This window comes from Lemur catta, chromosome 8, assembly GCF_020740605.2.
Source record: "Lemur catta isolate mLemCat1 chromosome 8, mLemCat1.pri, whole genome shotgun sequence".
Classification (NCBI taxonomy): Eukaryota; Metazoa; Chordata; class Mammalia; order Primates; family Lemuridae; genus Lemur; species Lemur catta.
In genome coordinates this window covers 20,207,422-20,351,600 of record NC_059135.1, presented here as the reverse complement: position 1 = coordinate 20,351,600, position 144,179 = coordinate 20,207,422, and the positions used below count along the sequence as shown (strand labels likewise).

Here is a 144,179-nt window from a genome sequence, read left to right as displayed (position 1 = left end):
GGCAGTGTTCAAATAATGAAACATTTCAATCTCCTAGCAAGGTAAAGAGCACTATACAGAATCACGTAACAAAATTGTCAATTTAAGGACTTTTTTTGCTTCCAAAACTTGCTATTTCTTGGAAGACCACTCATAAGATTTACCTGAAGTACTATGCATTAATAAATTCCTTCCAATCCTTCTAACCAATTAAAACTTGATCATTAAGCTTTAATTCCTGCAAGAGAATTACAATACTTTTTTCCATTTTCCCAATTTCTCACCTGATTTTTCTCAAGATTTCAGTTTGAAAACACTGAATTTCCCAAGAAATTCTGGAAAGGAATTCCCACATGGAAAGCTTAATATACACAATGAAACGAACTAAAAAGATATTCACTATATTCCTGACTGTGATTACCACTAAGAAGGGGTAGAGGGATGAGCAAACAGAAAGAAATAAAAGGAGCTAAGTTGTATTTTCAGTCTTTCATCTCTTTAATGAAAAATTCAAAACAAAAATGATAAATTATGTCTGTTAGTTCTGGTGAAGGTGATATGTATGTTTGATCAATTATTTTACTTTTCTGGGTTTTTACAAATCTTTTGAAAGGAATCACCTGGGCAGTTGATAATGCTGATTCCTGGGCCCTACTGGCAAAGGTGCTGGTTCAGTGGGTCTGGGGTGGAGATCAGGAATCCTCATTTTCACTGAGTGCCCCAGAGGATTGTGGGCAGATGGCACAAGACCAAACTTGAGTAAATGCTAACAAAGTCCAGGGAAATCCAGATGCAAACCAGAGGTGCCTGCAAGCAATCCTAAGTCATGGCCCGGCATGACTTGCAAATAATGCTCTGAGGCCAAAGGAACAAGCACGGTGGAGAAGCTGGATGCTCTTGCCCTGGGTGAATTTGGTGGGTAAGTCCTCTCAATCCCCATGACACTTCACTGGGTAAATGCCCCTCACATCTCAGGAGGACCAGGGCTGCTGTGATTGTGCCAACTGACACCCACAGCTGTTTGTTAGTTTCAATAAAGTCAAGGCTGGATGAGAGTCATCAAAAGGCAGAAGATGAAGATCTACACTTAAGGGACAATATGATAAGAATTTCCAAAGTCCTTCCTCATTAAAAGGAAAATTCCAACTCACATTCATACATTTTCTTTCTTTATGATGTACTTAAAAGGCACTGTCTGACCTCATTGTATTTCTTCTAAAGCCATTTCATTGTGCTTTATATTTTCCAATTGTTTTGTAATCATGAACCAGTTAATGATTAAATTACTAGTTTCAAGCCCTCATTATAAAGCAATAAAGTCAACTTCCTTGTTTCTCTTGATTACTTGATTTAACAATTTTTAACTCAGTACCATTAGTTAGTCCATATGCTAATATTTAAGAAATATTTATGCCATGAGAAATTTATGCGTATTTTATGATGCTACTAAGCACAGCAAGAAGCAAGCTTCAGGGCTTGTAATGATTAAGAGAAAATAAATCCAGACTCCTATCTTCTAAAACCAATGCACATTCTCTCTTCATTCTCTCTGTGCAGAAGAACATATTCCTAATAAAAATAAACACAACTAACTACCTGAAGTTCTGTGTTCATGTTCTCAAAAAAAAAAAAAAAAAAAATTCTGGTTTCTGAATCAATCCCTTGTCTTCTGACAACAGAGCCACTGAAAGCTTGCTGAACTTGACCTAAGCTCTGCCTTCTGGGCCTGAACCTTTCTCTTTCCCATTATCTCCTTCTGGCTTTTGATGTCTGATGCCAAACTGAAGGGGAACTCCCCCTTCCCAAGTGCAACTGACAAGCTTGTTGTCATTCTGATCAAAGCTACACCATGTGGAAATTATTTGGATATTTATCCAAATGCCATGAAGTAAGTGGGATGCCATCTGTACAGGGGGTTTCACAGCCTGTTACTCTGACTTTAGCATTTAAACAGTGCCACAAGCTGCTATTGTAGCATATTGGGCTACACCAGCTACGTACACAAACTTTCAATTATAAAAAATTTTGAGATATAAAACTTTTTGAAAATTATCTCTCATGGCTACCAGTTGACAAAGACATCTGCCTGGCAGCACCTGACACGTGATTTTCCTACTTCTTAGTTAAATTCACTGTTTACAATTAGTACTTACAATTAAGACTATCAGATGGCCCAGTGCCAAAATCTGGGTGGTTTCAGCCCTAACTCTGAGGCAGGTAGACTGAAGTGCTGACCATGGTGCTGAACTGAGGCTTGGCTTTAGGAAATACAGGCAGCATGAATTAAGGTAAAAAGACATGTCAATTTGCCGTGCTGTATGCTCCCTGACCCAAGCATTCTAAAGTTGGTGCCAACCAAAACCCTGGGCAACCATCCTTCAACTTCAAGATATGACTGTTCTTTGAAACAGATGAAGCACCAAGTTCATGGCCCTGACCTTACCCTCATCTTCTTGCTATGCATTGAATTCTAGCATATTCTAGAATGCAGTCAGGTAGCAGCAATTGTGACAGTGAAAGAGCAAAATGAAAAGCCACAGAAATAGCCACAGTAAATTGCATCTATTAATAAAAAAAGTCCTGTAAGTGCAGGTGGAGAAGGGGAAAAGGCTGCTAGCAATCCTGGAAAGTACTGTTTTTTAATCCATTGGCAAAGAGTATTTGAGGGGAAAAAAAAACAGTGGGTGCAGGAAAATATGGCATCTCATAAAGCAGAATTAAATTAGATGAAAGCATATTGCATATATTATTGCATTCATTTATATAACAACCATATACTGAGTTAAATACTGTAGGCTGGGAAAGTTAATTTCTCTTGTAAATTATAGCAGGATCTAGATACCAAACTCTTTAAAATCCATTCATTAATTTAGCCTATATTTTTTGCATTCCTACAAAGGCCTGTTCCTGTAGCAAATATCAAACCAGATCAGAGACTGATGGTATGTACACATCATGACATTCTGAGCTCCCCCAAAATCACAAATAACCAAAATGCAACTTCAAACAATGTAAGTGACCAGAAAGAAGTAAAGACAATACTACAAGCATTCAGAGGAAGGACAAAGGCACATCAAGAGAAGGGAATTAAGAACAGCTATGAGTTTGAGCTGAGTCCTTAATAGTAAGGATAGGGATAAGTTGAGAGGAAGAAGAAGAGCTGAGCACTCACAAGAGCCAACATGAATAGCAGGAAAGGAACAAAGTGTAAGGTGGTACAGGGAGTGCCACGTGCATCAATGTAGAAGGCCTTGAGTACTCCGCTGAGGAGTCCAGAGATATTTGTTCCACATAGAAAGGCATTGATGATTCCTGAACAATAGACTAAAATATCAGAGTTGTGCTTCAAGAGTCAACAGAAAGCAGACCACAGATTATATTGGAAGGGAATATTGCAAGAAAGTAGGAAAAAATTTACTGAAGTAGGCCAAGGGAAATTTATGGAAAACCTGATTTGGGATTATGTTACATTTAACAGATAAGGGATTAAAACACACAGAAGTTAAGTAACACCCCAAAGTTCATTGCAACACTATTCTCAACAGCCGAGATGTGGAAACAACCTAAATGCCCATTGATGGATAAATAAAGAAAACATGGTATATACATAAAATGAAATATTATTCAGTCTTAAATTAAAAAAGAAGGAAATCCTGCCATAGGTGACAACATGGATGAACCCGGAGGACATTATGCTAAGCAAAATACGCCAGTCACAGAAGGACAAATACCACAAGATTCCACTTTTATGAGCTATCTATTAATAAAATAGTCAAACTCAGAGAATCAGAGAGTAGAATGGTGCTTACCAGGGACTGGGAGTAGGGGGAAATGGGAAATTGCTACTCAGCTGGCAAAAAGTTTCAATTATGTAAGATGAATAAATTCTAGAGATCTTCTGTACAACATTGTGCCTATAGTTGACAATATATACTATATTGTACCTTGCAACATTGTCGAGAGGGTAGATTTCATGTTAAGCCTTCTCAACACAATAAAAGAAAAGAAAGGAAAAGAAAGGGGAAAAAAATAAAATAAAAGAAGAGAAAAACAGTTAGGTAACATTTCCAAAGTCACATAGCAGGTTAGTGACATAGCCATGACTCAAGTCTGGACAATCTAGCTCCAGAGTCCATGCTCTTAACCACTCTGCTATATGGTTTCTCAGTATTTCAATTTCTCAGTAATATACAGTCCTTTCCAGACATTTGAAAAGCTAAGGGTATAGTGATGACATGACTTTTAATAAACAAATATTCAAGACATAAATAAAGGTAAAAATTAGGCCAGGCACAGTGGCTCACGCCTGTAATCTTAGCACTCTGGAAGGCCAGGGCAGGAGGATTGCTTTAACTCAGGAGTTGGAGACCAGCCTGAGGAAGAGGGAGACCCCGTCTCTACCAACAATAGAAAAATTAGTGGGAGTGGTGGTGCACACCTGTAGTCCCAGCTACTCAGAAGGCTGAGGCAGGAGGATCACTTGAGCCCAGGAGTTTGAGGTTGCAGTGAACTATGATGATGCCATGGCACTCTAGCCAAAGTGACAGAGTGAGATGCTGTCTCAAGAAAAAAAAAAAAAAGTAAAATAGGGGCAATCTAAAAATTCTATAATAGGCAAGAATTCATGCATCAATTTTGAAACATCCACACCATGGACATTAAAAATGATGTTTGACAGAATATTTAATAGCATAGGAATAGTTTCATAATATTTTAAGTAAAAAAATTAGATTACCAAGCTACATCTACATTTATATAGAATAAACATAGAAATGAGTTATACAAAAATATTTACAGTTCTTGTTCCTCTTGAAGTGATAATTTGAAGAGATTTTTATTATCTATATTTTTCTGCATTTTTATGATCTTTCTGTTTGACTTCTGTAATAAAATGGCACAATTTGCTGATGCTAAATAACCAATTTTCTCAGGTTTTTCACCTCTCATACATATGTCTTATGTACTCAGAGGCTCACAGCTTCATGCTTAGTTTCTTTAGTATATTTGAGCACTAAGCAGTTTCCAGACCCTGTGCCAAGCATTGGAATTACAACTGTGACTAAGACAAATAGAATCATGAACTTTACGACTTAGTGGAGAGCAAATAAATTAAAATGTGATAGTTGTTTCCAAAGGAAAATTACAGGATGCTATGAAGGATCCTATGAGAGTACCTAGGAGTACAAAGAAGGGCTGGCTGAGGAGGGAGGTTTAAGATGAAAAATGGACACACGGGAAAGTGGAGGGGTAAGAGTGTTCCAGAAAGGGCAAAGAGCATGAGCAATGTCCTTAGGAGAGGGAGTGTGGCGGTGTAGGGAAAAGGCACAAGGATTCTGGGAAGACACCAAAGATGGAGGCAGGTGTGGAAGCTGGAAGGCCTTGGAAGGATGTTAATTACCATGGGCTTCATCCTGGAGGTAATGGAGAGCCACTGTCATACTAGGGAGACTGGTCTGGAGTACGGGAAGAGACATTGCAAGTAAATAAGTTAGGAGGTTTTCCTAGAAAGGATGGTGACTTGGACCAGGAGAGTGACAGTAATTAAAGAGAGAAGAAGATGGATCAGGATATTTAAGAAGTAGAATCAACAGGACTTGGTTCGATGTGGGTGGTAGGGGTGAGGAAACTGCCAGAGATGACGCCGTGATATCTGACTTGAACAACGAGAATGGATGCAATTTACGGAACTAGAAAGCAGTGGAGGTGGATGAGGCTAGCAAAGAACGAAACAGAACCTCCAGCCCTAAAGTCTAAACTAGTTTCACAAATTCTGAAGTAACAGCTACACTTCCTAATGAAAAGCTAAGCTGGCGGAATAGGCAGAATAGGACATGGGAGGAAATGATTGGCTTTCCGAAGTCATATGATAAATATGATAGTCAAAGATAAATGATCTGCCTGACAGCTGGGATTTGAAGAGAAATACATAATTCCAAGCACTTAAATAAGCAAGGACTTCAGCAGAGTTTACCATCATCTTATCAACCAGATTGTCATCCAGACAAACAGCATGGGCCTCTTTCTGCGTTGGTTCTAACTAGAATTCAGAGGTGCACATCTTGGCTCCATTATGGTATCAGGGTAAGCAACCTGCTTCCCAGAACTTGGCAACAATATTATTACTTCAAACTAGGGTTTTTCTTTTATTAGTAAGGAGCTTTGAAGATGCTTTTTGTTTTCAAGTCTTTTTCTAATACTTCTTGCTAAACTTCTTGCTAATACTATTTTGTGATATCATTGCCTTAAAGATTTTCCAATGATTGATTGGATACCTGGATTAGTACCTTGTAACTATGAAACAAGCAGATCAGGAAGACCATGTGGATGAGGGCAGGGGTTGGAAACGCTAACAAGGGTAAGGCCAACTACATGATGACTGAAGTGGGTTAAATACGGAGGAGGGAAGCAACTATTTAATAACACATTACCCCATAGTTGGTAATCATTAGGGAGCAGTGGAGACTACAGTTATGGAGCATGCATGCCCTGTTTAAAAGCAAAAGTGCTACTCAGCTGATTTTTGCCAAGAAGGAATATGGGCTTTAAGTTGCCAACAGCTCTTATTATTTTATCTTAAATTTTTATGTGAGTCTACTTATTTGTACATATTGTCAATTAATTCAACTTTTTAAAAAAACATATAAATCAAATAAAGGAAGTCTGTCATAGGCTGTCAATTTGCAACTGTGATAGAGAAAAAAAGGCAACTTTGTCAATATTTCTCAGTTATATCTTAGTTGAAAGGGGTAGTCCTTTCCTCTATGAATATCTCTAATGTCTGGCATTCTCATTTCCAAAGAAGTCACCTTTGCCTCATGCTCCTGCCAGGAGAAGATCCTGGAAAAACTAAAACTTTGAATCATATTTTTGGAAGACATAGGCTGAAAACTACCTGTGGCATTGTCAATCTTTGTAGATGAATCCTACATGAATCAAATTCATTTTAGATTATACTTCAGTGTTTGTTAGACAACAGCTCAAGACAAGACAAAATGGAAAATCCAGTCCCTGCCCAAGGGGCATGAAGTCTACACAAGGAAGACAAAACATTCCAGAAATAAAAACACCAGCTGGAAAGGAGGCATAATTAATGAAATAGTGCCAAGATTATTGTCTCACTGCAATTACCAGGTGTTTCTGATACTTCAACAGAGACTGATGACTTGTGGTGAAGGGGACAGAACAGGGATTCACACCCTCTGAGCTCTGCGTAGGACGGAAATGGAGTGGAAAGCTCTCGTATGCTGCAGTGCCTCACTTCTGTCAACAAAATGCAGCAAGTAAAACTAACTGATTTGCAAAGCACAGTAACAGTCTTTAATGATAGTCCTTCGACAATTATACAATTGCCTTGATCTTTACAGAAAATTAAATTGCTTTATATCTTCCAGGTTCACCCAAAATTTTTTTTAACAGATTCTGCTATTGTTGTCTGATTTTTGCAAGTCTTTAGTAAAGGGCTAGGGAAAATAGAGGGGAAACATACACTATAACTAACATAATATGATCTCAATTCTGTTTTTACAAAGCACATGTAGCAAAGAAAAAATACTGGAAAGAAATGAACCAAAGTGCACTGTTTATCTCTGGGTGGTTGTAATCTCAGGTGATTGTTATTATAACAGCAAGCAGAAAGTAACCATATTTTCTCAGTAATGCTCCCACAAATGCACTCTTAATTTACTGTGCCCTGCCCCTTAGTTGAAATTTCAGAGAGTTTCCATTATGTCTTCTGATGACTCAGAAAATATTTTTAAAGAATAGTCTTCTCCAGATAACAAAAAGTCTAATCTAATCCAAGGATCACACACCACAGTCAGATGTAATATTAGAACTCCAAATTCTCATACAATTTAAGTGTCTCTTTTCCTGTAATGAGCAGTAATGCTTGAGCCCATTTTAGACTAGAAATTGCACAGTGGAAAGGGGCTGACAGCTTAGCTTCTCTCTTTCTCACTTTGCATCCTCCACAACTTGCTAGCTGAAAGGTGTGGCCTCTCCAGATTGGTCGAGGGTGAAGGGTAAGCAAAGGTAAAGATGCAAGGAAGGTTTTCCTTGAAAGACATACCCGTGATCCGGTGTCTGTGTCCTCTGGAAAGGCCAGTCCAGAGCCGGCTATTTCTTTACAGGGATCTTTTGCAAATTCCTCTGAGATTCATTTCTGGGCACGCTGATAATTCCCTCTCACACCTTCAATGCCACTCCTTTAACACATGTCTGACACCCTCTCAGCGCCTGGACTGTCAGAAGTCCACGTCTAGGTGGGAATCACATTCCTTCTTCACATAGTATTATGACAGGGTCTATTTTAATATAGTCCCAGGCTGCTCCTTTCAGTGGCACCTACTTCTGATCCTTTGTCCCACTTTCTAAGAAAGCACAGCTCATTCTCAGCGGCTCTGGTCAATTTCTTACCTTAGGATTTCTCCTGGAAAGAATCAGACCTCAGTTCCGAGTTCACCAAATGCTGGGGGACAAATGTCAAGCCCTCCAGGTAGATCTTCTCAAACCCCTTATAATTCTTCAATGCTCTCAAGATGGGAGATCACCCAAAGTTAAAGCTCTTGACTACTTTCTCCATCTCTTAGCACATCCTGCATACATGGCCCACATGTCACTTTAGAATGTGGGGTTCGTGAAACCTCTTGTGTTATCCTCAGCCTTTGGTGTTTCTGCTGAAACTCAGTGATAAAAAGAGCACTGTTTTAACACACTGCTGTATTATTTTCTTTTGTATGTTTCTTTTTTCTCTTTTTTTCTATGTTCACATGAATTATTTAATTATCAGAGGAGAAAAATGAGTGTTTTTTTCTCTAAGAGTATCTAGCACTAATTTTATGAAAACAAGTTAATATATTTGTTCAACAAAAATCTTAAACATTATTTCTTAAATAAATCAATCACAGAAAATTCCCTTGAAGCTTGTTGTTATAAAAATATGTACAAGCTTCTCTTAGAATTTCACCACATGAATAACAAGAACAAACCACCTCTATCATATGTCTTCACGCCCACATCAATCCACTTCTCTCCTCTCCCCATTAATATTTCCTGTTGTCATTTAAAAAGTCATAATGACGGGCTTACTAAGGGAAGGTTACCAGGCTACCCAGGGGAGGTTTTCAAGAATGGCATCTCTGGTGAAATCACCATTATTCAAAACCTTAACCACAGCTCTTCAGTCTAGAAATTCGACTTAATTAGGGCAGCCAGAATTTATCAAACTCAGAGTAACCAAACAAAATTACCTAAGGATGACATATATGATATATATAGTTGATACAAATCTCAGATCACAAACCTAGTTGTTCAAGAAGTTTTACTTTTTATGTTCCCTATTTGAATTTAACTTCTATTTTATGACTTTGTGCTTCTGAGTGGAGAAAAGTTAACGTTGGTTATTTCGTGGTAATCTGTTGATTTCAAGTCTCCTTCATCTAGTCAGGGTATTCACAGAGGTGGGGGCAGGATGGCTTATGTAACTCTAGGGAAGGGCAATCTGGTCTCCTGCTATCCTTGATAAAACACCCACTTCCCCAGGAAAAAAAAAAAAAAGCCTTTCCTATCTCTATCTCCCCAAACTCCCACTCACCTCCCCAAACACTCACACATCATAGAGGCTGGCAGTTACCATAACTGAATCATTCTAAAAAACAGCCCAGATCCAACCTATGCAAGAAAGAAAAACATAAACAAATCAGAAGGGCAAGAAGGTAGAGCAGAAAAAGTGGGTAAAATGTGATAAAAAATTGAAAATTTATTCCATTGCCTGTGACTTCAAATGACATTGATAAAATACTTGGCCATTTTATAGCCATCATGGAGGCTTCAGAAACATCCATGTGGATTTAGGGACTAGTACCAAGAAAGAGCTCACAGTCCCCCAAAATTCAGTGTAATGTTAACTGTAGACAATCCATCTTAAAGAAAATAACTGGGTCTGGTAAAGGATCAGTTAATAAATTGTAGCCTTTGTGCACTGCATGGTGCTTTCGTGGCCTGGGGAAGTTAATTTTTTTTTTTTTTTTCAAAAGCTTAATAGGCATTTGCTGTATAGTGACTCTGGTGGGACCTAACTCAGAAACAGTGTTGGATCCAATTCTTAAACAGCACACATTTATTACAAGCCTACAGTGGAAAATACCAAGTCAGATCAAAGACAGGGCTTGTTTGTGGCTGGGCTCTCAGAAAGCACAAATAACCAAAATATGTGGTGGAAGGTAGTATGTGCCCACGAGTTGGAGTGTGGTGGGAGCTGCAAGGAAGGTATAGAATGTTTGAGGGAAGAGAGTTGGGATGGCATCCTCGTTGAGCTGAATCCTAAATGACAAGGACATGGAGGCATGAAAGTAAAGGAGGGCTGTCCAAGGAACTGGCGTAAGCAAAGGTAAAGAGAGGAAAGGAAGGGATTTTAGCAGGAAGAAAGGACATTGGGGAAAGGTGGGTTAGGCACAGACAAGGAGGACCTTGAAAATCCAGCTAAACAGTTTGGAGGTCTTCAGTTTTGTTTTTCTTTCTTTTTCCATACCAGGGAAGTACTTGTGATTATTGGGCAAGGGAATGCAAACATCAGAACTGTGCTTCAGAAAACAATGGGAAGGAGGTTGTAAACAGACTAGGAGGAGAAATGAAGACAGTGAGAAACAAGAGTTCACTGAAATATCCCAGTGATACCTGCAGAGACTGGCCTAGGACCATGTCACCCTCTTTCCCTGGCAGTCCTAGCACCCACCATGGCAAGTGCTCAATAGGATGGGGTTAAATGATTGTTGAGAAAGATGACATTGATTCCTAGAGGCAAATCAAAAACTTGAGGCAAAAATTAGGTCATCTGACAGCTGAGAAGTTAGAGTCACGAATGACTAAAAGGGAACTCTCCACTCACTCTCTCTCTCTCTCTCTCTTTCTCTCTCTCTCAGACAGGAAGAATATTTAATAGGTATACTCTCTTCCTTTCCTTATTATCCCACTTACCTGCTCAAACCCCAGAATGCATGCAACAGAGTACAACTTCCATTTAAAAATAAATTTTTTTAAAAAAAGCACTTGATTGTATTTTTCTAGATATAAAAAGTATTATTGGCTCACTAAAAGTAAATAATTTAATTCAATTAATAACTTGGAAAACGCTGAATATCATTGGCCATTCTATCCCCAGAGATAAGCACATTTAGTTTGTATAAGCCCTTCCAGATCTATGAGGATATATGGACTATAAATCACTAGATTCATAGATTTATAGATCGAGAAATATATATTGCTAGGTAAACTTTTTATTTGGAGTGATCATATAATCCATTCATTACCTGAAACAAACCCCTATGCTCTTTTGTTATCTTAAAATTGTGTCACTGTTGCTTTTACACCTCTCAAAGTCATCTCAAGATTAAAATCTACACTGAAATTAAAGAACTCTGTTTAGCTATCTCCTGGATCACATTATTGTCCTTACTTTAATTAGTTATAATATGTCTATAGGACATTCCCTGCGAGGGAGCTGGCAGTGCTCATCAAACTCCAGGAAGTAAATAGGAGCTACTTTTAATCTTAGTGCTCAGATTCATAAATGGCAGCACCCAGCAGTTCATAATGAGCTCAAGGTCACCTGGTACATGAACAGCAGGCCTGAAAATCAAAGCCTGGATTTTGCAGCCTGAAACTTTTCCCTAAGAAAGGAAATCTCTTCATAGAACATTCAATCTCGTAGATCTGGACCTGAGAGGTAACCTAGTTCAACATCCTGACTTTGCAAATGTGGAAACAAAATACGGAAGGGTTTTACCACTTATGTGTGTCAGGTGGATGGTTAGTCACTGATCTTTCCACTGTTTTAAAACTGAACAGCACACAGAATTTCCTGAATACTGGGAGGAAAAGTATTAAGGGAGATTTTTTTCAAAATTAAAAAAAAAAAGTTAATTAAAAACAAACCCTTATTGAATCGAACATTAGAGTTCATTAAAAATGAAGAAAAGATAGCCTATTTTTGACTAGAAGAACGCGATTTAAAAGTGAATTTCATTTTTTAAACTCAGGGTCTATTACTTCAATGAGTTTTCAAATTAAGTTATTAAGTCAAGACATGTTTTATGATTTTTAATTAACTTTACTTTTTAAACATGGCATCCAGCTTTGCTGCACATTTAAAACAGATTTCTGTCAATGTGTAATATGATTCTATTTTTCTTTAAGTGTGTGGGGCAGGGATTGTATGTGTGAGTGTTTGAAAGGTCAAAACATTAACAATATTAGTAATCAAAATATTATTGACATTGGATGGTGGAGTTTCAGATTATTTTTATTTACTTTTTTCTTATCTGTGTTTGCTCATTTTGACATTTTTCTACAATAAATACATATTTCTTACATATGCAAAAAAAAAAGATGTTGACAGTGAATCAATGATTTTCCCAGCCTTTGTGTGAAAATAACTACTTATTGTATTTGGAAAGGAAAAGCAATATGCTATTTGCTTGTTATGGTGGATATCATGCTTGGCTTGCCTACTTAATGTCTATTCAAACCTCCTTCTAGTACATCTTCCTATACTAGAATGTTTGGAAAGCTCAGAATTAACTCCTTTGCAGCTGGGGTTTGAGATGAGACTTAAGTTCTGCACATTAGAACCTTCAAGCAAGGCTGTGATTTGGAAGTGAGCTGAATGGGGAGGAAGGAAGGCTGCGGGGTGCAGATGGTGGCCGATCACAGCAGAAGCAGGTGGTTCCACAGTCACCAGCTTCCTGACTCTGCAGCTGCTTGCAGGAGTGGTAGCAACTGCCCTGATCACAGCAGAGGCAGCACGATTCTGGGGTTGGAAGTTGTTCCTGGAAACTCCATCTACTGCCTACTTTTCTGGCCTTTCCAATGATACTATAAACCATCTAATCCCTAGTGATAAACTGAATTCTGCTTAAAATTATTTATGACAGTTCTGTTGCTCGCAATTGAACACTAACCCATGGAATCATGTTCAAAATGCTTTTGTATGCTCTCCTTCTAATCCTCAGCCTTACCATTAATTTTTCTCTTTTTGAAATTACAACACTAATACCTACTTGCTGTATAAAAAAAAAAAAAAAAACTAAAAAATCCAGCAACACAAAACTTACATATACATCAAAAGAAGTAAAAATCTGTCTTCATGCTCCTTACCCCCATCCTATACCCTAGAGGAATCCACTGTCAATTGTTTGTTGTTTCATACCCTTCCAGATATTTTTTATGCCTTCAGAAAGTACAAACACATACAGAGGTTTCTTTTTCTTGTTCATTTTTACAAAAATGATGTGGTACTATATAAAGTCTGCAATTTGATTTTTTAATATCTTTCCATATTCATATATACTGAGCTGCCTGGTTCTTTTTAACTACAATATATTATTCCATACTATGGAGGAACTAAAACATATTTCAACATTCCCTGCATGGACAAACATGTTAGTGTTTATAAACAATGTTGTAGTAATCATTCTTTATCAGATATCTTTGTGCATAGGTTTGACTATTTCTTGAGATAGAGTCTAAAATCTAAACATGAAAAAAAATTAAATGTTAGCAGATTGCATTTAACAGTGTTTTTAAAGAATAATGTCTGTTTTGCTTATTACTATATCACCAGTGCTCAGAACAGCATCTGGCATGTACAAGGCACTAAATAAGTATGTGTGAAATGAATGCTAAATGAATGATTGAAAACAGACTAGGAAATGTATTAATGCAATTCACCACATGAATGGATTAAAGGAGAAAAAATATATACATATACAACTGTTATGATGGCTGTTCCCACAAATTGGGTAAAACTCCACATCCACTCCTTATTTTTAAGAAAAAATTATTCATCAAGAAATAGAAGAAATATCATTAGCCCGATAAAAAAACTTACCCCAAACCAATAGCAAAATATGTTTCTATATATTCATAAAAGAAAGAATAGTTACTACTTGCAAGGTCTCAGTTATGAATAAAAATAAACTCCCAAGCCTGAGATAGGAAAAAAGGCAAAAAAAATGTTAAAATAAGGTATAAAATATTACATGACCTGTAGACTTTCACAAAGAAATGCCAAGCAGTCCTAATAAAAAAGCAAAATCGTCTGCCACAGAGGTGCATTGGGTTAACTCTGAAGAAGTTCATCGTACTGGAGGCAGGCCTAGTGGTCCAATTTTAATAGTAGGAAAATGACAGGGTCGGACAAGGGAAGCGTTCAGAGCCAATGGCTGGGCTGCAGCTGTCCTGCGTCCTCTCCAGCAGTCCAAGCCTCATCAACAAAAACAAAGCCTACTCATCTCTTTTCCCTAATGATCTGCTGTATCCATTCTAAGTGCTTCTCATCCCATAACTGTGGTCCCGTGTAGGGTATGGACAGGCCAAGAACAAGGCTCTTTCAACGTTAGGAGATTCTGTGATAGAAAGTCAAATCATAGAAAGCAATCAAATGTCCCATAATTTGGAATATTGCACAACCTTGTAAAAACATACAAGGTTTATATGTGCTGCTATGGGGGAATAGTGTATTAAGTGGAAACAGTAAAGTGGCAGTGTGTATAGCATGATTAAATATGCATACATTTTTATTTCTTTCTAACAACTCTATTGAGATATAATTTACATGCCACAAGTTTACCCATTTAAAGTGTATGATTCCATAATTTTAAGTATATTTACAGAGTTATGCACCAATCACATAATCTTGTTATGGAATATTTTCCTCATTTGCAAAAGAAACCTTGTATCCATTGGCAGTCACTCATTGCCTCTTCTCCCTCCTGCCAGCCCCAGGTAACCACTAAACTGCTTTCTGTTTCCATAGATTTGCCTACTCTGAATGTCTGATATTACAGAAATCATGCAATACGTGGTCTTTTGTGACTGGCTTCATTCACTTAGCAAGTTTTCAAGGTTCGTTCACATTGTAGCATTCCTCTTTATGGTCCGGTGATGTTCTATTACATGGATATATTACATTTTATTTATCCAGTTGTCTGGTGAAGGACATTTGGATTGCTTCCACTTTTGACTATTATGGATGCTTCAGTGAACATCCATGTGCAAGTTTTTGTGTAGACATATATTTTTTATTTCTCGAGCATACGGATATCTGGATACAATGGCTGGACACTTTCCGGACAGTCCTCATTTATCTAGTAATGAAATTGCTGGGTCATATGGTAACTCTGTTTAACATTTAGAGAAATTGCCAGACTGTTTGCCACTTTACATTACCACCACCAATGCATGAAAATTCCAATTTTTCCACATCCTTGACAATACTCGTTATGGTTCATCTTTTTTTATTATAACAATCCTAGTGGTGTGAAGCAGAATCATATTTTGGTTCTCATTTGAATTTTCCTAATGACTAATGATATTGATAATCTTTACATGTGCTTATTAGCATTTATATTTCTTCTATGGAAAATTATTCAGATCCTTTGCCCATCTTTCAATTGGTTTATTTGTTTTTATTATTGAGATATGAATTAGCCACGTACTTTGGATACAAGTTCCTATTCAGATATATGATTTGCAAATATTTTTCCCATTCTGTGGGTTGTCTTTTCATAATCTTGATGATGTCCTTTGAAGCACAGAAGTTTTTAATTTTAAAGTACAACTTATCAATGTTCTCTTTTATAACTTGTATTTTTGGTGTCATATCTAAGAAATTGTTGCCTAATCCAAAGTTTTACTGCTATAGTGAAGACTAAGGTAAGGTTGGAACTTTAGAAACCTCAGAGTTCGGTGAGGGAGACAGACATGTAAGCAAAAAACTATAGTTACCAAAATTCAATGCAATAAGTGCTAAAATAGAAATAAGCACAGAGGAGAGCCTCATCTAAGGCACAATAATAATACTTTATCATTGTTGAGTAATTACATGCAAAGTCCTGTGGCAAGCAGTTTATAAACATTATTTCTTTTGTTCATAAGAACCCTTGTAGTAGGTTCTACTACAATTCCCTTTTCCAGGTCAGATCAAGAGACAGAAAGGTTAGATAACTTGGTTTCATAGCTAGTAAGCAGAGGAAGCAGGATTTGAACCCTGCTGCCTGTGCCTGGAGCCCATGCCCATAAACACTGGCCACAGACAAGTTCAACAACCCAGTCATGGTCAAGAAAAAGGTATTTAAATATAGCACTGAATGATGTTTCTCAAATACCTTCTCACCTAACTCTTGGGACATTTGTTTTAAGTTCATCCATGTTTGGAAACATCAGGTTGAATGAATAACGCTCCAAATTTGGTAGCAGCGGAGCACAGACTCACATTTTATGAGAACAAGGAAGATACTATATTCTTTCCATCTTTGGGTCCTTAGAACAGTATCTAGTGTAGATGATTAATTCAACAATATTCATTGGATAAATCATTGAATGAACAAATAAAACACATGAAAGGCACATAAGTTAAAACAGCTGCCAGAAACAAAAATGGTAGTAGTCACAGAAGAGGAATAAGAACATCTCATAATCCAGAACAAAAGTTAGTTGTGCCTTAATTATCTAAAGTGATAGAAAACAAAAGTTATATAAAGACAGTAGTTCACAATATTGACATTAAGCATATTACACTGCTTGAATGCTAGAATATTACAACTTGAAGAGACATAGAAGATACCTTCCTTGACTGAATTTTGAAAGCATCCCTTGTGATCTAACAGGGTGGCATTAGGCCTCTATTTGAACACATTCAATGGAGAAAAGCTGCTTGTGACCAGCTTCAATTGTTTACTGGACAAAGTCTTCCCTATCTTGACACATGACTTCTTTCTTGTCCTAATTCTACTACTGGAAATGGTGTAAAACAATCTAAACTTTCTGGCCCATGGAATTTATCATGCTTTCTTATTCCCATTTTGGAAGAACCATTTTCCTAGAGTGCCACTTATTCCTACTGATTTCATATGACCTGTGCATGTGTGTTTCAACAGGACGGTGATGTGATTAATGGAAAGTAACTATGGCCATGATTAGAGGCTTCAGAAGTCTTTTAACAGCACAGATCGGGAAAGTCATAGAGAAAACTATGTGCACCTTGACAGGTGTTTTCCAAGTCTTCAAAGTTCACCACGGAAATAACAGATGTGAATACCACCTACCCTTCTACCCAGACTGAGGATTCTACTAGGCACATAAGTTTGCTTTTGGATTGTCTTAGAGTAATTTTTACATCTTCATGGCCTCCTCTCCCACCTGCCTATTCTAAAGTCTCTGGCTATATACTCATTGGGTACAAAGAAACGATGCAACAGGGCCCTAAGTATTTACTGTAAAACTGACTGAAGAAAAAGTGGAGTTTTAAGGAATATCCCTCAGTAAGGCTATAATTCAGGCTGGGCTAAGTTTCATGACTACATACTCAGATTTTTTTCCCAATTTTTCTGTCATCCTAATTTCCTTTTTCTGGTTTTGTTTCAGTTTTGCAATACTCAATTTTCCATTCCAGGAGAATGAAGATCCCAGCATGTCATAGGCTAAATCAGCACTGTTGAGGAAAATTCAATTCAGACTGAAAATATGAAAACAAGACTTTGTTATTTATAAGACCAGTCCTGCAGGAAGGAAGGAGCACTGAAGGAAGGGGACACAGCACTGCAGCTCCATAACGTCAACAGGACAAGCTCAGGTTGATATGAGTATAATCCAAGACCCTCCAAGGGTTTCCCTGTGGTCAGTGGGGGTGGGAGGCTGGTGGGGAGTGTGACGTGACATTCGTGCAGGAAAGATGAGATCTCACGACTGTCAATAGAGAAGGAAAGGATAGGAAGTATACTTGCAAGTTAGCAAACGACACAAAGGCTACAGGAAAGGGTACTGATAACCTACATTTAAAAGGGGTTTCTGGAGGTCCGTGAAGACATTTAGGATCTATAAAGGTCACAGTGTTTGTCTAGAATAAGAGAATATTGCAGATCTGTAAAGGGGTCTCAATGTCCATCCAGGAAGATAAAATATTAAAGATCTCTATTAGTTGAAACTGTTATCTTTTCAAAAATATGGCAAGATGTTTTGTGAAGCAAGCCTGCTTCAGTCTTCAGTACAGAATAGGCCGTGAGTCTCATTTCTAAAGGGCAGCTTGTCCTTTCACCTCTCTTGCGAAGGAGTCGGCTTCCTGTGCTTTTTCGTTCATCATAGCTCACGCTCCCACCCCATTCTCCAGCCACAAGGGACTTTTAATGTTTTAATGTGGGCAGAAAGTAGTTTCAAACTGTCATTACTGAACTAAAGGCACATTAAAAGGAAAAAAAAAAAAACTTCTACATATTTATCTAGCTATTTAAATTGAAATTATGTTAAGGAATTACTTCTCTATTTTAAGAGTTATTTTTTGTCATTTAGTAATGAAACATAATTGCACAAATCAATGTTAATTTATGACAATGAAACAATAAAATATTGATGAAATAAAAATCCCTAGACTACCGTAATGAGAACAGGCATTTTAAATCAATTCTCTACTCCGGCACCAAAGCGATCTTTCCAAAACACTAACCAGTTTGTATTTCTTGCTTAAAACACTTCACTAGCTTCCCACCATTTGTAAAATAAAGTCCAAACTCATTAGCAAGAATAAATCTATCCTTCTTGGTTGGCTCTTGTTTATTGCTCATCTCCCACCACTCAGATTCCTCATTTCATGCTATTGCAACACTAAGCTACTTGCAGCTTCCCAATATCCCATGCTATTTTATGCCTCCTTGCTCCCATGTTCATCACTATAGTGGAATTTCCCTCTCTGATGTCCACCCACTAAGATCCCACTCATCCTTAAAAATCCTGCCCAGATCTGATTTCAGAAAATCTTTGTACTAATGCTTCCCTGAATGCATTCATCAGTCTTTCCTCCCTCTGCTACCTCTGCATCTCATTCATAGTTCTATATTTCTTTTGTTTCATATAACCACTATGTCTTGTGGGTTCTTCAGGAACAAAATAATTTTTTTATCACAGTACATAGAATACTCTATGAATGCAGCACTCAATAAAAATTTAAATTAGATGACAGTTTAGATTATTTGATAAACAAATACTCTATATTTTCACAGACTCCACAAAATTAATGCAAATACTAGGACCTTAAGTTTTATAGCTCAGATTTTATCCTCACAGTAATCTTTCAATGTGAGCAAGACAGATATTTTTATATCCTTAATATATAACAACTAGTAAGTACATGCTAGGATAAGAACTCAAGACTTTTAAGTCCTACATTGTCCAACGTCCTACATACTACCTACTTTGGCAACCAAATATTCACTCTCAGAGACTCTCCTGTTCAGATAACATGATGAAAAAAAATCCCTATGTGATAAATCTCAAAATAATTATATGAGAATGACGCCAGACAATTAAGCATATATATCCTATGATTACATCCATATAAAACTCTAGAACAGTGCTCCACAACCAGGGTTATTCCCCCTACCCCCAGGGACATTTGGTAATGTCTGGTGACATCTTTGGTTGTTACAGCTAGGTCAGGGCTGCTCCCACATCTCATGGGTAGAGATCAGAGATGCTGATAAACCTCCTGCAATGCACAGAAATGACCTCTACAACAAAGAAATGTCTGGTCCAAAATGCCAATAGTGCCAATATTGAGAAACTCTGTTCTAAAACAATATGAACTAATTTATAGTGACAGAAGGGAGGTCAGTGGTTGTTTAGGGATGGGAGGCTAAGGAGGAACAGAAGGGAGGGATTCCAAAAGAGCACTATAAAACTTTCAGGAGTGATGGATACAGTGATTATCTTGATTTTAGTGATCATTTCATGGGTGTATATGTAATTAAAAACTGATCAATTTGTACATTTAAATATATGCCATTCATTATTTGCCCATTATGCCTCAATAAAGCTGTTTTTCAAAAAGTTAAAAAACCAAAATAAGAACAACAAAAAAGGGCACCTATGGTATGAGTCAAAGGTCTCAACAATCCTCTCTTACTCAAAAACATCACACTGAGGACCTACAATCTATTAATAGCTTCAGGATGTCATCATAATCCCTTGGGTAATCAACACGTTTCCTTTCTCAGCATAACCCTTGGCCAGGCATGATCTATTGCCACTTCAAATGTTGGATTAGAGTTGAAAGTAATGTAGTAGAATTATAAGGAAGATTCAGAATCCAAGATGTGTGTGAGGGTTAGACACAAGGCACAAAGTATTTGTATTTCAAATAAACCAGAGCAGAACAGAGATGACGAACATTTAACATTATTCGTCTATCACTGGGGGAAAGGTCTGCTTTTCAAACTAAGCATGTTGTAGTTCTCCATCAAAGTCTGCTTTTCAAACTAAGCATGTTGTAGTTCTCCATCAAAGTGGATGAGTTCTACGGATTTTAGAGAGGAGAGCCACCTCCAAGAAATGCTCAGTTATGAGAATACCGACTTTCACTTGTCCCCTTTAGTTGCCCAGGGCCAGTACAACCAGACACTGAGTAGAGTGTTTAGTGGAAGTAGGTGATAAATCTCACCATAATTCATACAATACTTACCATGCTTGGTCCAGCCCAACTGTGGTGGCTAACCTTCAAGACGGCCCTCAGTGACCCCTCTCCTGGTATTGACACTCTTGTGTAGTGTCACAGGGGTTACATCTCCTCCCACATTGTACTACGGTTGGTCTATGTGACCAACAAATACAGCAGAAGTGAAGTATGTCACTTCCAAGATTAGTTATAAAAGGCACTGCAGCTTATATCTTCCTCTTTCTCTCTCTCTGACACTTGTTCTGGGGTAAGACAGTGCCATGTCATGATCAGCTCTATGGAGAACCCCGTGTGGTAAGGAACTGAGGTTGCTGACCAACAACCAGTGAGAAACTGAGGCCTCCCCACAGCCATGTGAGTGAGGTTGGGAGTAGACCCTCCAGCCCCAGCTGAGCCTTTAGAGGACAGCTTGACCACAACCTCATGAGAGAACTGAGGCAGAGCCACCCAGCAAAGCCACTCCTAGATTCCTGAGCCTCAGAAACTGAGTGAGATAATAATAAATGTTTATTGTTTTAAGCCACTAAGTTGTGGGGTAATTTGTTATACAGGAATAGATAACCAATACACCAACCTACTCCTGAAATTTGGGAGTTAGACATAGCCTACATTTGGTACGTGTACGGTCTTAGGGTACCCACAACACACCTAGTAGCTACTTCTAGGGTAGCATCCCAGGGCTTATAAAATATCCAATTTGCTCTCTAGATGATGGTAGAAAAGAAAGAAGGATGCAGGGTGGTTACAGAAGCAGATATTACTCAATCTAGGTTATTTGAGTCTGCATAAAGGAACCAGCTAAAGGAAGGATGTCCCTGTGATCCAGAATAAGTACCTGGATGGATGGTTGGAAAGCATGATACTAAAACCCTAACAAAGATCTTTCTTACATACCTATCCCAACCAAACAGACTTAAGGGCTGGAATATGATTCACTAGAGACGTGTTGCCAATTTGCTTAATTAAAATCTGTATGGATTCACAGCTACAGATAAGGGATAAGACATTGTCTCCAGAAGACCTTAGTTGAAATGCACATGCCACCTGGAGAGGAGAAAGAAATCTATGGGAATTATACAGGGAGCTTTTCAAAATCCTAATGCCCAGAACACAGCCTTGCTCTATTATATCAGTGTCTTTAGGGTGAGAAGCAGACAGCAGTGTTTTTTAAAGCTCTCTAGATGGGCTCTCTAGATGGTTGCAATGTGTAGCCAAGTTTGAGAACCACTGAGCTCCAGGATGTGAGTCATCCTAGGAAAACAATCGAAGAAGGATGAGGGGAAGAGACAAAACACTGAATTCAGCAAATTTGTGCTGTCCCTTCCACGAGGACAGCCTAATGTTCTAGCTGCCACTGTTTCCTTGACAACATAAACTCATCAAGCTATTTCAGTATTGTAGTTCTCATTTTTCACAGCACCAAGCATGCTGTTGACATCCTATAAATGTTAGATAATAACAATGGTTTGCTGTCAGTTACGTCTTTATAGCTGTCATTACTATAAGAGCTGGCTATCAGGGGAGAGGTTTTTGTTCTGCAAGTTCCAATTATTTGGACATTACAGTTGCAGGTCAAATCAGAGTCTGAATCTACACAGACTCTAGGGCAGTGATGGTACAAGGGAGGTGTCAACAGAAGCAGTTGCTGGAGTGGCACCTTCTAATTCTTCCCACAGCTGTGTGAACGGTTAGCTTTCCACACACCTGGGGCTCTATCTGTCCCCCTTCATCTTGTAGCTATCCTATAGCCTTCCCCCATTGCTAAGATGTGCTATGGCTGAACCCCAAATTCAGCAGACTGTCTCCCAGAGTCCTGGTCATCTAGGTTTTCTCCCTCTTAATGAGACATTTCTAAGATCACCTGTTCTGAATGCTTTGGGCAGTTGTTACAAAAAGAACACTGGGAAGTATGCAAGGTATTGGAAACCCTCAGGTGTTGATAAGGGAAAAACAATTAAGAATCAAGTCTTAAGAAAATTACACTTTCAATGTCATACAATATGACCTTTAATTGTGAGGAATTAAAAAGTATTCCACGTCCAGGCTCTTGTGTGCCTATCAAGAATCTTTACGTTACACAATCCAGGCTTCTACTTTAATAACATCTTTAGGCTTCCACTGGGACTTTCTTCAACACACAAAGATGTTAATTGGAGAACAAGAAAAGTATTTGAAGGACTTCATGACTCACAATTATTCTTTGAGAAAGTTGGATTGTTTTTAACATATGAAAGAATATTTGTACCTCGTCTTTTCCAAAATAACTTGTTTTAGCCATAATTCTATCAGCACAGGGCTATCGTACATTTTAGAATTCTAAACAGGAGTTCCCTCTGTTAGAGGCAGAGTCCCAAGACAACTTAATGAGAAAATAAAAGCAAGAAAAATGTAATTCTCTTGTGAATGCAAACAGCTAATTTAATAAATTGCACAGTAGATTTTAAAAGGTAAAGAATATGAAAACAAGATTCTGGCTATTTATTTATTTTTGCACACACAAAAAGCCTCAAAGTTTCCAGTTTCCTTTTTCTAATCCAAAGATCAAAGAAGTGCAAGGATGTAATTTCTTTCCTTAATAAAAAGGACTTTTACCACAGCAATACTACATATTATTATACAGAGCCATTTAAGAAGAGGCAGTGTTAATGTCTTGGGGTAATTTTGTGTGCCTGAAGTTTCTTATTATAATAATTCTAACTGGGGAGATGCAATTATTGTGCAGCAATAAGGACTGTTGTATTGAAGGATCACTTGTTCCTTACTTGATTTGGGGTATATTTTTATTGCTACTTTGTACAATTGTATGATGGAACTTGTCATACATGAAAAGCACAATGATATATACAAAGCTGTTAATTGCAGCACTGTTCATAACTGCAAATAACTGTGGAAAAAATGAGACATCCATCAACAAGAAATGTTTTAAGTAAATTATGACACATCTATTCGATGAAATACTAGACAACTGTTTAAACAATGAGGTAGTTTATGAAATTCTCCTTAACAGATGTAGTTATATGAAAGGACAAAGATGTAGTTTAGTATATACAATATGCAATCATTTGTGGGACAAAACGGGAATTAGACATGTATATGTAACTTGTATATGTGCAAAGGCCAATCTTAAACAACAACGGCAATTGTGAAGAAGGGGCTTGAGAGAGTTAGAATCAGGGGCAGGAAGGAGAATTTTTACTTATTGCCTTTTTGTACCGTGTTGCACGCTTTCTGTACTTTTATTTAAAATACTTCAACATAAATAGTGTGGTATATACGTGCACATTCAATATTTTAGCTTCTTTCTGCACCCTGGGGGGATCAGTTAATATTGGAAGTGTCCTAATCATGACTAGGTACCTAAATAATTATTAATAATAATTAGCATTTAAAAATGCTGATCAAAAATACACATTCTGGGTGTGGTGGTGTGTACCTATAGTCCCAGCTACTTGGGAGACTGAGGTGGGAGGATAACTTGAGCCCAGGAGTTTGAGGCTGCAGTGAGCTGTGATCACACCACTATACACCAGCCTGGGTGACAGAGCAAGACCTTGTCTCAAAAAAAAAAAAAGTCCACATTCCAGCAACAAGCTAATATTATCTTGTTTTCTGGTCAATAACAGAGGTCAAGTTAGTTTTAAAAATAGATTCTATTCATTTATTCATGTACTTAACAAATATTTATTGAGAAACTACATTATTATAGTCATTTTAGCACTATGCCTATACCAGTGAACAAAACAAATATTCTCACCCTTGAAGTAATCTAATATATTTTTTAAAGATTTTTTAATAGATAAAGTTAGAAGGTATGACTTTTGCTTCTTGCCATGATGAATAAAATAGTACGTGACTTCCACCCAAACATAAACAATTAGAAAACTAAACATAATATGAAATAAGAGTTTACAGACACTGAAAAACAGGGAGCCCAGGACAGTGAGCCCTGCAAGAAGGTAAACTAACAATGTAGTCCCTACCATTGCCCTGGCTTTCTTCATACAGAGAATTTCCAGACAGTAGCACAGAAATGGAGAAAACCCAAGCAGACCATAGTGGTCTTGCTGGCTGGAGAAGACAACGCTCAGAGTTCATGGAGGCTGCTGAAATTTGTAGGGTAGAAGATTGAAGAGGAGGGTGATATACAGATGAAAAGTTCAAGAAATCTGCATAGGCATCCTCTTGAGTCAGAAAGACTACAGGCAACTGTAAACTGAGTAATTTCAGGGCTCACACAGGACTCAGAGATATCCAAGTCCCAACCAGCTATTGTGGAGATGTCATTAAAATGCTAGCACATTCAACAGAGACTCCAGAAGGGTCTGGTCTTAGCAATATGGCTAAACTAGGTCCACAGTAAGGGCTACTCAAGACTCAGACCAGAAAAGACTAAGAACAAGCCTCAAAAGTATCACAATATCTCAACTGCTTGACAAAATAACATGCAGCATTCTTTTTTAAAAACAACAAAATCTTGATTCTTGATAATATCTGGCATTCGATAAAAATTACAAAGACGTGGAAAGGAGCAGAAAAATGGCACCAATAACCAAGAAAAGAAATTAACCAAAGGAAAATGTCACAGTAGGATACAAAGAAAAACATGAACACAATAAAGAAAGAAATAGAACCTATAAAAAAGAACTAAATAAAACTTCTAGAAATGAAAAGCACAGTGTCAGAAAAGAGAAATTTGCTGTATGTGCTTAACATCAGATTAGGCACTACACTGATTTGAAGATATAACAAAAGGAACCATCCAAACTAAATCACAGAAAGAAAAAAATGAGCAGGCACTTAGTGACTAATGGAACAATATCAAGTATACTAACATATATAAAATTCAAAGTTTGAAATTCAAGAATCAGAAAGGAGTGAAGAAAGAGGAATTTAATAAATAACCCCAAAGTTTTAAATTTAATGACAATTATAAACTCACTGAAATCCAATATGTTCAACCAATCTTAAGCAGACATATCATACTCAAATTGCTGAAAACCAGTGATAAAAAAACAATCTTAAAAGCAACCAGAGGAAAAAGACACATCATTTAGAGCTGCTGTCCCCAACCCCTGGGCCCCGGAACAGTACTGTTCCATGACCTGTTATGAACCAAGCTGCACAGCAGGAGGTGAGTGGGCAGCAGCCAGCGAGCAAAGCTTCATCTATATTTACAGGTGCTCCCCATCTCTTGAATCACCACATAAGCTCCACCTCCTGGCAGATCAGCGGCAGCGTTAGATTCTCATAACAATCTACTGTCAACTGTGCGGGCAAGGGATCTAGCTAGGTTGCTCACTCCTTATGAGAATCTAATGCCTGATGATCTGAGGTGGAGCTGAGGTGGTGATGCCAGCACTGGGCAGTGGCTGCAAATACAGATTATCATTAGCAGAGAGGTTTGATTGCACAATAAATGTAATGCACCTGAATCTTGCTGAAACCATCCCCACCCCTCACCCTGGTCCATGAAAATGGCCGCTGGTGCCAAAAAGGTTGGGGATCACTGATGTAGAAGAAAATAAAAGGAGAACTACATTGTTTTCTAATCAGAAATAATTTAAACCAAAAGACAATAGAATGAAATCTTTAAAGGGATGAAGAAAAAAACTATCAACCTTGAATTCTACATCTAGTGAAATAAACTTTAAAGATGAAGGGAAAATAAAGGCTTTTTCAGGCAAACAAAAACAGAGACAGAATTTTCACTAGCACTATTCACAATAGCCAAAATATGGAATCAACCTAAGTGTCCACCAATGGATGGGTGGATAAAGACAATGTGGTACATATACACAATGGATATTAAGTATGAAATGTTAAATTTCCTTAAGTACTAAGTTTGACAGTTGATATCTCTGACATTTCACTTTGACACTTCTTGCTTTATTTTTATTGTGAAGGTACATCCTCAGTTTTCCAAAGACATGTTTCAGTTTGTGATCCTCTTTCAAATTCTTCTACAGCAATTTTTGTGAAATCATGGATAAGTCAAAAATTTGTGTTATTTTCGAATATGAGTTCTGTCGTGGAATCAATGCAGCACAGACAGCTTAAAATATCAATGAAGTGTTAGGGAAGGATGTGGCTAATGAATGCACAGTATGTCAATGGTTTGAGAAGTTTCATTCTGGTGATTTTAATCTTAAAAATGAGCCACATGGGCACTCTGAGATCAAGATGGATAATGATGAGCTGAAAGCTGTAGTGGAAGCAAATCCATTTGAACCTACATGTGGATTAGCACCAAGTTTTGACATTACTATTACAACAATATTGGACCATTTGAAACAAATTGGCAAGGTAAAGAAGCTGGATAGATGGGTTCCACATGAATTAAACGAGCATCAGAAGAGAAATTGTCTCGAAGCTTGCCTTTCTCTGCTGTCACAACATAAAGGCGAAGTATTTCTATATCATATTGTTACATGTGATGAAAAATACATTCTCTTTGACAATCACAAGTGTTTGGCACAATGGTTGGATAAAGATGAAGTGCCGAAACACCGTCCAAAACTGAATATTCATCAAAAAAAACTAATAGTGTCTGTTTGGTGGTCCAGTGCTGGTATTATTCACTACAGCTTCATGAAACCTGGTCAATCTATTACAGTGGATGTCTGCTGCAACCAAGTGGATGAAATGATGAGGATGCTTGCAATTAAGCAGCCAAGATTGGTCAATAGAGACAGGACAAATGCAACACAGCATCATTGGTTTCATAACTTGCTGAAGTTGAAAGATGAGGTATACAGTGTGGATTTGCTATATCATTCTAAAGTGTGTTGGCTATCACAAGGAAGGTATTAGCCAAAATTTTATCTCTTCAAGAACAGATAGTTAAATTTTATAAAGAACAGAATCAGCAATGTGAATTATTGAAAGATTTCTATAGGAATGCAGCATTTCTGTGTGATATCATGTCAAATCAAAACGACTTGAATATTTCTTTGCAAGGTAAAACTAAGTCTATATTTAATATGTGGCAAAAAAAATTCCAAGCATTTTGAAAAAAGATATCTTTTTTTCAAAATACTTCTTCTTCAAAAAGAAATTTTGGATGAACATTTTCCCCAGTTAGCAAAGGTCATTGATGAGCAGGATGATATGTGCAAATCATTTGAAGAATACGTAACTTTTATAGACCTATCAATTGGAGAATACAATGAAAGTTTCACTGACATTGAGAATCATGACCTCACACCCAAATTAGCATTTCAGCCTCACCTGGTTGACACCAGCAAGGCACCTAAAGAACTACAGATGGAATTGATTCAGCTCTCAGTAGATGACATTTTAAAGTCAATGTTTGATGCTAAGAAAGATCCAATTGAAATGTGGAAAAATGCAGTAGAATACCCATGCCTTCGGCAACATGTCCAAAAAATGCTTTCTTGCTTTTCAACCATTTATTGCTGCAAATCTACATTCTCCTACTTAACCCAAATCAAGAATCCCTTAAGGTCACAAGTGACTGATACCCATCTAGAGGATCAACTGGAACTGCGGACCTCCATGCTGCAACCAAATATTCAAATGCTTTCCAACAAAAAACAAACACAACAAAGCCATTAAAAGGTTAGTTAACTTTAAAATCAACAAATAGTATTAATTTTCTGAAATTATTAGTTACATAGTAGCTATATTTTTACAAAATAATGTACATTTTTAAGTATATCTAATGGAACTTTCTTAAATGTGGCCTTATTTGATTACAGCTAAATTAATGCAGCTTTCCAACACGAAAAAGTTCCCCACCCCTGTAGTATGCTATCCAGTAAGGAGCATGTAAGGGAGGAAACCAAAGTAAGGTAACCATATAATTTATCAGCCAAACCAGGATGCTTTGAAGAGTGCTAAACTGCTACATGGAAGGGGACACCAGCATAGCAGGCTCAAAGTTTGGTCCAGGCAAACTGAACTAATAGCTCCTCACCGATCTCTAACTACTGGACACTACAGGTAGTTTCCAGGAAAGAAGTTTTGACATACCAATTGGCTTAGGTCAGTTTGCAATAGCTGGAATTTACATATGTATATATACACATACATATGTATACATACATAAGTATGCATACATATGCATGTATATGTGTATAAATGTGTGTGCATGTGTACATAGACATGTATACATACATACACATATATATATATACACACACACAAATTCCAACAGTTACCAGTCTTTTATGTAGTCTGTACACATGTACATTTTTATATATATATACCATAAGGGTGGAAAAATTCCACTTCTCTCCTCTTAGGGTCCCAACTGGGTCCCAATAACTAAATTGATATAAAATATATTAATAGGAAAAGAGCATATACATTTATTTAATATATGCTTGATGTGGCACGGGAGCCCTCATAAAGAAATGAAAACAAAAGGAAGCAGAGTCAGTTACTTATATACTGAATTGGGTAAAGAATAGTAAACTGTGAAAATGTGACTAAATTATACTGGGAGGCTTAAAAGATAAGAGTTATTCTAACAAGATCTGTACAGTATTCTCTCAATCTCAACTTCTCATCCTTGAAGACAAGGATGTTGCCTTTCCTTCAAGTACAGGGAGAGTGTCTCTCACACAGGAGTTTCATCTTTTGCTCTTATAAAACAGCATGAAGGTCAAAGTGATCTTTTTGCACCTGCTGTTTTTCAAGTGTCTCTAACTTAATAGTTGATATGCTAGGATAGCATATTTTAACTCCTTCAATACATATATCAATACAAACTATTACAAACTCTTTTATGTATGTATATATACATATGTTTATATATACATTAATTTTTCAAAAATCAAAATAAAATCTGCTACTGAGCGATTATCAAGTTTTAAATAACTTGATAATCATTTCAGATATGTAGTCTTCATTGGAACAACTGAAGATGCGTTTTTAGTATCACTTCCTTCTCAAAAGACACAAACCCCCAAGAACAAAACAAGAGACTTTTTTTAAGGTAGGATAATTCTGCCACCTGTGTTATTTATCTTCAATATGAATTCCAGTTCTCTGTTATTTGGCACAACAGGAAAACACAGACCTCAATGCTTTCCCAAAACTCTGTCAAGGCAGATAAGCGAGCCCTGAAAACAGGAGCTACTTTCTGGGTGTCTGTTCTCTACATATCCAATCCCCGAATCTCCCTCTTTGTATGTAACAATCCCCAAAAGAAATATGTTTCAGGAACCATATGAAATTCCCTTCATTATAATTCCACAAAATGAGTAAATCTGACTAGAATCCTCACTATCTTCTATTTTGGTATGATTTCCTCAGAATCTAAAATCTGAAGCCAAACAATTATAAAATCATCAGAATTTTGGCATGTAGTTTGTGTTTGAAAATCTCAAATATTACTGACTGTTTCTCTGAGTCTATTTCCTATTTGGAAAGAAATCTATTATCTCACATTTCCCAAAACAGTCACCAATGGCCTTTCATCAGAGGAGGTTCTGGGCACGTGTGTCAGTCAGAGTCCGAGTTTCCAAATGCCAGGTGACAACAGAGAGGCAGTGAAGAGTGAAGATGTGCAACACGGAGAAGACAAAACTGCTCAATCCCTTAGTGTCCATGATGAAATTAACATTTATATTCAGAACAATTTTTTAAAAATAGATTCTATGACTATAATGAAAAAGAATAATTCAAAAGCAGTTTGCTTTTAATAGAAGTTGGAATGCAGTCAACAGAATTATGTGATCTTTTTGGAGGCTTTAGTGAAAAGGGTATTGGGTTTATTTCCTGTTTTATTAATATTTTTAATGCTATTTCTACCAAGCATAGTCATGTTCACATCCCTATCATCATCATCAACAACAACTCTGAAGGGAAATTGTCTGTGGGTTGAATGAATGAATGAATGAATGGAAGGACTATCGAAGTTTAGGGAATTCTAAACTGAGGATTTGCTCTGTGGGTCAGCGCCTCAAGCCTCCCCCCCAGAGAGTCCCTTCAGCTGCTTCACTCTCTCTTTAGCTCCTCTTTTTTTTTTCTTGGTCTTTCTTTATTTGCTTTATCCTAGGTGCACAGAAATAAGTTAATGGTACTCTGCTCATGGCATAACAGCATCACTAGTTTATACACTTTATTCTCTTTTATTTCATTATTCTGTTTTGTCTCTCTGTCTCCACTCTCATTTTCTTCCCCATGTCTAGTCATTTACTTTATTATATTTAAAATATTCACTCTCATACACAATTCTTACGTGTATTTAGATAAATATGTATCTTCGAAATATGTTTTGAGTTTTATAAAACTTCATAAATGATATTGGATTTCAATCTTTTTTTTCTTACTTTTTTTTTTTACTATACACTGCTTTTGGGTTCTAACCAGCCATTGAGTTCTTACTCCAACAGCCCAGGCATTCACTGAAGACCACTGAGTGACCCTAATTGATACCACGTGGTGTAAAACAATCACCCAGGTGAAGTCTTCCAGAGTCCCTAATCCACAAAGCTGTTTGACATAATACACTTTTTTCTTAATGATGCCACAAAGTTTGACATAGTTTGTTACATAGCAATTGATAACCAGATCATTATAAGATAGTAGTAATAAAGTTCCTACATTCAGAAGCAGGTGAAACAAATGCCAATCTAGATTTTGTTTTGTTTTGTTTTTTTTTTTGAGACAGAGTCTCACTTTGTTGCCCGGGCTAGAGTGAGTGCCGTGGCATCAGCCTAGCTCACAGCAACCTCAGACTCCTGGGCTTAAGCGATCCTACTGCCTCAGCCTCCCGAGTAGCTGGGACTACAGGCATGAGCCACCATGCCCGGCTAATTTTTTTGTATATATATTTTTTAGTTGGCCAGATAATTTCTTTCTATTTTTAGTAGAGACGGGGTCTCACTCTTGCTCAGGCTGGTCTCGAACTCCTGACCTCGAGCGATCCACCCGCCTCGGCCTCCCAGAGCTAGGATTACAGGCGTGAGCCACCGCGCCCGGCCTGCCAATCTAGATTTTGAAAAGAAAATAAAAATAGCCTAAAACTGGTTTAATCCAGACTTTGAAAAAATAAAAAATAAAAACTACACTCTTACCTGTCAACGGCATGACAGGAGTCACAACATCGGAGAAATGCCAAGCTTCCAGGGGCCTTTGACACCTCCGGACTCATCTGTGTGGATCATTTGGGGGCACTTCCGGTCACAGTGCTATGTCCTGTTTATTAGCTGAAGTAGCCAGCCTCATTATGAATACATCAAAATGTGCTTGGGTTTGCTCTTTGGATTCTCAGAGTGATTTTTAAAACACCTTTTTGATATGCTAAGAGCCTCTAATGAGGACAGAAACCATCAATTCAAAATAGCATTAAGCTGCAAAAAGAACAGCTATCTCTTTTGCTGTTAGTTGACAGTCTACACACAGGGGTTGAAGAATGGATCATCATTCACCAGCAGGACTCACTGAAGAAGATAACCTACAGTGACATTTTTAAAAAAAAAAACATGTATTTGCCTTTAATTTACCCCAATTTTGTAAACTTCAAGTTGCCCAGGAGAGAGTAGTGAGTAGTGATGTGACGGGAGAAGGAGTGTGGAGATTTTAGAATTGCTAGCCCCAGCATAGCATGTGGAAAAAATGCAGAGGTCCTTGGGAAATGTATTTTTCTTCCCTGCTTAGCCTCAGTTTCTTCAAACCTAAAAGGAAAATCATAATGCCCAATTCTCATGGCCAATGTGAGAATTTATTTCTAAATTGCCTGGCACACAGAAGCACTCAGTAAATGGTAGCTGTCACTTTTACTATCATCATTATCATTAAAAAGGTAGGAATAAATCTCAGTAATGCAGAACAGGGTTAAAACCTAGAGAGATCATAGAAAAAAAGCTTTTTCTCCACATGTCACTTCAAAATCAGTAAGGTTATAGATTAACTAGAAAAATCCCAGAAATACCATAACTAAGTCACCTGGGGCACAAGACCAGAATCCAAGAAGTCAGTTAAGCCAAAATACTCACAGGAAGTCAAGAAGATGATGAGCTCAGGTAGACAGCAAATTTTGAACTGTATAGCCCATCTCATTTTCTACACCATTTTTAAAGGGCAATTTGCCTTGATTATACCCATTAGAATAATCAGGGCCAGGGAAATCTTTTGGTAAAGGGCAATAAAAAATAAAATGGAAGAGAGAGATACTGTCATCAAAAATTCCTCTTGAAGATGGGATTCACTAATTGGAAAGCATACTTTGATTACTGTAGCAGACATTGTCAGTGTTTAGCAGCGGTCCTCTTAGATCCTTCTGCCAGTTGCTTTGTGTCCCTTCTCCCCAGCTTCAATGTGCACTTGCCTTTCAGGGTGCACTGCAGTACCTCTTCTTTGAGGGACTTCCCTCAGGCAACTGGACCCTCTGCCTGTACCTAGGGAAAGCCTCAACTACATGAGACTTTATAACCCATTAAGTTGGTCCATGGCCAAGGATTGATGGTTCCAGAGCAAGGAAGGCCAGATTTCTTGCCTCGAGTCACAAACTATGAGGTATGATTTATACTACACCAGATCAGGGCAAGTCTAGGACTTCACCTGAGGCTGCACATTTGCTTGTCTTCTCCCCCTTGTGTGTTTTGCTTCCCTCACTTCCTTTCCAGTTTCTCCTGGGAGCACCTTACATAAATCGCTTGCACTTGAATCCTCATCTCAGCATTCGCTTTTGGGGAACCCAACCTAAGACAATGAGCTATGTAGGTGTTGGCTGCAACCTCAAAGGGATGCATAAGTAACAAAAGATAATGACTATCTGTCTTCTAAAATTGGCAAGTCCTACTGATTGGAGGACCTTTTCCCCCCAGTGGGTTTGAGAATATAAATTTCATAGTAGTTTCTGAGGTAGAGCTGGTGATTTTTGTGATATAACCACTCCCCCACACATACAAATCATATCTTCTATGAAATAATAAATAATGTCTGTCACATTCTAAGCTGTTGACACGCCAAGAAGATTCCTTTGAAGAACTGGACCAAGTGCTAAGTTCTTCATCAGGAGGGGCAAGAAGCATTAAACAGCTTGCTCTTGTGGACCTACACAGGGACAGAGGGTAACATCACATTTCCCTGTGGTCACACACATGAAAGACAAGACTTTATGTGGTAATCCACATGGCAGAATGGAAAAATAACACTAATAATATTAGCCTAATCTAAATCTATTTGTTCTCCTCTTTCATTAATCTGTTAGGTAAATAAAATGCTTAATACATTTGTGTTAAGCATTTAAACAGAAGTTTCAAATTCTGTTTATCAAAGTCTAACATAACTAAAACATTTGCTCCCTTCTTCCTTCAGTGATCACATTCTGCCCTCTATCATCCCAACACCTCAGCAGCTCTTTTCCCACCTTTCTCCCTTCTTCCTTTGGGTGTCCTCACACCTTCCCATAATTGAAGGCTGATGTCATCTTGAAAGAACATGCACTGTGTGTTTTCAGAGGTCCTGTCACCAACACCACTGCCTGACATCCTGTCATTGCCCATCTCTGTCAGTTAATACAGGAATACAAACCTTCAGTGACATAATGCAAATATGAAACCTTTCTTGGAGACTTTCTGCCTGAATGCCAAGGTCTAAGTTGCTTGAAATAGTACATTGCCCACTTAGACAGCTGTAACCTACTCTAATGTGTGTCACAAAAACAAATGAAAATAATCTTGGCCTCGTTTGCTAAGAGAATCTGCAATTTCTATAGTGGAGTGGCATTCTCAATCAAAGGTCCCACAAGAAAAAATGCCTTTGGAATTCTATAATCCATACCATCTAGGAGGAGCCCTCAACAGAAGTAAAATTTAAAATAAAGTGAGAAAAATTCTCTCTCCTACTGTTCCAACAGACAATATAGGTTTTCCATGATCCATACCACTCCCCAACTGAAGGCAGGCAGAGGAAGTCTACTCTTCCCATTTTAATCTGAAGTCAGGTAATGTGATGCCTCAGATTTTTTCTCTTTGCTTAAGATTGCTTTGGCTATTTCAGCTCCTTTTTGGTTCCAAATTAAGCATAGAATTACTTTTTCTAGATATGTGAAGTCTGTTGCTGCTATTTTGTTGGAAATTGCACTGAATCTGTAAATCACTTTGGTCAGTATGGACATTTTAACGATGTTGATTCTACCAATCCGTGAGCATGGGATGTTTTTCTATTTGTTTGTGTCATCTATGATTTCTTTCATCAGTGTTTTGTAGTTCCCCTTGCAGAGATCCTTCACTTCCTTGGTGAAGTATATTCTTAGTCATTTCATTTTCTTTGTAGCTATTTTAAATGGTATTGAATCCTTGATTTGAGTCTATGCTTGACTGTTATTAGTATATAGAAAGGCTACTGATTTGTGTACATTGATTTTGTAACCTGGCACTTTGCTAAGCTTATTGATCAATTCTAGGAGTCTTTTGGTGGAGTCTTTAGGGTTTTCTAGATACAATATCATACTGCCAGCAAACAGGGATAGAAAAGACAAAGATGATCATTGTATTATGGTAAAGAGAGCAATTCAACAAGAAGACATAATAACCCTAAATATATGTGCACCTAACATAGGAGCTCCCAGATTCATAAAACAAACTATACTAGATTTAAGCAAAAAAATAAAAATAAACAGTAACATCATAATTGCCAGAGACTTTAACACCCTACTGACAGAGCTGGACAGATCATAAAAGCAGAAAATCTACTTTAAAAAAAACACTGGATTTAAATGGAACTCTACAACAAATGGACCTAATAGACATTTATAGAACATTCTACCCAAAAACTACTGAATATACATTCTTCTTATCAGCACATGGGACATTCTCCAAAACTGATCATATCTTTGGCCACAAAAGAAGTCTTAAAAATGCAAACAAAAAAAATCAAAATCATACTATGTATCTTCTCAGACCACAATAGAATAAAACTAGAAATCAATTTGAAGGGAAACACTCAAATCTGTACAAAGTCATGGAATTAATTAAACAACCTGCTGCTGAATGATCCTTGGGTCAATGATGAAATTAAGATGGAAATCAAAAGGTTCCTTGAACTGAATGATAAGGGGGACACAAGCTATCAAAATCTATGGGATGCAGCAAAAGTAGTCCTAAGGGGAAAGTTTATAGCCTTAAATGCCTACCTCAAAAAGACAAAAAAATCATAAATTAACAACCTAATGGCACATCTCAAGGAACTAGAAAAAGAAGAGCAAACTAAACCCAAAGCCAGCAGAAGAAAATAAATAACAAAGCTCGTAAAATTAAACAAAATGTAAATAAACAACAACAAAAAATACAAAGGATTAAGGAAACAAAAAATTGGTTCTTTGAAAAGATAAACAAAATTGATAGACCATTAGCCAGATTAACCAGAAATAGAAAAGAAAGGACTCAAATAAGCTCAATGAGAAATTAAAAAGGAGACATTACAACTGATACCACAGAAACATGAAATACCACCTGTGAATGCTATGAAAATCTCTATGCACACAAACTAGAAAATGTAGAGGAAATGGATAAATTCCTGGAAACACACAACCTCCCAAGCCTCAATCAAGAAGAAATAGAAATCCTGAACAGACTAATAACAAGCAGCGAGGTTGAAGCAATAATAAAAAATCTCCCAACAAAAAAAGTCCCAGACCAGACAGATTCACAGCTGAATATTACCAGACCTGCAAAGAAGAAGTGGTACATATTTTACAGAAATTATTCCATAACATCCAGAGGGAGGGAATCCTCCCTAATTCATTCTATGAAGCTGGTATCATCTCGATACCAAAGCCAGGAAAGGACACAATAAAAATAGAAAACTGCAGACCAATATCCGTTATAAACATAGATGCAAAATACCTCAACAAAATACTGGCAAACTAAATTCAATAGCACATCAAAATAAGAAAAAAAGGTAATTCCCCATGATCAAGTGGGTTTCATCCCAGGGAATGCAAAGATAGTTTAAGAGTTTAACATATGCAGATCAATAAATGTGATTCATCATGTAAACAGAAGCAAAAATGAAGACCATATGATCATCTCAATAGATGCAGAAAAAGCATTGGATAAAATCCAGCACCCTTTCATAATAAAAACCCTCAACAAACTAGGCATAGAAGGAACTTACCTCAATATTATAACGGCCATATATGAAAAACCCACAGCCAGCATCATAGTGAATGGTGAGAAGTTGAAAGCTTTTCCCCTGAGAACTGAAACAAAACAAGGGTGCCCACTGTTACCACTTCTACTCAACATAGTACTAGAAGTCCTACCCAGAGCAATCAAGCAAGAGAAAGAAATAAAGGGTATCTAAATTGGGAAAGAATAGGTCAATCTTCCTATTTTAATCAAGTTCTTCTCTCCTCTCTTCTCATCTCTGCTCTCTTATCCCTTCCTGCAGGTTCATTAGGCCAGTGCAAGTAATTCAAATGCACTAAAGTTCCAAAATACCAACACATATAAACTATTGTTATTTAAGCATACTATTACACTTACCTACAATTGCTCCTCATGGCCACTTTGGACACCAATATCCCTAGTCTTCTCCTCTTCCTTTCACTCAATAAATATTTCTTAACTATTTATTGTGACCAAGCACTCAATAACTCCTGAGAGAAACACCACATTGAATCACAAAGAGCCGGTTCTCAATGAATTTGCAACAGAGTAGAGGAACTAAGACATGTATACACACAAAATCAGTAAGAAACTACATTGTTTTGATGATACGGAAGGATTTCAAGAAGGTAACAATTATAAGAAAAGATAGAGCAAGAAGGCTGTAGTAATTTTCTTGTTGCAGATGTAACAAATTGCCACAAATTTAGTGGCTTAAAACAACACAAATTTTCTCTTGTATAGTTCTGGAGGGCAAAAGTCTAAAATCTATTTTAGGGAGCTAAAATCAAAATGAGGGCAGGTCTGGTTTCTGCTTGAGGCCAACTCTTGCTTCTTACAGCTTCTAAAGGCTGCCTTGGCAATCCTTAACTTATAACCACCTCACTCTGAAATCTCTGCTTCTGTCATCACACCTTCTCCTAATCTGGTCTCTTGTTAAAAGGAGACTTGTGATTACATCAGGCCCACCTGGGGAATCCAAAATAATCTCCCCATCCAAAGATCCTTAACTAAATCACACCTGCAAAATCTTCATTTGCCACATACAGTAACGTACACACAGATTCCAGGGATTAGGACATGGATATCTTTGGGGGCTGGGGGCGGGTGTATTATTCAGCTTACCGCAGAGGTGTTCCAGACCCAGGAAGATTTCTGATCAAAGTCATGGAAACAGGTGAAGATCCCACCCTTGAGGAATAGCAAGGTGAAGGGCGTGTACAATGGAGAGGGGGAATCTTCAAGCCTGTGATAGGACAAAATGCTGCTAAGGGAGCTAAAAACTGTATTTAAAGACAACTGGAAGCAATTAAAAGTGTGGAGTGGAAGACTGATTTTAAAAATTAACATGGCGGCAATATATAGAATGATTTGCAATAGGCATCTCAAAAGTAAATGTTACTGAGGCCCAACGGGTACCCTAAATGAGTGAAATGCTTAGTGCGAGGAGAACACAGTCCTGGCAGCAGCGTGGAGGATGGGAGAGCACAGGCTCCATTCTAAAAAGGCCGGCACAGGCAACCCAAGCCACTTGCTGCCCAAAGGATGTGGACTCAGTGGTGTCAAAGCACTTGATTTTTCAAAAGAAATGAGAAATCAGGATTTTATATAACATCTTTGAGATTTTAAATATTAATATTAATAACTGTTTAGTTTTTCTTGCAAAAAAAAAAAACATTTTAACGTTGAAAACATAATGTCTGTGAACCCAACACAGCTCGCAACTGGCAGCGTACAGCTTCCGGATTAGGGGAAGGCAAGACCAGTCAGCAGACGTCACCCAATACTCAGGGCCAGTCTTTGCTCTGTATGTGGAGGTGCTACTGAAATACAGTTAAAGAACTAATCCCTAAACTGCCCCTTCACAGATTTCTACCTGCCAAAATACTCATTCTATCGTCCAGTTGGGGAAACAGAACATTGACATGAGAGGATAATTGACCCCAAAAGGTCAGATATGCTAATGTCAATGAGTGTTTTGTTAACGATTGCTACAAGAATCAAAAGTATACTTTGATAGTTTGGCCTGGCAGAAAGCTTTTTGGATAGCATACTTCCCCAAGGCTGATATCAGGTTTTGCGGCCCAGTTCTTACATGTTCAATCAAAGCTCTTCATGATTGCACCACACGTGGTTGTAGGCTACTCTATAGCCAATCCCATCCCTGGCTTTTTCTTACTAAGGGAATCTCTTCTGTCCAAGAATTTATACCCACATGTTTCAGAAGCCGGGCCTTCCTACCTCTGGGGGTAAATCTTGGGTGGTGTAAAACAATCATGGCAATTCCATTCCCCTCTTCAGTGACTGGTTTCAGGCCCAATAATGCTTTTCTGTCCATTGAAATGGGAAGGCACATCTGTGGGGTGACTTACAGAGGAGCGTTCTAGCCTCTTATCAAGGGACAGACACTCTTTCAGACAACTGGATGTTGCTGTGTGATGTTCGGTGTTGCTGCAGCCATCCTGTGTCCATGCTGGGACGAGCACGAGAAGGAGAACCAACATGCTGAAAACTGCTTGGCCAAAAGATGGCATGCCCCTGTGTCAGTGGTGATGTTAGCTGCCAAAAGTCAACACAGGAACACTACAAACATGACATGTGGTTGATTGTTTTAATAATCATAATGAAGGAAATACACTGACTTTTATAGCAATGACTATAAAAGTCAGGACTCTCAGCACCAAAGCCAGATTGATGGTAAGAACAGCAAGAAAAGTAAGAAAGAAGAGAACAGATGAGTGTGGTGAAGTGTCAAGGGAGCAATTAAAACAGGAACTGACTGCAGAGGCTTGAGGCAGTAATAATGGCAGCAGGTCCAGCAACAGCAGGAGGATACCAACCACAGCAGCACAGGAAAGGGGCTGGCTGCACCTACTTCAGGCCGTGAGGACATCGCTAAGAGCACACTAGTCCAGCCAGCCCAGCAATCTGGAGGGTGTTGAGTGAAAAGGAAAAGATTTTTTAAAAAAAACAAACTTCATTAACTACCTAGAGAACCTCAAATAGTGTCACCCTGAAACTCGTGCTACCTAGTAGCAAAATCTGGGGACATTTAGTGAATGGGAAAGTTAATTTCTAGTCATTTAGTAGCAAGCTAAATTCTATCAACTCAAACTTTGAAATAACTAAGATTATAGCTGCTAACGAGGTCACGTGCAGTGATAAGTTAAATGATAATACAGTGGGGTAAAACAATTGGGTCCACAAGTGGATGCACAAAGCAAAAGCACAAAGACGAGAAGAAGTAGTAAAAGCTATATTCACCTTAAAAGAGAAAGTTGAGCTTTTTATGCAATGTAAATGGAATACAGTCATGCGTCACTTAATGATGGAGCTACGTTCTGAGAAATGCATCCTTAGGAGATTCTCTTGTTGTCAAACATCATAGGGTGTACTTAACACAAACCTAGACAGTATAGCTTACTACACACCTAGGTTATGAGGGTATAGTGGCAGGGCTATAAACCTGTACAGCATATTACTGTATGCAATACTATAGGCAACTGTAACATAATGGTATGTACTTGTGTATCTAAACATATCCAAACAGAGAGGGTACAATAAAAATACCATATAAAAGATTAAAAATGGGCCAGGCGTGGTGGCTCACGCCTGTAATCCTAGCACTTGGGAGGCCGAGGAGGGCAGATCATTTGAGCTCAGGAGTTCGAGACCAGCCTGAGCAAGAGCGAGACCCCATCTCTACTAAGAAAATGGAAATAAATTAGCTGGACAACTAAAAATATATAGAAAAAATTAGCCAGGCATGGTGGCGCATGCCTGTAGTCCCAGCTACTCAGGAGGCTGAGGCAGAAGGATTACTTGAGCCCAGGAGTTTGAGGTTGCTGTGAGCTAGGCTGACGCCACAGCACTCTGCCTCAAAAAATAAATAAATAAATAAAATAAAAAATGATACACCTGTATAGGGCACTTACCATAAATGGAGCTTATTGGCCTGAAAGTTGCTCTGGGTGAGTCAGTGAATGAGTAGTGAGTATATGTGAAGACCTAGGACATTACTGTGCAGTAGTGTAGACTTTATAAACACTGCACACTTAGGGTACACTAAATTTATAAAAAACTGTTATTCTTCTTCAATAATAAGTTAACCTTAGCTTACTGGATGACCCTATGGTATACGCTATTGTTGACTGAAACGTCACTATGTGGCACATGATTGTAATTTAATTAGGAAAAGCGTTGATTAAAAAAAATATGCCTTCATTGAAGTATGACATAAATATCAGGGGGAAAAAAGCCAATCAAACTGAAAATTATGGCCAAGTAAAGCTAATAAGAAATGTTCTATTAGAAACAAAATTTGAGCACCTGACTACCTTTCTTATACGTGATTCTCAGCAAAAAGTATAGAATAATTCTCAGAACCTATTTATTGATAAATGAATATGTAAATTATTCGTATCAGAAAATGTATTTTTCCTGAATAGCAGATATTTTCTGACGATGCTGATTTTGTCTGAAAGTCGTTTTAAGAAGCTATCAGTATTTAGGGGGAAAACTATTAGCAAACTATGACACTACTAAACAATTTTCCAACTTTAAAGATAAACTTAATATTATATAGTCTATTCATTTCACAGGCCAAAATGTAAAAAATTTTAATGACTGTTTTACCAAAATGATACCCAACAGGGACCAGGGAATTACATTCTTAAGAGATTTGACTAGCATAAGGTTGGTCACTTGCCTAAATGTTTCAGGTGTCTCATAAAATACAATTTTATACATGTATAAAGTTTTTTTTTCAGGATATTATGAGGGTACAAACATTTCGGTTACATTTTATGCCTTTGCCTCACCCAAGCGAGGATTAGAGGTTTGCCCTTCCCTCTACAATGCTCACCACATCCATTAGTTGTGAGTTTACCCGCCCCCAACCCCCTAATCCCTAGAGAATATTACTATCATGTGCGCACCATAGTGTTGATCAGTCAGTGCCAATTTGATGGCAAGAACATGTGGCGCCTATTCTTCCGATCTTGTGACACCTCACTTCGGATAATGGGCTCAAGCTCTATCCAGGAAAATATAAGAGGTGCTAGATCACTGTCGTTTCTTATAATTGAGTAATATCCATTGTATACATATACCAAATTTTAATAATCCACTCATGAATGGACGGGCACTTGGGTTGTTTCCACATCCTTGCAATAGTGAATTGTGCTGCCGTAAACATCCGGGTGCAGATGTCTTTACATGTATAAAGTTTTTTACAATGTAAAAAATTACATTATATTTGTATTTTCAGATATGTACTTATATATTATCCTAATTGTCTTCATTAGTGGTTCTCAATATATGCATGTGTGTATATATATATATATATATGTATGTGTTTATACATTAATTATATATATTTGGCTTTAATATATGGGATGAATGATGTTCACAAGTTCACATTCCCATGGTTACACAGATCTTGCTGAAACAAAGAAATAGCTGGGACCTAAAGCATTTTTAAATAGTCCCATGGATGTAATGTAGAAGTTAAGATTCACATTCCTATTCACGCTTTCCTTGTACTTAATTTCTTCCTTATAATAAATTTATCCACTTGGTAAAATTAAAAAGAAAAAATAATTAAAATTGCAACTTACAAGAATTTAAATGATTCATAATCCCTCAACTATTATCAGTACATTAATAACAGCTGCATTCCAAGGAGAAGGCTGTAAATTACCCACAATTTCCACCTAGCTAACTAATTATAACTCAATTCTTTTCCTCCTATACTGGAAAACAAGTGAGAAGGATATCCTTAAGTCTACCTTAAATTTTAGCAAAAGATACTTCATTTATTAATATAAAACTTTAGTATCCTTGTATTAAATGACTTGCACCTGGGTTCACAACATATTTTATCACATACACATAAGTGTGCCCTGATATAATTTTGGAAAACTGCTAGCCTATTAAATACAAACTAGTGTGTGTTTGCATAAGAAAAAATATTCAATTTCGTATGTTTGTGACTTCTGTGAAAAAAAGGGCTCAGCACAGTAATTCTGGGTCATTATAGAACATGCATTTGGAGAGTAGGGTCAGTGAATATTAACAATTTTTATTATTTTCTATCTCCCAAAGTCATTGCATTGATTCTACCTATGGACCAAGATTTAATGGAAATATGAAATGTTACTATAGCAGAAACTGCATTTTCATTCATTTTTTATGCAGATCCTTTTTTCAATATCATTATGACCTTAATGGGCAATTTCTAATGTTCCTTTTGCCTGTTGCTACACAATGGGGATGGGCAGAGCAGTGGGGAAGAAGTATTTTAAGGACTTAGGCGTTTGAGTTGAAAGTAAAGTTCACTCTGAGCCAGCCATGGCAGGAGACAATGAAAAAACCTCACATGTATTAATAACATCTAAATGAGTTTTCTTCTCCACCTCTCAGACTATGCTTGGATTAATATGTGCAGTTCTGGACCCCAGGTTCTTGAGTGGGATACAAGCAAATAAAATTCAGAAGAATAGCTGGGGTGGAAGGGAGCTGGAAATCCTGCTATAAAAGAAACTGCTTGAGGACATTATGCAAAGTGAAATAAGCAAGTCACAAAGAAATTCTGCATGATTCCATTTATATGAGGTACTTAGAGAAATCAAAATCACAGAGACAGAAAGTAGAACAGTGGTTGCCAAGGGCTGGGGGGAAGAGGAAATGGGGAGTTGTTGTTTAATAGATAGAGAGTTTCAGCTTTACAACATAAGATTGCTGAAGATGGATGTTGGTGATGGTTGTACAACAATGTGATCGTACTTAATATGACTGAATCGTACACTTAATGATTAAGATGGTAACCATTTATGTTAAGTGCATTTTATCATAATTTAAAATTTAAAATTTTGTTTAAAAAAGAAGCTGCTGGAGGAACCAAGAGTATTTAATCATGAAAGGAGAAAGAATCATGGCAGAGAAGAAGAAGAAAGCGGACAAGTATGTTAATAAAGAGTCACTACATGAAAGATAAATATCTTTATTGTTGTGACTTTAAGAAAAATCCAGCATCAAGCAGTGTTAGCAGCTGAGCTGTGAATTTCAGCTCTACATAAACAAGAACAATTCAACAGGCAGAATGTAAGAAAAATACATGGAATGAATAATTGATACAGGACTTGTAGTCCACGGTACTAGTGACCCTGGAATAATGCACGCTTTAGGCACCAGTTAGTAGCAAGACAGGAAAAGAGTCAGAAATCCTAAGTATAATTCTACCTTTCCCATTCATTAGCCATGTTACTAGCTGTACCTTAATGTCCTTTTCTAATTAAGACAAAAGTTTGTCTAAATTAAGAGCTTGTTTATTAGTTTGCCAGGACTGCCATAACAAAGTACCAACAGACTGTGTGGCTTAAACAACAGAAATTTATTGTCTCACAGCTCTGGAGGCTAAAAGTCTGAGCTCGAGGTGTCAACAGGGTTGGTTTCTTCTGAGGCCTCTCTCCCTGGCTTATAGGTGGCCACCTATGTCTTCACACGGTCTGCACTCTACCTGCCTGTTTGTGTCCTAATCTCTTTTTATGAGGACGATAGTCATATTGGATTAGGACACACCCTAATGACCTCATTTTAACTTAAAGACCTCTTTACAACAGTAATGCAGCCACATTCTGAGGTATTGGAGATTGGGATTTCAATATATGAATTAGGAGTTAGAGGAAGACACAATTCAGCCCCTAACAGCTTGGAAAGGATTTCCAAGTTTGGTGGCAACTAAGATGGGCATTTAACTCCACTTGGCAAAGATTCCAATTCAAAAATGATCTAAAGTGGAAAAAATGTGTAGGTATGTTGGAAATTTGGGGCAGATACAGTACATGTGGGTCAGAGCAGAGGAAGATGCTTCCTTTGATAAGAAGATGCTTCTTACCAGTGAGAGAACATCTCAACAAGTAGAAAGGATCTCCGGCAATCACATTATCAAACTAATTTCGAGGAGGCAGAGCTGAGTTCAAGGTTGAGCCTTGGGAGAAATGGAAAGCATCCATGTGGAATAACTTTGTCACTACAGAGCAACCCTAGATCTGACGCCTCCAATGGTGGCTCTGTTGTGCGTATGCTTTGTCTCCCATCTGTGCTGATCCCCATCCCAATGACAGCAAAGGATAAGCGGCCCATACCACTGGATGGAGGCTTCAGCAAATGAGTTATTTCAACATATTTCTAGAAGAGAAAAAGCAGATGAAATAGTGCTGATGAATGAGACAAAATTGAGGAAGCTGTGGCCTAGAGTTTAGACAAAACTGGATTCAGTGTAGTAGAAAGTCAATCAAGGCCCCAGACCTAAGATGAAGAACAGGTAAGATAAAGGACAAGAGTGAGAAGGGAGGCAGAAAATAGGGAAATTGATTAGAGATTTGTATACACTACAGAAAAGTTGATTCCATTTCAGCTCACCCCATTTCTCCACTCTTGCATACAGAATATAGGTAGCTGGTATTTCCCTCCAAGGGAAAAATGAAAAAACAAAGATATCATTGCTAGACATTTCTTTTAAAATCTGGGGATAACTAGGATAGCTACTGAGCATCTTAGTGTCCTTGAGTGTAGCCCTCCTGTTTCTGACACCTGATAATAATAGACACACAGCTCCCTCAACACTCACTCTGGAAAAATAATCTCTCCTGGATATTGAGTTTGAGTCAATATTCAAGGTCAGTAGTAGCTGAGAAAAATAGATAACAATAGAGGTGAAAACCAAGATAAACAGGAAAACTGATCCCAGATGAAACTGAAGCTATTTTGTGTCTTTAAAGATATTAAAGAGGATATTGCATGCCTAACACAATAACAGAAATTTGTAACGTTCAGAAAACAAAAAGAGTACCTAGAAATTAGTATGTTTTTGAAATATACTTTTCAACAGATAAGTTAGAAATAAGGCAAGGAAATCTCCCAGAAGGTAGAATAAAAGATAAAAGTGTGAAAATATTAAGAAAAAAATTTTAATAAAAATCCCAGCAGTTCAAATATTTACTGTCAAGCATATGAAAAACAAAAAAAGAATAAGAAAATGTATGCATCATTTTTAATACAAATTTGTACAACCTCAAACTCAGACATTTTGATTTCAGAGATCAAGATCAGACCCTGGTAACTATAATTTTACAAGTGCCTCATATGATTTTGATTCTACTACAATTGCTGAAGAAAGCTGTTGCTACTTGGAATTACCTTTAATCAGAAGGTTGGGTGAAAGAAAGTATAGAGAACAGAAGGAAACTGGTAAATCAGAAAAGCTAATGGGCACTTGTCTCAAAAGCATTTCTCCTCTGATCCTCCACGCTTGTACCCTATAAAAGTTGTATCCATGGGGAAACAAAAAAGCTTATATTTCACCTCAAGGCTGAACAGAGGTGATCCAATATCCTGCAGAGTTTATGCTTTGTTTTTCTGACAAAGATCTCCCTGCAAAAGGACAAGGCTTGAGAAATGCATTTTGTTGTAGAAGAAGCAGAATTCCAAGAAAACTAAAATATCATGAAGAGATTGGCTAGCAGAACCAGTGGAAGAGAGGAGGAAGTGCACCCTCCTGGAATCATGCGGATGCCTCCCATTTATTAAAGGCAACACAAACCTTTGGAAGGACCACTGATTGCTGTGCCTGATGGAAGAATCAGGCCCTATCAAGTTTACAAACCTCTTCTGTAACCCAATATTCTAGCTTTTTCCACCATGGCATGTTGCTGCTAGAAACTCAGAATTTTTTTAAATTTCTTCAAGAAAAGTTATGCACGTGATGTGATAGGGAAAAAGTAAGGGGATTGTGGGAAGATAATAGCTAATCATGTAGAAATTATTTTTTAAAATATTAGAATGCTAGGTTCCAGCTTAGGCTCTTACTGAAAAAATTATATATACATATATATATATGTATATGCATATATTTGAATATTGGGGCTGACAATAAATAATACTAATAATGAAGATAATAGTGAAGTTGTCGAACACTTCATGCTGAGCTCTGACTAAGCACTTTGCATGTGTCCACTTATTTAAGCTTATTTAATCTACAAGGTAGGTTTTAAGAGATGAACAGCCCCAGGTTCTCACAGTTTGGATCAGTGGCAGAGCAAGAATTTGAATCTACAGTCTGGCTTCAGAATCCATCCTCTCTACCACTAAACTTGTAAGCTGCAAGCTGAGAATGGACTGGGGGGAAACACAATTACAACATGACAACAAGATGGTGGGGAGGTAAATAGCCATGACAAAAAGAATAAGAATTTTAAAAAACAAGGTAAAATGATAGAAATAACACTCTTAACTTCAAATATAGTGGAACACAACCTGGAAAAAAAAATGGGCATAGAATTTTATAGCAAAATTACAGATGCTATCTTAAGTACCTCCAAGATTTGGTGGCATGTAAATCATGGCTAGAATTTGATAATGCAGCAAACAGAAATGATTGAAAGAGAAAAGAATTATATGTAAAGATGGTATCAAACACTTGGAAAATCAACACATTTGAAAGTGTGTCACCTGGTGGAGAATATTTAGGTGAAAATTAACAGAAAATTTAAAAATAAAAACTTTAGGGCTGGGCGCGGTGGCTCACGCCTGTAATCCTAGCACTCTGGGAGGCTGAGGCGGGAAGATTGCTCGAGCTCAAGAGTTCAAGACCAGCCTGAGCAAGAGTGAGACCCTGTCTCTACTAAAAATAGAAAAAAATTATCCGGGCATGGTGGCACACAACTGTAGTCCTAGCCACCTGGGAGGCTGAGGCAGGAGAATCGCTTGAGCCCAGGAGTTTGAGGTTGCAGTGAGCTACGGTGACACTAGGGCACTCTACTCAGGTTGACAGAGTAAGACTCTGTCTCAAAAATAAATACATAAATAAACAAATAAATAAGTAAATGTAAAAACTGTAGAAAATGGAGAAAGATTGTACAGCCTGACACTACGTGAATATTCCTAGTGCTTATTATAAAACTTCCAAAATCCAGTCATGATGGGCCATTCCCTCTGCCTGTCAGGGAGAAAATGCAGTGACATGGCACAGAAATGCATTTAAATCCTAGGTATATTGTTTATCACTGTGACTTTTTGCAAAATTACTTAATTTTCCTAAGTCTCATATGAAAAATGAGAACAATTTTCCTTGCCATATGGTGTTGAAATAATTAATTAAAACAACACATAATAAACATAACAGGGCCACTAAATGTCACTTCTATTCTGCTGGAACTCTTCTGCTGAAAATAGAAAATATAAGAAATATTTGACTTTATTTGCTGACCACATTGCCTCCTCAAGATGGAGAAGGAGAAAACTACTATGTTGCACTGATTGCTGAATAATCAGGGAAATTGAAATCAAATCAGGAAAAATACAGAATATTATAAGTGGTAAAAACATGATGAAAACCTTGAGAAAATCTACCTCTACCATGTTGGAGTATGTAATAATAAAGAAACACAGGTGTAAGATGAAAATGATCAATGGCATGTTCTATTAATGCAAGTAATTTGTTTTTAGAGTAGGACCTACTTCATACTATAAATCATTAAAACTTTCTTTCAGTATTTCTTTTTTCCCCTATATCCCATAATTTGACATCAATAGTAGGTACACTCCCAAATGACCAATGGATCAAAGAAGAAACCACAACAGAAATAAGAAAATGATTTGCTATCAATGAAAATAAAAACACAATGTACCAAAACTTACAGGATGCAACTAAATCAGTACTTAGAGGGAAATTTATACCTTTCAATTCCTATGTTTTTTAAAAAAAAAGATAAATCTCAAATCAATAAGCTAAGCTTACACCTAAGAAACTAGAAATAGAAAATCAAACTCAACCAAAAGCAAGCAGAGGAAGGAAATAATAAAGATGAGAGTGGATATAAGTGAAACAGAGAATAGAAAAACAAGAGAGAAAATCAATGAAACCAAAAGTTGGTTCTTTGAAAAGTTGGTTCTTTGCCAAAATTGGCAAATCTTTTGCTTAGATTGACAAGATGAAAAGAGAGATGAAAATTATTAAAACCAGGAATGAAAGAGGGGACATTACTACAGAGTTTAGAAAATTGAAAAGGATTATAAGGAAATACTAGGAACAGTTGTATGACAAAAAATTAGATGACTTAAATGAAATGGATAAATTCCTGGAAAACCACAAACTACCAAAACTATATTTCTATATGCTAACAATAAAAAAAATCAGAAAATGAGGTTAATACAATAATTCAATTTATAATAGCAACAAAAAGAATAAAATATTTAGGAATAAATATAAAGATGTGTAAGGATTGTACACTGAAAAAACTACAAAAAGTCTTAGAAATAAGTAAAAAAAACTAAATAAATGAAAAACACATCCCATGTTTATGAACTGGAAAACTTAAAATTGGTAAGACGGTAATACTTCCACATTGATCTACAGATTCAATGCAATCCCTACCAAAATTCTAGATGCCTTTTTTTTTTTTTTTTGCAAAAATGGAAAGCTGATCCTAAAATTCATATTGAAATTCAAAAGACATAAAATAGCTAAAATAATCTTAAAAAAGGAGAACAAAATTGGAAAATTCATATATCCCAGTTCCAAAACTTACACAAACCTACAGTAATCAAGAGAGTGTAGTATTGGCATAAAACTAGTCATATTGATTAAGAAATAGAATTGAGAGTCCACAAATAAAGGTTTACATTGACAGTCAATTGATTTTAGACATTTTATGGTAATAGAAGAACCTTGAAAGCATTATGCTAAGTGAAAGCAGCCAATAGCAAAAGGCTACATATTGTGTGATTCCACTTATATGAAATGGTCAGAATAGCAAATCCATAGAAATGGAAAGTAGATTAGTTTCTAGTTTGGTAGGGAAGGGGTAGGGTTAAATGGGAAATGACTGCTAATGGGTACAAAGATCCTTTGTAGGGTAATGAAAAATGTTCAGAAATTAGATGGTGGTGATGGGTGCATAGTTCTGTAGATATACTAAAACCCAGTGAATTGTATACTTCAAAAGCCTGAATTTTATGGTATGTGAATTATATCTCAAAAAATCTGTTATTAAAAAATAGTAGGCATCATGAGCATAAAAAATACAATTTAAATGAAGAACATAAAATTTTAGAGCTATTTTAAAATATTTCTATTTACATAAAATGTTGCAAAATTTTCTTTGTATCAATCATCGACTATACGGTATTAATATTGATGTTAAAATATTTAACTTTCTATTTGATTTTAATTAGATTTACTCATTTCCTGCTTGTGACCCTGAGTAGTACTCTGATAATCAAAACAAACATGAAAAAAATTCACTTTGTTTGGTGTAGTCTTTGGCCAATTACAACTTGACAAACAACCACCAGAATATTACCTGAGGTCAGCTTTAATGTTTCCTTAATTTTCCTTGCATGTAAATGAGCCCATGTGCACACATACAATATTTCTTGCATTAACGTCACCAAATAAGCGTCAGACCAGCAAGAAAGAAAAGGGAAGGGAAGGGAGAGAGAAAGGAAGAAAGTGGGGAGGAAAGGAAGAAAGGAGGGAAGGAAGGAAGGAAGGAAGGAAGGAAGGAAGGAAGGAAGGAAGGAAGGAAGGGAGGGAGGCAGGGAGGGAGGGAAGGAGAAAGAATCATGTTTAACACATCACCCATAAAAAGGATAACTACCAACATTGACTGTATTTTCATTAAGTTTAAGTCCAGGATGGAGAACTTGTTTATCAGGTGAATCGATTTGGATTAGGCTTGGCTCTTATAACAACAACAACAAAAAAAAAATCCAAAATAAAAGTAGCTTATACAAGACAGAAGTTTACTTCTCTCACATGAAACCCAAGGCTGACAACAGTCAAGGGCTGGTATAAGTGCTCCACAGTGTCATCAGGGAACCAGATTCTTCTCAGCTTCTCACTCCATGATATCTGGATGTGATCCTTGTCTAGCAACATTATTCACTTTGAAAGGTAAAATGAAATACAGACAAGAAAAGTTCAACCAACACTTCATATAACAGATCATTGATGCTTAGCCACACAACTGATCATAATGGACACTCAGAAATGTAATCCTTTAGTTAAGCCAAAAATATATAAATCTATGCTAAGGAAGAAGGAGAAAATAAAAATAGGAGGCAACATCTAGAAATCTCTGCTAAGAAGAGTATATGTAACAATCATCAACATTTCTGTCATTCCACCAAATCTAACCAATGACCATGAACAATTTAGAAATTTATGAAGAGCTTCTATAAATTCAAGAAAATTTTTAAAGTTTTTTCTTCTACTTTTATGTACCAATGGTAATTATTCTGCAGCCATTTTACCTACATATATTTTTCCAAAGCTGTGTGTCAGATCAAAAAGTTATAATGTTCTATGTATACAATGAACTCTGTTTTGAATCACTAAGCAATATGGAGAGATATTTAGAAAAAGGAAGTAATCATCTAAGTAATGGCAGAGTCTGAAACAATTTATAGGATACCACATCAATTTTTCACCAGATATGGATACTTTTTCCCCTGTAGTTGGTTGAAGATGGCTATAATTCTCTGACTCCTCCTTATATTGAGACTGGATTCCATTTCTCCTCCCAGGAACCTGGCTGGCCCTGTGACAAGTTTCAATTAATAGAATGCAGTAAAAACAATACTATATAACTGCTGAGGCTAGGTCTCAAGGGATTTGGATTGTCTTCCTTCACTGTTTGAAATACTTTTTTTTTTTTGGAACCCAGTTTCCATATTCTTAGACGTCTAAGACAAGTTGAAAAGCCATGGGAAGACAAACCAAGATATGAGAGGGTCGTGCAGCCAATACCAACTACCAGTCACATGTGTGAATGACATTGGATGACCAGACCCAGTCAAACCTACAGATGTCTGCAGCCCCAGCTGACACCAAATAGAGTAAAATCATCCAGGTGAGCCTGTCAAGCCACAGATTCATGGAATATGGTACATTTCTCAGGCCACTAAGTTTTGTTATACAGTAATATACAATTGACACACACATGTGACTGATACACATACAACTTCTCATTTCAGATCATTGATAAAATAAAATTTGTTTTCATATTACTTAAAATATTTGTCTTTGTAAAATAATAATTCTTAAACTTGTTAAATCATCAGGAAATGTCAATTTCTACTCATGAATCAAGACTATGTCCTTTCATCTTTAAGTCCATACTGCCTGGATGAGTAGTAGACCTAGTCATTATGTCAATATTTATTTAAGAAATGATGCTTTTGAAGAGATATATATTTATAATGCCAAAAATAAGTGAGATATAAAGAATGAAGACTTTTTGATAAGCAGTGTAAAAATCTCAGTGAAAGAATTATTCTTTCAGAAATTATTTTGAGCATTTTAAGGAGAATGACATTTACAGATAGAATGCTTTCCTGCAGTAAAAAAAAAAAAAAAAAAAATTAAAAAAATGAAGGAAAAAAGAAAAACACTTTTGGTAAGCTCTCATTTTGGAAGTCACATTGAATTGACCTTTGATGTCTGGCTACTTTTCAAAATGTATTTCTTGTGCTGTTTGTAGAGTTTTGCAAGTTTAAAGTTCAGAGCCAAATTTGGATTCCATATACTTTTACTACATTGTAACGAACAAGATCGTAGACTATAGACATTTTTTAGATCTCTCTCATATGATTACTTTGTAAATTTAATAGTCTCTGCCATTTAAAATCCCCCTTTTTAATTCTGAAAGGTGATAGGGAATCTATGCATGACTAAGAATTCAATGTAAAGATTATTCTTGATTGTAATGTATAACTCTCCTATTCCACAGACAGTATGTAATTGTGAAGAATAGCTCAAGAAAATATTCTTTGTATTCTGTGAAGTTAAAAACATCAGGAAGCTTAGAAATAAAGACTTTTCACTTAAGAACATCTCCTTAAGAACATAAATAATTCCTTTCAAGAAATCATGTGAAGGAAAAATAAACAAAATGAACTGTTATCAGAACTACATAATAGTTGTACCTTGATTTTAATAGAGTTTAAGGCAGTTATTAAAGACATCATTGATTTTTTGTTTTTTACCTTCGACTACATGGCATCTATGAAATATTACAAATTTAGGTACCTTCAAAATAGCTGACTAAAGGTGCCCAGCACTCCCCACCTCCACAAAGTGGACCAAAAGAACAGCAACCTTTTTGTCACCAGGGACAGGTTTCATGGAAGATAATTTTTCCACGGACGGTGGAGGAGGGTGGCGGGGAGTTGGTTTTGGGATGATTCAAGCTCATTACATTTATTGTGCAGTCAAACCTCTCTGCTAATGACAATCTGTATTTGCAGCTGCTCCCCAGCGCTAGAATCACCGCCTCAAATCATAGAGCATTAGATTTTCATGAGGAACACACAACCTAGATCCCTCACATGCGCAGTTTACAGTAGGGTTCATGCTCCTATGAGAATCTAATGCCCCCACTAGTCTGACAGGAGGTGGAGCCTATGCAGTGATATGAGCAATGGGGAGCAGCTGTAAATTCACATGTAGCTTTTTGCCGCTGCTCACCTCCTACTGTGCGGCCAGGTTCCTAACAGGCCACTGAGAGGTACCAGCCTGCCTCCAGGGGTTGGGGACTGCAGTAAAAGAATGAGTAGATAACACGTTGAATAGACCTTCTAAGAGAGAACACTGGAAGTCAGCAGGGAGAGCCATGGAAGGATAGGGAATCTAAGCAGCCAGGATCGGCTTGAAGCCAGGAGGAACTCCTCATTGAGGGGAAAAGGTAAGTGAGAGATCTCCTGCAGTTTATGTTCCCCTGCAAAATTCTCTAATCCTAGCCACTGGAGAGCCCTCAGCCCTCGGGGGCCCTGAGACTAGTGCAGGGAGCTCCCTGGAGTCTGTGCAATGGCATGGTTCCCAAGAGCGACTTTGCCCTGGGTCCCACCCACCACCAGAGACCCAAGCAGCTGCAGCACAGTGCCATTTTGAGAGTGCAGCCCCCACCAGACTACATCCTGCCTGGGGTCCAACAGCTCCTACATCTCCCCATTGCTGGAGACCCACTGGTATCCCCCCATGTCCACCCATGTATATTGTAGCACTATTCACAATAGCCAAGATATGGAATCAACCGAAGTGTCCATCAACAAGTAAATGGATAAAGAAAATGTAGTATATGTGCAGAATAGAATACTATTCAGCCAGAAAAAGAATGAAATCCTGTCGTTTTCAGCAACATGGATGAAACTGGAGGTCATAATGTTAAGTGAAATAAGCCAGTCACAGAAAGACAAATATTTCATGTTCTCACTCATGTTTGGGAACTATAAAAGTGGATCTCAGGGAGGTAGAGAGTAGAATGATTGTTACCAGAGGCTGGGGAGGGACGGAGGTGAAGAGAGATTGATTAATAGGTACAAACATAAAGTTAGATAGAAGGAATAAGTTCCAGTGTTCGATACCACAGTAGGGTGACCATAGTTAGCAATAATTTAGTGTATATTTATTTCCAAATAGCTAGAAGAGAAATTTGAAATGTTGTCAACCCACAGAAATGATAAATGTTCGAGACGATGGATATCCTAACTATCCTGATTTGATCATTATACGTTGTATGCATGTATCAAAATGTCACATGTACCCCATAAATCTGTACAATTATTACATATCAATAAAAAGTGTTAGAATATAAAAAAATTTAGATAGGTTGTAAATACTCTGACATTAATATAATTATTGCAAGTCTGTATTTTTGAAGTGGGGAGCTCTGGAGATGCTACTCATCTCCAAGACATCAGACTTGTTTGATGACACTCTTCCCACTTCCCATGACAGCCAAAACCTTTGTCTGCCCTGGTCATATACACCTATCGGCTATCTTTTTTCCTTAAGTAGAATAAGCTCTGAATTTATATTGGTGTCAAACGCCTACTAAATTATAATTCTGTTTATCTTTGCAGGACCTAACAATTTATACATGGATTATCTTACTTGATGTTCAAAGCAACCCTATGAAATGGGTTAAGATTATTGTTTTTGTAATATAAATCAAGAAGATGAGACTCTGAAAGGCCTTGTCCAAGTCAACAGTTAGTAAATGAGCCAGTGGGGATTCAATCCGGAACTTCAGATGCACTTGCTGATATATCATTCTGCTTCAGACCACACAATATAGTTTAACTTGAGGGATTGATAGCAGAACCTACAACTTCTGTCTTTCAAAGGAAAGTATAAATTTATTTTATGTTGTATTAGAAATTACAGAATATTGTAAAGGACAGAGATATAAAGTGTGGTTATTGTCAAAAAGAACCTTTGCAAAAACAGCACCTTAGAAGAACATATATTTCCTTCCCATGTGTCTTCTGATTCATGTCTACTTAGGTTTACTCAGAAAAATAAATGTTTTACTACCACCTCCCCTGCAGAACCAGTATTGCTACAGAAGAGCAAAATGCATGCTGTTCTGCCTCATGAATCAAAAATATTGCTGACTAAATTCTGATTGCAGAGTCACCATTGTTGGCAATGATACACAAGGCAAGAGGAACACTTCTTTGTTAAAAAAACGTACCCACACAAAAAAACAATGCTTTCAATGATATGTTCTTGATACATAAAATAAATATCAATATTTGGGAAAATGTTCTATTTTGACCCTGTCCCCAAAATACTTGAATTTATTCTGATAGAGACAAAAATGCTTTAACATCTTAAGTCATGAATATGGGAGTGTGCTAGGATATGAGTGGCAATCACAGATCTCATTATGAGGAGACAGATTTAATTTAATAAATTCTTGACTTTTATGTGGCAGAAATATGTAGCAAATCTCCAAGAAATTGAGAAACATTGTACTGGCCCAATCATTCCTAGTAGTGATTTGAAATTAGGTAAAACAGAATTCTTCAACCCACGGAGAGTAAGCGTATCTACATAAATATCAGGAGCCTCTGTATGATTGCATCAGCTCTTATCTTTATAATGGCAAAACCCCAGCAGCTGAAGCCAGCAAACTCAATCAATGCCACAGTGAAACTGGCTCAGCGCTTAAGTGCAGGACACAAACATGCCTATCTTCCTTCAAGGACGATGACGACTCTTTAGCCTGCAAAACTCAAGCTTAAAGCTCAGTTCTGAACTTTTGGTATAATCCAAAGGTAGTCTAACATTTAAATATTTTTCTAAATTTTGAAATGTTCCTTTTTCACCAGATAGAACAAATTTTTTCCTCCTTTCTACATTCTTTTGTTACTAGTACATTTAACTTAATAAGCAAGAATCCTCTGTGAAGTGGCATATCTTGTGAAATGGTAAAAATGAACTTTATCAGACCAGAGGCAAAAAAATCTGTACATAGGCCACTTTCCTCTCTTAAACTCAGGCGTATTAAAATAATATCACCTTCATATTTTAAAGCAGATGGGGGAAAATCGTAATTATCTTTTATATCCAGTCCATTTTCCTGCATTATAAAATATTTACCATTAGCAGTGAACCTGGACACTATCCTTCATGGGTTGTGTTTTCTCTCTTTCATCCATCCTCCATAGAAACTCCTGAAGCTTCTTTTATTGGATCTATTAATTGTATGGTTATTTAAAACCTTATTTTTGTTGTTTATCATCTTAGCTATTATATATTGACAATTGGATTTTTCAAGTGAAACTCCTTATCATTAAAATTACCTTGTTCTATATAATGTAGCATTGGAAGCCAAAAATAAAAAATTTACCTTGTACTATAGAGTTGCCACTCCCTTGTTTTATCTAAACCTTAGAAATGTGCTTAGAATAACTGCATCTGCATTTGTCCTCACATGAATTCAACTTTGTAAAACAACATGGCACCAAAATACCATCTAAATGTAATCTGATCATGTATTCAAGGTTAAATTAACCTTTGGTTATATACTTGGTTTGAACAATGGAGCCTGGGCATTGAAAGTCTTTATTTTCCACTACAGATCAATAAGGCTAATGAAATCAACCACTTGCAGAGCAAATGCCAAGTATTAATAATTCACTGGATCATCTCAGGGTTACAGAGACCTCTGAAGTAAAAGGGTCACTCCAGAAAAGGATCCAGTGTGCAGTGGGATGGTGACAAATGGGGCCCTTCTGACGGCTCCCACACCCCAAGCCAGCTATGTTGGTCCAGCACCGTAGACTAGTCTTTTAGAGCAAAAGTGATGCTATCAGCCATTTTCTGCTAAGTGAGTGTTCTGTGGTTTTGGTTTGCTTTTCCCCCTGGGAGTGGGAATAGGTTGAAGAAAAAAAAAAAAAAACCCTGACATTATGACATTATTATCTGGACTATACTCATTTATAAGGTTGGCCAAGGACAAAGGGTAACGGAGCAGGAAGTTAATCCCTGTCGAGCCCAAGCCCAATACAGAGGCTACATAGTCCTGGCTTTAAGGAGTTTAGGTTACAGTTGCTTTACTAATGAGAGTCAAAGGGCCAATGACTCTCTCCAGTAACTGGAAATAAAAATTTCGGTAACTTTTTCATAGCTAAACTGAGTGAATGTTGAAGTGAAAGCCAAATTCTGAGGGCAGGGTAGGAGGCGGGAAGAGAGAAAAAGAAAACTAATAATTGGAAAGGCAAATTGAAAAAAAACATAGCGTTCCATTCATTGAAGTGGGTGAACTTCTGATGGCATTATAAAAGTGGGCAATTCCAAGAATCCTGTGGAACATTTTTTTCCCTCTGGGATGACAAAGCTAGAAAATAATCAGAGAATATCTGAGCTCAGAGTTTTTGGGACTAAATGCCATTGAGTAGTCAACAAGCTGCAAAAATACAGAACAAAGCAGGAGAATGGGAGTATCGGGGTGAAGGAAATTCCAGCAGAAGTGAAGATAATAGTAATGCTAAGCCAAGGACAATGCAATCAGTCTTCTGTTCAACATGTTAAGACAAGGATGAAGGCAGAAACCTTCCTATTAAAGAAGATCCTATTAAAAATGTCCAGTGGCAGAATCGGCAAGAAAAAACACCCGAGTATTAGATGAAGAAAAAAGGCCAATCTAAAACTTTGAGCTCCAATTCCGTAGCCTTTTAACTTACACGTGATGTAATATTTTAAACAACACAACTGACACAGTATGCTATTTTTAGTTACACTGACGCTCACCTACAAATGACAAAGATTTGTAAAGGAACAAAATGCTGCACAAGCTTCAAAACAAAGAGAAGGAAATGGCTCTGGATCAAGATTTTAATTCATGGTTTCCTGACACTAAGCACAAGCTGACAATTTTAGTAGGAATGATCCCATTAAGGATGTGTTCAACTCTCTCTTAAATTCCTCTTTTTTGTTATAGGGATTCATTTCCTTCAAAAATTATTACATGTTTAGAATATTCCCCAGAGGTAACTATCTGAAAACAATATTTCTGTGGATTATTTACTACCCAAAGCAGGATAAGTGGTTTATTGACTCTAATTCCCACAATGTACAGATATAATGAAAATTGAATGACTTTATTTTCTTACAGATGAGAAACCACAAAACCACAAGCTTATCTTCCAGTGAAGAATAGCCTACCTGCCAATTCTGCAGAAATTACAGTGTAACATAAAAAGACATACAGCAATTATACATACTTCAGCTTATTTGTTCTTTCATTCTCTTTCCTCAACCAAAGTTGGTTGGCTTTCTCCTTGATATTCCCCTCCCCCCCCAAATGTCTGATTGGTCATCCTCAATTGATAGCCTTATCTTTTTGTCATAATTAACTGATAGCTCTTTCTTTTCTCATGCCTTTTAAAAATTTCCATCACCTCCTCTGCATCTAGATGGCTTACATTTGCATTTTAGCAGATCTCCTGTGAATACTGCCTTTACTTTTGGGTTATAATTACAAGATTTTATACTTCTCTATAGTATTACCTAAAGGAAAGGGCTTGGCCAGGGAACATGAGATAGAAAGGCTTACTGCTAAAAAGATTAACTATGAATGTACAGATTTTTTTTTGTATAGAATACTACAGACAGAATCAGTAGCCTTTTGGCGGGCAGGAGATGATTAGTCATTTACAATCATCATTCAAGGGCCCAGATCTCATTTGGAAAAGAAAATATTTACTAAATTTTGTTAGCAAGTTGTCCCAAGCCCTACATGAATAACTTGCCTTATTTTGTCAAATATTACTTTCAAAGGGCCAGGCTATACCACTTTAAACAAGACTATGCCAATTATTTCCAAATGGCAGAAGAAATCCAATGCATCATTTTATTAAATATACGTAAAAGGTAAGAATTTCTGGTTTTCAGAAGTATGGGTATGGGTGCTAATGGTGTTGCTCCATTGATCGCCCCTTTCTCTGCCTGAAAACCACACTAAAATATGAAAAACTCGATGTAACTCTCAATGTAATATATGGTGGATGAAAATGACTTAGATGGGAGTAAGGTCAAATCCAAGTGGCAAGAGGGAAGACACCGACAAGAAGGAAGAAGCTGATGTACCCCTCAAAACCCCTGAGGGAAAACAATTGCCACCTTAGAATTATTATTTGCCAAGCTGAACAGTCAGATGTGATGGCAGAATGAAAACCTTTTTCAGACAAAATATTTACTGATTGTGTTCTTTCTCAGGAAGCTACTGGAGGATATGCTCCACCAAAACGTAGACGTAAAGCAGAAAACAGGGAATCCAACAGAGAAGAGAAGCTGCGGGGCTCCCAGGAACTGGGCAGGACAGTAAGTCCCAGGATGAAAGTGAGGGGACAGATCTCACTGGCAGCCAGTCCAGATGGGTGTGGGAAGGTGGGGGGGCTTCGGGAGGAATATTTCCAGGAAAAGCTGAAACTAGTTTATTATCTAAATAGGTTTGTCTATGAGAAAAAATTATATTGTGAGACCTTTTAGAGATGTCAGAAAGTAATAGGAGATGTAGACATAGGTTCAAAAATTTAGACACAGATTTTAAAAACCACTAAAAAATTCAAGAAAAACAAAAGGTTTACCAAAAAAATCCAATCATTGCAAATAGTTTGGAAGAGAAATCCCTGGAAAGAGATTTAAATTACCTGTTGGGAAGATGTGGAAAGGGGGAGAGAAGGAATCTGAGTGCCCAAATCATCTTATACCACAATAGGAAGTGAATAGATGTCTAAAATGGATGAATCAAGAAAATGCAGTACAGACATACTCTGTAGAAGGTAAATACCAAAATAAACTACTAACAAGTACAAAGTGATTGTTTCTATGCAGAGGTCGAGAGGGGTACAGGAGACATACATTTTATTCTAACTCTTTTAGCACTATTTGACTTTTTAAACTATGTACACAAATTACTTTGCTACAAAATAAAATTTTTTAAATGCCAACAATTCAGTTTAAAAACCTTCTGACATTAAAAAAACAACCCTCCCTTCTAATGACTACATCTGGATTCATAGAAAACCAGCATGAATATAAACAAGATGCATTTCTTAAAAAGGTGATGAAATAAATCTGGATAGATTTAACTACTGTTTAAATTATCTTCAGATTAAATTTGCTAACTTGGCAAATTAAACATGGATAGCAAAAAACTCATTTCCCATTCATGGTTTCAGCAAGCTGCACTTCCTATTTCTGACTTGAATACCTAATTTTTAAAAACCCTCTAATAAAATATTGACAAAATGCCATTCTCTTCTGCAAAAGACTAGTAGTATCACTCAAGGGGAATCAAAAATGTTTATTACATTTGGATAAATGTATTAAGCATGGTGAATATTCATTCACCTGATCCTAAGATAAATCCTAGATTTTTTGCAAAAAATACCTGATTATGTCCAAACACTGGTTCTTTCACCAACTGAGTCATTTGTAGCAAGGTAGCCTTCTTTGAAGTACAGCAATGCTCACTAGTGTGCAGGTCTCCAATAAGGCGTTCCTCTCAGACAGGATAACAGGGGTCTGGCTTTCCAAAACAACACCTGTGCAATCATCTATTTATTCCTTTGGCTCTTCTACTAGAGTGTAGTAAGCCCATCGAGGACTGTGGCCATGTCTTACCTTGGTTGCTCTAAATGTGTAACACAGTCTGATACCCTGTAGCTTCTCAATAAATATTCAATAAATTAATGTAGTACAAATTACTTGGTTAATCAGTACCAGACTCTTCTTCAAATCTCCTTTTAAAATGTAAAACCAGATCTATACTTTTAAGAAGGAAAATGATAAAATGCATATATATAACTACAAGTGAATCTTTGCATAGCACTTTAAACAAGAGGGTACTTACTGAAAAAGTCAATTGCCTACTCTTTGTGCTTTCTGTCACAAAGGAAAGGTCAATAGAAAAAAGTCTCTACAGACTTCATTTGCTTTTCAGAATGTGTTAATTCTCTTTTAATATAAATTAAACGTTATATATGTTAATCATTACTTCCACAGCCCAGAAAAGCAATCTGAATTTACCACCAGATGTCAGAACTCCAGCACTCATAGAAAAAAGGAAATGATTACAATGAGAATGGTGATGATTTTAAGGCACATGATGATATTCTATAGCAAACTCCACATACCTTAGCTTTAGAAATGTGTCTCTAGGGAATCAGACACATTACATACGTAATATATGGTTACATTCTGTCAAACACATACACACACACATTTTGTGTTGCAATAAGTACTTGAATCACAAATACGATTTTTCTTTTTTTTTTTTTTTTGAGACAGTCTCGCTGTGTTGTCTGGGCTAGAGTGAGTGCCGTGGCGTCAGCCTAGCTCACAGCAACCTCAGACTCCTGGGCTTAAGCGATCCTACTGCCTCAGCCTCCCGAGTAGCTGGGACTACAGGCATGCGCCACCATGCCTGGCTAATTTTTTCTATATATATATATTTTTTTAGTTGGCCAGATAATTTCTTTCTATTTTTAGTAGAGACGAGGTCTTGCTCTTGCTCAGGCTGGTCTCGAACTCCTGACCTCGAGCGATCCACCCGCCTCGGCCTCCCAGAGTGCTAGGATTACAGGCGTGAGCCACCGCGCCCGGCCCCACAAATACGATTTCTAAATGATGTGACCATATCATAGGTAAATTCCCACAATAAATGGTGCTGAAGCAGTGACTTCAAACTGTGGGACGTGCAGGTATAAAAAATCACCTGGAGAGCTTTTTCAAACCATATTCCTCCTTTCCACACACTCTCAGCCTGTGAGGGTTTGTTTTTATCCCTTCTACCCCTACTAGGAGAGCATGGCCTCCCAGTTGAAAATCACTTCTGTGCTGAGCCACAGTCATTGAGTGCAGTATGGCAACAAACACCTAAGCTTAAAAACTACTTGAGTTTTTAAGCATGGCCTAGTTTAATGACGGTAAAAGTACATTCCTGCGGATAAACCAACTTGGCAAATTAGTTGTGGCCATCTGAAACACGAGTTGAGAAAGATTTTAAGATCTTTTGGGGTCGGAAAACCAAAGAACAATGATTAGTAATGTCTGCTGAGATAGAGGTGGGGGTTATATCAAATGTGGGATAGATGCTGTCTCCCCTTCTCATTGTCCTAGACCAGCCCAGTAAGTTCATTCAAGGTGATGTCAGATCACAGGCTCCTGTGATGGCAAACACTTTAACAGATGCAAACACGCAAGGTGTCCTGGGAGTTGGTGTGGCAGAGGGGAAGAACACAGGCGTTTCCTGTAGGCCCCACTGTTAGTAAGTGAAATGATCATGGACAAGTCACCAGAGTTCTCTGGGCTTGTTTCCTCATCTTAACACAAGAGCTCCTCACAAGATCATTTCTAAGGCCTCTACCAAAAGGCCTGCTTCTTTTTTCTTTTGCTGCTTAGTTTTTAACCCATAAGAAGTGTAGTTTTCAATCTCATAGGTGAAGTCTCATCAACTCATGTAGATCATAGCAATCAGTTAAGGCTCGTTTTCTAACTTTTATATTTTAAGCATAACTATGAGTCTTTTTTTCTTTTTGCGTTCAGAACCTCTTGATTTATCAAGCACCCACGGGGTGCCAGGAGCCCTTCCTCTGGCGCTTCAATCGCCAGGGGTAGAAGCCCCCAGACGGTCCTGTACCCCTTCCCGCCACCGCTCCCCAGCTGTTCCCCCATCAGCCCAGGCCCCACCCCCAGCCTGGGCCTCTCAACCTCACCTCCTCACCTCCCCAACCCCCCATTTCCTGCAATCCCCAAATTACCACTTAAGCCATGTGCTCTTCACACAAGCAGCTCAGAGCCACAAGACTCACCCCTCCCACACCTGCAAACACTCTCAACAGCCCCCATCCCAACCAACTTTCCTGTTGTACATCTTGCTCCCACTTCGTCCCCTTTGTCCCCACCACCCCCAGGCTCCTTCCCGGCCCCTGGCCCCTGCCCTCGCGTTGGGGTACCCTCAGGGCTCTGTCCCTCTCTTCTCTGCAGCCCCTAAATGTGCCCCTTGGAGCTTGAATCCCCAACCCGTGGCCACCTTGAACTCACCTGGACCCCGCCCACCACAACTCCAGCTGCTCTGGCCAGGCCAGCTGCTCCCCTGGAGCTCAAGGTTCCGGGTCCCGGAGGGGAGCGGGTCCCGGAGGGGAGCGGCCGGGAGTCTAGGAGCCTTAACTTTAACGTGTAGGGCAGGCACTGCATTCTTTAGAGATGGTAATGACAGATGCTGTCTTAGCTTGGCGTTTTAAAGAAAGTGCCCCCTCCACCAAAATTTATTATGTTTGTATGATTTATCTATCATAGAAACAATCCACATACTCAATAGCAAGGAGTCAGTTAAATAAATTATGATACATCTTGTTGATATACAGCTTTGTGAAATTATATATAAGAATAATTAATTACATGGGAAAATACAGGAAGTCAAAGTATATACAAGGTTTAATCCCTTAGTTACAAAAGCTACATAATGGGTGTGCTTAAATTTAAAAAAAGACATGAATGTTAGTAACTGCTATTCTTGGGTCGTGGATTAAGTCAATGTTTCCCAGACCCAACTAAAAGAACAAATGGAAGGGGTAAGAGAGACTGTGCTGAACGATGCACACGTGCCCTTTCAACAACGTTGGGCCACACCAAACCATTTGTCACTTTATGGTGCTTGGATATCGGGACTTGTTTTCTTCCTTGTTTTTGTACTCTGCAAGGTTTCTACAGTAACTATGTAATGCTTTTGTAACTAGAGTTGTTTCAAAACTCCAATGTTTACATTAGAGTTAAAATTCATTTGAATGAATAACATTTGAATGTTAACATTCAAAAAAGACCTTTTTATTTCATTCATGGCAGAATATTTAGATAACATTATTTTAGGCAGCAGGCAAATGAGGGGGGTGGGTTTGACAAACTCATAGTATTAATGAAAATATGAGTCTCACAAATTATGAACTAAAAATAGAAAAGTTCAACCACCTTTTTTTTTAAGGACTCAAGCAGGGGTGGCAAAAGGGTTTGGGACACCATGCTGACAGAAGTCTGCCCAGTACTTTCTAAGGTACATGACTTACCTGTGGAGGCCCAAGCACGCTGATATCACAGTAAATATAGTCAGGGGATGAAAGCAAAACAAAGTTTTAGATGAATGGGCAGGAGGGGCTGCATAGATGGGAAAACTCCAACAGCGCAAATGGAAAGGCAAAGTCAGAAGAAATTAGACAGACAGGCCTGGCTCTGGTGGTTGTTCAGCTACTACCAGTGAAAGGAACACAGGAGGCCGGCCAGCAGTGGGCCTGCGAGGGAGACAACAGCCAGGATCTCAGGACTGACTCGAGCTGCGCTACCTTCTCACGAGCTGCTTTTAGATTCCCTCTGTATGGTCTTGGAAGGTGACCCTGTGAATACCTACAGTGTGCTGAGTGCTTTCATACATGTTCACAACCAGGTGAGATGGATATTATTTTCCCCACTTCATACCTGATGACACAGGTTAAACTAGTAATAGGTTGGCAAAGAAACCCAGGTGTGACTAACTTCAAAGCCTGTGAAGGATCCTCAGACGCTGGGCTGTTAGTCATTAACTGTTTAAGCCAACTCAAAGTCAGAACAGTCCAGACTCCAGTGCTTTCCCCATTTCTCCCACATCACCCTTCCAATAGAAGCTTACAGGAGTCAAACTGCACCCTTGTGCCTTGGAAAGCAAATAATCAACAATCCCTAACTCATAAAAGAGCATGCAGCTTAATTAGCCAGACATAAGACTTTCAGTTGACTAAAAACAATTACAACTGAACTGCTCAGTCTTCATTTATTAGGTAGTTTAACATGCATATCTTTGAAAAGAGTTGACTTATAAAGACAAACATTAAATTCACAATTTGTAGTTCCATCCATCTTTAAACAAAAGTGTCTTTTAGTTATTAAATAAAATAAGCATTATTTCCTGGCACTTTAATGTGTTCTGGTTAGCAAACAGAATAGACATTTGTGAGGTCCATGAACCTTTAGAACACAATTAACTTTTTCTATACTGACCCATGGAGGCAATGACAGCTAATGTGACCTCACCCCCACCTCTGAATCTTCTTATTCCCACAGTAAACGTCAAATCTCCCAAAACATAATCTTCATCTATGCAGAGGTAACTTATCAAACTCACAAAACAGGCTCAGAAGAAATTGAGACATAAAATAAATGGCAAATTCTATCTACTAAAATTCAAGTGTCTAACTCTTCAGTGAATCACCAAAACCCACACATATTGTTCACTTATCCTTATTTTATTCATAAGCCTAATATACTTCCTATCTGGTTTCCATTTTTCAGCAAGTCAAAAGAAAAAAATTAAGAGACAATAAAGTATTACTAGAGATAGATAAATAGCTACAAAGTAGCAATTGTCAAGGGAAAAACGAAAAATGGGATATAGGCAAATGCAGGTAGAAGACAGCCATGAGAAATAATCTGGAAAAGCTCCCAACCCTCTGACTTTAACAGGACCAGGAAGGAATCACTGTGTAACTGATGCTCTCAATGAGTCCAAACTATCAAAGTTACACTCTATTCAGAATAACTTATTTAAGGTAATAAAGTATCTAATGTACTTTAGAAATCTTTTTATTCAAAATTAATTAAAAATTGTTAGTGTTCAAAAAGATATGCTTGTGTTAACCGATAAGGATTTCTTTGCAACTCATGTTGAGTCTCATTCTTCAACAGCACAGAATAAGCCAATTTTACAGAAGATAGAGATATATGGAAACATGAATAACTTTAATGGTGTATGCTAAATAAAAAGGAAGTTTTAATCTAGTGATCATCGAAAAGCGAAAATAATTACATCTACACAGAAAGTGGTACAATCGTAAGTTTTAAGAGCTTAACATAAACCAAGTGCAACCAAAATAAATATTTAAAGAAACCCAAATGAAACTGCTTAGTAGTGAGGGGGAACAATCACAAAGAGGGAAAGGGATAAACCAAGAAAATGAACGAAGAAAAGTGAGCAAGAAACCCAAAAGGTGTTTTGCAAACAGAAATTCAGATGCAAGAAACAGATACAAACTGGTCTAGGAGTATGACCTACGAGGCAATAGAAAGTGACTTAAAAGTCAGTTATAAATAAAAAATGACAACCAAAATACCAGAGAACCTTAAATTATTTAATCCAGACATTATCTAACCCCTCAAATTTGTTTGGTGTTATAGAGTTCATCATTCTCCACCAGAATGAAATGGGGGACAAATACGTTACTAGTTGTAGAGAGTGTTTCAGCACTAATTCACCCTGGAAGGTCAGGGTCAAAAGTATATTATTTCATTCAAACAATATATTTCTTCATATGAAAAAGTAAGATGCCAAAGGAGGAATTAAAATAAAATGTATTTTCAAATGATAAACAGAATCTCAAACTTTCAAATAGGTGTTTCTTAAAATGTTGATTAACTTCACACTTCACAGATTCTTGGTATTTTAAAATTAGGGATATTCTATTCCGGTGGTAATCCAGCTTGTCCTCTCTGCCAAACTGGCAGGTCCCACAGTATCTCCTTCCCCAAGCCTTTAATATTCTAAGTATATTCAACTTCTAGGAAGGACTTAATAAAGAATTCTGGTTCTTAAAAAAAAATGTTTTAAAATGATCTAATCCTTGTCAATTCACAAGTGCGAGCACTCAGACCAGAGTAAGCTCCCAGGTCTGGCTATTCTCAGGTGGTGTCCTGCTTGCCTACTACTCAGGGCCTTGACTGTTTGGTATTAGGAGTAAGCCCTTCCTTGACACTTAACCGTTATGGCCTTTTGTATGATCTGGCAAAAATTGGTTCTAAATCCAGTAATCTCCAACTTCTGCCCTCACATCAACCTAAAAACTTTACAAAGGAAGAAATTAAGACCTTCAAAAAAATTATTTTAAAAATACCTAGCAAGGTCTACTAGTAATCTAATGTACTGACATTTGATTGACAATTTGCTAGAGTGTTAAGACCTTCTAAGAAATACTGATATTAAAATGTGTTAGAGAAAATGCAGTAAGTATATATACATATATAGTAAACACAGTTATAAATTAATAGTTAACAATAAGCAAATGTATACAACAAAAATATGTACCATGAGCCCAATGTTGATTTTCACCACCAAAAACTATGTGAAGGTTTAAAGCATGATTTCCTGATTAATACACAAGATAAAAAACAAGGATAAAAATGTAGGAACAGACACCCAAGAAAATTATAAAAAACAAAATAAAAACAATGTAAGTTAACAAATGCAGATGGGAGAAGAATAGAAGAATTTAATGCCTATGGTGGCAACCAGGTACTCTCTTTTCATTGCAATAGCTAGAATAAATTATTTGATAATATTCTCTGTTTACTAAAGAATGGCAAGTATTTTTGCTGGTGGGAGGTGTCAATTTTTTTCATCAAAGAATAGTAAAAGACTGAAACAGTAATGATACCCCTTGTATATTTAACCAACAGTCGGATACTATCTCATTAATCATCTTTGGTAGCTGATAATTTGAATAGAACCACATGATGAATCAAAAAACATGCCAATTTTAAAAAGAAAAACCCATAAATGCAATCCCAGCATCTAAATGGTAAACACAAAGTGAATTCCTAATCTAGCGTAAGATTTTTTTTTTAATTGAAAGAAAAAAAATATAAATAACTCTACCTATTTGTAAAAATGTGAATGATCAAAAACAGCACAATGGCTGGGTTCTCACAGACTGTGCAAGTTCAATTTGAAATATTCATCTGCTGTCAAGAGGGAGCAATTCAAAGGACATCACACAGTCTATAATCCAGCTTGAAGGAGCCATCCAGACTTTGCCCTGCCGAACCCTCTCTGGGTGATAATTAGATAAATCCTCATAGATGATATACTGTGTGCAGAAGCACTGATCAGAATCAGGTCTGGCATGGTACGCAATTGTATTGATGGTCTGAGTCACATCGCTGTCTGGCTTGGGCTTTCTACTGAGGACCTGGCCCCCCGCTGCAGTGACAAGCTTAATAAGACTGTCCTTTGGGTGGTGTATGAAGGTTCCCCCAAAATAGAAGTAGCATCCATCAAATAGTCTTGGCAACTGAAATAACAAGAAACAACTTGTTAAAGGCAGATAAAAATAAGTTTTAAATAAAAGCACTGCATATGAATGAAGGAAATAAAAATATAGGTTAAGTATCTCTTATCCAAAATGCTTGGGACCAGAAGTGTTTCAGATTGCAAATTTTTTCAGATTTTGGAATATTTGCATCCACATAATGAGCTATCTTGGGGACGGGACCCAATTATAAACACAAAATTCATTTATGTTTCATGTACCCATAGCTTGAAGATATGAAACAAAGTTCTGACTGTGGCCTATCACGTGAGCTTATGTATGGAATTTTCCACTTGTGGTATGGGTGCTCAAAAACTTTCTGATTTGGGATTTTCAGATTAGGGATGCTCAACCTATACTAGTCATGAGCAGTTAAGAAGCTACTTAATGGGGTGCTAGGACAAGTTGTATTTCAAGCAAACTAATTGGATCAAGAAAAATACTTATGCAAATAAAGGCTTCGCATTTATAATTTTTTCCCTAAGATTCAGTTACCAACTTGGTTCCTTTTTACTCTAACAAAACAGACAAACAAAAAAAACCCCAAAAACTATACATCAAACTTCTTTGATAAGGCTGCTTATGCATATTTGGTGGGACTTAAAGCCCCAAGAATTCCTAGGGTATCTGAAATATGCTTCAGGGACACCAGGTTGAACTTTATTAAATGGTAAGAGTAACATCTTTTCCACAAACCTTTATCCAGTTCTGCCTGTACGCATTCAGGTCTCTACATAGCTACATATTACCAACCTAAGGTCTCCAGGAAAGCCACGGTGGGAGTGTGGCCTCCAGGGTTCCAGAGATGTATTCACTGGGCACAAGAGATTAGGAAGCCATGGCTAGGGATCCACTTAGCTATGAAACACACTTCTGTGTGCTCTATGAAAAAAGAAAAGTTTCACAATTCCCTTCCATGAAAATTTTGTCATTTCTAATATGCTTATATATATATATATCTCAACAGGATAATAGAATATTCTCCATTAAAACTACAATATGTGGCCATAAAGACATACGGTAACTAAATCCAAGCAGCAGCTGTAAGTCTTCTTTCAAGCTACTTCCTATATCTGAGATTTACCTCAGATTCTGAAAGGTTTATGGGAATGTTCAAGATGCCAAAAATCCATTAACAGTATGAAGTTATTACCTTCTGGATTTTACTGCTCATTGTGATCATCTTTCAGAATCAAGTGCTTGAAATAAGCACAATTAAAATTTTAATCAGTCACCTGTACTTGTTGAAAGGGCAGAAGGAGTTTTTCCTGATGGTGATAATAACATTAAGTCATAATAAGAACAATGAAAGCAGTATCAAAAGAAAAAATACCAGCTGTTCTCTGTTGAGCCTGCTTCTCTGCGGACCTTCGGGAATTTCATACTTTTCTTCCTGTGCACATACTTTTCTTTTTAGACATACTTTCACCCCTGACAAAAAACAAGGATAAAAGCAAAATAAATATGAAATGAGCATTATTTCTCTCTCATTAAAATTAAGCAATATACTTAGAAGCTGTTTCTCCTCTCCATGTTTAGGTATTATTTTAAAATAGAAACCTTACTTATGCCAAAAGAAAATATACTGAAACTAGTTCTTTCCATGTAAAGTAATTGTAAGAAATCTTTCCTTCAGAGGATTAAGCAATTACTGCTGAACACTAACTGTAATTTTAATCTTTCTGAAAAACTTAAGCAAATATACTATTTCAAACATAACAATAAAAATTTACATTTTCATTTATAGCAATTACCAAAATGAAGGTGAATAAAAAGTCCATCATGAGTCCAGCCCACAATAATCTAAACTGAACACTTACGATCTGCACTGCTCGTTTTGGCAGTCACATGTCTAGTCTTCTGTTAGACTATAAATGATCTGACAGTAAGGAAAGTGCTTCAGTCCACAGCACCTGTCTCAGCTGGCTGTACAACAGGGGATCAACAGTACTTGTTAAAATAAACAATAAGCAGAGCCTGGGACATATTTGGTATTTGATAGGTACACACTGAAGCTGCCAGTATAAGATGATTTGGTTGGGCTTCACAGGAAAAAAAAGCATTCTTTTCATGGCTTGGATAAGTGTGTTCAGTTTCCAGCTAAAAAGCAAGAGCAATAGAGATAGCCGAGCCTGGCACTGTTTATAGTCATTCTACTAAGTGGCTCCTGGGTGGGGAAGCCCCGAGCAGGGCCATTGGCTGGCAGCCAGCACCAACTGTCAGGCTGAGCTTTAGAAATGACATGAGCCTTCAGGAATTCCCAGGACCGATCACAGATGTGAGGACATGGTCACCTTAAACCAGAAGCCACACCTTAGGATACTGCCTGTCATCATCAAGGCAGGGAATTGATGGCACATATGTGTATTTATCATGCTCCTGTTTTGACAGCATATAACTAAACTAAATTTGAAATTTGGAGTTAAATGACTTAGATATCCCAATTATTTCCATTGGTATAATTAGTTAAACTCCTTGAGCCTCAGCCTCCTTGCCTACAGAAAGGAAAAAAGAAAATAATACTACCTATTTCACAGGACTTCTCTGGATAAAATGCAAGAAGCATTCTGGAAACTGGATAGCATAATAAATTATCTTCATTGTAAAGACAAACCCTTCACACAATTTGCTATTTGTCTTTGAGATTATTTTGCTCAATAACCTCAGTTTTATAACTGAGATTGGAAATCATACATTATTCACTTATGCATTCCTCAGCATTTAATATACTCTTCCCATGGAACAGGAGCTTAATAGCAGAGGTTATTGGCAAAGTTGGGACAATAACTCAGGTTTCTTTACCCACTGTCTAGTATTGCTAATACAAAGGAAAAAAGTTCTTATAAAACTCACTAAAGACATAAATGTTAAAGGATTCTCTCTACGCAAATAAAAAACTATACAGTACCTGTAAGAGTTCAATTACATTTCAAATTCTTAATTATTTCAAAGTAATTTTGAATATCAAAATGTTACATCCTATTATCACTTGATATCTAATGGCTTAAAACTTAATCAGAAAGAATTTATGGCTCCATAAACATATACTTTTGATTGAAAATTAGGTATCTATGTTGGAAATATACTAATTTAACAGTATTTTGGAAAACTCTTAAAAAATGCCAGTCACAAAACTGTCTAGCTGATCCCTACTTAATTCAACAGCAGAATGACCCCAATGCAGGAGAAAAACCACTACTTGCCTTTAAACTATGCATAAGCCTGTAAAAAGGGTGGTCCCAAACCAATAGTTAATCTGCTACAAATACCAGAACTGTCTCAGGATCGCATTTGATATAAACTAAGATTCATTTGTGTATAAGTAAAAGGCCTCTGGACCTGTAATAATTAGCTTGAGAGCAAAAAAATCAATGCTTTCCAAGAGTTGGTAACGGTCTGCTTTAGACTAATCCAGACTTTATGACATAACCATTTTTAAACTTTCTTCTCTGTTACCCCCAACTGACATAGTAATAAAACCTCATCTCTGGCTTACATGAGTCAATCCACAAAACTTCAAGTAAGAGATATAACTAAAAATATGGGTACCTTTTGAGGAAAAAAATATATTTTATATATTTATTTACATATTTATTAAATATATTTATTCTATAAGTAATCCTATAATGCTTGGATTTTGAAAACTATTTAGAATTTAAGAGGTAGAAAAGACCCTGAAGAGCTAGTCCAACTTTCTTGTTATACAGATTTAGAAAGTCAATGATAACACCAGAGTTAAAGCTAACCACTTCCTCACACAACAGCCTTCCATTCAGTGCTCATCCTGAATCATATTCACAGGTTGAGTATCCCTTACCAAAAATGCTTGAGACTAGAAGTGTTTCAGAGTTTGAACTTTTTTGAATTTTAGAATATTTGCACATATATATATGCAATGAGATAACTTGGAGACCCAAGTCTAAACATGAAACTCATTTATGTTTTACATAGACCTTATACACATAGCCTGAAGGTAATCTAACATTTTCAATGATTTTGTGCAAGAAACAAAGTTTTGACTGTGTCTTAACTGCGGCCCATCACATGAGATCGTATGTAGAACTATCCACTTGTGTCATGTTGGTGCTCAAAAAGTTTTGGATTTTGGAGCATTTCAGATTTAGGACTTTGAATTAAGAATGCTCAACTTGTATTAAGCACCTATTATGTACAAAAAGAGTCATAATCTCTGCCCCAAAGAAGGAAATTCCTACTGTTTCCTGCCAACTTTATTTCAATAATCTAATCCTAAACTTTTATTAAAATTAGAAGGCTTTATCACTGAGTGCTTAATTTCAAATAAAATTTTATTGCTTTATTTTTCTCTATAAATAAATGATCCATTACCAAATTTCATTTTTCAAGCATGTTTGTAATTATACTCATGTTTTAAAGATATTAAGGATGCCACTGAGACAATCTCAAGTCATGGCATATATAATGGCAAAGGAAACTCCCCACTCTTTTCGAGAAATTTGAAGAACTTGCTATGACTCAAATTTCTGTTACAAAGTCAATTAAGGAACAAGAGCTACAGACAGCAAGAGAAGATTCATGTTTCCAGATTCAGCTTTTCCCTCTCTTTCAACTGGAAATGGTAATCTTTTGAAGAACAACAAATATGGGAGCAGGTTTGATTGTCAGAAACATAAAGAAGAAAAATATTCTTTTACATTACACATTTTTTCAAATATGTTAAAATCAAAAATAACTGGTTTTTGAGTAAAAATATCTGAATGCGAAGTTGTTTTTGAAAACAATGTTGGCTCAATCTTATGTTAAATCTAAAAAAACTGGCAATCAAATGTTCTGGAAGAAATAATTTAGATGTATCAGTGAAGTGAGATTAAAAATATTAGTAAGGCAAGAAATAGTACAAAACCAAGTTTTTAGTTCTTTATATTCCTGGTATTGAACAAAAATAAAATAGAATTATTAAATATTAAAATGAAAAGTAGAATATCATTAAGAAAACATGGAATATCAACATGTTTTATTGTTGCTTCCCTGGGCACAAATAAGTAGAATCTGAGGAGAATTTGTTTGGTTTCAGTAAACTTATTTTTCTCACACCTATAAATCCTCTAAGACAAAACTCTCTTCTCATAAATGGTCATTAGTGGAGAATGATAGCAATATCATTTTATAAAAACTGTGAATACTATGTTAGCTAATATTCATCCTATGAGCAGAATACAGAATTATAAGTTGCATGTGTCCAGTGCTCCGAAAACTTTAACTTTCTATATTTTAAAATAATCACAAGTCCTCCAAAACCAAACCAATGCTAAAATCACACACCATTATTTTCTGGTTAAAGGAGAAAAAAGAAAAACAAAATCTTTAAAGCCCAATTTATTTTATTCCATTTCCTTTTCTAACTTTAAATGACCAAAGATACAATTGTTTGTTCTAAGACCCTGCTAAAAATTACTGTGTTAACAGCTACTATCTATGTAGTAAGTACTTGTATTCTTCCCCAAGTCCAGCAAGACTGGTACAGTCAATGGTCATTATTTGTAGTCATTAGGTTCTAAAAAGATGTGTGAACACTGAATTAGTGAATAATGAACCATTGCTCCTGAAGAAAATACAGGGTTAGGTGTCTGTGAGCCTCTCTGTTCCCAACATTTTCATCAGTTGATCAATACTTAACCTTGTTTTATATATATTTCTGTTTAAAGACACCTTATTTATTATGCATTGTTGATTAACATTAAACTCAGGGCCAAAAGCACTGCACTCCAGGCCTTAACAAAACTTATCTACCACAAGTATTTTCTCTGAAAGACGCATTACAGTTTTCTTGAGCTTAGGAACACTACCCAACACTTCAGCACAATATTTAGAAGCCATTTGAAACAAGTGAAACCAATGACAAAAAACACAAAAATGCAAAAAAAAACATGGAACTAATAGACCATGAAAGGCAAATACGTGTTTATAGTATGAGAGTCGAAAGGAGGAGGCAAACAACCACCTTGTTTGACCTCAGCTGGGAACAATGCTCATCAGGTAACTCAAAGTCTTCGCTACTCTGCACATGTCTACAAAAGTGTTGTTGAATATTGATTTGGGAGTGACAAAAAAAAAAGAAAGAAAGAAAGAAAGAAAAGAAATTTAGCAAGTAAGCACATTCACAAATACAGAATGCACAAATAATGAAGATTTACTGTATGTTATTTCCATTTCGGGGAGGGAACTCATATGCAAAGAACTTAACCTGCTTAAAGCCATTCAGCTATTAAGTGGCAGAATGGGAATGTGAACCCAAGTCAGCTTAGTTTTTAAAGCCTGTGTATTTTACACTAAAATATAACTTTCTGGTACACAAGATAAACCGTGGATTCTAAAAGGCATGATGTGAATATGTCAAATGCTTTAAAGCTGCTTTAACTGAGTGTTCCAAGATGTTGCCTAATACATAAAAGTCGGAAAATTTTAACGACCACTCCATCTCTCCGAAAGCAGAGTCTTTCTGAACTTGGGACTGTTAATGCATATTCAAATTCAACACTCAAGCTGGGGACAGCCCAAGTCCCTATCGTGTGATTCTTAATTTGTTAGTTTTGCCTGTGCTTTGGTGCTTGTCTCTCTCTCCGCCATTGTTTTTAATGCAAAAATCATATTCAGCCCAGTTTCTAAGCTGAATTTCTGAAACCGGTTATTCTCACCAACTTATCATAAATGTTCTATCAAAACTGTTGTTCTTTGCATGTAATAAAAATATTTTAGAAATAGCATAAATTTTAATAAGTGCTCACTGAGGAAAAGACTATCTTCCTAATGAAGTTAATATTAACTTCACTGTATATTGAAAATGAGACTCAAAATAAAATTTTTGACTAGATCAAAATACCATATTAGAAACATTGACAGTGTGCTGGCACTATGTCACATGCTATTTCCATATTATACATCAACCCAAAAAACAGCATTAGCAACCCAGTGAAATCACTGACTTAAACTCATTACTTCACATGTAAATTATTCTTCCTACTTTAATCTAAGCATGTATAATAGTTCCCTCCCTAAATCTCTTTCCTAATGATATTTGCAGAACATTCATAACAGTTTATCTTTAGATGAACGGATATGCCAGCATATAAAGCCCAGAATCGAACACTGAACACTCCTACGATATCTACTGTATTTATCAGTAAGTGGCTAATGACTGATTACTGAAGTAAGTAAATGGGCTGTGCCTATGCTGGCTGCTTGTCCATTTTATGGGTTTGTTTGACTGATTATTTAAACTTTCAAAAGAAACATACTAAACGGGTATCTATTGCTCCTCGACAATGTGCTGAAATTAGTCAAGTCAATCAAAAGAGTCTATCCTTAATAGATATTGGAGTTCAAGAGAAATGAGATGGCAAACACCCAAAGGGCAGCACAGCACTTCCATGGGAAGGAACTACTGCATTTATAGTATATGTTTCAATTCATAAAATTTTCAGCTCCATAGCAGTTGTTCAGCAAATTTCTGTAAAGTAAGGCAGAAAAATTGAATGCTCTAATTACAATTATTAAGCTGAGCAAATACATTCCTCTGATATTCTCTTATTCCAAGTAACAATGTGCCAACTCCTTATGCCACCTAATATCAATGAAACAAAGGGGGGAAAAAATAGCGCTTTTTTCCACCTGAAAACTATTCCTTAGTTTTCAGGTCTATAATAGCATGTTTGAATGTGACAAAGTGTTTTGTTAAAGTTGCTGTCATAGCATAAAAAAGCTCAAGAATTTTTTCAAAGCTAGGAGTGACATCTACACTAAGGGTTGTGACTCAAATGCATAAAAGGGCCAAAAAGATTATATGAATGTTTGAAGAACCTGGTGTGAAATGGTAGGAGGTTGCAGAGACTGTAACAAACAGGAAAATGTACGTTATATCTAAAGACATAAAAATTACGTGGTTATGTTAGACAAAACCACATAAATCATAACAGCCCTCAGACTGCCAACCTGAAACTCCTGATGCTTTGGCTAATCAATCTCTTCATTTTATTTATGGATAAGGGAACTGAAGTCCTAAGATATCCTCCAACTCCTAGATCAGTTTTTTTTTTTTTTGGTTAATCTTTATTCTTAAGTCGTAAAAAAAAAAAAAAAGGCATCTCTATTGAGATTTAATATATTTTACTTCCCTTATAATAAATCACATTATTACTTAATAGACAAGTAGGAGGATAGTTTTAAGAGATTAGCCAAAAAGTATGCCAAATGGCAAAATCTAATGACTACCCTGGAGTGGGGAGAGATTGTGGAGGGAAAACAATGCATTTGGTTTTGTCTTCAGTGTATCGGTGAGTTTATTTGATCTGACTGATGCCAAAGCTGCCACTCTCTAACTTGTACCGTTGGTTTCAGAATGAAGACATACTTCTTTGTAGACATTTACCAAAATTACAAATTCATATCAACTTCCTAGGGAACCTCTTGAGATAAACCAACTGAACTGATTTACTGAAAAGTAAAATAAGAATGAAATAACTTTAAAACAAACTTTCAAAGAGGGAGGTGGACGATACTAGGTTTTTGGTGGGTACCATGTGCGTTGCTCCAGTGAGGGATGCACTGAAGACCCTGATTTCACCACAGTGCAATGCATCAATGTAGCATAACTGCACTTGTACCCCTTGAATATATAAAAATAAAAAATCTTAAAAATAAAGAAATAAAACAAACTTTCAGCAGTTTAAATGGTGATACCTTAATATCATCAATGAAATGGAGGAATCTACCAGCCAAGTACTGCCTAATTAATAAGCCTAAATAATGTATGGTAGTTTAAGGTTTTATTTACTCAATAAAAGCTAAGCAAACTACAGCATGAATTCTTAACCTATTTTCCATTTAAAACAAAATATGAGAACTTTCATAACATTCAGAGTCATTAACTCATCTGAAGTACAATATATACTGTAATCCTTAGTCTTTATACATATATGAAGATTTTAACACAGGTCATCTTCCACCAATTTAAAGATTATTCTTAAAATTTAACCAAACTTTTATATTTGTAATAAATCAGTAATAGAGCCCATAACTATTCCATCATCTGTCACTAAGACAATTCAATAGAAAGATGGACTCTTATTCTCCCTTTTGAAGGAAAAAAAAGCAACTATAAGACCACATCTTAGTTAGCTTTCTTAACTCATAATTTCTAAACTGAAATGACTGTATATGAATAAGTTATTTATGTAAACAAAGATTTCTACATATTCTAGAATGATACATACTTGAAAATGTGTCAAAATGCTATCCTTATAAAATGTATGCTTTATTTCATCTTTCTTTTTACATATTCTATTATAGTTTAAGATTTTGACTGAAGCTCTCACTTTGCAAAAATAAATGGATGGCCTACCTATCCATTAAACTAAGGGATTCTTTTAGTCCAGGTGTATTCCTGATCATTCCTACCATTTCATGCAAGCTTTCCTTTTGCCCTGAGATCTTATTACTTTTTATATATAGATAAGTAGCCCAGTTCCCAAAGTACTACTGAATCCAAAGTCATTAACTCAAAGTCATTAAGGTAGCTCTAGCTACACCTTAGCAAAGCCTGGAATTTTTGCATACTAATGCAGCTTATGAATTCCTGGGCTACAACAATTTTTTATAAAGAGACTTGCACTATACAGAAAGATATTCCTTTATTCTAAATCACCAGTAACACCACTATTGCCTCCTACCTCATAAAAGTATGTACATCAAGGGATGTATACTTTCATTTTAGCTCCATGAATCACTGATGGTGTTCGTAGATTCATATTAAACTTAGTCACTTTTCCTAGTTTCAGAAGGAAAAAAAGGATCATACAAATGAGAGGGAGTAGGAAAAAAGGGATTCATAAATACATACACACAAATGATTAGAGAATACGATGAAGATGGAAGAAAGCTTTAACAGGGAGATCTGTTAAATGTCCAAAGGGGTGGGAGGGACAGAAAATTAACCCTGCATGGAAGGCCATTCATAGAATTTCCTCACCCTCTTCAATAGCCAAAGCCATAAATAAATCCATAATTCTTCTGGAGCTACTGGCCATTTGTAACTGAAATAGCACTAAAAATTAGAATTATCACTCTTATTCAACACCAAATGTCTTTTAAAAAAACTAAAATACAGAATCAAACATCACTATTGTATGTCAAAACAAAAGTCCTAATAAATATGTCATTTGATTCTATTAAAATCAATACCCAAGTTTTAAAAGGAAAATAATTTTTTTGCAAATGCTTTCATATTAGGCTTTTTAATCAAGTAGAAAATATGATAGCACTAAACTTTACAAAAAAGAGAAACCACAAATAGAAAACCCTCTATAACAATGACCAAAATGGAAACACAATTAACTTATACTATCACTGAAATTTTTGAAAATCAGGTAGCAAGTAGAATAGAGAAGTGAGCCCAGCATAACAAATTCCATGGCAAAAAGTGAAAAGACAATGAAATAAAGGCTTCAAATATAAAATTTTCATGCTAAATGTTCCCATCCAGATTTGGGATATCCCAGGAAATACTGTCACAGATGATTAGATTGTATGATTCTATATAAATACCATGTATAAATTATTTATTTTGGGGCTACTTTTTAAGCTAATATTGTAGTCATAAGTGTATCTATATATAAAAACACATTTCTTCACATGATAATATGCTAAATTTATTTCATTTAATGCATATTGAGAAGGTCAAATTCTATCACAAAAATATATGACTATATCATAAAATTTTCTTAAGCAAAACTTCAGCATTAACTCTAAGACCATGTATTATGAATAATAATATTAAAATACTCCACCTTGGTGTAGGTATAAAGATCAAACTCAGTCTACTGTCCAAAAATTCTCACAAAAAATGGAAAATTCATGCTCAGAGCTTTCTTAGTAATATATTAGAAGTTCAAATACTTATGTAAAAACTTCTGTTCTCATTAGGACAATCACCATATTAAAACATATTTGCTAGATCTGTTTACTGCTGTCTCAGATGGGAGAAACACACACATGCAGGTTCTAATTCCCCTGATTAAGATCAAACCCCTTACCTATCCAATTAATCTTTGGAAAACACTAAAATAAAAATATATTTTCTAATTGTTATTAGAACTTGAAAATCTGTATTTATTCCTACAGAATTTTAATTTTACTAACAGGAACACATTGTCTTTAAAACCATTACAAACCTATAGGCCTCTTCAGTAACCCAACCATCCACCACTACTTTGGTTTTTTTTGATTATTTTTTACTCATACACATTCACACATTTATATATTGTTTAAAGTGAAGATATAATTGTTTTATGCTTTTTGAAAACTTAATCCTGGCTGGGTGTGGTGGCTCATGCCTGTAATCCCAGCATTTTGGGAGGTCCAGGTGGGAGGATCATTTGAGGCCAAGAGTTCAAGACCAGCCTGAGCAACATAGTGAGACCTCATCTCTACAACAATTAAAAAATTAGCTGGGCGTCGTGGCATGTGCTTGTTGTCCCAGCTACTTGGGAGGCTAAGGCAGGGGGATTGCTCAAGCCCAGGAGTTTGAGGTTGCAGTGAGCTATGATGACACCACTGCACTTTAGCCTGAGCAACAGAGTGAGACTCTGTCTCAAAAAAAAAAGAAGAGGAAAAAGAAGAAATTTAAACAATTCTGTTTTTCATAATATTTTTGTCTTAATATTTATCATATAAAAATACAAACTTTTCAGAGAATATCTTCAAGCACTCCAGAATTTTCTTAATTCTCTCATATTTAGGTTATTCTCTCTATTCTTGCTACTAGAAGTAACAATGCCAATACTTCTGTCTCTCATCTGTCTTACTTGCTTAGGGTAAATCCTCACAGTGGGAATCCTGGATCACAGGATGTTTTTTTTCCCTTGGACAATCTTCCCGGAAGGACTTCTATAAGCATGAAGTTGCCTAATCAATGTTAGTTTACAGTAATGCTTTGGTATATACATTTTTTTTGATGATTAGCAAAGTTTGAATAGAATAAAAACTGCATTTATTTTCAAAATTCCACAGCACTGTCAATATCCATTTAAAGAAGCATATTTTAAGAATGAATTCGTTAGCCTGATTATAAGGTTATTTATAAACTGATAATACAATAATTAACTTTTAGGGTCTACCTCTCCTGAATGAAAACAAAAAACAAAAAAACACCCTATTTGGCCCTTCCCCATTTCACAGACACAAGTTCAATGTAAAATGCTTGGCACAATCCTCCAGCAACTCCCTTAGGACCTGGGGACTTCTAAAGCTTCCATAGCTGCAATTTTATTTAAACTTAAATAAGAGTAGGAAAGAGGGAGAGATTATTAAAGAAAAGATGACAGCCATCTGCTCTCCCCTTCACGATGAAGTGAGAAATGAGGATACAGAATTAAATTTTCTTATAAAGAAGTTAGAGTAGGAAATATTTTGAAAGCAGTGTACTAAAAGAACAGGTCAGTAAAAAATATTTTCTTATCGAAGGCTAGTATGCATCTTTAAGATGCAGTTTCATTTTTTTCATACTCTAAAATGTTAATAAAATGACTTATTTGTACATCTCCTACTCTTTCATTCTAGTCCCCTCTTTAATTACCAAAATTTACCCTTGTAATGAGAATGGTTATTAATTGGCTGTGTGGAATGAGCACCAAAACTAGGACTAAAGCAGAGTCTGAGCCACAAACTTGATCTTGAAAAAGAAACTTTTCTCATCTATAACCTTTATTTTTATAAAATATAAGATAAATACCATTCTGTAAAATATTTATAAAATAAATATGATGAGACAGATTGGCTGGTCTGTACAATTATGGCCTATTCTCAGAATCTTCATACTAAGTCCACTAATTGTGGCATTGTAAGATACTCTACATACACAATGTAGGAAAATAAGAGATATCAAACAATTAAGATAAAATGCTTTTGAACAGAAAACTTCTACTGGATCCAAATTCTTTTTGTTAAATTTGTAAAATAATTATCTACAGAGAAAATTTAGAATAAAATTCCTCTTGAATCTATTTGGTTTATCAAAATTCTCACAAAAAGTTTAAAGTTTCTTAATTGTTAATCCAGTAAAGATTTTGTCTTCTAGCAAGCCCATGGACAGATTCAAACATAAAGTCATAAATCTTTACACATAATTTTGAAAGCTTTGGTCTACCTCATCTTCTTATAATATAAATGGTTTCAAATAATTTTGAATGGCTCTGAAACGATTTTTAAAATCAAACTGAGCCAGCACAGTGGCACATGCCTGTATTCCCAGCTACACAGGAGGCTGAGGTAGGAGGATGGCTTGAGCCCAGGAGTTCAAGTCCAGCCTCAGCAATCTCACAAAACCCCATCTCTTTAAAAAATAAAAGCAAACAAAAAAAAAAACTGAGATGCTTGCCACTGAGAACAATATAGAAACTATGAGAAATATATATTAGGAAAGAAGGTAATTGAAAGTTCTTGCTTTCTTTTTACAAACCCAGTAACTATTTAAACGGATTGCCTCAAACTCTGAACGTATTTCTCTTTGGACCCTATACTAGAACATACAAGGATATGAACTTCAATAAGAGATTCCATCTATCCTTTATCCTAAAAGAACCATTGATATTAGAGGATATTATTCACTACTGTGAGAATCACTAATTAGCACACTATTAAATTAGCTTGAGTCCATCAGTACTTCTATCACATAAAAAATGACATGGCCAAGCCACTAAAGTGACAAAACTTAAATTTCCCAAAGAAAGCAGACTTTATGGAAAGAAATCACATAGCCAGTACGTGTAACCAAATGCCAGTTCAGCATATTCACAAGAACCAGACTCAAAGTTAAGTACAAGTCTTAGCACTTTCAAAATTTCATATGGCTTCTTTATTACTGAGACCTTATGAAAATCGTCCTCTTCCTATCACCACTGGCAAGGTTTCTGGCGCAGGTTTGGTACAAAAGCATCCATAACATGAAACCATTGTAAATGAGTTTTTTCAACGTGGAGGCTCAATAAGATTTATCACAGATTTGAAAGGAAAAAGAGAGTTCAAAAATCAGTGAGATATAAAGAGAAACTGGTTTTTCCTATGTAAATGGTCAATCAGTCCGATTACTTATCATACTTCTCAAACTGGTTGTAATCAGGAAGACTAACAACAGGGACAGGAGAACAGAGGGAGTGCCACCACTAGCCGTAGCCACTTAGCTGGATCAGATTGCACCCGTGGAGGCCAGCATCACAAGAAAAGAAGTGGTAGTGTATTTAAAAAGGACATAAGGATTGCTGAAAGGAAACAGTTTTACAAACCAAATCGACGTCCAGCTACAGATTAAATTAACAATTAAGATCTTGATAAATCAGGCATTCTACCATAAAACCTTCAACGCACAAAGCCATTATTTAAAACTAATTTTAATCCATCATTTGCTTCTTAAAAAGAAAGTTTCATTAAATATATCCACTATTCTTTAACTTTTTATTTTAAAATAATTATAGTCACAGGAGTTTGCAAAGAAATATAAAAAGAAGCCCCATACACCATTCCTCCAGTGTCCAATGTTAACATCTTACACAATTATAAAAATACCAACAAACTGACATTGATATAATCCACAGAGCTTATTTGGAATTCATTGGTTACACACACACTTGTGTGTATGTGTGTGTGTGCACGTGCGCATGCAGATCTATGTAATTTTAACATGTGTAGCCTAGTATAATGTAACCACTACTATGATCAAGATACTCTCTGTGTAGCCACAGAAATAATCAATAGAGTGAATAGACAACCTACAGAATGAGAGAAAATATTTGCATGCTATACATCCAATAAAGGACTGGTAACCAGAATCTACAAAGAACTCAAGCAAATCACCAAGGTAAAAAAAAAAAAAAAAAAATCAAACAACCCCTTTAAAAAGTGGGCAAAAGACATGAAAGAAACTTTTCAAAAGAAGATAGACTAATGGCCAACAAACATATGAAAAAATGCTCAATGTCTCTAATCATGAGGGAAATGAGAATCAAAACCACAATGCACTATAACCTAACTCCAGTGAGAATGGCTTTTATCAAAAAATCCCAAAACAACAAATGCTGGCGAGGATATGAAGAGAGACGAACACTTATACACTGTTGGCGGGACTACAAACTGGTACAACCTCTATGGAAAGTAGTATGGAAATATGTCAAAGAACTAAAAGTAGACCTACCATTTGATCCAGCAATCTCACTACTGGGTATTTACCCAAAGGAAAAAAGGACATCTTATAAAAAAAATACCTGTACCCGAATGTTTACAGCAGCACAATTCACAATTGCAAGGATGTGGAAACAACCCAAGTACCCATCAATACATGAGTGGATTAATAAAATTTGGTATATGTATATCATGGAGTACTACTCAGCCATAAAAAAAAATGATGAACTAATACCTCTTATATTAACATGGATGGAACTGGAGACCATTCTTCTAAGTGAAGTCACAAGAATGGAAAAACAAACACCATATATATTCACTATTAAATTGGAACTTACCAATCAACACTTAATGTGCACTTATGGAAATAAAATTCATCAGAAATCAAACAGATGGGAGGGGAGAGGAGAGAATGAGTAAATTCACACCTAACACGTACAATGCACACTATCTGGGTGATGGGTACACTTATAACTTCGACTCAAACTGTACAAAAGCAATTTATATAACCAAAACATGTGTACCCCGATAATACTCTGAAATGAAATGAAATAAGATAAAATTACTCAACTGTATCATTTCAAGACTCCCTGTCACTCTTTTGTAGCCACTAATCTTTCCTCAACAATTAGTTAACAAAAAGTTAATCCACTGTCTTATTTTAGCCATGATATCAAAAGTAGATACTTTAGCTATTGAGGAGTAGAAAATAACCATGTATAAGCTTTCTTCTTATTTTGTCTCAAGTCCTAAGTGAATCCAAGGATAAGAAAAGAAACAAGTGACAGTAGGGAAGGGAAAAGGCAGCACTGAAGGTGGTGGGGTTTGACTACTAGCAAGAAGAGGGGAGCAGGGACACATTTTCAGTGGAGGTTGAGATAGCTGGAATCAGATAGTACAAGGCAGTCTAAATTTTCCAACATCTTCCTAAAAATACTGGATTAACTAAGAGACCAACAGGGTGTTATATAAGTAATATTTTAGAAATCATAAAGGGAAAGCAATAAACTACTTTAATTTCATAGACCTGTCACACAGTATATTTAAAACGTGTTCATTAAATGAAATATATCATTTAACATTAATATGGATTGCTTAAGGTACACTATGTACTCCATTTACTCTTTATTAAAATAGCTGGTAGTGTAGGAAAAAAGAACTATAAAACCAGAAAATATTTGTAAGTTTCTACTAATAACACCTAAATGATGCCATTAATATGAGAAGATTTTTCAAAATGCAGTGACTAACCAGAGGTAACAAAGTTAACATAAGTTCCTTAAATAATTATGGGCAGTAACAACTGTGAAAAATGAAACTAGTCTTGTTAATTCATTTTTTAATTCCCCCAAATCTAATACTTACATTCAAATTTCATGATCCAGCATCCACTGAGAATCCCAAGCATACACTTCAGGGTACTTTGAACTTCATCACCAGGAACAATAACATGAGTTACTAGAATACAAAAAAAGCAGTAAGAGAAATAGAGATATAAACCAAAATAATTCTTTAATCAGTCTGTTTTTTATAACTAGTTAAGTCTATATTTTATAAACTTCTTTGTTTTTTTGGTTTTTTTTTTTGAGACACAGTCTCACTCTGTTGACCGGGCTAGAGTGCCGTGGCATCAGCCTAGCTCACAGCAACCTCAAACTCCTGGGCTCAAGCAATCCTCCTGCCTCAGCCTCCCGAGTAGCTGGGACTACAGGTGTGCACCACCATGCCCGGCTAATTTTTTCTATGTATTTTTAGTTGTCTAGCTAATTTCTTTCTATTTTTTTTAGTAGAGACGGGGTCTCAATCTTGTTCAGGCTGGTCTCGAACTCCTGAGCTCAAACGATCCGCCCGCCTCGGCCTCCCAGAGTGCTAGGATTACAGGCAGAAGCCACCGGGTCCAGCCTATATTTTATAAACTTCTATCTGAATTTTCTTCAAAGGCAACAATTTTTACACTTAAGCATAAGACTTCTTTTATTAATATTTAGTATCACTTTCTAACCTGGCCATCAACATAAAAAATCAGACAAAAAAAAAACCGTATTAAAATCTTAAAGCCACATTAGCAGACAAATACTTTTTCTTTTATTTTCAACTTATAACTAAGCAATTACAGCATTACATCATACTACAATTTATGTGTCATTAGCAGAGTCAAAAATTTGCTTTTCCAATGTACTGTTCTGTCCTAAAATATATGCAAAGCTTTAACCTTTACATTTCCTAACTACATTAAGACTGTAAGTAGCCTGGGCAACATAGTGAGACCCCAGTCTCTACAAAAACCAAAAAAATTAGCCAGGCACAATGGTGCGCACCTACAGTCCTAGCTACTTTGGAGGCTGAGGCTGGAGAACACTTCCATCTAGGAGTTTGGTGGTGCAGTGAGCTATAATTGTGCTACTGCACTCCAGCCTGGGTGACAGAGCAAGATTCCATCTCTCTAAAAAAAAAAAAAAAAAAAAAAAGTTGTAAGTAGTTTATTACTATAAAACTATTTTAGATTTATTATAAGATGCAAAGTATATGTATATAGTTACCTCCCAATGGCTAAAATATATATCAATTATCAAAGGTAGTTCTTCAAAAGGATTATCTATTTAAACATTTTTTCCTACCAAAAAAATGTCAAAATCCTCACCTGTACTGTCAAACTCAGCACACTTTTTAGCCTTAAGAATTACAGCAAGCTCACTGAGCATGTTCTGTTGTTCTGAAGAAAGCCCACTGCCTATAAGCACAAGAGGTCGATCTCTGCGCTGCCCAGTGTTCTTCTGTTAACAAAAAAGGAGACATCACAGCATTAAAAATATCTGAAGACTAGAGAAAGATGTTAAACAGACCTTCATTTGATATAAGCTTGAATTTCATTACTTAGCTTACTGTAATAATTCTCAATAATTTCCACTGAATCTGTACTCAGAACGTTGATGCTCAATGCATTTAAACATATTTTTCTATTTCCTAATTTTACCCTCAAGAAAACATCACTCTGTACCCAAGGCATCTTGTTTCCTTGATTTTAAATTGGGTCTCTCTAGGGTTCTACAACTTCATTCTGTCACGTTTTCTCCCAAGTGACAAAAAAAACCCACTTAAAATGATCAATTCCATATGCCCCACCACTAACTTATCCCAATAGTGTTAAACTCAACTTGGTCTGTTTAGTTTAAACTGAGATTATCTGAAAACATCAACAACACCAAGGCTTCTATTAATAGAACAGCACCGACCTCAAAGATAGAAACAAATTTTTATTTTCAAAACAGTAATCTCTCAAAACCAACAAGATGAAAACAGACAAGAAAATTATCAGGTCCGCAAATGTAGTAAGAAGTCCATGGAGCTCATGAAAAGAAAGTAAGTGCTTTGACTACTAAAACTACTTTCACTTTCATATTTAGACTTAGAATTTCCAGGAGATAAAAAAGACAAAAATAAAAAGAAGGCAACAATAGATTTTATTGAAGATTATAAGTAAAAGATTCAAAGAAACAATGGGATAGTGGCTCTAATAGCAGCCAACAGAAATTTAACAAATGGAACTGGAATGAGAGCTAGCTGTAAGCTACTTAAGAAAACTGAAGCAAGGATCCCGCAAAGAAGAAAGAAAAAGTTAATCAGTATTTTTGTATTAAGGATAAAAAACCAAACACAATACTGTCATTTTTTTTTTTAATTTTTTTTTTTAGAGACAGGGTCTCGCTCTTGCTCAAGCTGGTCTTGAACTCCTGAGCTCAAACGATCCTCCTGCCTCGGCCTCCCAGAGTGGTAGGATTACAGGTGTGAGCCACCATGCCCGGCCACAATACTGTCATTTTTAAACACAAGACATAGAGCTCTCACATGTATATGAGTACATAATGTATACTAGACATCTGAGCTTTCCAAACCTCCAAAGAACATGAGGGAAATGCCGAAGGGATGGCCACCTTCAATTCACTAACCAGATGGGAGAGAGTTGGTACTTAAATATTCACTCCACATATCAGAGTAGTGATAATTTAATCAGTCCGATGCCCTACAACACTTAAATCGCTGGCTACATCCATAAAGAGATTGATCTCAATAATTCATTCATTCAAAATATGTTGAGAGCCCACTATGTATCAAGCAAGCATACAGGGCATTTCTTAAAAGTATTTCCATAAAAAGTGTTTTTAAATGACAGAATTCAGCACTTAAAAGTTCAGCTACCTGAATTACCTATTCCTCTAAGGTTCTAGTAGCAAAGGTTTTACCGTACACACTACATAAGCCACACACAAATTTACAACATTTCTGTGCATGCATCTTTCCTAGTCACTAAATTGTAAGATGATGTAACCATGTCTAACCTAAATGGTATTAACACTCCATAACATGAAAATAGTTTAGAGTGCTTTATGGATTGTTCAATTACTACATAATGATAATATTAAAAAACAGTATAGTATTTCAAAAATTCTTGTCAGTCATACAAATAAAAGCCATAAAAATAGCTCTAAATAGAGCACATTACTTCTCAATTTATATAACTCCACTTCAGCTAAATTAGTTTGGTGCACAAAATACAAGAGTGAAAAGATATCATTTCTAAATATAGTACATGATACTATTTCTACCAACCCAAGGAAAGCACCAAAGTGGGTCAAGCACTTTCCTATCACAGTTTTTTAATTTGCATAAAAAATAGAAACTGGCACTAATTTCTCATAGTTAAGAAATGCTATAATAAAACATAAAGCAAACAGCTGCCAGAGCCACATGTCTGATTTGGGCTGGGGTGGGGGCTGGGGGGTTGATTTGAATAAGCAGAGGTCTCAGAACCACAAGGCTCAAAAGAGGTTCAAAAACATCCCAAGGATTCAACACTATAATTTTATAGAAATTAGATATTATGTTCATTAGCATTAAATAAACTCTTCAAGAACAATTCGATAGGATACTTTTTCTTAGGTAAAGTGATTATTCTTGAGTTTATAAAAGATAAAGTTGAAAAAAATCAGAAAAAATATAAAAAGAAGAACCATGCTGTTCAAAAGGGATCATGGGCAGAGAAGTCCCAAAATGAACATGGCAAGCAGCTTTTTAAGTCTTTAAGATTAATGGTTGCTTCTCAAATTTAAAGCAGTTTTCTGAGGCTGGGTGCCGTGGCTCATGTCTGTAATCCTAGCACTCTGGGAGGCCGAGGAGGGAGGATCACTTGAGCTCAGGAGTTCAAGACCAGCCTGAGTAAGAGTGAGACTCCGTCTCTACTAAAAATAGAAAAATTAGCTGGGCATCATGGAGTGCGCCTGTAGTCCCAGCTACTCGGGAGGCTGAGACAGGAGAATGGCTTGGGCCCAGGAGTTTGAGGTTGCTGGGAGCTAGACTAATGTCAAGGCACTCTAGCACAGGTGACAGAGCCAGACTCCATCTCAATCAATCACTCAATTAATAAATAAAGCAGTTTTCTGAAAGCCATTCATCTTTACTTGAAACAAACAAAAAATTCTAAATGGGAAGTAGAGGAATTCAAGAATCTTTTCCCTTCTACATGATGTTCCCTAGAGCAGCTCCTCAGAATAGCCTGGGAATCACTGATTTAAAGGATTCCAGGCCAGGCACACATAGCTCACGCCTGTAATCCTAGCACTCTGGGAGGATTGCTTGAGCTCAGGAGTTCGAGACCAGCCTGAGCAAGAGCAAGACCCTGTCTCTACTAAAAACAGAAAGAAATTAGCTGGACAACTAAAAATATATATAGAAAAAATTAGCCAGGCATGGTGGTGCATGCCTGTAGTCCCAGCTACTCGGGAGACTGAGGCAGGAGGATTGCTTGAGGCCGAGAGTTTGAGGTTGCTGTGAGCTAGGCTGATGCCATGGCACTCTAGCCCGGGCAACAGAGTGAGACTCAGTCAAGAAAGAAAGAAAGAAAGGAAAGAAGGAAAGGGAAGGAAAGGGAAGGAAAGGGAAGGGAGGGAGGGAGGGAGGGAGGGAGGAAGGAAGGAAGAAAGAAAGAAAGAAAAAGAATTCCAGACTCAACTACCAAATACCTGTGCTTGTTTCAGGGGCAAACATGTATCATAAAGAACATGCCAGTGCTCATTCATGCATTCAACATATACTTATTGAGTACTCAGTATTTGCCAGAAACCATCTGGAAGCCAAGGCTACTACGGTAGACAAAAGAGTCAGTCCCTGCCCTCACAGAGTTTATATTCTAGTTGAGAGTGAAAAAAAACAGTAAAATAAAAATGTATTATCAGGTAAGTGGTATGGTAGAACCAAGCAGGGGAGAGGGGTTGAGCAGCACTGGGAGGCAGCTATTCAATATACAGTGACACAGAGGCCTCTCTGCTAAGCCCATGCTGGAGTCGGAGCAGAAGGGCATGAGCAAGGAGGCCATGGCAACATCTGGCTCCCACAATGCTTCCTGGCAGAGAAAGCAGCTAATGCTGAGGACCAGAAATGGGAGCCCATTTGGTAGGCTCAAGACAGCCCATGGAGCTGAAAAACAGTGAATGGAAGATTAGTCCGGTGGTGGCTGGGGGGAGGCAGATCTCAGAGGTTACACCTGAAGGACTGAACATGAAGAAACTACCCTTTCAATTTACAAGGACTTGATACCATTGACTATATTTTCCTTAGCAAAGTATCAGTCACTAAGATAGTAAAGAATGCCACTCCCAGACCACGTCCACATGACATGCAGAAAGTACAGGTTTCTGACATTTAATAATAACCCTTTTTTTCTGAAAGGCATAGCCATCCTCAGACTCCAAGAATACTATAAAGATATCTTTATTCTTGACACATTTAAAATAATGCTTCTCCAGCTTTTATATAAAAGAACACTGGCAAATGACAACTTGGTTATGCTATGTTCTGCCAGGAGACTTCAAGTACAAATGAATAAAACAAGTACCAATTTATAGATGTTAGGTACGATGGAACTGAACTGAGTACCGACCTAAGATTTAAGAAATGAATTCTAACTGGTCTATTAAAAAAACAAACTTTCTTTCTGGCAGGTTAACCCTGGGGCAAATCACAACCTCTCTAGGTCTCAGTTTTCTCATTTGTAAAATGAGGAAATTAAACTGCTCACTTCTAGGTTCTCTTCCAGTTCATTACCAAAACTATAATTTGGAGCATATTTATAAGGCTGAAGTCTAAAGCAGGAGATAAAGGGTTTGGGGGGTATCCAGGTCCAGGAAAGCACCTATGACCCTAGGCTACCCCCTTATCTTAAACAATGGCATCAATTACTACTCCACTGCCCTTACTCCACAAGAGGCTCCTCTGTCCTAGAATGGTCCTAGACCTCAGCACACCACTTTTGTCTTATTTTCCCCCATGTGAGCAGCTACTATACACTAAGTCCACCACCATCTCTCTGTCAAATCCCTCCTTCTTCTCTCCACACCATCACTACCCCCACCTATACTTCCAGTCCTCAGCATTTCGCACCTGGACTCTACTTCCGCAGCCTCCCAATCAGTCCTCAGTCTCTTCCCACTCCCAGCTGTCCTGGAGACAGACCCATTCCAGTTAAAAACACAGTGAAAGTGCCCATTAAGTCTAAACTCTTTATCAGGGCATTCAAGGCCTTTCCCCTTGAATTCCTCTTTAACATACTTTATGTTCCTCTCATACTAACTCCATAGTTTCTCAAATTTCTAAGGTTCTTTAGAAAGCTGTCTCTGAGCAGCTGTTCCTTAGATGTGGAGTGTCATCCCCACTCTGTATACCTGATTGCAATGGGCATTGCTGATTGTCCACTCAAAATCCATTCCTCACTTCCTCCCCACTAACAGAAGCCCAATTTTGTTCAGGTATCCACCCTTCAAGGGCTGACCCTGTCTCTAGCCCCAGAGTATGTCAAACCAATTTCTGACTAGTTCTGACCAGTAAGACAAGAGGAAGTCCACAGCAAGGCTTCCAGTAAAGGCTTTAATGCCTCTTTTTTAGCTGGCCACTGTCACATCTGGAATTGTGGCAATCTTCCTATAACCATTAAGGGGAGATTAATGAAGACAAAGTTGCCAAACTGAGGAAGGCAGAACTTTTAACAACTTAAGGCACCTTCTCTGTCATCTTCTCTGTGAAGTTCTCCCTGATCCCTCCTGAAGGCAGCTTCCTCCATCTGATTCTACTGTACATTTTAATGGCTTCTACTATAAATTCGTTATAATCCGTAGTAAAATTTTTTACATCTGTATTCCCCACTATGCTATGGGTTCCTAAGGAACAGGCATTCTTTCCAATTTAGCTTGTATCTCTCTCCCAAGCTCCAGATTTACAATGATCACTCAACGTCTCCATTTGATGTATTATAAACATAAACTCGGCACACAGAACTTGATTGCCTTCCCCATGGCAGCAAATGGCACCTCCGTCTACTCCATTGCTATGATCATACTAATTTCATTCTTTTCCCACATCTCATATATAACCCATCAGAAAGTCCCATTTAGACACTCACTAGTCTCCAGCAATAATGAACTTCAGCCCCACCTCAGCATTCAGGTTTCAATTCAAATCAAAGCCTAAAAGGTCCTCCGTCCTCAACGACCCCCCTCCCTCACAGGAGCCCACTACCTCCATCCAGTGACCCTATGTCATCTTCTTCAAAGCACTCATTTCTAAATGCCTGAAACTATTTTATTTATATTAGTTTACGTATTTACAGTCTGTCTCTCTCCTATGTCTCCCCAGATGGTAAGCTCCTTGAGAATAAGAGTCTCATCAGTCATACTCATTGTTGCATGAATGCCGCCTAAAATACAGAGGGGGCTCAGTAAATATTTCTGGATGGTCTTATTCTGATTATGTCTTTGAATGCACAGTAGCTAATACTCAGGAAGTGCTCAATAATTGTTTGGTGAATGAAAGTAATTTGCTAACTGGAAATTTTTCCATTATGTTCCTTTCATAACCAATTTCAATAAAACATATAAATGTCCCAAAGCTAAATCCATGCTTACCACCAAGCAAGGGCTTGTTGGGGATGATTCATTCTTCTCTGGTAACAGCAATAGGGACTTCATATTTTCATTGTCTGTATAATCCACAGGCCGAAGACCAAATATGTTACTGGTAAAATAAGCGCAGATGGGTTTACGTAAATAAAACATGTGGCTTGATTCTTAACTAAATAGATACACTGGCAGAACAATTTCTTCAACATCCTTAATAATATACAAGTTTAACTAAAATAAATGACTCAGAACTCACCTTAGGCATAAGGATCTAGTATTAAAAACTGCTGAATTCAAAGGACCAAAGAGATAAAATTTCATTTTCATACCAGATCATTATAAGGATTGTTTTTCATTGAATATACTGTTACTTACATATGAATTTTTTCACAACTCTGTATTCTTCTGTATTCATATTTTAAAATATGGCTTCATAACCATGAATCACTATGGGTAAGAGGCTTTCAAATGCAAATAAAAATCATTTACTATAGCTATTATAGGCTCTATAGTCTATATAAACAAAGTACAAAATTAGATAAATTCACAGGACAGGCATTTAGATCTACTAGAAGGAAAATTATGCCACATGACAAACAATTTAATAAAGTAGTGAACAGGGCACTTTAAAACTTAATTTTAACATGTATGTATACTAAATAATAATCACAGCTATCACAGAACAAACTAATATGGTTCCAAGAACAATTTCATACAAATTTCTCAGCATGCACTAATTTACCAATCACAGAATGTTACACTGGAAAAGACTTTAGAGATCACAGGATGATCCCATTATTTTATCGATGAGAAAACAAAGAGAGAGGAACAGGTTCCAATGACTTTGACTAAGGTCACGTTCCCCTTGTTCAATTACACTGAAATTAAATACTGCCCATCCTTAGTCTTTCAATTACCAGTAACTCATTAAAACTCTAGGACTTCTGTCTACTATTTTGCTTCCTTAAATATGGTTCCAAAATATGATTTAAATATACTATACTATGGCAATAGGTTTTCAAAATGAGCATTTCTTTTATAATCTTTTATGTCTTTAAGATTAAGGTATATACATATAATGGCCACTAGAGTTCACGTGAAAATGCAGTGTGTTATACAGAATATAAAATTATAAACACGGTATAATATCAATTTTGAAAACCGTATTGAATGTATAGAAAAAGATCTGGAAGGAGCCGAGTGAAACATTACGGGGAGAGGAGGAAGAAGGCGTCGGCTCTGTCTGGCGCTGCAGAGGTTACAAGATGATAAAAGCATGGACTGAGTTCCGCACAAGGTCCTTAATGACCTTGGTGAAGGCTGTTTTGCTGGCAGAGTGGGGAAAGAAAGCTAGTGGATTAGGACAAGAAATGAACCACAGCAAATGTTTCTCTAATGACTGCCACTCGTGACTATCAGGTTCCGTCACTCTTTCTTCTTTGCACAGTGCTGGATAAATACTGACGAGTCTGTGTTCTCAGACTTCCCTTCACAGCTAGGTCTGACACCGTGTAACCTTCCTCTGGCAACATGTTTCTCCAGCCAAGGTATAATGCAATCAATTGTACTTCGGCTTTCTGATTTAAAACAAAGTGACACAAGTCACTGTTTACATTTAGAGGAGACAGTCTCAGGGTATTTCAAAAGGCTCTCATCCACCATACTTGATACTTCCTAATTTCATTCTCTAAATTATTATGCTCCCATACCAACTACACAATCTCCCCACACACATATGCTGTAAATACAAAAGTAAAAATCTGAGTTGAAGAACCAGTATTCTAGGCCTTAAGCCAGGAAGTACAAACATGAATAAACAACAAAAAATATGTCATACTATATACCATCAAAAAAATCACTGCACACACAAGGACTTCTTAACGAAGACAAATGTAGATTTTACGCTCCAAAGATATAAAATACAGAGCCCAACCAAGTGCAGTTTACTAATGCATAGTAACTGGATGACATTAGCCTAGTTATTTTACACAAATACAAATAAAAGTCCACTATGACAACATGAAAACATGTTAAGTGAAATACTTCTCAAACTACCACCACCAGCTAGTGAGGACTTTAAACCAAAAATAACCAATTAAATAATGGTCCAAATTAATAAGATGATTTTGCCTTCTAAAGAACTGCTTTACAAAATGACTAGCAGGATCCCAATTTACATTTAGGGTCCTTACTACACAAAGCTTACTATCTTATATAGTCTTAAAACATGTGGTTTCTCCACCTGGATTACAAATGGCTTCAGTTTATATACAATCACTAAACTCTTAGCCCTCCTGTACTGCTAATGAACTGAGCAGCACATTGTAAGTGCTGGAAAGATAATTAGTAAAACATCAGCCCTGTATCATGGGAGACGGAGCCTATTAAATCCTGTCATGTTGTTTCTGCTTTGTCATGAAACAACCACTAATATTTAGAATTAGATGTAAGTTTATATGTGGTACCTTCAAAAACTATAGCAAGACAAGATGGGGTAAGGTTTCTTCTTTATTATTTGGGCACAAAAAAGTGTGCTTTCTTCCCATAATGATATATTTGAATGGACTGACACTTTGATTAGAGATTTACTGTGAAAAATCAATTCAAAATGCACATAAATAGATTTATTCCCTTTATTTAAAAAAAAGGTACTACATGGAGGAAAAGTCACATGTTGTCACATGTAACAGGGACTATTAGTGTGACTGATTACTAACTGAAGACAGTGATAAATCAGTTATTCTCCATCACTATATAGGGAAGTTTTTTTTTTTTAGATTTAGTGCAACATCATGGACTCAAGATAGACATCAATTTAATTTGCTATTTTATTAAAATAGGTTACCAAAAGAGCTTATAGAATGATTTTGTCTAAATATACTTAAACGTAGTATGTTCTCTGTTTTCTAGATAATTTAACCCAAGCCTTAAAACTCAAACTAGGTATTTTGGAGGGATATGTAAGACTTAGAAACACTGTCCTTGCCTATAATCCTACTGAGGACAAATAGTCATTCAACAAGTAAGTATCAAACTGATAAAGTGTAAACCAAATCTCAAGTAATAAGGTGATATATGAAATGGATTTCTAAGAAGGTCAAGAATACACACTGGCAAAAAAAATGGCCTTGAGCCCAGACTAGAAACTGGATTATGTTGGCTGAACGTGAAGAACCCAAGCAAAAAATAAGCAACAAGATTGCTGAAACGTATGGAACTGGTGAAAGAAGGCAAGCTGAAGAATCTACCCACTGTGTCCTCATGTGCAAGGCCAAATACAAAATGAAAAATTGATGAAATAATCAGGTATAAAGCAATAGGCATGAGAGACAAAGAAAGTATGTAGCTGTGAAAATGGAAAGGCACATATGTCTACTAATTAAATTATATGGGTTAATGTGACACCTATTTAATTAAAGCTATTTACAGAATATAGGAAAAGTTAACATCTAAATTGCTGAATTTACATGTACTGTATGACAATATATTAATACCTTTTATATGTACCATTTTTAATGCCTCTCAAAGAAACTCTCCAATTAAGTGAATTTCAAATGATTATATGTAGATAATATACTTTATCTACAATAAATCCTAAAAATTATAATTTGGGGGAGGGGGTTATTGAAACATTTTACATAATCTTAGACCAAGAGGATATTTTTTTTCCTAAATTTTTTTTCTGTTCCTTCATAATTCAGTAAGCACATTGGCAGATTTTACCAGTTCTTTTCCTCTAATGTATTCCTGCCCTATTCCTTTAACCTGTGATTGCAAATTATTATTTGAAAAATGTTTCATATAAAATCCTTAAAGATATGACTGGAGATTTTAAATTTTAAAACCCTGACAGAAGATCTAAGCGTTCATAAGCCATTGCTTTTTGCTATATAAAAACTAAGAAATGCTGGAGGATGATGATCACTGCTACTTACATACACTGACAGTAGACTCTATATGGAAATGGATACATGTATTACTTTACATATTTATCTAAACTAGCAATAATCATTCATTTAACACACATGGAATGAGTGATATATACACGTGTAGGGGGAAGTTACAAATACAGCTTTGTAATCAGTTTGGAAAATATTCCTTCATTTAATACATTTTGTGTATTTTTCTGTTTATGTACCAAGAACTCTTAGGCACAAAGGAACCAATGAGATAAAGGGTAGTTTCTGTTCTCACAGAGCTCAGTGGGGGAAAGCAGAGAGAAATACATAGAGAGGATTTTGAAGTCTGGTAAAGCTTCCTAGACCTGAATGGGTAAAAAAAAGAAAGAGAGAGAGAATACAGTGATAGAGTAAGAATATCCCACCAGAGAGAAAAGTGTGTGAAGGACTTTAAGTGAGACAGCACGGCAAATCAGAAACACCAAGAAAAAAAGAAAGAAAAGAAAGACAGAAAAAGAAGGGGGGAGAGAGTCCCAGGGAGGGAGAGGGATAGGGAGTACACCACAGGAGTATGGGGTGTTCTGGAACTGTATGTAAGCTGTGGTCAGATTACATAAGAATGAAAGGGAGGTATCAAAGAGTTGGACTTCCCCCTACAGTCAATCAGAAACCTTGAACACCTCCTTAAACAGCTGTAAGCAGGAGAGATGGCATCAGTATAGCATGGTAGTTAAGAGATAGGGTTACAGAATCAGATTGCCTGAATTTAAATTTCAGCTCTGCCACTCAAAAGTCATGTGACTTTAGAGGAATTACTTAAACCACTTGTGCTCCTGTTTCCTTATCTGTAAAATGTAGATAATAACACAACCTACTTTATAGGACTATCGCAAAGACAAAATGAATTAATACATCAAAAGTTCTTAAAACAGTGCCTGGTATATAGTAACAACTTAATAACTGCTATTAATATTAATGTATTAGATTTGTATTTTTGGAAGACACAGAATGAAGATAAGGAAACATAGTAAGTTATGTCCGAATGTTAACCTCTCATCTTCATTTTCCCCAATTTTATGATACGCTCTATGTATGCTTTGTAATGACAATTTGGATGTTTACTAAGGGAAAGTATAGAAGCATGCACTCTTAACATTAAGAGATTTTCATTTTCCTGTATAGTACAATCTAAAGAAAAAGAATATGAACTAGATAACTTTGAAAAATCCTTTTCCTAACTATGATTCCTTCTAATCGTGAAGACGGACGAAAAGGAATTACTTATCAAAGGGTTAAACTGCAGTGCTTAATGTTTCTTTCAGCTTTGTCCCAAAGGCACAGTTCAGAATACAGTCCTTTTCCCCTCAGAAATGATATGATAGACACTTGCCTACAACTGTGCCCTGAATTAGTTGCACCACTAGCAAAAGGGGATAAGAAGAGATGGGCAAATTTAAACTTGTACACACATATCATCCAATCTGCAAAAACATATGCAAAAAGGCATTTTTACTAATGCTAACCTATCACGCATGACAAGACACCAAGACAGTCCATAAACGAAATCCTCTATGAACTACAAAATTGCAAACATACAGATTTAATTTTTCAAGTCACTCTGCTTGCTGTGAAGCAGGAAAAAGCAGCACAGTAATTCAAAAGACCATGAGAGTTTTTTAAAGCTATAAAACGTATACTATTAATATCTCTGTTGTAGGCAATTAATTTTTTAAAAATTAACCTAGGGCAGTGGGACAATTAATAGGTCCAATGGTCCATATAATATCTTCTACTTAAGAATTCAATATCCTTCCAAGGAAAACTGTTAATGTCAGACCTATTACCAAATTCTAAATCCTATGTATCCATAAAAAAACACATGCTATTCTCCACGCACTCCCATAACAGCTTTAGATCCCAGGTTCACACTGGGATGTAGAGAAGGCAGCGGGGAAGGTGGATAAACCAATGACTTTCTGAACAATTATCAACATAACTTTTCCCAGACAACAAGGATTACAAAAGATATGAACCTTTCTCTCACTAACTGAAGCCAAAATAGAACCAATTTTCCCTCTTAGATAACAGACTCTTGTTTTAGTTCACAAGAGGTAAATTTTTATACAAAAAATTATTCAGAGTTAGGTAAATTAATACTGTATTTAAATATAAGACACATTTAAAAATGCAGAAGTTTGCATAGCAAAAGCTCAATGCACATTATAAAGCAATCTAACTACAATGTGACTTTTAAAAAACAGTAATAGCCAGGTGCGATGGCACATGCCTATAGTGCCAACTACTTGTGAGGCTAAGGCAGGAGGATAGCAAGTTGAAGGCAAAAGTAGCCAGGACTCCCTCTCAAAAAAAAACAAACAAACAAAAAAAAAACAATAAAAAAAAAAACCCACCAACAAAATAAACAATAAAATAAAAAATAAATAAAAATGGTAAGTTGCCAAAATATTAAGACTAAATCAAAAGATAAAGTCTGAAGTAGATGTATGACTTCCTATTGTATATTTGAATCCTCCATAATCATAAAGAATTAGGGCCCAAAAACTTTGCAGTGGGAAAATTCATAGTTGAAGAACATATCTTCTATGGGAAAAAAATAGGTTGGGAGACTTCATTGGTATACTCTGAAAGCCCCTTTATTTACTTTTTTGTTGTTATTTGTGACAGGGTCTTGCTTGTCGCCCAAGCTGGAGTTCAGTGGTGCAATCATAGCTCACTGCAGCTCCAAACTTTTTATGCTCAAACCATCCTCCTGCCTCAGCCTCCTGAGAGCTGCAACTATAGGTGCGCACCACCACATCAGCTAACTTTTATTGTTTTTAATTTTTTGTAGATGAGGTCTTGCTGTGTTGCCCAGGCTGGCCTCTTTATTTTTTAATGAAATAATGAAGATGGCAAATAAAGATCATCAGTGATATTTTAAATCAGTACTGTATATGATTGATTCCTAGCTATCATGCCTTGGCTTATAAGGTTTTAAGGTTTCCCTTCACCAATACTCAATAAGATGCTTTTAAATTCACTTGGCTTTGCAGTAGATAATATTCCATTCTTTCTTTTTCCTATGTCTATTCTTCCATAAACATTTAATGCCTAATTATATGATCGAGTTGTTTACTCCCTCCACTTCCTGGGCTACAAAACGGCTCTTGGTTATCTTTACATTTTATAAATCATTACTGAAAAGATAGTTCTTGAGCCTCTCCAATCTTTAAGGTCATGTGGACTTAGCACCCTTCAAGACAGCTTATAGTAGAACGCATCAGAATACAACCTGGATCCCTTAACTGTCTCATACAAACTTTCCTCTCTCCTGAAAACAATCAGGAGTAACTCTGAGGCTGGATTTTACCTTAGTTTTTCTTCTCTCCCCCAGGACTATATTCCAACTCTTTGTAGTCCTCTCTTTTAGTTTGCTTCACTCCCAATTGAAATAATTCAAACTAAAATTCTTATAGTAGCAGGAAAGTTATAAAGCCAATCAAAATATACCAAATACTGAGTATGAAGAATCTGCATTTGGTTCAAGACACAGGTCTCTCATGGAACATGCTTCCAATAACTCCATTAGCCACACCTCCTCATGTCTAGAGTGCAATGAACATGGATGGACACGCTGGCCTACAGGCCTACTTCAACTCCCAGGCCCTTGAAGTATGTGAAAACAAGGAGAGTACCGTTTAGCATTCAGGATGCAGAGACTACCACAACACTTGACTAAAAAATACACAAACGAAGACTTCAAGGTTCATAGGTTTGATACGCACGTGGGGAACACAGCAGGGACAGTATTTCCTCAGACTCTGGCTCACTGGTGTGGCCCATGTTAAGCATCGGTAAGATGATCTTCACGGGAATCTTCCTAAAAATCATGGCCTCAGATAAAACTGCAAACTAGGCAAACTTTTTTAGTCCACAGGCACTATTTAACACATTGACTGCCACACTAGAAAAAAAATTTTCCCTTGGGGCTATGATGTTTTATTAGAAAAACAGAATAAAAACTTTTCAGAAACAAAATGCTCCTTTCTAATTTAATGAAAAAAATCGTTATTTTTTTGTTTTCTGTGAGTTATATGCAACTCAAAAAATAGTTCTCACGGCTCCCAAGGTGAAGAGACAGACGTGAGTTACACATGTTTCATGAGGCCCCAGGCTCAAAACTATTTAACCCGTTGTTAAATACAACTCATATGGCAGTTAATGTGTTAAGGATAAACTTAATGGGATAAAAAAAGTCCATCTCCTTAGTGTCCGTATTCTACTATTAATACATTAGTATTTCACAGTGATAACTAAATAAAATTGGTGGTATCTCTTAAAATTATATATGCAAGTTATCAAAATAGATAACATGTGTCAAGGGGGGGCGGGGCTTATTTCTGTAATATACTCTATTCACAGTCCAGAGAACAGAAAAAGTGGAACGCAATCTGATTACTTGAAGCTATGAATGTAACTCTGATTTCAAAATCTGAGGGCAAGAAATGAAAGATAAAATCATGAATCATTCTAACTTATAATCATAAATGCAGAATTCCTAAACGAAACCATAGAAAACGGATGTAAAATATTTCTTTAAAGAATAACACAAAGTCAAATTTATCCCAGGAAAGGAAGAATGCTTTAATATTAAAAAACGTACCAATGATATCAACTAGTAAAAAGTGTAAGGTCATCTGAGTATAAGCTAAAAATAATAAAATAAAATATAGTCTTGTTAAAAAAATTTTTTAAATAAATGGAAGAAAGCTTCCACAGGACAGAAACCTTTATTTTTAACACTGATATTAATATTGACTGTAAAGCTACCGTCAATATTTTTTTAAAAAGAAGAACTAAAGAAATAAGCCAACTACCACCATTATTTATAATATTGTCCTGGAAGCTTTGACAAATGAATAAATGAAAGTTAATAAATGACAGGCTTATATCATTACCAAGTTCCTAGAATGAATGAACAAACAGTCTAGCCTTAGAATACCTTAGCACCTGGCATCTTACCTTCCTGAAAAGCCCATATCCCCATTCTTTTTCTTCTTCTCAACTCAGTTGGAGTGCTGCTTCCTCCAGAAACTCTTTCATAACTTCCTCTAGTCTTACTTGCAGCCCCTACTCTAGATTTTCACAGAATTTTGGACACTATGCTATAAACACATGCATCACACTGTTCTATAATCAGTGATTTAACCATCTGTTCACTCCTACTAGAACATAAGCAGCCAGACAGAACCAGGGAGATGATAAAGTGAGGAGTGATGGAGGGAGTGTGACAAAACCAGTGAGAAAGAAAGGCATCTAGGAGAAGACACCAATCTTGAGGTAATGAAGGAGACAGCCAAAATGTCCGTTCAAGAGCTAAAGGAGGCCATTTAGAAATCTGGAACAAGCAAAAGGGTGCTGCTTCTTCAATTAGTCAAAGTAGCGAGCCCTAACCAGAGATGGAAAGAAGAATGGCTCTTGCCCTTTCTGGTTCTTACCCTTCCTCTAGGTATGGGAAGAGTCTAGCCCTGATTATTGAGAAAAAAGTTCCATTAAGAGTTAAAGAGATATTAGTATAAGCAGAGAAAGGAAAAGAAAATATGCTTGCCAGCTCAGATTCCAGAATCTAAGATATTAATAGCTTATAAGGAGTAAGAGCTTCCGGCAAAAAAAGAAGAGCAAAGAAAACCCCACAGTCTCCATGCCCCATCCCCATCCCATAATCTCCTTAAGAAATGGAGGAGGGGACAGGAATGAACTTCATCTACTATTACCTGTCACTACTTAATTCTAGAAGGACCATATCTAGGACATTGAGGGGGTGGTAGGTGTGTGTGGTGCAGGGAGGCCTTAAAAGTGTCAAGGCTGTATATAGGAATTACTCTGGGTAACCACAATCCCACAAAAAGTAACATGCTAGGGATGCCAGTTGGGCACAAGGCTAAGAATTCTGTTCAGGAAGCACACAAAATTTATTTTAACAGCTCCCAGGAGCCAGTTCTACGACTCTAGAAAAGGTGCAGCTCACAAAAACTTGTCACACTTAGTGAAGTTGGTGGCAGAAGGACGCAATTCCTATTTTCATCTCATCTCACCTTTTATCAAAAGAGAGGAAAAAATACCCAATACCTTCATTCATTCAAACACTTACTAATTCACTTTACAAACAATTGTGAGCATAGACTATGGTAGGCACTTGGAAGGGTCTGGGAGAACATGGAGTTTCACCTTTATTTTAAAAACATTAGGCTTTAAGACAAAGTCATGGAAGGGTTTTAAGCAAATAAGCAATTTGGCCAGACTTGCATTTTTTGAAATCACTCAGGCTGTGGTACGGGAAATGAATTAAAGAAAGGTAATCTGAAAAGAAGGAGATCACTTGGGAAATGTGTAAAGCCAATCAGGCGAACAACACTTACTACAAAATAAAACAAAAAGCAAAAAACACAGGAAAATACTTAAGTATGATGACCAATAGTCTGGATAAGAAACTGTAATGCTTAGGAACAGCCACCACACCGTTATACCCTAGGACTAAACCTACACCTGCATCTGCCCTACTGTCCTTCACCCAACAGCAATCCGTCCTGCCCAGCAATCCTAACTGTATGGAATGGCTGTCTGACAAAGTGGTCACTGACACACGTGCCTATTAAATGCATATAAAAATTTAGTGCCTCAGTAGTACTAGCCAATTTTCAAGTGTTCAATAGCTACAGGTGGTTAGTGGCTACTGAATGTGCATCATAAACATTCCTGTCACCACAGAAAGGTCTACTGGACATTGCAGGGCTAAAGATAGACCCAAATCTGCCACTTCACTTGATAAGCCTATCTAAAACAACAGCGAAGCCACCTGTGAAGGCAGACTCACTCACTGTCTCCTGCCCGCTCCTTATATATTAATAGGCTCTCACAGAGCAGTGAAGAATCATGGTGTACAAACCACAAGACAGGCTCTGTGTTTTGGCTCATTAATCCTCACTGTGCTCTGAAGAAATAGAAACGCAGCAGGCATCACCCATGTTTTATAGGTGAGGACACCAAGGCACAGAAATTAACCTGCCTGAAGCTATAAAGTCAATAATGGAGTCACAAATAAAAGCTGGATTCCCTAACGCCCTGACCAGTGCTCCATTCATTAAAGTAGTCATGGCTGATTTAAGAACCCTGGGATGGAAACTATTCAGTTTCACTTGACCCAAGCAACGACTTGCTTTACCAAATGGCTTGCTACACCCCTAGGAGGGTCATATCTATTAGGTCCTTGTATAGGTAATAGATATCTCTGTTAGGTCCATGTATACAGAGACACACACACACACACACACACACAGAAAAATAAAAAAGAAGAACACATATATCACCTGAGTTTGCCCCAGTTACAACTTTATGATGAGAAATAAAAGAAATTAGACACATTTACTAAAACTAACAGCACCAAAATATGGTACATTCTTGTGTCATTAATTTGTTTTTCAATTATCTTAAATGGTTACCAAGAAAAGATGACAACTTGTCAGTTCTGCATTTTGTAATTCTTATTTTCTTCTGTAATTAGGGTAAGTCTGACTTTTGTATGCTCTTTTCAAACCTATAGAAGCAACTGGGGCACAGAGAGGCAATTGTTCCATTTTCATTTCAACTATCTGATTAACTGAAAAGAATAAAATATATAGGGAGACATGAACCAAGTTACAGATTAAAGATAAAAATATCTACATATGGCATTTGCCTGTGACACTCTTGAATAGCAATTTTAAAATGCAGCTGCCGGCATTCACTAATGCATCTCTGTGTCCTGACACTGAAAAACAATTTACCCAGGGCCTCATTTGAATGATATGAAAAGTCTAAGAAATAATTCAACCGCCCTTGTCCAATATCAGAATTCTTACATACTTTAACTGTTGTTATATGAAGTACACAGAAAATGTATAAAAGGAATGGAATATTTAAAATAATTCTGAAGTGTTAGGAAGCATATGAAATAATTATTTCTATAATAATCATTTTCTTATTAATAAGTATGAATCAAACTACAGAATATGAACACTAAGCAAATTTGTCCATAAAATGAAAGCTTCCAAAATTAATTTGACAATTGTTTCTGAATTAAGATAGCAAATCTCCCTCAAATATGTCAAATATAAAGGCACAGTTGCCCCTCCATATCCATGTGGAATTGGTTCCAGGACCCTTGTGGATACCAAAATCTACAGATGCTCAAGTCTCTTATGTAAAGTGATGTAGTATTTGCACGTAACCTACACACATCCTCCCATATACTTAATCTTTAGATTACTTATAATACTTAATACAATCTAAATGCTATGTAAATATTTGATATACTGTATTATTTGTAGTTTTTTAGTTGTTCTATTGTTTTTTTATTGGGTTTTTTCTCCAAGTATTTTTGATCCACAGTTGGTTGAATACTTGGATACAGAACCCACAGATACAGAGCACCAATTGTATCATGAGGGAAAAGGGCATGCATGCTGATTTTAAATACAGAACCTGATGATCGCATCTAATTTTCATTGTGAATGTAAAGAGAAAAAGCCATCAATTTTGAGTATTAGTCTCTGCTTCATCACATGCCTTGATTCAGGAATTCGAGTCAATTTAAAAATCAATTTTTAAGTTGAACTACTTACACAGCATTCCTGGAGGCTCCATAGGAAAGTAACAGTTTGACTATATCCACATGCCCATTCTTAGCCGCATCATGAAGCGGTGAGTCGTTCTGATACCCGGTGGAGTTTACTAATGCTTTATGCTGGAGCAACAGTTCCACTACCTTCAGGTGCCCATGATTGCAGGCTTCATGCTAATTACATTTGTTTAAAAAAAAGAGTGAGAGAAGTGATGAGAAAGAGCAATGGATGATATTATAACTACGTCACACTACAGAAAAATAAATGTGAACCTCAGTCAGTAAATTTATTCTTACTCATACAGACCAATTGTTCAAAGAGTAAAAGCCACTATTAAATAATGTTTGTGATACGATACATGGTGATCAAGATCTGTGCAACTCATGGAACAAAGAAAAGTCTATTCATTTGAGCCTTGGGTCAAAGAGGCCAAAGAGCTCTTTTTTAAAGAAGAAAATGTAGCTTGAAACCACTAGCTCCTAAATTGTCCTACAATAACTTTAAAACATTAAGAAAAAAAAGACTTAGTATTTAACAAACAGATCAAGGCATAAAATCAATTCTCCAGGATTGAAGAGAAGTCACTAAACCAGGTGTTTAGTCATATACCTCTGGTGCACCAGCACATCCACATAACCACCCAACAAAGTGAATATCCTAGGAGTATTTACAAGACAAGCTATTTGCTGAAGCTACAGATTACTGAATGGCTAGTGTCACTGATAACAAATAACATGGAGTAGGAATTCTAAAAGAATTTATTGAATGAATGACAAAATTGATAACAATGAAATGTTTAAAGATGCCTTAAGTTCAAATCTTTCTTTATGTCCTTATGAACTGCTGCTAGAAATGCTTCTGTGTTGTATTCTAATAAATCTCTCACATACTGCACTTTTTAAGTATGTCTATTTCAATTCATAATCACTGATACCACACTCAACATCTGTAGGTCTATTTCTAGAAAGGAATCCAACGTAAGCATCACTCTCTCTAAATCTGTGGTCCCCAACCCCCAGGCCACGGACTGGTACCAGTCTGTGGCCTGTCAGGAACCCAGGGCCACACAGCAGGAGGTGAGCAGTGGGCACAAGCCAAGGTTCTTCTGTATTTACAGCCCCTCCCCTTCACTTGCATCACCGCCTGAGCTCCGCCTCCTGTCAGATCAGTAGTGGCATTAGATTGTGTATTATGGTGAACTGTATAACTATTATATCATATATTACAATGTAATAATAGAAACAAAGCGCACAATAAATGTAATGTGCTTGAATCACCCTGAAACCATGCCCACCTACCCACCCCCACCCCAGTCCATAGAAAATTATCTTCCATGAAACCAGTCCCTGGTGCCTAAAAGGTTGGGGACCACTGCTCTAAACTATGCACCAATTTTTACTATAATTTGTCATACTGGCAATCAATCAATCGATCAATCAATCCCCTTTCTTTGAAAATATATAAATACATATATATATATATATATATTTATATTTATATATTACCCTTTCTTTGAAAAGGTTAGCCAGCCTGTAGAGTCCAAACAACAAAGTGATTCTGATCCAAACTAAACCTACCCAGCTTAAAAATTTGGCAAGAAGTCATGATATATAAATTTAAACCTTTTTTCCACTTGGCCTATTAAGAGTCTCCTAATGTCTGTGCTGCTTTTCTGGTTTAGAGGATAAAGGCATCCACTCATTTGTTTACACTTCTGTGGCTGCATTCAAATCTCATGTTTATTGTCCTACTGTAATTAGCCCATATAGCAATTGTTTCCAAGTATCTTGTGCCATTTTTTATCCGGAGTATTCTTCACACTGCATTTTTAGTAATAATAAGCCTTTTAAAAATGTTCAGTGTAAGCCAAGAATTCTACTGCCTCTATATATTTGCAATTGGATAGGTTATCAGTGAGGCTAAGGCAGACCCTCAGTAGGAATCCCTGCCTTGTGATCACACTTCTATGCCAGTTCCTCGGATCTCTCTTTGTTGCAAGAAATCTGACATGCAATGCTGCAGAATGGAGCCTGATGTCAGTTGTAGCAGTTACCTCCACACATTAGCTAAACTCTGCAGTCACTGGATTCCTAAATCTAAATAAAGGTAGTCAGTCAAAAGGTAGCCAATTTTTTGCCTGTCACAAACGAAAAGCTAGATGGGAAGTAATCATTTTCTCATACTTGGTGAAAACATAAATTCTTCCGACTAAGTATGGCAGAGGATGATATATGAACAACTAACTACAAACTACAAGAACTATAAACAAAGAGAATGAGAATAGAAAACAAACAGAGAACTACCAATGGTGTCCATCCAGCATGGTCTTTGACATTTGGGTCACTTCCATTTTGTAAAAGGTATTCAACAGAAGGTATGTCGCCCTAGTAAAACAATGGGGAAAAAAAGAAGAAATTAAAAAGCGTCAAGGAAAGACGGGAAGATACAGTCGTTTTAAATTCTGTCTTCAAGATAAGGTAAAACTTAAATCTTTTTCCTTTGCAGTTGTTGCTCATGAGCTAATAAATTACGTATATACGAATTGTTCTGAGCTATCAAAAAATATGGTCATTCTTGAATACAGACTACAAAGTCTCTATTAAAAACCCATATTCAAAATTCACTTCAAGATATCAAATAAAGAACACTGGCTAAAGATCACCTGATCATAACAAAGTTTTTAAAGTAATCATTTCATTTGTGAAAAAACCCTTTTTGAAAACATGAAAATGGTTTTTGGGCATTGTTTGAAACAAACAAAATTGTTTAAAGCCAAAGACTACTCAGTGAAACCATGTAAACTGCCAAAAACGGTTATCTTATTGGCAGTTACTCTATCCTAACACATTTAGCTTACATTCACCTTATTTGCTCAAAGGAATTTTCTAGACAGAAGTACTTGCTGTGTTTAAAATGGCAGAAAAGGGGTCAGTAGCAACCTATTCAAACAACCCACAGAATCAGCATTTAATTCTTATGCCCTGGTTCAAGACAGCAATCACCACTCATTAGCAACTTAACTACAGGAAATGAAGCTTCCATTTAAAAATGATATATCCTGACAAATCACAAGGGGTTTTCAATCTTTCTCTTTCACTGTCTTCCTTATTCCAACACTCTGGAGATATATGTAATAATTTTATAACCGTGGCTCACTGCTATAGTGAAGGGAGAAGGAACATGAGGAAAAAGATGAAATACTGTAACTTTAGACTTTATTTTAGACTTTACAACCTGTTTTTGAAGATGAATAAGAAGATATGGGGAAAAGGTGAATTAAAATAGGGCACAAGGCAAGGAAGACAAACTAAAGGCAGACAATATTAATTCTACTTTCCTATTATTAAGACATTTACAATTATTAAATAACATTAAAATTAAAATTCCCTTCCCATTTTGCACTTTCTGTGTCTTCTGCATCATAATCTAATAAATCATAATATGGGTGAGTGGACCTTACAGGCTGTCTTTTGAAGGAAGAAATAAAATAACTTTGGAAGTATGCTTCTCTGTGGCCAGCTCCCAATGAAAGCGAGCCCTGACAAAGGAGTTAAGTCTGAGAAACTGGTCTCAGGTGTCCCATCCCTCAGTTTTCTTTTTGTTTGTTTTCCCAGAAGGTGAGAAATATCATCCTCAAACTACTTAATACTGTAGTCTCTTCAGCTTAATCTAGTGTGGAAAGATCCGACATCCATCTTTCATATTTGATTACATATTGCATTTAAGTATCAGTTAACTCTTAAAGCCTTTTGTAAAATCTCTAGCTATAAAATAAAAGATATCACTCCTTTGTAAAACAATGTCAGGCTTTACGAAGGATAGGATTGATGCAGTGGGATGAAAGTAAAATTCTCTTGAAATTACACTACTATTACTAGGCACTGAAATAGAGGGCAGGGGTACAGTACCTAAGCCCATGAAGAGAAAATAAACCAAAAATAACTAAGTTACATATACAATGCTGTGTTCAATTAGTTTTGTGAAGTGCTTCTTTAGGGAAAAAGAAATCTCTATCCTTCCACCCCTGGCCCCAATATTCTTTTCTGAAATGAATTTTTTCCTCTATTGGTTTGACAATATAAAAATCACTAAGTCCCCTAAATATAATAATGCTAGATTTCTTTTTCGCTTTTTACTTCTATTTATTGCTTTTCCCATGTTTTGGGCTATTTCACAAATATAATAATTTCCTGTAAAGTTTTTTTAAAAATTAAATCCACGTGCAACATACATTTTTATGTTCCTAAATTAACAAAAATGACTTTAAATGTTCAATGGTTTTAAAAGCAAGCATTATAATGTTGCAAATCAATTACCCCAATTCCAATAAAAAACATTTTCCCAGAGTTCCTAACAGTGCAAATATTACATTTCTAGAGCAAGCTAACATATGTTTGGCAACTTCGGCTCTATATTAAAGTCAGTTCCAAATGAACTCAAGAGCATCTACCAAGATACAAATGTGAATTTTTTTAAATCACCTGAATAGTGGACAAACAGAAACACACACATTTCCCTACCATCAACAACAAAGTACCCACAAAAAATACACAAAAAAAACTTCTAAAAAATTCCCCCATTCTAATTCTACATGGTAATGACAAAAATACATTAAACGAAAAAAGCTCATAAAACAACATAAAGACAATTGTGGAATGGAAGAGTCACATGAGAACAATCAAATAGAGATAGAGGGACAATCTAGAGAATAAAAGCAGCATCTCTTTTTAGGTTGCTAAACAGTTGCTATTTTTCTTTCATGTCACCTCTTCAAATGATCAAAGTGTCTTCTGTTAACATTCCACTCTCTGAAATATATAGCTGGTTAGCAAACTGCTTGCTTTTTATACTCAATCTGCTTTCTCCTCCCTAGTACTTTACAGTTTGTCATATTTTCACCTTTCTACTTTATGTAAATTTAATGTCATGCACATAAATAAAATTATGATAATTAGATAGGACCCACAGTAACTGGATAAGCTTGAACTGATATGAAGTTTCTAGGAAATAAACTAGCTTCTGATTCTCATTACTTTCTTCTCTAACGGTATTTTCTGGGTAATAAGTACTCACTTTTAGGCTTTCAACTTAAAGGGATACTAAAGTTTTCTTAAACCATAGCAAAAAAGAAAAAATTATCTAGGCAAAGTATTTACCAAGGTTTATAAGAAATGTTAAATGGATTTGAAATTTTCAATTAATACATTATAGGCTGAAAATAAGGGAATGTGTGTATGTATCCCACCGAATTGTTTTATTGTTAACTTTTCAACAAAGGAAATATTCTCCAAACATTAGTTCAGATACGTGCATATTCCAGCAATAGAAATTAACTTTCTAATAACACACTCACAAAAACAAAATGTTTTCCATATTATAAAGGTTAGTCTTTTAAAACACCATTAATAATAAACATCTTCATAAAAATAAAACCGATGTTACAATTAAGTACAATAAAAATGACTTACCCACCATGGTTAAGATTTTCCACATAAATGAACTGACCAGGTACCTACAACCTTCCCTTTTAGCAATTAGATATTGTTAAAACAAAAATAATTAGCCACCTGGAATGAAGCTCAAAACATGTTAAACATTTCTCCGGTCTCTTAGAATTTACTGAATAAAATATAAGTACATCTCAGAGATATTGCAGGTTTGGTTCCAGACCACTGAAATAAAGTAAATATCTCAATATTCACCAAATTTTTTGTTTTCCAGTGCATATACAAGTTATGTTAACATAAGTGTGCAATAGCATTACATCTAAAAATGTACATATCTTAATTAAAAAATACTTTATTGCTAAAAAGTGCTAACAATCATCTGAACCTTCAGCGAGTCATATCTTTTTGCTGATGGAGGGTCTTGCCTCACTCAATGTTGATGGCTGCTGACTGATCAGGGTAGGTGGTTGCTGAAGGTTGGGTGGCTATGGCTGTTTCTTAAAATAATAGTACTCCACCATAAAAAAAGATGAATTAATACCTTTTGCAACATCTGGATGGAACTGGAGCCCATTCTCCTAACTGAAGTATCTCAAGAATGGAAAAACAAACACCACATGTACTATTAAATTGGAACTAATTGATCAACACACATGTACACAGAGGTAAGTAAAACTCAGAGGAAACCAACCGAGGGGAGGGGGAGGAGGGGAGGAATTAAAAACCTACCTGATGGGTACAATGAACACTATTTCGGTGATGGGCACACCTATAGCCGGGACTCAAGCATTACCAAAGCGATCCATGTAACCTAAAACATTTGTACCCCTTTAATATTTTGAAATTTAAAAAAAAAGACAACAATGAAGTTTGCCGTATTCCTTTCACAAAAGATTTCTCTGTCGAATGTGGCGCTGTTTGGTACTATCTTGAGAGTAGGATTTCTCTCAAGACTGAACTCAAAGGCTGCTGCCTTTAACTAAGTCTACGTAATATTCTAAACCTTTAGTTGTCATTTTAACAGTTCACCAGAAGTAGATTCCATCTCAAGAAACCACTTCTCTGCTCATCCATAAGAAACAACAACTCATCTGTTCAAAGCTTTATCATGAGCTTATAGCAACCGAATCACATCTTCAGGCTCCACTTCTGATTCTAGTTCTCTTGCCATTTTCACCACACCTGCAGTTACTTCCTCCACCTAAGTCTTAAACTCCTCCAAGTCATCCATGAAAACTGGAATCAACTTCTTCTAAATTCCTGTTAATGTTGCTATTTTGAACTCCTCCCACGAATCATGAATGATCTTAATGACATCGAGAATGGTGAATCTTTTCCGGAAGGTTTTCAATTTACTTTGTCCAGATCCATCAGAGGAATCACTATCTATGGCAGCTATATAGCCTTATAAAACATATTTCTTAAATAAGAAGACTTGGATTAACCTTGTCCTCCACCTTTCTCTTCTTGTGCAGACATCACCCAGCTCCCATCAGCCTTCGGCCAGCCATCTCTGAGACTGAACACCATGCCTTCAGTTAAGCTACAGAGTTCTGATGGAGAGATATTTGAAGTTCATGTGGAAACTGCCAAACAACTGTGACTATGAAGACTCATGTTGGAAGATCTGGAAATGGATAATGAAGGAGATGATGACCCAGTTCCTCTACCAAGTGTTAATACAGCAATATTGAAAAAGGTCATTCAGTGGTGCACCCACCACAAGGATGATCCTCCTCTTCCTGAGGATGATGAGAATGAAGAAAAGCAAACAGACCATATCCCTGTTTGGGGCCAAGAATTCTTGAAAGCTGACCAAGGAACACTGGCTGCCAAGTACTCAGACATCAAAGATTTGCTTGATGTTACATGCAAGACTGTTGCCAGTATGATCAAGAGGAAAGCTCCTGAGGAGATTCTCAAGACCTTCAATAGCAAAAATGACTATACAGAAGAGAAGGAAGCCCAGGATACAGAGAGAACCAGAGGTGTGAAGAGAAGTGAAACGTTGTGCCTGACACTGTGTAACACTATAAGGATTGCTCCAAATACTGTTAATAGTTGCACTGCTCTGTTTATAATTGTTAATATTAAACAAACAGTAAGACAAATGTAGCAGTATTAGCAGAATATGGTCCTCATTGCATGCATAGCTTGAGTACAGACTCCAAAGCTATGGCTGACTTTCTCCTAGTAGGATCCAAAGTTTCTTTTTTCCTTGCTCTGCATAAAACTGAACTGTGGGTTCTCCATATAAAGTGGCATTTTGGGCTTTCCGTCTTTTTTGTAAAGTGATTTCTACCTAGTTTACTGTCCAGTTAATTTTTGTGACCTTTTAAAAGTTGTCATTGTACATAAAAAAACTTGTAAAAAGTTTTCTGAAGTAGAGTTAACAAAATATTAACTTAATTCATGAGATGGAAACTGGAAAAAGGCTACTTGAAGTAAATGTTCTGAGTGAGGTTACTAGATGTCTTCCAGCCTTCTAGAGTCCAGGAGTACCACTGTACTGACTAGCCTATAGGTGGCAGGGCTTCCACAACTGGATCTGAGGACTTGTTTTGTTTTTTTAATTGTTGAATTCTCTTAGCTTTGAATATATTGCCTAGAGATTTAGTTACTACCCAGTTTGTGGTTTTTTGGGAGAAATGTAACTGGACAGTATGTTAGTTTTACAATAAAAAAGACATTTACAAAAAAAAAAAAAGACAATTTGAAAGTCAAAATTACTCCTTGATCCATGGGCTGCAGAATAGACACTGGGTCGGCAGGCATGCAACACCATTATTTTTCTTGCACATCTTCATCAGAGCTTTTTGGTGTCTAGGAGCACTGTTAGTGAGCAATAGTATTATGAAAGGGATGTTGTTTCTGAGCAGCAGGTCTCAATCAATGGGCTTAAAATATTCAGTAAACCACGCTGCCAACAGATATGCTGTCATCCTGGTTTTGCTGTTTCATTTACAGAACACAAGCAGGGTAGATTTAGCATAATTCTTAAGAGCCCTGGGGTTTTTGGAATGGCAAATGAGCACTGGCTTCCACTTAAAGGCACTGGCTACATCAGCTCCTCACAAGAGAGTCAGCCTGTTCTTTGAAGTTTTAAGCCAGGCATCAACTTCTCTCGAGCTATGAAAATCCTAGATGGCATCTTCTTCCAATAGAAGGCTGTTTTACCTACACTGAAATCTGTTGTTTAGTGTGCCACCTTCATCTATTATCTTAGGCAGATCTTGGGAAAAACTTGCTGCTTCACCTTGCCCTTTTGTGTCATGGAGATGGTGTCTTCCCCGAAACCTCATGAACCAAACTCTGCTACCTTCAAACTTTTCTTCTGCAGCTTCCTCACCTCTCTCAGCCTTCAAAGAATTAAAGAGAGTTAGAACCTTGCTCTGGATTAAGCTTTGGCTTAAGGAAATGCTGTGGCTGCTCTGTTCTTCTATTAAGACTACTCAAACTTTCTCCACATCAGCAGTAAAGATTGTTTCACTCTCTTATCATCTGTGTGTATTCCCTGAAATAGCACTTTTAACTTCCTTCTAGAACTTTTCCTTTGCATTCACAACTGGGCTGTTTACCACAAGAGGCCTAGCTTTCAGCCCACTTCAGCTTTCCATATGCCCTCCTGATGAAGTTTAGTCATTTCTAGCTTTGGATTCAAAGTGAGAGACCTGTGTGACTTTTCCTTTTACTTGAACACTCAGAGGCCATTGTAGGGTTATTAATCAGCCTAATTTCAATATTGTTGTGTCTCAGGGAACAGGGAGGCCCAAGGAGGCAGGGAGAGGGAAGGGAATGGCCAGACAGTGGAGCAGTCAGAACACATACATTTACCAATTAAGTTCGCTGTCTTATATGGGTGCAGTTCACAGCACCCCAAAACAATTATAATAGTAACACCAAAAGTCACTAATAACAGATCACCATAAGAGATATAATAATAACGAAAAAGTGTGAAATATTGTGAGAATTACCAAAATGTGACACAGAGACATAAGTGAACGCACGCTGTTGGGAAAAGGTTGCCAATAAACTTGCTTGATGCACGGTTGCCACAAACCTCTAATTTGTAAAAAACTTAATTTCTGCGAAGTGCAAGAAAGTGGAGCACGATAAAACGAGGTATGCCTGTAATTTAACAGATGATTCTGACAACCTAGTCAACAGAACAGAAAGTTACTGGTATTACAAAAGGAGACTTGTACATAGGTGGTGGGTAACAGAGGGAAAAATAAATACTGACTCCCAGAAGTGTTCTAGAAATTAAAATCTTGACAGTATTACAGATGTCAGTTTGCTTTTGTGTCCTCTGCCACCTTCTCATGAAGCTAGTATGAAGGACACATAATAATAACATGACTTCACACCCAATATAACATGACTGCATTAAAGTAGAATTAATTACAAAACCAAACCCTCAGAAAGGAGACTCCTCAGAAAGGATTTCTCTCTACCCAGGGGATCTTTCACCACTCTTGTTATGTTCTCAGTGTACCATGCCTTGTAAATTGCCTTCAAAATATTATCTATTATGTCTGTGTGGCCTAAATTATAAGTAATCACTGCCATTTTTAGAATCTGTGCTAGAGAACCAGTGAATAGGGGGAGAGGGTTATTCCAGGACCCACAAATTCTAAAGCAAAGGTGACATACTATAAAACAGCAAATTTTCTCTATGTCCTTAATATTTTGCTTTTTATTTAATCAGAAGAATCGTGTTTTAGTTTTCACTTAGGCACAATACTTTCTCATAAAATCTCATTTATAACACAATGTTCTCAGTAACATTTTAACCATAGGAGACACAGATACTCAAATAGGAACATGAATCACAAAGCTATTTAAATAGGAAGAAGTGTATAGAAAGTTATCGATAAGGGAGCAGAGCAATGATAAGTTTTGACTTACATCAGGTTACTCTGGCTGTCACACAGAGAACTGACTAATGGAAATATAAAGGGAAAACAGGGCAAGAAATCGGGAGGCTACTTCAATGGTGTGGTCAGAAGGATAATGAACCCCAGGAACGTCCATGCCCTAATCCCCAGGACCTGTGAATGTGTTAGCTTCCACGGCAAAAGGGTAAATACCTTGAATGGGGAGTACTCTGCATTGCCCAGGTGGCCCCAATTTAATCACATGAGTCTTTAAAAGCAGAGAACTTTTCTGGGATATGTCAGAAAGAGGAGATTTGAGAAGGACTCAATCTGCTGTCACTGGATTTGAAGACCGAGGAAGAGGGCCATGAACTAAGGAATAGCACAGTCTCTAGAACTCAGGAACAGCCCTCAGCTGAAAGCCAGCAAGAAAACTGGATCTCAGTCTTCACACAAGAACGATGCAGTTTCAGCCAACAATCAAAATGAACAAGGAAATGGATCCTCTCCTAGAACCTCCAGAAAGTCAAACTTAACAAACTGATTTTAGTCTGATGAGACCCATACCAGACTTTAGACCTACAGAACTGTAAAAAAATTAATTTGCATTGTTTTAAGTCACTACCTTTGTGGTAATTTGTTTAGGCTGCAATAGAAAAAAACTGCAAGTGGGGAGGGCAAGAAAAGAGAAGTAGCTGCCACTAGAGTGGTAGCTATGGAAAGGTTATGGCCTTTGACAATGCCCACAGGTACGTTATGGGCAAGACATTAAAAATGTTATTAATAACATTCCCAAGTTCAGAGATCATTTGGTAAAGCTCTACCTGCACTGGGGAAAAGTAGCCTAAGAGAACAAACTGTTAATACTACTGGGTTCTCTGCCCTTAGTGCATATATACCAGGCATGCATAGGACAATGCATTCCTAAAACCAGACAGAAACAATGTCATTGTTTCACTGTTCTATTTGTGGAAACTACAAGTCTACCAATATGCTTTTTTAGGGGAAAATAACAACTGCAACAACCCCCAAAAAACATATCTTTGACAGCATAAAACCTGGTACTTCCCCTTGTTGGCTCTGGCTGTCTTAAAGGTCACCAATCTAAATTCATTATTCAGTAGCAGTAACTCTTTCCTCTTTCCCTGCTCCTTCCTCCATTTTATAGCAGCTTCAGGTTTACAGCCACTTCAAATCCTTTTCTCAAGTAGGTGGGTGCAAAATATAAATAAGCAGAACTGCAATATGTGGTTTTCTAGTACACAAAGATTACTCGTTCTTGGCTGCAAATGAGAAAATTAACAGAGGAATGAGATGAAAAGTATTTTTTAGAGACAAATATACTGACAAATCCACTGACTTTTTTCTAAGCATTTGTTTATTAAAATCAAGCTGAGGTGGCGGGCATCCATTCAACTCATAATAAATTTTTAAAACACTATTGTTAATTCATGATTTGAAAAATGATAAAAATCAATTAACTTTTCTTAAATATACTGTAACAGAATATGACAATGGATGACAATAACAGTGTGTAATAATTAAGTTTCAGGGAATCAAAATGAATAATTCTAACTCTGGCAAGACTCTAAGTAAACTGGCAATGTGACAGAACCTGTATGAAGCAATCTTGAACATGTCAATGAAGAAAATTCACCAAGACAGCATCATGCCACCACATTTTCCCATCTTTATGTTTTATTATAAGTTTTCTCCATGCCTAGACCAAGAATAGGCAAACTATGGCCTGCAGGCCAGCTACTTAATTTCCTATGTAAAGTTTTACTGGCTTACATATTGTCCATGGCTGCTTTTGCACTACCAGGACAGAGCTGAACAGCTGTGACAGAGACTCTCTGGCCTGCAAAGCTTGAAAACATTTACTCTAACTGCCCCTTTAAGAAAGCGTTTCCCACACCCTGGCCTAGACTCTAGGCTCTAGGGATCCTCATTAATAAATTATTCTTATGGTTAGAAGAATGTAAAAAGTTCTTAAGTATTAGTCAGAAAAATGAACAAAAAATAGTTATACTAGCTATTTATATCATGAAGCATTAATAACATTGTAACATCAAGACTATAATATCTTATGTGCATATATAATATGCATATACATAGATAACAAAGATGACCAAAAAAAAAAAAAAAGTCTGATTTTCTAAGTCATGCTTTGCAGAAATCAAACTAAAATGTAACCTGAACCAATTCCAAAAATTCGAGTTGTCCAACAGATATGTGATCCCTAGCATGTAGTCATGTTGCAGGTTCCCCTCTCAATGGCATCAGAAATATAGTAGTTATCCCTCAGTATCCACGGGCAATTGGTTCCCAGCAAATACCAAAATCCACAGATGCTCAAGTCACTATATAAAATGATGTATTTGCATATAACCTACACACATCCTCCTGTACACTTTAAATCATCTCTATAATACCTAATGCAATACAAATGCTAGGTAAATAGCTGTTATGCTGTATTTTTATTTGCATTATTTTTTCTTATTGTATTGTTATTTTTCCTAAATATTTTCAATCTGTTATTTGTTGAGTCCGTGAATGTAGAACCTGTGGACACAGAGGGCCAACTCTATTCTACATTAGCTTGGAAGAAAGGCAAGGAAAAAGCAAGGAAAAAAAAAAATACATTAACAGTTGGGAGAAGCTCATTTTGTGCTTTTCCCTTTCGCCACACAAAAATATAGTAATCCTTGGATCATGCTCAATGTCTACTCTATGATCTTCCCAGATATTTTATGTTGCCCATCAGCCTCATGTTTGGGGGCCTCCAAGGGGTTCCTTCCAGACTTCCCAAAGTTTTCTATCCATCCAAAGGACCCAAGGATTTCCTGGGTGAATTTCCCTTGTAAAGTCACTGAGGGAACACAAAAGCTATCTTAATTTAGTATTAAGGTCTACCATATCATATTTTCACAACACTTGCATGAAATCACAGAGCAAAGTCTATAAAGTTATGGTGCTTACTGATTTGTTTCATATGTAGTACTCGAGTCAATTTCAAAGATTAACCACTGCAAGTGTTCAGAAAATGGACCAGGTTCCACAAAACAACACTGCCACATCCCAGGTGTTGAGGCAATAATTAAAGAGAACTAACTTCAATGAACAGGCCAGTACAAGGAAAGGCTGACTATGGGGCCAGAGCAGCTCCCTTGTGGTGACCCACAGGAGCCATTTCTGGTAAGTCAAATGTCCAGGTCACTGGAGAAATGTAGAGACCACATCTTTCAACCTTTCAGATTTTGGCAGTGCCCACTAGGAGAGTCAAGCCAGAAGCCTGTCCCCTCTCAAAGGGTCCTTAGCTCTTTTGCTAGATAAAAATATGTTGCCAGCAGTAACTTACCAATTGTCTACATTGATAAAGCATGGGAAGAATGGGGAGGCAAAATGATGAAAACTAAACAAAATAGACAAAGGCAAAAGCACTTGGCAAAGTAGGAGATGAAATATTCAAATATTGGTTTTCTCCCACAAGATCATGCTTCCCAGACTCAGTGGCCACTGCTGTAACTGAGATGGAGACATAGTCCCTGTGAATTTTGCTTCTCTGGTTCAGGGGCAGTATACTATCTACAGTAGATTAATTATCCTAGTCATCTTATGCCATTTTCCACAAACCCCAAAGAAATGGCTTTACAGTTGGCCTCATCCCAAGATTACATTTCAGAGGAAGCTTCTTACCTTAATAGAAGCAATATGCAGCAAAGTCTCTCCTCTATGATTTCTCTTCGCAGCCATGAGGTTACTGGGCAACAGCTTCATTGCTGAGGAACTAGACATCATTCTTCTGTAACTTGAAGTATTCAATGTAGAGGGTGGGGTACCTGGTGAAAGGCTAGTGATGGATTCATCTAATATAGTTCTGTTTTTCCTCCTCAGTGTATCACCAACTTTACGTTTGCTTGACGGTTTGTCTTCTAAGAGCACAGTTTGCTTAACAAAATCTCGACTGGTGCTCGGAATGTGGCTTCTACATCTCTTAGAAACGGGACTGGAAAGTCTGTTGCGACACCCACGTTTTCCATTATGACCTAATGGCAAAGATTTCTTAGGTGTAAGATAATTTTCACAGACCTTCTCCTCAGGAGTCCCTACTTCATTCCTACTCTCAGTGTCTGGAGACTCTATTTGCTCAGCCAATGGTAAAGAGACTTCGGTTAAATTTCCAAGACATTGAGACTCTGTCACGGAGCCACTTGCTAGTAAGTCTATTTCACCATTTACCCTATGGTGACTAGCAATAACGGAGGGTGGGCGACAGGACACCAGCTTTTCCTTAAACTCCTCTTTGGAGTCAAGTTCACCATCTTCTTTTATTGCTTCTAAATTCCATTTTTGGTTGATTTCAGCTACAGTTTTCTTTTTTCGTTCTTTCTCAGATCTTTTAGAAGTCTTTTTAGCCCTCTCAGAAACAGCTACAGGAGGAGTTGCGGAAACAAATTCATACATTGAGGCTTGCTGAGCATTTACATCTTTCATCACTTGAGGCTGAGTTTGCACTGAAATTTTACTTACAACATATCGGACCTTCTTACTTCGAGGACTAAACCACATTTTTATTGAATTCTTCTTATTTTCTGCATCATTAAATAAACTTTTCCTAGATGTATCTTCTTTCAAATCTGATAGAAAAAAGGAAAAGAAATGTTACATGAACTTAATCTCTCCCATCTCAAGCTCCCAAAGAATTTTGTTTATAGCTCTCCTAAAGTGTATCACCCTTTATTTGTGTACCTCTTTCTCAGCTCCTACAGTGTGAACTCTCTGAGAGCAGACAGAGACTCATTCAACAAATGTTTACTGAATACTGCTTTGTGCCAGACACTGTTCTAGAGACTGGAGATACAGCTGAGAGAGAACAAAATATGGAACTTAAGAGAGTAGGCAAAATATGCAAATAAATAAGTAAAATATACAGTATGCCAGATGGCGATAAGAGCTATGGTGAAAAAAAATACTCAAAAAATAAAGAAAGAAAAGAAAAAGGCAGATGTGGGATTTAATAAGCAGTAGACATTAACTGTATTTAATTTTAAAAAAGATATTTGAAAATCAATATAACTCACTATAATCAACCAACTAAATGAAAACTAGGCAATCTTCTCAATAGATACAGAAAAAAACATCTGACAAAATCCAACATCCATTCTTTTTTTTTTTTTTTTTTTTTTTAATAAGACCCAACAAATTAGGAGTAGAAGAAGGGAATTTTCTCAACCCAATGAAGGGCATCTACAAAAATTAATACAGCTAGTATCACAATTACTGGTGGAAAACTGGAACTATTATCTTGTTCCTCTTATTAGGAACAAGACAAAGATGTCTGCTCTCACCACTCCTATTCAATATCATACTAGAAGTATGTTGTGCTAGCCAGCACAACAAGGTAAGAAAAAGATATAAAAAGTATAGATTAGAAAGGAAGATATAAAATTGTATCTATTCACAGATGACTTGACTATGTTGAATATTACAAAGAATCTTAAAAAAAAAAACAAAAAAACTCAGTTGTCTCAAATCAATCTATAGATATAACAAAATCCCAATGCAAATTCCATAGGCTTTTCTGTAAAAACAGACAAGTATAAAATTTACATGGAATTATCAATACAACAAAAGATTGTTAACAAAGATCTCAATTCTCTAAAGTTAATAATCACTTTTGCCTATTCTTTCACCTCATATTTCTTGAGTACAAAAGTCCTATCTTTATAAACATGCCTACCAGATAAAAAACAATACCTTAAGCAGGTAAGAAGAAATGGAAATAGTAGGTTTTGAAAAATAAATAATTAGTATTTAACTTTAGAAATTTCAGAAATGATGCCTGCCTAGCAAAAGAATTCCAACTATACTGTACTCCAAAGAGCCATCACTTCCTCCTGGTGAAACAGAAACATTACACTGAAAGGCAGTACCAATAATCCCAGCAACAAGAGCAGACCTTCCTACACATACCCTTTCTATGTCATAGCTGAATATCACCTGGTCCACAAAGTGTTATTAAGGCAGGATCTTAGAAATCAAAACAATCAGAATGAGGTATCCACTCACACAGAAACTTTACATCTAAATTCAACAAGGCCTTTTCTTTGCAGTGATAAGTAGATTTCAAAACCAAGTCATTTTTGATAAAATCTCAAGTCTAGAGGAAAGGTCAAAATGAAATGTTACCAGGATTACTTCTTAAGAAAGACTCAGGATTACAAAGATTTAAAGGTTAATCCTCTAGTAGTCTGTAAAAACTTGTATTTGATTTTTTTGAAGATTTATTTTAAACACAGATGATGACATTTTCAATTAAAACCAAGTCAAATCCTGAAGTTGCCCATGTTTATAAAACTTGAAAAATGTAGAATTGGGCATTTAAAGGAAAATTAAGGCTTATATGTATTAGCAACACACTCAATCGACTAAAAAACCTAAATCTAAAAAGACAACAAATTTCATACTCAGGTGTACCTATTTCCTAACTTATAAAGAAGTAAATGAAGAGAGTACATACCCGTATAATTGATATGTACACAATTTTACTATTCATCCAGTAATAATAACTTTACTCAAGATAATTTTAATTATGTATCTTGGCATAACTAAGCAAGGACCACAACAGCAAACATGATTGTAAATTCTGAATTTTATGCAGCATATCTAAGATAAAACTGTAAAAAGAAAAACAACTCTACTGCTGGAACATAAATCATACTATTAACAGCTACAATAGATTTTATGGGTGAATGCTTCTCAGCATGATAAATTATCATATTCATTTCATGAAGAAAAATATTGGTCCTTCCTCCACATAGTAAATTTCTTAATGATAACATTTAGAAAAATTCCATTCTCTGAATTTAAATATTTGAGTATACCACAAAATATCGAGGAACAAGGATGCACATGTTACTAAGGAGCTGCTTAGCCAAGTTTTTTCTCAAAATTTAATAATAAACTATAGAAAAGAGAGACAATTAGAAAATGTGATTTAGCTATCATTAATCTACATCAAAGGATTATAATGATGTACATTGTGTGCCTTTCAAATTATTCTCTATTATAGGTTTCACAACAGAAGTTGAGAAATCTCTTTAACAAACTAGTCCCTTATTAAAAATCAAAGGAAAGTATTCTGCTACCATCTGTGCAACATTAACGCCTTCACTGAAGAATGATTATTTTGTAAATTAAGAAGTATTTAGTTCTATTTAAAAAAAGAACAGCAACACAGTTATTCAAACACTCATCTTCATCTATTATAAAAAAGTCATAGCATATATGAAACACTATGTAATCATTACAGAAAGACCAGCATCTTTCTCTAAACCAGAAAACAGAAAGGGAAATTGTGATCCTATAAAAACGTAATCAAAGTATTTTTCTTAATGTCAACAACACCAACATGTTTCACAGAACCTGACCAGCACCTGCAAGGTCTGATTTAATATCATGGGGTTTAAAAGAACATAAAAACTTTTAAATTTAACTCTATTAGCAGAAAGAAGATTATGTTATAAAGAATAAGGTAAAATTATCCATAAATGGTTGTCAGCAAAATTTGACAGATAAATTTCTTCTCTTTAAAGTACACTGAACCGAGAAAAATCTGTTCAAGTATTTAGAAGCTCATTTTAGAAAGTATTACTATAAATCAGGCTTCTTTATCTCCAGTACACCATACACCATGTCCACAATTTGACAAGTTCTTCCTAATTACCCACCTTAATTACAGTAATTACATATTTTATAGTAAATGCAAGTAACAGGTTCATTTGAAAGATAAATTGTGAACTACAGAGTTTTTAAAAAGATAGATAAAACGTGGGCGATGTTTAACCATTCCACTTAATTCATCATCTTCAGCACATGACCATTTAACAGAATCATACAATTTTGGAGCTTGACTTTAGGGAATCACTTAATCGAATGACCTTATCTTACAATGAGATGATTTTCCAATCTCCTCATTATTAAGAGGATCAACCATCATTTGTACCCAACTATTGGTTCCTTCTACCTATTATATAGTTCACTTTATACTATTTTAGTTTTAGAAGTACTTACTAGATAATAAACTAACACAAAGTACTACATAAAATATACTGAATAAACTATAAAGAAACAAAGAGAAAGCTCCAGAAAAAAAATTCCCAAGTGCCCTTCAAGGCTAGTTTGTTTTGGGAGGACTTCGGGAGAAAAAGTTGGTGACAATTTAACTTAAAGTAGAAAAAGCTTTGCACCATGGAAATGACAGATCTGGGTAGAAGTTATATTTCAGTACATTTGCACTATAGATTTATTGTCATTTTGTAGCAAGGTAGCAAAGGAGGATGTTAACATTATAAAATAAATTATTTAAACCAAACTTTAAGAATTTGTTTTAAAATTATTTTAAGTTTAGTTTCTAGGATATGAATTAGTCTTAGCACTGTCAATTTTTATCCAACTCAATTCAACAAATGTAATGAATATCTACAGTTCCAATGAAAACATTGTTCTAAACGAAAAAACAATAAGAAACTTATAACATGATGTCCTATGTAACCTGGATCCTCAATTTCCTCACAGAATAAGGGGATTAAAGATGACCTTCTAGCTCCTAAAATTCTAATTATATGTTATCTAAAAGTGAAATTTCAACTCGTCTTAATATAAGTCATGTTGAAAGCAGTACTGCTTAAGTCTGGGAAGAATTAAAGTATTAATAACTATTATTCATTGCAATAAGGAAAACAAACACAATATGGCCTTTGGAAAATGAATCACCGTAATTCTCTCTCCAATCTCCAACTCTACTTAGATGAGAAAGACAGGATTCTAAAAGGCCTAAGGTCCCACCCAGAAACTTGTTCTAAACTCAGTTTTCCTAAATATCTTCTTTAATGATGAAATATGAAGGCAATTCATATTTCCATGGTCTCCAAAATATGAAAACTATACTAATAATTCAAACATCACTAACTAGAGTAGAATTTCTGGAAGAGGAGTCTATATTTCTTTTGTTGAATCCCATGGTATGCCATAATTGAGAGCAGTTAATCCATCAAGGGTTAGTTAACCCATCAAGTTACCCTGCTCCCCCTTTACCCCCATTAAAAATGTCACATTACTTGTTATGGGTTAGATTGTGTCCCTCCCCCACCCAAATTCATATGCTGAAGTCCTAACACCCAGTACCCTCAGAATGTGACCTTATTTGGAAATAGGGTCATTGTAGATGTAATTGTTAAGATGAGGTGATACTGAAGTAATATGGGCCCCTAATGCAATATGACTGGTGTCCTTTCTTAAAAGGGGAAATCTGAAAAAAACACACATACAAGGAGAACACCATGTGAACATCAAGATGGCCATCTACAAGCCAAGAAGACAGGCCTGGAACAGATTCTCTCTCACAGATCTCAAGAGGGAATTAACCTTCAACACACTTTGATCTCAGACTTCTATTCTCCAAACTGTCAAACTATACTCTGCTGTTTAAGCCTGTGGTCCCCAACCCCCAGGCTGCCAACTGGTACCAGTCTGCGGCCCGTTAGGAACCAGGCTCTGCCTCTCCCCCACCCACCATCCCCTTTGTGTAGAAATTGTCTTCCATGACACTTAGGAACCAGGCAGCACACCAGGAGGTGAGTGGTGCGGGCAAGGGAAGCTGCATCTGTATTTACAGCCATTCCCCATCGTTCACATCACCACCTGAGCAACACCTCCCCCCACCAGCCTGCCCACCCCATAACCTGTCCCTGGAAAAACTATCTTCCATGAAACCGATCCCTTGTGCCAAAAAGGTTGGGGACTGCTCAATTTGTGATACTTTGTTATAGCAGCTCTACCATATGAATACATTACTATACAGCAACTGGAGAGGAATCAAATAAAAATACTATGACAGCCACAAATTTCAAAGCAGCACCCCAAATTTCAATGCATGGCCAATAATCCTAGCAGACAACACACCTCTGAGAATCTAAGGAAAGGCACTTTCATACACAGAGGCTCACTGATCCTTCCTCACTCCAACTCTGAACACTGCCAAGGATACATGGACCCTTGATTAAGAAACCCTGCATTAATTCACGGTATCTACATGGGAGGAGCAAGCCAGACACACATCAGTCTTTCCAACTAGAAAATAAACAGTGTGAGTACTGCCTTTGAATAAGAAGAGTTCAGATGCACCAATGACAAAACTTCTCATTTTTTTCTTCAAGAGATTTACAACCACAATATTATTTTTTAAAGGTAAGCACCTTTAAAAATATGTACATGAGTGGATTAGTAAAATGCATTATATGTATACCATGGAGTATTACTCAGCTATAAGAAATAACGGTGATATAGAATCTCTTCTGTTCTCCTGGAGAGAGTTGGAACCCATTCTATTAAGTGAAGTATTCCAAGAATGGAAAAATAAGCACCACATGTACTCACCAGCAAATTGGTTTCCTTGATCATCACATAAGTGCACATTTGGGAATAACACCAATTGGGTGTCGGACAGATGTGGGGGGTGGGGGGAGGGGATAGGTGTACACCTACATGATGAGTGCACTGTCTGGGGAATGGACACGGTTGAAGCTCTGACTCGGGGGCATGGGGGGGGCATGGGCAATATACATAACCTGAGCTTTTGTATCCCCATAATAAGCTGAAATAAAAAAAAAAAAAAGCTGGGGAAAAAAATGTGTATTATTACATCAGAAAATAAGTAAAACTTTAGCACTATAGCACATTTTATCATAAAAGAATGAAGTCTAATACAATGATCCAGATAACCAGATGAAGAAAACTTAACAGGTAGATTATGGTTTAAATTCTACTTCTTAAAAGGTCGATTAAGACTCAAAGTATTTGCCTAGTTTCTTTATTTTGTACAATGAACTTCATCTTTAAGAGCTGATAGTAACACAGCCCATCAGAAGTCTAAGAACAAAAGATTTAAAAACAGAAATGCAACAATTTCATGTGAGCATTATCAATCATCCATGGCATCTTGCCAGTCAAGAAAAGGCTCTCTTATAAACACACACTGAAATGACCTGATCTGGTCAATAAAAAGACAATTCCAATATCCAATTATGAAGATTCAAAACACTTTACTTTCTTTCCACAGCTAATTAGTTCTAAGCAGAAAGCACAAGGGAAGATACATAGTTAATACATGGAGTGTAAGAACAATTTGAGAAACATTAACCCCATTTAAATAGAAAAGAAAATGAATACTAGATTTTCATTCTTTCAAAATGTGCTCATCTAATTAATTCAGTCTAGAAAAGTGATCCATGGAAGAACGCTGTATTCTATCTTGCGAAAGTGTATTTAGGTGAGTTAAGCACTATTAAGGCCAAAATCACTAGTCCCTATATATTCTACAGAAATTATCATAAATGTAAAAAGCAGACAGTGTAAAGTAGTGAAAAAAATCTCTGGATCTACAATCAGAAGAAATGAGTCTATTTTTCCAGTTTCTGGTACTAACTACATGTGTGACTAGGCGAGATCACTTAACCTCTCTGGACATTAGTTTCCCATCTATAAAATAAGGGGCTTAGACTTAATTATCTCTATAGTTCCTATCATTTCTCAAAATGATCCCCCCAAAAAACAGCTGGGCATGGTGGCACACGCACGGCTGAAGCAGGAGGATCCCTTGAGCCCAGGAGTCTGAGTCCAGCCTGGGCAACATAGCAAGACCTCATCTCTTAAAAAAAAACCCAAAACACTACAGATCTTAAAAATCTGAAATATATTATTCAGAATTCCTGATAGATCTTTTACATACTTTATGTGATCAATATGAATTCATCAGTTATTTAACTAAGAGAGACAGTGATATTTCTCACCTGAATGTTTCCTGTCATGTAGCAAATTTCGAAGCTTACTACAAAGTTGGATCATGCTGTCCAGTTGTCTATTTATCTTCACATCTTGTATCCAGGCTGGGGTATGACACACTGGACATCTGGTTCCAATGCAGTCACTTACACAATCACTTAAAAAGAATAAAAAAAAGTATATATCAAACCATTCTGCAGAATCTGAATTCCAAAAAATTAACAATAAATAAGAGTTTGAACAGAAGTAAATGGAGCAGAGGTTGTTTTAACATACAATGGTCAATTATAAAATACTTGTTAAAATGGTATATTTTATTCAGAGTGTGATACACACATATAAAATCTAAATCTAAAGTTGCTGATGTAATTTGCTATGAAGAGACTTTACTTAGCCTGACATTAGTGTGCGAAATTTTTGCCTGCAAATAAATTAATCTATAGCTTCTAAGGGTTGAGAGTACAGAAGAGATGTAAACAGAGATAGTACCTAATGCTTAGCAGCCACGCATCTCAACCTTTTCTATCCTAAATCTTAACACTCCACTTCACCTAAAATTACTAGAGACACTGTGAAAAACCTTTTGTTTTGCTTTTGGCCAAGTGTCTAAAGGTTTTAAAGCAGTTTTTGAGAAAAAAATCTTGGGTTCTTTCAGACAATTTTATAATCTGTAGACTCAATTACCCTGGGTTGTCTAAGTGTTAAAGTCTTGGGCTTAAAAAGGGTTTCCTAACTTTTAGGATTATAAACCCTTTGCAAATTTGAGGAAAATATATACATATTCCTGTGAAAAGGAGGGGTTCACAATCCCCCCTGAATCTCATCTGTGAATTTCAGAATAAGGATCCCATAAATCTACTCCTTCCTTCGTCTCACCAGATGGGTTCTAGCAGGACTGGGTAATGTAGAAGTGATAAAAGCCACATCTTCCTTAAGCACTACATTCTCTGTCATGTGACCCACTCCTTCATAGACACAGAGGATTTTTACAACATAAATCATCCTCAGACAAAACCTGTGGCATTTCTAACTTTTGTACCCTTGGCTCCTAGCATGATTCCTGACACAAAGTAACTCAAAAAGGGTTGTAAAATGAATCTGTAACCCATACTAGAGCTGGCAGAGACCTTTGAGATCATCTAGTTCAATAAATGTCAAATTTCTTCAGCAACGGAATTCAAATTTGGAACCCCCACACAAAAAGTAAGTAAAGTGATTACTCACACAATTTAAATCACCAATTGTTGTGCAACACTTAATTATTTGAGAAATACTAGTAAAATACAACCTGAAATCTACTTATCAAGAGCTACCACCTCATTTTCAGATGAAGAAAATGAGATCCAGTTAGTTAAGTCACTTGCCCAGCACTCCACTAGTATTCAGATTAGTCTATTTTATACATTCTATGTTTGTTCTATAACATTTCTCAACTTATTTTATATAATGTGTATATTTTATATAATTTATATAGTGTATATTTTATATACACATTAATCCAGAATTCTGGAGAAATATGTCATTTCTCAATAGATCTGCATAACTCAGTGAGCCAGTATTCACAAATGACCAATGCGTGATGTCATAAAATCATGCTGAAATAAAGATCAATCCAAAGTGCTATTAATAGAAATACCAATGAACTTTAACAGAGTACAAAAATGTATTGACATAGTTTCAGATTCCACAGTGAAGAACTGAAGAAACTAGCACTTGTCAAGTTTTTGTTTAGTATCAAGGAAGAATATCCACAATTATCTAAAAAAGCTATTAAAAGACTCTTTTTTCCAACTACAAATATGTATAAGGCCAGATTTTCTTCACATACTTCAATCAAAACATACCACAACAGATGGAGTACAGAAGCAGATATGAAAATCTAGTTGTCTTCTATTCGGTGAGACATTAGAGATTTGCAAAAATGTAAAACAGTGTCACTCTTCCTATTTTTTCTTTGGTTTGTAAAATTGTTATTTTCCTAAAAAAGGTGTTATTTATGTTAGTAGGTTAGGATTTATTGTTTTTAAACGAATTAGTATTTTTTACAAGTCTCAGTTTTATATAGTAAATATTATACACATACACATAAACAAAAGCTTGTTATGGTCCTTAATTTTGAAGAGATTAAAGTGGTCTGAGATCAAAATATTTGAGTACCCCTGCCATATGTCTTAAATAAATTATATATTAGAGTACATGGACTACTGTTATCAGGGATTGGCATCAAAGTACCTGGAAACTACCACAACACTGGCTATGATGTGAAAATCCGTGTCTCTCGACCCTGCTCCCACCTCTACGTTTCAATTGGACTGAGCTATGTGAAAATCACTTTCAAAACCTCATTGCTCAGCAGTTTCATATAACTCAAAACTAGCAAAGAATATAAACTTTAATTTATATAAAACTTTAAAATATAAACTGCCCTAATTCTTGGCATCATATAATCAAAATGAATCAAAACTCCACTGAGTGGATTCTCTCCTATCATGTCATATAAACATGATCATTTTCTCTTTTAAGATGTTCTCACGCCTCTCAATCTTTTATTGGCCATTTTAAGTCACAGAGGCCTTTAGAATCTGATTAAAGGTACAGATTCCCCCCAACACACACACACTGTATACAGTTTCATGGAGTTGGTTATGATCTAGCAGCTTTGTCAATGACCTACTGTATACAATGAGCATACCCATCATGCATCAGCTGAAACAACACATCTGCTTGCTACAAGAGTGGAGGAGTGGGCAACATTTCATAAGGGAATGGGAGGCATTATGGAAGCAGTGACATCTCAGCTGAAATTTAACTGATGAAAACTCAGCCTCACAAAAATCTAGCAAAGAACATTCCACATGGAAGAACTAGCAAGTGCAAAAGTCCTGGGGCAGGAGTGAGTTGGTATGTTTAGGGGTCGGTAAGGAGAAGGTGCTGAACAGTGTGAGCCAGAAGGAAGTGAGGTCCCATCCGAGAGGGAGGTGGGATCTAGGTCCTGTACAGTCCTATGGACCAGAGTGCAGAACACGGATTTTATTCTAACAGGAAGCCACTGAAGAGTTTTACACAGGGTAATGATATGGATATGATTCATATTTTTAAAAGAACACCGCGTTAAGAATGCAGAAAATGGGGAAGGGGTGATAATGCCATAAAAGAGAAACCAGTTATGAACCTGAGGAGAAATAATACAACGGTGGCTTGGACCAAAATATAAACAGTAGCAAAGTACAAAAAAAGGAGAAAAATTCATGATTCAGGGCACATTCTGAGGTGGAACTGACAGAACGTAGTGATGTGGGATAAGCAGTTTAGTAGTCAGTGGTACCATTCGTTGTGATGAAGATGACCCAGGCAGGAACAGGTTGAAAGGAGGACAATCAAGAGATCTGCTCTGAACATATCAAGTTTGAAATGCCTTTTCATCATCTAGGGATATCAGGTAGGCAACAAGTACAACTTCCTATGCCATCCTCCTGCTGGATATGCCCCCTGTAACACATCTATGTTTCTAGAAACAAAATTAGGACCCCAAGCATAACTGCCTCACACTTCCTCAGCCCTCTGAAGTCATACACTAGATTATTTTCACATATGCTCAAATTTCATCAGTTTGCTCATGTCAGTCACATACTCATAACTTGAAATAATTAAAAGATCAATTCAAAGGAGGCTACATGAACTCTGTCTCATAGACGATTAAACCAAATCCCTCAACTGATTTCTCCTGAATAAGAAACGGGATGAGACGAAAATCTGTAAGACAAGGCTTTCACATGAATCTAATTTCACAATAGCTTGCTGGGCATGGTGGCTCATGCCTGTAATCCTAGCACTCTGCGAGGCTGAGGAGAGAGGATTGCTCAAGCTCAGGAGCTTGAGACCAGCCTGAGCAAGACCAAGACTCACCTCTACAAAAAAATAGAAAAATTAGCCAGGGTAGGTGGCGCACGCCTGTAGTCCCAGATACTTAGGAGGCTGAGGCAAGAGGATCACCTGAGCCCAGGAGTTTGAGGTTGCAGTGAGCTACAATGACACCATTGCACTCTACCCAGGGCAACAGAGCAAGACGTTGTCTCAAAATAAATAAATAATAACTTCACAGTACCTTAAACTGTGTCCCCTGAAAAGATGTTGAAGTCTTAACCCCCCCAGTACCTGTGAATATGACCGAATTTGGAAACCGGGTCTTTGTAGATGATGGAGTTAATATGAGAGCATTAGGGTGAGGCCTAATCCCATATAACTGGCATTATAAAATGGAGAAATTTGGACATAGAGACAAACACGCCCACAAAGGAGAATGCCATGTGAACATGAAAGCAAAGATCAGAGTGATGTATCTACAAGCCAAGAAATGGCAAAGATTGCAGCAACCCACTAGAAGCTAGGAGGGAGACATGGAGCAGATCCTGCCTCATAGCCCTCAGAAGGGACCAACCCTGCCAACTTCTTGATCTCGGACTTCTAGTTTCCAGAACTGTGAGATAATACAGTTCCCTTGTTCCAAGCCACCCAGTTTTTAGTTCTTTGTTAAGGCAGCCCTAGAAAACTAGTATGAAAACTGTCAGAACTAAATTTTCATAATTTTGAAAGTTTAGATTCAAAACTTAACTGGAAAATAAAAAGACATATTTGAATTATTTAATACATAGAAGACATTACCTTTTTCCCCCAAACTTAGCAAAACTACTTACTAAGCTTTGTAACTCTGAAAAAGTCATCCTCTTTAAGTTTTGATTTCCTTATTTGTAAATTAAGACAGTTATAACGATAAAAATGAGACAATGTACAGTAAGTTACTTTGCAGACTATGAAAGTTACACAAATATGAAGTACTATTATCAACATGATTATATGTTGTTATCAAGTAAAAAACATAGCTGCACTACATATGTGTGTGTGTGTATATATCTCAAGCCATGACTACTTACCTACAAAAGATGTGTTCACATCCTCCTAAGCACACAGGATCCCTCAGAATATTAGCGCTGTTTGAAAAAATGAAAACAATAAAGTCTAAGGTCATTGTTAGATAAACATTTCATGTCCAACATTTCACAAATCCAAGGCCCAACACACCATATTTCTCTCTTTCTCAAAGCAGAAGATATCAAGGATGCATTCATTTGAAAGGCTGTTACTCTTTGGTTAAATACTGTATCATAACACCTGCAGAATTTAAATAGCAACTACCAAACTCAGTACAAGTTATAATACATTTTATAATGTATTTGCTGGGTGCTGGTTAGTTGGAAAAAGGAACAACTCAGTCCCTTTATTAAAATGATCTGTTCTGCAAAATTTGAATTCAGTCAAAAGGCCATACTTTTGGATCCAGAAGGCCACGTGTGGCTCCAAGGGTGCAGGTTCCCCACCCCAATGATTCAAAGTGTAGACCATATATCTCAAAATATGATCCACAAGATGAATGACTATATAATGTATTATCCAATTGAGAACACTTTGGAGAATGAAGGGGGGTGATAGCTTAACGGGATACTGGGACCACAGGTGTAAATCAGCACTACCCCAGGCAAACGAGGACATATGGTCACCCTGACCATAAGAATCCATGGTTTCCCATAAGAAAGCATATGTTTCTTGCTATTGTTAAGTAGCCATCTATTTTCCACAGATGTTTTGTCAAAAATACAGCCATTCTTTCAGTTCACAGAAAGTTGATTGTTTTGTCCTTTAAGCAACTGCAAATAGAAATCAACAAGCTGGCAGTCTGCAGACTGAATGAGATTCACTGCACTGAAGGAAGAGAGACATAAACAAAATATGCCCAATGTTGTCCATCAAAATACCTGTTACATTTGATAGTCCTAAGAAGATAATGGTACTTACTTATAATAAACACACATTAAGTCACCATACTCAGTGGATAATGTAGCCAGAGGAAAGCAGAGAAGTAAAGTCTCATAAAGGAAGAGCATTTTTTGTGCCTGGTTTATTACACTAACCCTAGGACCTTTAGGAATTTACAGCATTATTATCCAATTACCTCTGTACACATACCACATATCAATAAAAATAGTTCTCCACATTTTTTTGAAAGATCAAAAGTATTGCACTGCACATTTTAATAGATATGAACATTAAAGTGAAATTGAGCTTTTCAGAAAGAGTGCTAAAAACAGTCCACACCTACAATGTTATTCTCAAGATACTGAAAATGGTGCTCACTGACATTATAAAACCCATTACTTTCTAAAAACTCACCATATTTGATTTTCCTATCACACTACATAGAACATACTCATAAAAATACAACTCTTTATTCTGACAATTAAGATGATCTCTCTTAACATTCATGCTGGCCTTATAACTTTTGTTCATTATTTGACCTACCAAACCTAACCTTCTCTTCCCCAATCAAGTGTATTGAATTCTACTTCACTGAAAGCTCTGCCTCTAAGATCTCAAAAGTGGTCTTATCTCACCTCCTCCCATCACAGTATCCTTCCTTTCTCTTTTATTGCATCCCCCTGGCCAAACCTCCACCTTCAGGTTGCTCTCCACCTTGAGAGGGCCCCATTCAGTTCTGTTTGGATTCCCTATCCAGCCAGAGTTAAGTACCTCAGAGCCATCTTCACCCCAATTCAGCTGACCTCTCAGACACTCATGGGTGCCACTCTATAATGCTATCCAGGCCTCAGGGTCCATTTCTCCCTTGCTTGCTCAGGCCAGGGAACCACCACTATAACAAGAAAGATGTACAAATTAGTCTCTTAAATTTATTTGGTAGCTTCATCATCTTTGTATTAATCTCTCTACCAAAGTAATGCATTAGTTGCTCCTTGAGCAAACAACTAAATGAACAGATGGCTATTCAAAACAATCTCCATGCTCCTAAATCTCATTTACCTTACTGGAGCTGAATGGTATGAGCTTTTCACCACCTAAATATATTCCTGCCTCTTCACCAGTAATCTTACCCCTCCTTACAGTCTCAGAGGAAAAGATTTCCTTCAGTATTCTTCCGTAAGAATGTGCTGTTTTGTCTCCAGCTCCCATATCTTCCCTGGCTCCTAAAGTACTCAATTCTCATCCTTTCTTGCCTTTTTTCTTCCATTTGCATCTATACATGCACAGGTAATCTTGCCTTTAACCTAAAAGAAACTCTTTTGATTCTACTTTCCTATCTACCTTCTTCCCTGTCTCTCCCCTTTCTTAAACAGGTAAAAGTTCTTAAGTAAGTGCTCTCTACCAGTTAACTCCATCTCCTTACCTTCCCAGCTTTAACTGCCACCACTCTGCTGAAACTGCTCTCCAAAACATTTTTGGTTCTCATTCTCCCTGACCGCTCTGTGAAATAGCACTGACTTCACCTTCTTTCCTAAAACCTTTCTTTCCACTGACTTGTAATATTCTTATAGCACACTGATCTACCTATTCCAGCCTCTCCTTAGCTGTTTTTCCTTTTCCTACCTTTGAATGTAGGCGTACCCCCCAGGAGGCAGCCCATAGCCTTCTGGCTTTCTCTGGCAATACATGACTCAATGCCTTGATTCAGTTTCTAAACTTTAAATTTCCTTTCTAAGATGGCTCTGAACTCTTTACCTATAGTTCCTACCTTTCACCCTAGCAATAAGATGCTATTAAATATCATGTAATTTGCGATGGTTTAATATTTATGAATAATTGATCCGCTATACTAATTATTCTAATGAATGAGCTAGAATATATTTTTGCTGTCATTCATAGATGAAAAAGACACTAGAAATGTGAAGTATGTGCATGTGTGTGTACTGGGGGAGGGGTGAGGGAGGGGAGCAAGTGAACCAAGATGGGGGGGTAGTGCCAACTTCAAACTTCAATGGAAGAGCTCAAAGGGCCAAATACATTGCACAGAGGGTGGCACTAATCTGTGCCAAAGCCAGACTCTCTGAGAATGGCAGAGCTTAGCTGAAAAGATACCCTGGAATGAAAGAATTCTTAGCTGGGCGTGGTATCATGTGCTTACAGTCCCAGCTACTTGGGAGGCTGAGGCAGTAGAATCACTTCAGCCCAAGAGTTTGAGGCCATAGTGTGGTATGATTGAGACTATAAATAGCCACTATGCTCCAGACTGGGCAACACAGCAAGACCCCATAGTTTAAAAAAAAGAATCTTATTATAATTAGGAGATATCTAAAAAATTTTAAAGAGACCCAACTTTAATGCAACTATTCCACTGCCAGGAATTTATTCTTCAGATATACTAGACACTTGCGAAAATGAAACTTCAAAACACCAAAGATTCTAAAAGCTTCCAGAGACTAAAATTAAAATGTTATATATATTTTTTAAAAAGTAATCAGAACAGCATAAGACTTCTCAAGGGTAATAAGGGATGCTACAGAACTGTTGAGCAAAGCCTTCAATAACTGAAAATTATTTTGTATGTAGAATTTCTATAACCACTCAACTTCCATAATTCAAAGTTAATAGATAATAGGTAATAAGGAAAATCATTTTTAAGAGCAGGAAGTAAGAAAGTTAATAAATAATCTCCAGAATGGGAAAAAAATCAAGAAATAGCAATACAAACATATTATTTAGAAATATAAGTAAATGCTTGAAAAACTAAAGAAGATGAAAGAGGTTGTAACTAGAACATAAAACTCAGGAGTGATGAGGGATAAAGAATGCTTTCATTATAGTCTTTGTCCTATTGATTTTGTCAACTATATTCACATATAATTATTTTAAATAATTTAAAACCATTGTAAATAAATGTGAAGACATTTAACAAGGATATTCACTCCAGCACTGCTTGTTACAGAAAAAGACTGGAAACAACCTCAATTTTTACCAATAAGGAAATAGTTAAATAAATCATATTTACACGATGTATCGTATCCTCTCAGAGGTACATAACGCTTACATCCACATAGAGAACCTCTTAACGGACACACAGGAAATTGATAATTATGAGTTCTTCAAGAAGAGGATTCAGACTTATCTGTCATTCATTTAACAAATACTTAATAGCCATATACCATGTTAGTATTTTAATTCTTTTCACATATGTCTGTATTATTTTCAGTTTTTAAAAATTTAATATTAAAAAGTTCTTTACAATCTGGTAAACCCCAAGCCGTGCAACTTTTTGTCTCATTTCTCCTCAACAAAACTCTGCTCTGGTCAGGCTGGTGCCCATAAAGATTCTCAAAAAGCCAATGTCCAACTCTGACCCTACTGACTTTGCTCAGACTGTTTTCCCCAGCCTGGAATATACTTCCCTCCTCCCCTAACAACTATTCAAGCCCAACATATTATCCAAATGCTGTTCCAGGTGGTATAATATGATACTAAACAAATTGGCATGGGAATTCTTGGATTTTAGCCTCCATGCCATCACTTATGCAAATCCACACTATGCACCAGACATGAAAAGAACACAAAGTTGACTGTGTTCTGCTCTTTCCTAAGGGGCTTATAATCTAGAAGAGTAATCATATCAACCAAATTAATATATGACTCAAGAGACATACCAAATGGTCTGAAGTTCCAAAGAAGAGAGATGGCATCTACCTGGGGCTCTGGAATTCAATGTTGAAAGGTAAATATTATATATTGTACAGACGGTCCTCAACTTACTATGGTTCTACTTACAATTTTTCAACAAATGTTAACATACTCAAGAGAAACCATACTTCAAATTTTGGTCTTTTCCCAGGCTAGAAACATGCGGTATGATGCTGGGCAACAGCAGCAAACCATCTTGTTTTTCACCTTCAGTACAATATTCAATAAATCACATGAGATATTCAACACTATATTATAAAATTGGCTTTGTGTTAGATGATTTGGCCCAACTGTAGGTTAATGTAATGTTCTGAGCACGTTTAAGGTAGGCTAGGCTAGGCTATGACAGTCAGTAGGTTAGGAGTATTAAATGCATTTTTGACATAATATTTTTAACTTACAACAGGTTTATCACGATGTAATTTCACCATACGTTGAGGAGTGTCTGTATTTTAACTGCCTGATTCTCTATTTTTCTTGTTTCCAAATAGACTATAACTCTATAGATGAAAAATCTGGCCTTTCATTTTTTCTGAGCTCCCCAACCTACCATTACTAACCCAGCATGGTGCTATATGAACAGTGGGATTTCAATAAATCCTCAATGAACGAACCAAATGAAAGACTATATACAAAAATGTATTTGTATTAACAATTCCATTTTATCCTTACCCTATTTTCTGTTTGATATACATATATATTAAAAAGAAAAAAAATCCAGATGAATAAGAAAAGACATTTGCATGGTAACAGGATTTCTGTACCTTGAAAATTCAGCTACTCTACTTTGTCCCTGACTGTAGTCATACTTCTGTTAACCTGACATATAGTTGATTTGGAAAGGCTGGTGCTGTCAGAAGATCATAACTTAGAGAAAAACTATGTAGTGAGAACAAACAATTTAAAAAAAAAATCCTATTGATATAAAATTTTCTTTGCAAAGAAAAAAAGGAAAGCAAATTCAGTTGAGATTACAATACTGAGACAGATCTATTTCTTAACTGAATGGCTTTCCTAAGCTTCCATGAGATATCAACCGCTATTCAATATTAGGAAGGACAGTTCCCACAGTGCTCTTACCTCTTAAAAATAGAAACTATTTTTAAGTTGTGGGCCAACATGTTTAACATCAAAATGCATGGGCTTTCCAAGCCAGTTAAACAACCTGTTGTGTTTATCTTCAGAATACATAAACTAAGTGTTTAACAAATACAGTATATGGATGACATGGAAGCATCTTATTGTGTATTGTTATTTTGTATGCCAGATTCAAGTAAATCACATGGGGAAAATAAAAAATCATGTCTGTTTAGTGTCAAGAAATATTGAATGAATAAGTCAAATAATCCAAAAGTCAAATGGGCAATAGAACTGTCCTTTTTTTTTATTTTTTTTTGAGACAGAGTCTCACTTTGTTGCCCGGGCTAGAGTGCCATGGCGCCAGCCTAGCTCACAGCAACCTCAAACTCCTGGCTCAAGTAATCCTTCTGCCTCAGCCTCCCGAGGAGCTGGGACTACAGGCATGCGCCACCATGCCCAGCCAATTTTTTTCTATATATTTTTAGTTGTCCAGCTAATTTCTTTCTATTTTTAGTAGAGACGGGTCTCGCTCTTGCTCAGGCTGGTCTCAAACTCCTGAGCTCAAAGGATCCACCTGCCTCGGCCTCCCAGAGTGCTAGGATTACAGGCGTGAGCCACCGCGCCCAGCCAGTCTATTAATGACTAATTATAATAGAATCTACTATAAGAGACAGATAAGTCAAAGAGAATATCATGTATACACAACTCAGAGTTGGTTATTATGTCTTCTATTTCCTTTCTTCCAAAGCAAAACAATATGTAAGTAACTGGTGATCTTCCTCTGTCCTTCAAAGCTTCCTCTTCTACCTGAAATGTAAATGTTGAGTCTCAAGGCTCAAACCTAGGCATTTCTCTTTACACTTTCTTCCCTATGCATTCCCCAGAAGTATGCCCTTAATTACCATATATATGCAGGTGACTCTCAAATGTCCACTCCCATCCCATCCACTTTCTTCTGAGCCCAGAAGTGTATATCAACTTCACTTGCAAAGCCACCGCCTCTGTTATGGGGGACAGTATAAAGTAAGCTCAATATGTCCCGTAAGTTACTCTGGCAGTCAAAGACCTACATAACACCAGCTGTGTGTATGCCTGTATTGGGACTGTGCATGTTGTAGTTCTAGCTCTAAATCCAAAGGAAAGACCTGTACCTTCTACATCTGCCCTGAGGCCTCAGTAACTGTTCACTACAGGCAATTAACCTCAGAAACCTATGGTGGATGCTTGGCAATTCAGGTAAATTAACTAGGTCCTTCTGGTATTACCACTTGCAAAGGCCCTTCAAATGTGATCTTATCGTAACCTAAATTCTTTCATACATTAATTTAACCTTTAACACTAAGAAACTATGTGTCTGGCATTATGGCTACAAAGTGAACCTGTCTCTTTAGTAAATGTGTAGTATAACCGAAGGAGATAGATATCAATCGATCAAAATACAACATAAGTAACTAAATCTCACAATAAATAGATTCTAATTTGTAGGTTATGATGCAAGCAGAATACCAACAATCTGTGCCTTTTTCTGTCTGTATGTATACTTCAATAAACGTTTTAAACAATATTTTACATCCAGTGGACACTAATAATTATGAAATCTGAAAACTGGAGGGAGTCTTAAAAAAAAAAATCAACTAGTCCATCTTCTTCACTTTACAGATGAGGACACCAGAGTCCCAGGAAAGCTACATGAGTTGCTCTCCTTACGAAGTTAACTATGTGAACCAAATGAATATTACTGTCTGCTTTGACCCTGTCTTAATACCTGGCCCACTCTTCATTTACTCAACAATTCTTTTTAGTATACTGTTATTTGCTAATGTTCCCCTACCTGGCTCCATTTCTAAAAATCTATCCATATTTTGAGGCCCAGTTCAAAAGTCCATGAAGCTGTCATGGGGCCCCACCCAAGAACTCTTATCACCATCCCCTTGGCCAAGGTGGCCCGCATTGTAATTTACCCTGAAATATACCTTCTATCCCTTGAAATTAAGCATATGTTCCTTAAGAGTAGAAAATGCATCCCCTCCTCTGCTAATGCAATGCCTCAGTAATTTCTTATTGTCCTAATGACTAACCAGCATCAGAACAAACTGAAAGGAACAATCACCCCATTTAAGGATGCCTCTGAACATGCAAAACTCATGAAGAAAGGCAAAAGCTGAATGCTGGAGTCAGGAAATCTGTACTTTATGTCATAAACATCCATACAGCACCTCGTACATAACAGGCACTGCTCTAAGTATCTTATAAATATCAACTCATTTAATCCCCCTTGTAAGGCAGAAACTACTACTAACTCATTTTGCAGATAAAGAAAAGGAAGCATACAAAGATGAAATAACTTGACCAAAACCACTGAACTGGGATGTGAAGCCAGAGTCTGACTCCAGAATCCATGCTCTTAACCACTAAGCTATAGAAGCTACATTCCTCAAAATATGAAAGAATACTAAATTAATCTTGATCACCTTTTAAATAAGAGATAATTCAAGGGGAAAAAAAATCACTCATCCTAAAAGTCACAGAGTTACTTTTTAACTTTTTACTAAAAGTTGATTAAAAAGACCCACGTGACAATTGTCATAGATGCCAAACCCCACCCTCACCCCCCAAAATAGGCCAAGAGGTACCTCATTATTTTAATTCACAAAAATGTGTCATATGACACCTGGGGCTTTCACACTTCAGCTCCTCTTATCATTTCCTGCTTCCTTTAGGAACACATCACTGTGCTTTCTGCCAGCCTCTCAAATGATATGGTCTTCCTGTCCCCTTTTTCCAAATCTTTAAATTGTGAGGCTTGGCCCTAACACAAATGTCACATCTGGCCTCTTGAACACTCTGATCAGCTTCACCTTGAAGCTGTACTTATGTTAAAGGTCAAGAAGGGAAGCCCTGTTATGTAGCCAGTCCCCCCTCACAGCAAGTAAGCCTTGCTACAAAATATATCCAATGTGCTACACAAGACAGATGACAGCTGGGAACACGAGATAGATGACAGCTGCAGCTGAATGAGAGGGTAATCGGAGTAATCACTAGCCCACTGGGTAGAACTTTGAAACTGTAAAAGGATATACTGACACGATTTCAAATAACATGACACTGCTTTGAATGGTGAGTAGCAAAAGTGAGAAGCACACCATCCTGAGTTGCTCCTTTCCAGTAGTGATGTCAGGCAGTTATGAGGGCAAAGGCAGAGGTGGAAACAATGTTTTCTCCTGGGTAAGGTGCAGGTGGCCAGGCTTCATTCACTACAGACAGTGCCAATGCAGAGCACTAAGAAAGAAAAGCATTTCTAAATCTTAGAACCCACGATATAAAATTTTATGCAAAGAAGGATTTTTAAACTTAAGACATTTTACCTTTTAAACAGAGTTTGGCAAACGATTGCCTGTGGGCCATTTTTAAGGGAGGTAAAAAAACAAAAATAAAAGAAACTGTGGCCAGCAAAGCCTAAAATATTTACTATCTGACCCCGGATAGAAAAAAATACACACAGCCCAATGTGAAAAATCTGCATTCTAAGAAAGAGTTAAGATTGAGTTCATCCATCAGTTGTTCATATGCTAATTATTAACTTAAAAAATTATCAATGGCATTCAATATCATCTGGCCAAATGGATGAGCCATATTAAAAATCTGGGCCTAGGCCAGGCATGGTGGCTAACTCCTGTAATCCTAGCACTCTGGGAGGCCGAGGCGGGTGGATCGTTTGAGCTCAGGAGTTCGAGACCAGCCTGAGCAAGAGCGAGACCCCGTCTCTACTGAAAATAGAAAGAAATTGGCTGGACAACTAAAAATATATACAGAAAATTAGCCGGGCATGGTGGCGCATGCCTGTAGTCCCAGCTACTCGAGAGACTGAGGCAGAAGGATCGCTTGAGCCCAGGAGTTTGAGGTTGCTGTGAGCTAGGCTGACGCCACGGCACTCTGGCACAGGCAACAGAGTGAGACTGTCTCAAAAAAAAAAAAAAAAGGAGCACAAAGGAATAAATAAAAAAAAAGAAAGAAACTGGAAAAATAAAAGAAAGAAACTGGAAAAATATTTGATGGGGGGTAAAATTGAAACTGGCTTTGTTAGATTTCAGGATAGTCTATAGATTATTCATACAGAATACCTATTTTGTCTTTTCTAAATCATTTAGCAAGCAGAGACCACATTCTTTTGTATTTTTATAAGATACCTATTATTTATCATTTATTCTATGACAACCACACTTAACACTGTATAATTTCATTTAGTTTCTTCCCTCCTGTATAAGTTCCTTAAGAATTTTTCTCTGCTTTATTCACTAACAAATACCCAACACCTGGAGCAGTGACCAGTACTTTGGAAGTACTCGATAAATTTATTATTAAATCCTTACAGGAGAAAGAGCTAATCATTATTACTCATATGTGGAAAATGAGGCACAGTGAAGTTGAATGACTTGGCCCACTAGATAGTATCAAAGTTGGAACCTGAACTCAGGATGTCTGACTTTACAGTCTAAGTGAAACACTATGCCTTCATACAGAAATGTGTCAAGTGAATGTCTAACTTTTGTTGAACTATTAAGGTGTGAACTTAATTGCTTCTGTTACTATAGGAGTACCAGTCTTAAATCTTATGCTCAGATGACCCATGAGCCATGGGAAAACATACACACACAACTCAAAATGTCTTCCTGTGCTCGTTCTAGCAAAAGTGTCACTTGTCTAAAGAATCTAATGATGTCATTTTGTCACGGATGTTAAAAGTTTCTGTAAAATAAAACTATGACAGTTAAGCTTTTTCATTTTTAAAGAAAAAGTGGTTATGTTACTTACACTTTGTGTATAAGCAACATAGGAGTAACTAAGTTCTGCAAGTAGGAAATCAGAGCGGAAAAAAACAAAGTCCAAAAAGAAATATGGTTGAGGCTGGGCGTGGTGGCTCATGCCTGTAATCCTAGCACTCTGGGAGGCCGATGTGGGAGGAGGCTCTCTCGAGGTCAGGAGTTGAAGACCAGCCTGAGCAAGAGGGAGACCCCGTCTCTACTAAAAATAGAAAGAAATTATATGGACAGCTAAAAATATATATATAGAAAAATTAGCCGGGCATGGTGATGCATGCCTGTAGTCCCAGATATTCGGGAGGCTGAGGCAGGAGGATCGCTTGAGCCCAGGAGTTTGAGGTTGCTGGGAGCTAGGCTGACGCCACAGCACTCTAGTCCAAGGAACAGAGTTGAGACTGTCTCAAAAAAAAAAAAAGAAAGAAAAAGAAAAAGAAATATGGCTGTGACAGCTACAAACAGAAAGCCCGACAGAGTGATCCTGACGCAGAAATACTGAGCTGCCCACACAGCAATAAATACTTTTAGAAGAAATGAAAAGTGAGACAAGCCCTTCTTGGGTTTTATAAACTTCCTTGGTTTCTATACTAGAAAGAGATACAAGAAAAGGAGCAAGAAGTACCACTCATGAAAATAATGTCTTTGGATGAAATGAAAACCCCAAGAGGATTCCCACGGTGTAACGGCATTAAGGAAAATAGGTAAAAATAATAAACAGAATCTCGAAAAGCTGGAACCCCTAGCCAGTCTTTTGACCAAACCAAGAAAATGAGAAATAGAACTGGCGGTATCCACCACACCGCCATCTTCAATCTACCCCTCACAAGGGTCCCCAACACTCCACCCCACCCCAAAATGCTGCTACGGGGAAGATGTCAAAAAAGCCAGCTGAGCAAAGAGGGACAGCTGCTTCTAACGCGGAGGGCCTCTGGGGCGACCCCGCCGCCCCCGGCGTGAGGACCCGGGGCCGGGTAGGAGCGCGGAGGCCTTTCCCCACCAGCGCCCGGCGATCCGAACTCCGGAGGCGGGGCCAGCGTGCGCACTTTGGCCACACCCCCAGACGGTTCTTCCGCCCGCTCAAGTTCAAAAACTGCCGTTTCAGTTGGACTCGGTGCAAGGGGGTGCGGGGAAGTAGCCCAGAAAGAATGCGACTGGGGGCCAAGGATGGGATCCTCGGGCAGGTACCAACTCTGCACGCCGACCCGACTGCCGGGCGGCAGTGACAGGAGGAAACGGGAGGTTAGAGAAGATCCCCCAGCGCCCCCGAGACCGGGGCGACCCCCGCCCCAGGCCTCCGCCCTCGCGGCAACCCCACGACGCCCCATCTTTACCAACGCGAGCAGCGCAGCAGCTTCTCCAGGCGGCCGAGCGCGGCGCGGCTGTGGGCCCAGGCCCCGCGACCCGCGGGCTCCATGGCGGGCGCGGGACGAGGCTCGTTCCCGGAGCGGACCCTCGGCTGCCGGTTTCCCGGCATCGCCCCGCCGTCGCGGGAAAGACTTCTCGAAGAGCGGGAGGCCGGGAGAACTCGGACAACCACGAAGACGCAGCAGGCCAGCGAGACGACCCCTACCCAGCGGTTCCCGCGTCTCTGGAGGGACGGCCGGGGGGCGGGGCGCGCGGGACCGGGCGGGGCCGGGCGGCTGAAACTGGCCCAAAGTCCCGGCCCGCGGGACCCAGGGGCGGGGCCTGGGGCGGGGCGGGGTGGCTGGAACTCGCCAAAGTCTGGGTGCTAGGGACGGAGGGGCGGGGCCTGGGGCAGGGCTTGGAGCTGAAACTTACCAAAGCCGCGGCGCGCGGGCCCCAGGGGCGGGGCCACAGTGGCGCTCCAGTTGGCGGGAGAGGGGCGGGGCCGCCCGGAGGCA

General features: G+C 37.0%; 1 protein-coding gene and 1 pseudogene across 1 annotated transcript; one reads left to right on the top strand and one right to left on the bottom strand.

The window, feature by feature from the left end:
* Positions 1-67,564: 67,564 nt before the first annotated feature.
* Positions 67,565-143,918, bottom strand: BARD1 (BRCA1 associated RING domain 1). Its single transcript, XM_045559070.1, has 11 exons — positions 143,649-143,918; positions 131,836-131,892; positions 126,913-127,061; positions 118,760-119,700; positions 107,040-107,120; positions 104,737-104,909; positions 92,184-92,292; positions 85,874-86,006; positions 84,598-84,690; positions 69,362-69,459; positions 67,565-68,010 (listed from the first exon to the last, which is right to left on the bottom strand). The coding sequence occupies exons 1-11, from the start codon at positions 143,789-143,791 to the stop codon at positions 67,675-67,677; spliced, it is 2,313 nt and encodes a 770-aa protein (XP_045415026.1). The 5' UTR covers positions 143,792-143,918; the 3' UTR covers positions 67,565-67,674.
* LOC123643508 lies at positions 111,712-112,187 on the top strand (annotated as a pseudogene).
* Positions 143,919-144,179: the final 261 nt, after the last annotated feature.

Coding starts and splice junctions, on each gene's coding strand:
- BARD1 (XM_045559070.1), bottom strand. CDS start 143,791: ATGCCGGGAAACCGGCAGCCGAGGGTCCGCTCCGGGAACGAGCCTCGT. Junction 127,062..131,835: donor TGTGAACACATCTTTTGTAG/GTAAGTAGTCAT, acceptor ATTCTTTTTAAG/TGATTGTGTAAGTGACTGCA. Junction 84,691..85,873: donor TGCTGAGTTTGACAGTACAG/GTGAGGATTTTG, acceptor TTTGTATTCTAG/TAACTCATGTTATTGTTCCT.